This window comes from Ananas comosus, linkage group 4, assembly GCF_001540865.1.
Source record: "Ananas comosus cultivar F153 linkage group 4, ASM154086v1, whole genome shotgun sequence".
Taxonomy (NCBI): Eukaryota; Viridiplantae; Streptophyta; class Magnoliopsida; order Poales; family Bromeliaceae; genus Ananas; species Ananas comosus.
This window is the reverse complement of record NC_033624.1, coordinates 13,363,247-13,477,436: the sequence shown is the minus strand read 5'-3', so window position 1 is coordinate 13,477,436 and position 114,190 is coordinate 13,363,247. Positions and strand designations below refer to the sequence as shown.

Here is a 114,190-nt window from a genome sequence, read left to right as displayed (position 1 = left end):
TATATATATATATATATATAATTAAGCTGGAATACTATTAATAGTAAAATAATCTTTTTGCTATCAAGTTTTTAATCCTTGGATGAAAAATTATAGGGTCAGGATGATATTAGTCGGTTAGAGTTGAGTGGTCCCCCTAGGGTTGAGTGGTCCCCACTGGGTTATAGTATTTAATCCAATGGATAGAAATAATGAAAAGAGTTGATCCAAAGACTAAAAAACTAGTAGCAATAATGAGATTTTGCTACTAATAGTAGCCCAGTCCAACCCTATATATATATATATATATATAGAATTCGTCTCCCGTACTTTCGAAAGTACGGGAGGCCCCGTGTTTGTAAGTTGTTTTCGATGATAGGACATTCGATTCGACGATCGACTCCGTTAAGTATGATCTACCTTATTGGAACTATCTAGAAACCAAATTTCAGATTTTTTTGACATTATTTACTAAGCGATCAAAAGGTCTAAAAAATGACTATTTTAACGATCGATTTGGCACATTTTTAAGTTCAACGGTGTAGAAGTATCCAAATTACATGAAAATTTAAGAAAAAATTCTACTTAACATCAGTAGCAAGATCAATACTTTCGATTTAAAATTTGAATCCTTTATCATTGTTTTTTATGAGATTTTCATTTTCAGCCGTTTATTTTGAGGCTACTCGTTCACTAGACTACGAAATCAAAAAATTATGAAATTTGGTTTTTAGATAGTTCCAATAGCGTAGATCAAGTTTAACGGAACCGATCGCTGAATCGAATGTCCCATCATCGAAAATAACTTATAAGCACGGGGCCTTCCGTACTTTCGAAAGCATAGGAGCCTAGCTCTATATATATATATATATATATAATTTTTGTGACGTAATTTTTGACTGTACAAATTAAATGACTTTAAGAATTGTGCGCAATTATTGGGTCCCATTTAAATGTCGTACTTGGTTGCGCTATATCAACCAATTATAAAAATCCCCCCCTAAAAGCTAGCCTAGCCTAGTAGATAGGTAAGAGCTCTTTTCTTCTTTATTAGGTATCTCAGTTGAGATTTGAGAACAGTCTATTGAATTTTGTTTCGTCAAGTCATTTAATGTGGGCACAGGATTCAAAAATATTACTGGCAAAAATAAAAGAAAATATAAAATGAATACAAGAGAAAGAACATTTAGGCTTAATTTAGTATTGAAGTATATCTAAACGCTATTATATAAAATAGAGTTATGAAAAAGAATATAAAGATATACTTTTGTGTTCTCCTATGGAACCGCAGAAAATATATATTGTAATCGATTCATCACGATATACAAAACACAATATTACGTATAAAAACAAACAGAATATTTTTTCAATATATTTTTTCACCGCACGTCACGCAATCTTCCCGCAATCCTAAACGAAGCCTTAATCCTTTATACAATCCTATATGACATGAGACCTTTTCGGGGAGTTAATCATGACCGTTTTTGGAGTCCCCCTTAGCAAAAAAGTGCTGCACACGACGATTTTAGCCAAAAAAAAAAAAAATAATTAACTAATTTATTAAATATAAAATAAAAATAAAATTATAAAATATTTAAATGAAAGTATATATATGATAAACCACATAAGAGGATACGGAATTTTTCCATATTTTAATAAATAGTTGGGTATGAAACTTTTATTCAAACGTAACAAAAAATTGCTATAACTAAAATCTTAGAACAGAGGTTTTTTTTCTTTTTTTTTTCTCTAAAAGATATAACTCGAAAACTATAATTAGAATAATATTTCTACCCAAATATAATGCCCATATATATATANTCTCTCTCTCTCTCTCTCTCTCTATATATATATATATATATATATATATATATATATATGAGAGAGAGAGAGAGAGAGAGAGAGAGAGAGAGAGGGAGAAAGAGTGGTGACGAGGTTGGCACTCTCTCTCTCTCTGCTCTCCTCTGCTCTCTTTCCCTCTCTCTCTCCACCCTCTCCTCGTTTGACTCCAATTCCTGGCTCTCTTATTAATTAGTAGAGATCCCAAAATAACGCATAACAATCTCCTCTTATTCAGGTCCCATATATATATCCCACAGCTTAGCTCCTGTATAATTAATTAACAAATATCTCACCACCACCACCACCACCACCACCACCTCTACCTCTGCTCTGCTGCTTAGTTTGCACATTTCACCCACACCACCACCACCATCACCTCTGCTTATTATTTTTGTGAAATCTATTTTATTTGAAAGCNCCCAAAATAACGCATAACAATCTCCTCTTATTCAGGTCCCATATATATATCCCACAGCTTAGCTCCTGTATAATTAATTAACAAATATCTCACCAATTTCACCCACACCACCACCACCATCACCTCTGCTTATTATTTTTGTGAAATCTATTTTATTTGAAAGCGGAAGTGTGTGTGTGTGTAGTATATACAAATACAAATACAAATACAAATACAAATGAATGCTCCCGGCGGGCGGGGCGAGGGCGAGGGCGAGGGCGAGGGCGAGGGCGAGGCGTCGCGGTCGTGGGTGGGGCGGCTGAACTCGGCGGTGGCGGGGTCGCGGTTCGGGAGGCGGTTCAAGCTGGCGTCGCGCGGGACGACGTTCACGACGGAGCTGCGCGCGGGCACGGCCACGTTCCTGACCATGGCCTACATCCTGGCCGTGAACGCCTCCATCCTGGCCGACTCCGGCGCCACCTGCACCGTCTCCGACTGCGCCTCCCCCTCCCCCTCCTGCCCCTTCCCCCCCGTCGACCCGGGCTACGCCGCCTGCGTCGACCGCGCCCGCCGCGACCTCATCGTCGCCACCGCTGCCTCCTCCATCATCGGCTCCGTCGTCATGGGCGCCCTCGCCAACCTCCCCTTAGCCCTCGCCCCCGGTAATTAATTAATTAATTAATTCAGGATACTATCTTATCTATTTACAATTGTGTTGTTGTTAGCGCTTTACTCTGCTTTGCATTAATGAATGAATAGAATAAATATCAAAATTCTTTAAAATGCATGTATATGCATATATATATATATATATATATATATATATATATATATATATATATATATATACAAAAGCATATGTATGTTTTGTGTGTGTAATATAAATATATGAAACGTGGACAGGGATGGGGACGAATGCGTACTTCGCGTACACGATCGTGGGGTTCCACGGGTCGGGGAACCTGTCGTACGGGAGCGCGCTGGCGGCGGTGTTCCTGGAGGGGGTGGTGTTCCTGGCGGTGTCGGCGCTGGGGTTCCGGGCGCCGGCGGGGATCGGGCTGTTCCTGGCCTTCATCGGCCTGCAGGACAACCAGGGCGTGGGGCTGGTCGGCTACAGCCCCTCCACCCTCGTCACCCTCGCCGCCTGCCCCGCCGCCGACCGCGCCGCCCTCGCCCCCGTCAGGGCCCTCGCCAACGGCACCCTCGCCCTCGTCCCCGGCGCCGCCGCCTCCGCCGACGTCCTCTGCCTCCGCGGCCGCATGCTCAGCCCCACCTTCTGGCTCGCCCTCGTCGGCTTCCTCCTCATCGCCCTCTGCCTCATCAAGAACGTCAAGGGCGCCATGATCTTCGGCGTCGTCTTCGTCACCGCCGTCTCCTGGTTCCGCAACACCGCCGTCACCGCCTTCCCCGACACCCCCCAGGGCGACGCCGCCTACGCCTACTTCCGCAAGGTCGTCGACGTCCACCCCATCCGCTCCACCGCCGCCGCCCTCAGCTTCCGGGACCTCTCCAAGGGCTTCTTCTGGGAGGCCCTCGTCACCTTCCTCTACGTCGACATACTCGACACCACCGGCACGCTCTACTCCATGGCCCGCTTCGCCGGCTTCGTCGACGACAAGGGCGACTTCGAGGGCCAGTACTTCGCCTTCATGTCCGACGCCGCCGCCATCGTCGCCGGCTCGCTCCTCGGGACCTCGCCGGTCACGGCGTTCATCGAGTCGTCGACGGGGATCCGGGAGGGGGGCAGGACCGGGGTGACCGCTCTCACCGTGGCCGCCTACTTCGCGCTGGCCTTCTTCTTCACCCCGCTGCTCGCCTCCATACCCAAGTGGGCGGTGGGCCCGCCGCTGGTGCTGGTCGGCGTGCTCATGATGAAGTCGGTTGCCGAAATCGAGTGGACGGAGATGCGCGACGCCATTCCGGCGTTCATGACCATGATACTCATGCCGCTGACCTACTCCATCGCCTACGGGCTCATCGGCGGGATCGGCACGTACGTAGTCCTGCATTCGTGGGACTGGGCCTGGGCCGCGTGGGGCCGGCTCAAATCCAAATCCAAAAGTAATGACATGCCGCGGCCTGTCCTGCAGGCCGCGAATGGTTGCAACGGCGGCGGCGGCGGCGGCAGCGAAAGAGACGGACTGCCGAAGAAACCTGAAGAGGTTTAGTTAAGTCAGCACTACTGCTGATTCATTCATAGATAGTAGCATCAGAGGGTACGTGGGGGAGGGGAGATACCTATAGAAATTTTGACCAACCAAGGGATTTATTTGCCCTCTTTTTAATTAACTTGTTTTTTTTTTATATATACATTTTCTCTTCTTAATTTGTTTTGTTTTCTTCTTAATTTGGTTTTGGATAAATATATATAATTTAAGTGCTAACTGTTAGCTGAAGATGCTGTCTTATGCTGCTGGTAGATGCTTTGACACTCGATTGTAGGGGAGAAGAAAGCAGAAACTGGTGGAATTTGTAGCCTGTAGGCAGGGAACTTTTCGTACTTGCAATTTTGATACCATTTATGCTTGAAACCTTTTTTTGTTTTTTAATTAGAGACATTCTCAATCTTATATATTTTTATGAGTACAATCAATTTTATATTAATAAATTATTTTTAATGATAAAATTTTTGAATTGATAAAATATATAGTTAAATATTATTCATAGCATTTGATACTTTAAGAAATTAAATTTTATAAATTTTGATATTATTTATATTATAATCAAAAAATTTTAAATTTGACATTATTTATATATAGAGAGAGAGAGAGTTGAGCTGTTTGCTGTCGATATTTTAGCTGTTAAATCTATACTTTAATCAATTCCACACTTTAGATCATACTATTTAACCAACCATCCACTTAACTTTAGAGGAACCACCACTAAACCCTAAGGAACCACTAACTTTACAATTTTTTATCCAAAAATTAAAAACACGATACCAAAATAGCTCCAATACTATTAATATTATGACTATTACAGCTCAATGCTTGGTGATATTGAGTTTTCTATCGTCAGATCTATCCCTTTGACCATTTCCACCGATAAGATCATACTATTCAAGCAAACACCTACTCAACCCTAGAAGACTACATCATCTTAATCGGGTATATATATATAAATATATAGTATGCCTATAATATTATTAATAGTACTAAGCATTTGGTGCTATTAACATTTCTGCTGTTAGATTTATCTCTTTGATCATGTTCACCCGTTACATTACACTATTGAACCAACTACATACTCAATTTTAGAAAATCACTATCATTCTAATCGTATATTTCTTATTTTAAAAGTCGAAAATTTAATGGTACTAATGATTTGGTGTGTATATATATACTTGTTTTTCTTATTTTGAGCTGAAACTTAATATTGTGTATTTGACAAGCAAAATTGGCTCGGACCCCACATACGAGCTAGGGGTACTATCATATACATACGAGGGATACTATCATTGAGTATTTGACGAGAAAAATTGGCTCGGGCCCCACGTATAAGGAAGGGTGTTTTCTGATTGAGCAAGCTTAATTGTTCGGCTCGCAATATTAGTAAATTTATACTTTTTCTGTTTTTTTATTAGAATTTATATGAAGTGGAGAAAGTGATGTTTTATTCTATTGTCAGGTAAAGATGGATTGATACTAATTAATTCTTGTCATTATCTCCATCTCTCTATTTTTTCTTTTTTTTTTTAAGAGAGAGAGAAAGTTTGTATGCTATTTTTTATTCAATTTTTAAAAAGTAAATTTAGATGAAAATATAAGATACGTAGTTTTCGAATTTAGAATGTTAAACACCAATCATTAAATGTTTTGTCACTTACCTTATGAAAGATCGGTTATATTTTATTGATATCTAATATATTGCGTGTGGCCACTGTATTGCTTTAATCACATTAATTGATACTAAGTGAACGATCGTTATCTAATCCTCGTCTTACTATATATAAATTATGGATGTGGCCCTCTCCATTAACTATGTAAATAAGGAAATTTATCTATTAGTTAACAAAACTCTCTAATGATTGAGGTGTGGACATACATATAATTTTTGAAATTGCAATGATTTTAATCTTTTTTTAACTTTTTTTATAATAAAATAAAAAAAAATCAAATCAGGGTTTTTACTTTTAAGATCTATAATTTTATTTTCACTTCTCAGCACATTAAAATCCTTCCAATTTTCTACTTCTCCAATATTCTAAAAAAAAACTGCTGCTACAAAAAGCAGAAGCATAAACTTGAAAAACAAGCCCAAAATTAAGTACATAAAATGATTTTTGTACTTTCACATTATATTTTTCTAGAGTACTTAATATATTGGTAGTATATATAGAGAGAGAGAAATTGGTGGGTGGAGTGCACTATTGAGTTGTATACTTGTATCTCGATCTCCCCCTTTTTAAGGCCACCTTTTTTTAATTAAAAAGGAGAGATCATACATGCATGTAGGCTTTTACCCATGAGCATGGAGAATATTCTACTATCAATAATTGTGGTGGTCGCTATATACATAAAAAAGGATTGAGGAAGGGACAATAATGGTTTTTGGCTTTGATTGCTAGATATATATAGTGTCACATATCTCAAACAAAGTAACATAAATATCTCTTGTTTTATACTCAAACCTTAGTTATCTTTGGTTGGTGTGGAGTGTAACCAAGTATTTTGTATTATTGGTTCATACTATCTTTTTGACTCGGGCAAAGTATATATCTTTAATTCACATTATTTTGTTTAGAGGACTTGTTAGATTTATTGCGTGCATCGTGTTACATATGTACTTAAGATAATCTTTTACATAATATGGTACGAGAATCAGTTCTAAATTTTATCAATTTTGAGAGAGCATGAGCTTAATTTTTTCTTTCTGTTAGTTTTGTTGTTAGTGCACGTGAAATATTTCATATTAGATCAATTTTTTGGGCAAAATTCTGTGCGACGTATCTTCTGCGCTACTCGTCACATTTTATACTTTCGGTTCTCAGCTTTTCAGGAGTGACAATGTGGAATAAGACAAGAAGCCAAACTACTTGAATGCTTTGCGCATCTACTCATCACCACCTAATTGCTTCTCTTTACAGCAATCTTTGAAAATGAGAACTCCAGCAGGAGAATAAATTGTTATGGACTACAAACTGGGGGCTGAGAAAAGGATAGAGAAACAACATCAACTACCTAGCTTGGTTGAAAATTTCCTTCAAACATTTCTCTGTTAAAAATGTGTTCCTTAGTTGAAATGATTCGATTTGATATAACGATAAAGACGTATACTAGTTAAAACTACATCTTATGACTTTTTGTGATTTTTGGTTAGTTGTGAATGAAACATAAGTATTATTATTATTGATATCAATTTCTAATCAAATAACATCAAAGTAATTAACACGAGCATTTTTTTTTCTCTTATTATTTTTTGCCACCGAATTCTCCGAGAGACGTGCGCTATACATGCCCCCCTTAAAGGCAAAAGAATGAAAAAGTTGTTGCAACAAAAATAAAAAATAAAAAATAAAAAAAATGTTACATGCGATTAATACAACTCCTTAATTTATTATTACATGTGAATGTCACTTTCAAAGGGCTTGGGGAGGGTGGGAGCAATCAATGAGCATTTCCATCCCCTGCTTTTCCTTGTACACAAGAAGATGTTGTTAGGCCCCCTCTTTTTGTTTACAACTTAGTCAATTGAGTGAGATGGGTGCACCCAACCCACAAGTTGATCCCAAATTTTGGAAGATCTGTCTAGACAGCATATATATATATCTCTGGTGTGAAAATTAAACTCAAAATTAAAAATTTCAGTGCTCCTCTGCACGGACCGTATCTATTGTGTCATATTGTGCTAACAAGATATCGGCACGATATAGCCTCCGTGTCGATGACTAAGATTTGATAAAAACTGACCGTCCTTAGAGCAAGTGGCAAAGCGCTTGGTGGTTGGTACCCGCGAACCAGGTTCGAATCCTAGTTGATTCACATTTCTAGCTAAGTTTATTTTCTAAATAAAATAAACGAAGCGGGTAGCGTGCTACCTATCTCTCTCAAAAAAAAAAAAAAAAGATTTGATAAAAATACTTAATAAACAATTGAAATATTTTATTGCTAAAAGGAAATTAATATTTCATGTTATTATGTGTCGGTCCGTATAAATTTTTTATGACCGGCACGAATCGTGCCAGTAAATTTTCGACACGATTTCGTATCACGGTACTTAAATTCTTGCTCAAAATCTTTCAAAATTGAAAAGGTTAGAGACGGACTCGATCCTATATCATAGAAAGATTAATTCGAAGAAATAGATTCAGAAACAGTGACTACAGAATGACATCAAATTTGAAAGGAAAGAGCGATGCGGAGCCTGACTAAAAACAGCTAATGTGGATTAGGTGGAAGAATAAAAACGAAACCAAAGTCTTAATTTACCAACTATTATACCTGCGCACATACGCACACGCAGATATGCAGATCCTAACACCTGCCACACTGCAGATTCGCTTTGAGATTCGTGCGCATACTGGACGATGATCAGGAGTTTTGATGCGCATCAAATTTAATCACCAGCCCTGGTTTGCGGGTACATGTCTGTGCGCGCACGCAAGAGAGAGAAAGAGGGTTTATTAATTATCTTCTTCTCTTTTTTTCCTTTTTTTTTTATTATATCTCAGTTTCTTGGAACAAGATATGTACATGGTGATTCTTCACCGACCCACTAAATTACTTGAATGGATAAATTATTGCTTACGAGGCCACGAATAAGCCACTACTCAAGATGCTTCATAAAAGCTAACAATGGATTTGGACACCATTAACTAAATTCAAATGCTAATGGTGGGAGGAAGCTTCATTAAAATATTGGTTATGTAAGAGTGGCAAGATACTTAATTTGTACTTGTGTGTAGGAGACTTACATAGATGGAATTGTACCACATGGGAATGGAATTTGATAATTGAAAAAAACAAATTTAAAAAAAAAAGAGGTGATCATACGGTCCAACCATGCAAGTACATGATATGCATGGTTGGAGTGTCTCCCATTCTAACTACATGTTTTGTGGACAAGTATATTTTGGCCTCCAAACTCAGTGGTCTGGTTTGCTTAGGGCATGTTTCAACTTGGTATTGCGAATCGCCTCGTTAGGTCAAAAAGAATCAGGACGAAAGTATATATATAAAGATATATTTTGATAGAATTATATGAATTATATCTTAATTGAACATATAATAGCGTTTCTTATAAATCTTTGCACATAAACTTAGGCTAGTGATTTGAACTGCAGATGTAGATCTCTATCTGTGCATTCGTTGTAATATTTCATAGAATGCTTCTTCTAAGGACACTTAGGTACTTTGCAAACACTTCATCAAGTAGTGCAGTAAGCTATGATAAGACCAAATCAGTAGGCTCTAATCAAATTGAGAATAAGGTCAATAGATTTTTATTATGTAACACATGTGGTGTGTCCTGCGAATAACTGTGGGACAAATTTTATGAAAGATCTTAAATAGCTAGTTAATTGTATACTCTTCGTTCAACTAATACTTTTAAATATCGTCATCAATAAAGAGAACCTAGGATTGTTCGTTTAAACCCGAAAAACTCACGAACTAAACCATATTAAATTAGACCAAAAGCAAAATATATGTTTTCTTTTGGACCCATGTTGCTTCATTATACACATTTTAAAACCAATTTGATTGTATAGTAGATTTGACCTTAAAATTAAAATAGAAAAAATTTTGCTATTCGAGAAACCAGTTCCAGCATTCATTCGAGTTCTAGAACAAGAAAATAACTATGCAAAACAAAGCATTATATAATCATCTCTAAAATGCATGTTATGTGTACGTTATATGTTATGCTCGTGTTGTGAACAACTGCATTAGTCCCATGAGAGCGTGCATAAAAGAAATTTAACGTTAACATATAATATTGAAAATATCGTTTATTCCTAGTTTTAGCTTTTAAAAGCTAACGATTATTTACAATGTTTTAGACATATCATGACTGAATCTGATGGTACGGCCTAAATTACTTTTCATACTCGTACTATCAAATCATAAGAGGAATCCAAGAAATTTGTATTGTAGCGGTTAAGTGTAGCATGTGCTATAACTGTGCATTCCTTTGAATTTTGCGGCATTCATTAATACGCGTGGAATAAGCTTTGCATGTACTGTATATTGCTGAATATATACAACGCCAATGTCGTTGAGAGTTGAATCTAAGAACTCGGCGACGAATTGCAAACTGTTGCAGGTTTCTGTTCACGTCCCTTAATTTGCTCCCGCAGAGCGTTACAAGAAGACATTTTAATCATCAGGTTGTCTCAGGATTAGGTTTTGGACACTATATAATTATGTATAAGGTATTGAGATAGGAAAAATATTTAGAACATCCAAAAATATCGTTCTTTAATTGTATATAACAAATACACAATCTTACATCATGGCGGAATATATTCGAATAGGTTATGATAATACCATGCTATCTAAATGATTGATCTGATAAAAAATTTATCCCAAAAATATATTTAACAATCAATAGATCATAAAGCAATATTACAGGGGAAACATAGCAGTACTTTATGAAGATTGTGAGATGTTGAATTAAAGAGTTTTAAACGAGCTTCATGGAATATCACAAACGTGCACAGTATATAGATGTGCATATAAAGCGAGAAAAATTTTTAGTGATTATGATATGGTGGACATTTTATAGATCATTTAATTTTGTTTTTTTCTTTTTTTTGTATAATATTCCAACTCAGATGTACACCTACATTTGTGTTTGTACAATTAATATAATTTGGCGACTACCATGTATAGGCTATAGCACAAATTTGTTGTTGCATTCTAAAAAGGATTAGCCGCATACAAGGCCTGCTCAGGACAACCATGTTAGCCTATGTCCATTTTAACCTGGAGATTGAAATAGTTCTGTAACGACCCAACCCATTAGGGTCCAATTCTCTATTCATTTTCTAATCCAAGATTACCGAATGATTCAATTTTCTCACGATTGACCACTAACATTAATGGCTCGTAGTCGTTGAGCCCAAGATCACCAAGCGATGCAAAAGCTATCTCACACTTTTGGTTTATAAATCAGTTCTAATACTAAATGTAATAACCTAGTTGGGGCATCGCAAGTTCTTATGTTTGAGCCCAAATATAATTACTAGAGCCTTTAATTCTTATGTTTTTATACACAAATTTTTTTTCATCCGATTTGAGACAATTGGGGGGCATTGCAAGTTCTAATAACTGCACAATGCCGATCCTTGATTCAGGGTTAAATTAATCTCTGCCCCGTTGGCGCCCCCGTTTTTCTCCATGATAATTAATGTAATACGACAAATAATCTCTGTTTTTTATATAATAGTGCATGCAGAAACCACAATTTGGAATTTTACGTAAAAATTATTACTTCCAAAACGCAAAAGAAAATCTGCTGATACCTGATCTTCCAAGAATGTGAATCAATTACCAACCTACATATGAAAATCAACCAACACCGCTGTCGGAGTGAAATGCAGAGCTCAAGAAATTTTTACGCGATTTGCTCTCAAAGAGTTTCTAATTATCATTTCTAATAACAAATAAGCAACTGTATAAAGCGTCGAATAAAGTTAAGTATTGCAGATCATAATCTATATACTGCTTAATAATTACAAAGAAAGAGAGTTTTTCTGATACTATCTCGTACAGATCGCATCTACAGCTTTATAGAAACCGAAGCAAAGAAGCTCTCAAAGAGAGTTGATTTCTTAAGGCTGTTTGATCACATTCACATTCCTACAGGATGAGACTCTTAGTTTTAATCATTTGCTTTTCTCTATCATAAATATTACAATGCTCAAAATCCCCACCAACACCAGCCTGATGCACTCAGCTCCTTGCAGTTGAATGCAGTACGATCAGCGAGTTTGCGGGCTTAGGTGATCATAAAACATACACCATTCCGACCTCGAGAAGCGAGGCTGGAGGAACTCTAAGCGCCACGTCGGGACCCCGGCAGTTTCGTCTCAAGAAATTGTACCCGAAATCGATCGCCACCTTCCTCAAAATCGACGACCCTGGACTCGCTTGCACGTGAGAGTGCCCCATTATGAACGCCGTCCCAGATTCTTGTGCCATCCAAAGATCCTCGAGCTCCTCTCTTACGTGCTTGTCCAGTACGGAATTGCTGTTGTTTTCGTCGAGAAGGAATCTAACCTTCTTTTTCGAGCCCACAGGAGGTAATTCAATTCCGTTCCGTTCACCCGGGTTCTCAACCGACACGCTGATGTGCTCGATGCTCCGCTCAGCATCATAATTCGGATGACAAGTGAGCACGTTACTCCCGATAACCGTCAGCCTGCACTCGTTCTCGTCGAATGATAGGCCAGACTGGCGTCCGCCACACGAAGCCTCAAGCCGTATGAAATCGGCCAGACTAGAGATGAGCTCGGACTCGAAGGAGTCGACATCCTGATGCACATCGCGGTAACCGTACCGCACGATGCATCTGTAGGATCGGTGGTCTGGCGGACCGACACGGCCGATCAGGTATCTTTCAGCAGGAGGGACGTAAGGCACGGGCACGGACTTCACACAGACAAAGACTAGGACACGGTGGAACGCAGGGAGGTTGGTTACAAATCGAGAGAAGTTGGCAGGGATGCCAGATATGAGATCAGTATAGACCAGGCCGATGCCGGGGACGCGGACTATGCCGAGCTTGTCGCCTAGAGCGAGGAGCCAGTCTAGCGTCACCTTGTTGTGCATGTCGTACTCGTACTTCTTGATTGTGGTATAATGCCACACGAACATGGTGGTCATGAGGATGAGGGCGAGGAGGATGGGGAGCCACGCACCCTCAAGGAACTTGATGAGAGATGCGGAGAAGTAGAGGGCCTCGATGGAGCCGAAGAAGAGGAGGAAAGCCAGCGCGAGGAGAGGCGGCTTGTGCCAGCAGAGTATGATGACTAGGGATGTCAGGCATGTAGTCACCAGCATCACCGAGATCACTGCTAGTCCTGCGATTGCGACAAAAAGAAATAGATTGCTCATTACAAAGACGGTAAGTGATTTTATGTAACTTAGAAAGCTTAGGCATGAAATGTTCTGATTCGAGAACCATAAAAATGATTGGATATGACTGAAGATTACAGTTGAATGCGTAGTTGAATGTAAAAAAAAAAAGATATCTAACTATGCTTTTCAAGGAGAGAGGAGTTGATGCTCCTTATACTAAAAATTGGCAATCGGCAACTTTGCCATAAAAGATAGACATGAAATAAATAAAGCGAAATATGCAGAAAATAACCAAAAAAGGGAAACGGCGCTTAACTAGATAAAACATACCAGATGCATTGCCCATGTGTTTTGTGTCTCTGAATCCAACAGTAACAGCTATGCAGAGGATCATGAGCATCCAATTGATCTCTGGAATATAAATCTGGCCGTGAATTTTATCAGAGGTATGGACTACTTTGACTCTCGGAAAGCAACTCAGAGACTGGCTCTGGTTTATGATAGAGAATGTTCCGCTGATGATAGCTTGACTTCCCACCACGGAAGCTAATATCGCTACTCCGAGCACAGGCCACCTCACGCTCTCTAAGACCGAGAAAATCCTTCTAGTATCAGATTCCATTTTCGATATTGCCAAAAAAAAATCAATTAAATTAATTAAATATTCCTGTTAGAAAATGCCAGTCATGGTGAGATTTTGTATACGCGTCTCCTTGATACCAATCGAAGCCAAATTGTAGTTTTGCTTTTATCACATTCTAAGCTGTTACTGCCAATGTGCCCCAAAAACACCTCGGTTCGCACTTCTTCAAGCAAACTAGGAGCTAATAAATAACAGTTATCGGTACAAATCTGGAGTTAAGATTCACTAGTAGGCATCAAGCAATGAATTATCTCATCATCTTAGCCTTTAGTACTTAAGCAAGGAATGATATTCTACTTGCTGACGCAAAATAATCTTCAGATGAGCAAACAAATAGATTTTAACCAAGGCATAGTTTGATACGGAGAATTTCTTTTGATTCTGGAATAAAAAAAAAAAAAAGCAAAACAAACCTGGAACTGAGACGTAAAAACCGATCTGGTAACTGGTATAGATCTTATGATGCCTCGATAAGTAAGCAGCTTGACCCATGTAAGCCAGAATTAGTGCTGGATATACTATTGAAGTGAAAGCGATCTACAGTAAGCACAAGTTCAAGGGTTTAGTTACAGCTCGATCACAAACGGAAAAAACAACATGCAATTTAGAGTGACAAGAAGGATCACCTGGATAGCAGTATAAGAGAAGTGCCCAAGATCTGCAAACATTGCTTCTGATCCTGAAATTCAAAGTTGCAAAAAATTGCTAAATGTTAAGCATTGCTTCTTTTTCTCGGAATTTTAAGTCGCACAAAATATTCTGTTAAGTTCTATGATGTATAACACTTTTCTTAGCTCACGATAAATCTTTTGAACGAGACCTAAAAGTAGGTAGGGAAAATTTTAGCTATAAAACATCATGCCGAAGTTACCTGTAATGCAAAGTAAAATTCCACCCAGGGACATCCAGCCACCCTTTTTGGTCTTCTTCAAGAACTTAAACATGTAATATGGGGAAAGTGCTTGATAAACACGAGGGTTCCAGTGAACAATATTGTATACGCCGAGCGCGCTGATGGTCAGAAGCCAAGCTAGAATTATGGGCGCAAAAAGAAATCCAACCCGATGCGTACCATAGTGTTGAAGCGCAAATAGACATACTAATATGAAGCACGTTATCGGAATTACCGCATCTGCAAAGATTACAGAGAGCTGATGAGATTACAGCATCTGCATAGTGGTAATATGTATGATTTGCTTTTCTTGGAAATTTTATAATCATACTCAATATTAGGTGCATATGTACCGGTATAAGTATGACGATTCCTACACGTAGAAGAAATAGGCGCAACTATCGCTTGTAAAACAAGGATATAATATGGCGAAACTTGAAAATACACATTTATTTATGAGAGAAATTGTACGCTATAGTAGTTAAGAAATTGCAAATGATTAATATATCATCTTTAACAGGGTACTTAATTTCGCCCTTTTCTTTCCAATTTACTTGCTCATAAAGAGTTGCACCATAAAAAATAAAAAAAAAAAGGGAACAAAATTCCAAATTTCAAGTTTTAAAGGGAGATCAGGCCCTCACCCCTGCAAAGAGAGTAGTTAAGTAGAACTTCGAATAGCTACCAAAATAAACTGCTCCTGGTTTTAAAAACATTTGAGGGATCAAACTAGAAAACTTACATTCATGTTGATCTTTGGACATGGCCAACTCAAGCCCTGAAACTGCAGAGAAAACTACAAAAACAGCAAAAAAAAGGCAGGTTAGAAAGGAAAACCAAAGAACCAAGATCAGAAACTAAGAAAAAGAAAATAGCAAAGAAAAAAAAAATAGAAAAAAAAAAAAAGAAAGAGACCTGAAATAGCTGGAGTGAGAACACCATCTCCAATCACCATACAAGTGCCAAGCATGACCATCACTAACAAAGCAGTGTGCAAGTTCTTGTGCTTCTCAAGCCAAACCTTGATCTTTGATCTATCTTTTGTCTCAGGAGCATATTCTAACTTATATGTAGAGAGCTCTTCATCCATAACCTGCCTATTAGGCAAAAGGCTCACATTGGCATGCCTACATATCGAAGAATACAAGGCAAATGTACCACCTGCACAATTATGAATCAAAAAGTTAACAATTTGATCCAAAAAAAGCTCTTTTTTTTTCAAAAGATGAAACTTTGTAATCCTTGCGATCTATACCTTCGCCATTGTCGTCGGCTCGGAGAACTATGAACACATACTTGCAAAGAGGAACAAGCGTGAGTGTCCAGAACACAAAAGAGAGAACACCAAAGATCTCCTCATTTGTTTCTGAATGAGTGATGTCCTCTGCAAAAGTGCTTTTGTAAACATACAGAGGGGAAATGCTCAGGTCCCCATACACAACCCCAAGACTCTGGTAGGCTAAGAGCAAGATGGATTTCCAGGAATCCTTCTGAAATTCAGAAAACAACATCAAAAATTTCAAAGTAAAGCCCCACTGCTTTTAATCCAAAATTTCGGGGAACAAAAAACAAAAATGAAGAAAAAAGGACAAACCTTTGAGGGTTTCGAGCTCTTTCCCATCTCTGGATCCATTGGCAAGCTGCAAAACTTGATCTTTACACATAAACTTGATGTTTCTCAGAGAACTGAAGCCAAAAACAAAGAGAACCCAACAGAAAAGAATAAGATTTGAGGCATTTGCTTAAGAAACGCAGCCAAAAAATGAATCTTTGAGACAAATGGCGACAACCCAACATTTTCGTACCACAAAAAGAAATAAGGAAACTCTTTTGGGGCAATAAATTAATAATCCAATCCTTGCACCGAAACAATGAAAGGTTTTTACAATTCACTCTCAACAGTTTTATATCTCACTCAGTAATTGACAAGCACGCAGAAGCATAAAAGATGAACAATGCGTACAGGCACAGAGCAATTGGTTTATATATATATATATATATATATATATATAGCCCTTTATCTTTTTACATATCTTATCTATCTATGTACGCATAGTCCAAAGCAAGTTCGACTCACACGCCCAATAAATCGGGTGACGCTAAGGAGAATGAGGAAAAGGAAAATGGTGGAGATTGGGCAAAGGAAAAAGGAAAAAACCAAAAGGTTGGTGGAGCCCTTTAAAGGATTAATGAAAGGGAAACAAAAGCATGTGAGAGGAGAGTGCATCGAACACGTAAAAGTGTCCTGTCACTCATCAATTTTAAGTTCCAAGCTCCAACTGCCACCTATGTACCAAAACAACAGTAAACAGTGGAGAGTTTTCAATTTACGCACTGTCTAAATTGTATTATAAAAAAAAAATTATAATTTTTACAATATGTAAGTTTGAACTACTATTTTTGAATTTTGAAATCGCCTTTCTGTTATAAAAATTTTGAGCAATGCTATATATACGTCTAAATGACTAAATCAAAGTGTATATCATACATTTCACTTATTCAATAATAATAAATGTACTTATAAATTGTTATGACTATAGTTATGTTAGAAGTAAAGCAGAAAAGATTTAGTTCGTCGGATATAAAAATATCAAAAGAGATTCGAGAAAAGAAGAAAAAAATAAAGCACGTAATATTTACGTAGTTCGGCGACTGGCCTACATCCAAGGATAAAAACGTAGCGAAGATCTTCATTATAATCAAAACAATGTACAAAATATATTTCTCTTGCAAAATTTTAATTCCAAAAATATATTCATACTCTCTCTCATCTGTCGCACTAAATGAATGGAATAAATACCAATAGGATTCTATTCAGACCCGATAGTATAAGTTCTATTTTTTGTAGCTAAGAAGTTAAGTACAGGAGCCTTTTTTATATATATAAAAAGTACAAGCAGAAATCGATCTCTCGACCTCCTCCAGAACAGAGCTAGTCCGGTTGATTTCAGCTCCATTAAAAATCAGAGTACTCGCAAAATCTTTTCTTTACGCTAACCAAAGTTGAATCCAAAATCCAAGCATTAAATTGGAAATGGAAGAACCCAAATAGGATTCCACCTCGCCAAAGCAACACAGATACAAAACAAAAACAAAAGAGATAGAGAGAGAGAGAGAGAGAGAGTACAGTACAAAATTGTTGTCTTATGAAAGTGAGGTGACGAGCACAAACCACAATGAGGAGGAGGCTAAAGGGGGTGTGAGGGGGAGGTTGAATGTGAGGGAGTTGCGTTTTGTAAAGGAGTGGGAGCCAAAACAAAAAGCAAAAAATAAAGTTAAAAAAAAAAAGAAAAAAAAAGGCCATGTGGAGGGGACGACACTATCTTATCTTCGTGGTTGTCTCCTTTGAAATGATATGTAGAGACATTGTTTATTGTTGGGTGAAACTGTATGGACACTCCTCCCAATTTAAGAATATTTTTAAGATAAAGACGCACCAAAATTTAATTTCCTGATCTATAAATCATTTGAAGTGATTATTCAATCTTTTTATGTTTTGATTTTACTATTCAATCTTTGATCATGTTTGATTTAAATCAATTAATAATAATATAATTTTAAAATTTAAGCTAATTATTTTTTTAATAAATTTCTTTTTGTGAGAATAATATGAAGTATACTAAGATAATTAAATAACGAATCAAAATTTTAAAGTCAATGTATTGTTAACTGACTCAAATCAAACAAATTAAAACTTTAGATAGTAAAATCAAAATGGTCTATAATTTAAATAAGTTTTGTACGGTTTCACATATGTTTAAAAAGACAGTGAGCCTCATTTCATATTATTGTCTTTTATTAGAATAATTTTTTTATAATAAAATAGTGTAGGACCACCGATCGTCCCTGGAGCAAGTGGCAAAGGGTTTGGTGGTTAGTACCCGAGACCTAAGTTCGAATTCTAGTTAATTCACATTTCCAGCTAAGTTTATTTCTAAATAAAATAAAACGAAGTGGGTAGTGTGCTATTTATCTCTCAAAAATAAAAATAAAAAAATAGTGTAGGACCTACCAGTGCTTTGTTTGTATTTATTGTGTCTAAATGTGTTGAATTATATGAAGTCATATTTCGAGTCGGCATCACGATGAAAAGTTAAAAATTTTGAGTTTCTGAATGTCCAGTACTGGTACTCAAATTTAAATACTAGTATTCAAGCCGGTTCCGTTACTTAATTAGACTACAATTCCACAAAATATGAAACTGTGAAAACTGGTTTTGTATTAAGTACGCGTTCTCAATCTTGAACCTAGTACTTCATACGCTGGGAACGTTGCAAATAGTGGTATTCCCATACGAGTACCGGTATTTAGGGTCGTGATAGAGAGAATAAGTTGAATTTGGCTACAATTTAATCTAATTTTGTACATTAAGATTAGAGATGGTTTGATAACATCTTAGAGAGGATTTTTAAGAAAAATTGGAAATGAATCAGAAACTTAGATGGACGAGAAAAATTGCTTCCTACTAAAATTGGAGTTTTACACTGCACTTAGTTCGGGTATAACTAAAAATTGCTTATTTCGGGAATAGATACAAGCTCAGATATAAGTAGGAATTAGATTAATTTTGTGTTTGGAAGAAAATTGTATTATTCCTGAAAATAAGGTAAATAGTGTTTGATAGTTAGATTGAAATTCGAGAAATAAGAGCTATAATTTTAAATTAAAATATTTTATTTAATTAATTAACATTAAAAAGTAATAAATTAATTAATTCCTTTATTATTTAAGCAATAAATAATGATTTAAGTATATTATTTATATTAATTAATAATTTAATACCATAATTAAAATNTAATTTTAAATTAAAATATTTTATTTAATTAATTAACATTAAAATATTAATTAAAAATAATTTAATAAATTAATAAATTTATTAGCTTATGAATATTGTATAAGATAATAAAAATATATTAATTATAATTAATTAAATATAAAAAAAAATAATTTAATTTTGTAATTAGTTAGTAAATTATTTTAGTTAGATAACTAATTAAAAAATTAATTAAATTAATAAAAATATTAATGGTTTATCAATATAAATACTAATTTATAGATAAACACATTAAATTATTAATAATTAATTATAAGTAATAAATTAATTAATTCCTTTATTATTTAAGCAATAAATAATGATTTAAGTATATTATTTATATTAATTAATAATTTAATACCATAATTAAAATTAAACTTAGATTTTAATTAACCTTGTTCTCACTTGGTAACAAGCTTGTTTTAGAAAAAAAGGGTGGAATAACAGTTTTAGACTTATATCAGGTTACACTAGTTTATAACAGGGATTCGAGAACTACTATTCTCGGGCACGAAAATTTTGTTTGGGAACAAAAGGTGAAACAAGGACTTATATTTTTCTATTCCCGAACCAAACGCTGTGTCAGGATTTTAAACTCTAAATTGAGAGTTTATTGTTAACTCTAAATTGAGAGGAAAACGTGAAAGGGTTCTTAAGAGAAAGATACTTACAGATTAATCTGCTCCGTACGCTTTTCTACCGTAAATTAATTGAAGAACGCATTAAGAAGGTCTTATTCGTAAATGTAAGTTGGTAGAACCACGTAAGTTCTGTATCCTTATGTTCTCTTTTATTCTTCGATGTTTTATTATCCTCTTTCTTATTTTTTACGATTATTTTTATTTATTTTCATCTACATAAGATCTAATTTTTCGCTGCACTCGTATGGCGCATGGATTTGAGATGTGCTCTTTAATTTTTCGGCCAGTCCTTTTCAAAATTATTCAAAAATATGTATATATTTTTTTTTGATGTTTTTGAAAAAATTGTCGTGAGCCAACCAAATTAAGTAACACGAGGAAAGGGTATGTATATTGTATATTATTATATATATATCAACAAAAACAATAGGATCGAGGAATCGCTAATCGTCCACCCAATTTCCTCAGGTTTACGGCATCGGCCGCCCCTAACGCTTTTTCTTCGCCAAGTAGTTCCATAACTCTCTAATCATCTCCTCTTATTCTCATCCCAATTTTTTTTTTTTAATCTTTTTATTTTTTTTTTTTTCTTTCTTCTCTTTGTTTTATGTTCTCTCTGTGCGCAGCCGCTGCCGCCACTATTTTGTTTTTAGTATTTACCATCGCATGTGTGTAGTAATGCACGAACAAATGTAACGTGAACTCCAACAATAATATTGTGTCAAATCATAGAAGGAATATTTGATTATGTTGTAGAATACAATATTGTTGGATAGAAGAACTATTTAAATAATGTTTTTCTCAATATTTTTTATTTTTTCAATAATGCTATCTTATACCAGTGCGTTTGCAATAGTTTAGTTTTATCAATCTTTGTTTTTATATACAAAAAATTAAAAATTAAATTAAATTTTTGAACAGTAGATGTAAGATGTAGAATACGTAACTCAATAACTGAAGTGTACAGGTAATTTATATATATATATATAGTTTGAATTCTAAAGATATTTTATAGTTTTAAACAAAGCAGAAAATCTAGTCTTTTTTTCATTGCAAAAATAATCAGCTAGACGTTAGGAGATGGTTGCTGCTCAAAGCAAAATCAGAAAATCAGAATTGAAACCAAACAGATATTAATTTTGATACTCAGAAGATCTAAAACTAAAAATATCGAACATATCTATGAGATTTTCTATTTTTTTCAATTCGATCGAGAATTTAATTACTCCGAATTTTCAAATCGAGAGGACGAAATCTTATCTGGTGGAGATCAATACCATTAATTGTGGCTGTAATGGGACCGTACTCTTCTAAGGGATTCAAACCCGCGAATCTGCGGGCGGGAGCGGTCCCATTTTTACCCGTGTTTTCTTGGTGGTTCCGAATGGTTCTAGACGAGTTGATTTCTATTTTATTTTTTTATTGTCATTTATCACTTCTTCATTCCGCGTGTGTCCAAACAAAGAACGAATTTTTAGTGAATTTTTGACAAATTGGGCATATTAAAAGAAGGAAAGCGTCTCGCACCTCTCATTTCATCAAAATTTTTTTTTTTTCTCTTATACCGTCTCATTTGGGACGCATCGAAAACAGGAGTTCTATCAACCGAGACTCATTTGCATCTCCATCCACGATACTTAAAGATATAATATCCATAGACTATTTAATTCTGATCACCTATTAAGAATCCATATTTATTTGACATAATTTGAGCTCAAAATTTAGGCACAAACAAATGTTGGTACCTAGCTTGAACCACAAAATAGCATTGGTTCACTTTTAAGAAGGCATTTGGAATGAAATTTTCGTACTATTTTTCAGTCTAAATTTTGGCTCTATTTTCCGCACAGTCACTTAATAAATAATTTGACAAGCTAAAACGTCTAAAATTTTTGTTACGATAAGAAGCGAAAATAAAAATTTTTAGTCCCCCAAAAAATTCAAAACAAAAAAAAAATTATTGGATGAATTTTTAGTACAGTGACTGTAGTGATTATATTAGTTAAATATATAGTATTTTGTTAAACAATATTAAACCAAACAGCACGCGGGGAAAGATTAGGGCAGAATTCTTTTTATTTTTTTCAAAAGTATTCAAAAACAAAATTGTTTATATTCTAAGGAGATTAGTGGGTTCCCAAAAAATATAAAGGTTTTATGAACCAAACTTAGTAAAATAATATTTGTAGATAAATAATTTTTTTCGAGAAACAAATAGTATGTTATCCGTATCATTCATTTAGCAAATAAATTTAGTTCTATGGGTTGAGACAATGCGGCCTCAAAAAACATTAAAGGCGACCAAAATAAAAAAGACAAATAAAAATAAAAAAATCGTAAAAAAATAAATAGTTTTATTCCTCACTTAAAACCAAATTACTAAGAGCTGCAAAACTCGGCTTATTTTCTGCGCACGTTTCGGATTCGAATAATTGTCAAAAAAGGACGAAATGATTGGTTCCTAAAAATTATGTTATTTTTTTCTATCGGATCATGTACTAACAAGTTGCAATCCTGGACCTGGTGAGACTCGTCCACTGATAGTTGAGAGAGATCTTTGACTGGGCGAAACCTTTTTAATTAGAGCTCGAACATGCAAGTTGCGAGTGGGAGCAAGCCCATTAAGAGATATATAATTTGCTTAATCTAATTAATTTTATATTACTATATTTCTAGTTAAATAATATTATTTTTGGTATATTCGCACCGCAAAATCCGATATGTCGGAGCGAATGTCAGTTGAAGAAAGAAGAAGAAAAAGAGAGATGATGGAATGTCACGTGATAGGTAAGCAATTCTATAATTACAATTAGCTGCTAATTAAAGAGAGATGATGGAATAATTAACACAACTCGAGTTATTTGTCAAAATTTACAATGCATTAGATTTGCTATTTAGGTCAAAAAAAAAAAAGATTTATCTATTTATTATTAAAAAAAATCTAATGAATAATATTGCATGAATCAATCAATTTGGCTCGATTCCTAACAATCCTCAAATCTTTCATATGGCCCGAGTTGGTTCGACAGTTCCATCCGCAAATGTACTCGTCTAGTGGTGAATTTTACAGAAATAAAATATGCTTATTATGGCCTTCTAAAAAATTTAAAAAAAAATCATAAATTAGACATATAAAACGAATCAACCATATTTGCGTGAGATAATTTAATGCTCCGGATCCCAGTAATAAGGCACAATGTAGAGAGTTGAAAAAGCTCGATTACTACACCTTTATTATTTTTTTTTTTGGGTCAAAAAGTAAAAAAAAAAAAGCCCATAAATAAAAAGAAAAAAAAAAAAGAAAAAGAGAGCCACATGCATCCGAGCTTATGTGGGTTACGTGTATGGTCAAAACAATTCCATGTTCTAGAAACTTGAATCCTAGTGATGGGGACAAATTGCATGAGGGCCCCTGCACGTTTTACATCATCTTACCCGGTCCCCATGTCACCACCTACCAATGACTCACTCACCTCATTTGTATGTTTCCTTATTTTTAGCTCTTATCACCAACCATACAAACAGTTGTGTTTGGCTCAAATAAAGCGCGCTAATAAGATCTGATTGAGTATTGTAAAATCTAATTATTTACAGGTGCTTCTTTAATGCTATAACAGGACCAGCTCAAAATAACCATATTTCTAGAGATGAATGATCGAGCTTTATTTTATTCTAAACTTATGTAAGATTGAGATTATTTTGCTGTATTTTTTTTATTCCTACAAAAGCTATATACCTAAACTCCTCTTCTAGAAATAAATATAATGCTAATTTAAATATCGTGTTTTGAACAAACACCTGATCACATTTTATACGATTCTCAAAGGTTGTTAAATATAAAAGTATTTAAATATCCTTCTCTACCAATTTAAAATTTTAGAGAACAACAGTTATTTTATATTGTTTAATTAACAGAGGTCAAATATAGTCACACATTATTTTGATCTCGATTGTACTACTGAATATAAAATTTTAAAATAATATATTTTGAGATCAAATTTTATCGTACTCCAAATTACCAAAATGATGTAAAAGGGTGGTGTTTCCTTTTTTTCCTTTTAAATTGTTAGGAATTCCATCTTAAAACATAATTGAGGGGCACCACAAAGTGGAGAAAACAAAATTGTAGGTAGCCTCCTAATGCATGGGCTCATATATGCATAAATATATGGTTGCTAAACGTTTTAATGTTGCATCAGCCAAGTCATGAAATATGCATGTTCTTCATCTCCTTAATATATTAATTATCCTACGAAATAGCTTTTCTAATTTGGGGATTCATGTACATCACCCATCATTCACTTCACAAATATTTGGGTTCTCTTTGTTTACAAGAAACAATTTGAGTCTCCTCTGAGGTAAACATTTATAGGTCGTGTGTCTCTTTCTTTTCCCAACCATATCAAATACAAAATGCATTAATACTAGAAGATGACTTCTTATAATATATGTGTGATTTGCATCCTTCTCATTTAACTTAAGATCGCTTTAGCAATTTTATATATATATATATATATATATATAGAATCCGGCTACTATACTTTTATGAGTATAGAGCCTATTGTACTCATAATTTTTTTGCTGTTAGATATACCCTTTAATCATTTTCACCCGTTGGATTATACTATTCAACCAACCACCCACTCAACCTTAGGAGGCCTACTATCAATCTAACCGTAACCATTTTCATCCTAACCGTATATTTTTTTATCTGAACGGTCAAAAATTTATGAGTACAAAGGGCTCTATACTCATATGAGTATAGCCCAGCCTATATAGTAGCCTCCCATATATATATATATATATATATATATAGAGAGAGAGAGAGAGAGAGAGAGAGAGAGAGAGTTGGACTGGGCTACTATTAGTAGCAAAATTCCATTGTTGCTATCAGTTTTTTAGCCTTTGAATTAACTCTTTTCATTATTTCTAACCATTGGATTAAATACTATAACCAAGTGGGGACCACTCAACCCTAGGGGGGACCACTTAACTCTAACTAATTAATATCATCCTGACCCTATAATTTTTTATCCAAGGGTTAAAGCAAAAAGAGCGTTTTACTATTAATAGTATTCCAGCCTAATTCTATATATATATATATATATATATGTCTATATAAAATCATCATCACTGTTTAGAGTAGTTAGTTTTGCTTATTTCAGAGTTCAGACTAGATATAGCCTAGATTCTTGCTTTGCGGGTGACGAATAACTTTTCTGAAAACAAAAATTACTGCAGTTACTGCTCAAATTGAAAATGTAGAAATCACCGATAGCTACCGTAATCTCAACAAATCCGAACCGACCTATAAAAGAAAAGTTTCGCTTTTGTACCTAACCGAATTAGAACTTTAAAAAAATTAGTGATCCATAGTCCATACTAACTTTAGAAATGGGGCCCATTAAAATGAATTATTGGCTTGAGAATTTGAAGTATCTTTCAATGAAGAGTGTGACCACAAATGGACCACGCCATATATATGATTAATCCATCCTCCACTACTCCATCTAATTAATCTTACTTTTTTATTATTCGTGTTAGGCTTAACTTGTTTAGAATTGTTGGTAGGAATTTGGCCATTATTTTTTATTGTTGGTCTAATTTAGGTTTCACTCCAACAAAAAATGAAAAAAAAAAAAAATAAAAGGAAAAATATAATAATTAATTAAATAGTCGATAAAAGGGACGTGTTAACCAAGCCCTTAGCTTCGTGGTGTCACGAGATTCTTATGTGCATATGTTTGCACATTTGCATTGGTTTCTTACCACTTAATGGTCAAGTCAAAGTCCAATGCGTGTTTACTTTTTAAATTTAACATTTTTTTTAGAAAAAAGAGATTGTGGTATATTTTTTTTCCTATATTTTCCTAATACAGAACAATTAACAAGTGGCCTAAAAATGTGTCAATTATTTTTTACCCAAAATAATTGTTGAGATAAAGATTGAGTTATACTTGTGGTAAGTTATAGTATAAATAATTTGTTTTTCACAGGGGTAAAAAAAAAAGGCACGTGCATGGCGTTATATATGAAATTCGAGACCCTATCATTATCATATACACGTACGTGGAGCCACGTACGTTTTGTGTATTAATATTAAAACACAAATTAAGTATTTGCCAACTCCAGCAGTACTCATGCTCTACTCACAATTTTACATAATTTTTGTTTGCGTGATTCATGAGACTATAAAAAGAAAGAATCAAGAAGCTTCTCACAACTCAGCATCGCTCACTTGAAACATAGTAAAATTTCGTGAACTATTTTCCATCGGATCATATCTTAGACCTAATATTTTCTATCTGGGTTAGATTTAATATATATCTACTAATTGTCTCTTAATATCTGACTGTCCCTTTTTTATTTTCACCGACCGTATCTAGCACAGTTGGCTAAAAAAAGTCTTGTTTCTCTAGTGGACCAATTCGTTAACGTACCAACGAGCCATTTTTGATTAATAAAATGAGACCGAGATCTTATTGCAGCTGATGCTACTGAATTCGATGCTTTATTTTTGGTACCAATGATTAAGAAGCTTTTTCCACTACTTGATGCATCAAAACTAAATCACGGGCTTCTGATAAAAAGCAAGCTGTTGTAGCGAGATTTGTAATATGAATACCTCCGTCCAACATCCCAAATTCAAATTTTAATTACTTAATTTTTTTAACTGAGTTTATTTATAAAAAAAAAAAAAGCAAGTAGCGCGCGCTCTCTCTCTCTCTATAAAAAAAAATGTAGTTTCTGAAAGAATCTTTTCACAAGTAAAGAAGGACTTTTCTATTTCAATGTAGAGAGTGGGCATTTTTGGGCCATTTTTGGGCCACTTTGTCTTGTTCTACGAGTTCGATTTCAATGGGCTTTCAATTTGAATTCACATTAAAGTCTTATGGTTTGAATTTTATTTTCTTTTTTGAAATTTCGAACAATTTAAATGCATCCGTTTTTTGTTTAGACTTTGCCATCAATTTGAATTTGCAAATTAAATTTTCAGAGTGCTATGGCATTTGGGTTATTTAGTTAAGTTTGAATTTTGTCTACCAGTTTTGAGTTACTCTATTTAATTCCTCAAATTTATGAACTGTGAACTGGGGGTGAATGTCCAATTTGATTTGAATTTTCTTTTCTTTCATGATTTTGGATGTTAGTTTTGACATTTTGATTTTGATTTTATCTCAATTCGGCCTAATTTGGCACATTTTGATTATTTTTTGAAAAGAAACTTCCAAGAAAGATCGGTACCAAGATAAAAGCTAAACTAAAATCTATTACTATTGTTTTTCTTTCGAACCAAATGTTTAGTTTAAATTAGTATTTAACAAGGTTCATGTGACCATATTATGCTTTTAATATCACTCTTTTTTCTTTTTCTTTTTTGATAAATGTTTAATTGCAGGGATGTAATATGAACCGTGTCGTGCCGTAGTGTGGCCCATGTTATGCATACACGGTCCGCATTCATCGATGCCAAATCGAAATAGGGGCGAGCCCGGCGCATCCATGTTTATTCTCAATGTCATGTTAGGCCGAGCCTATATATGTTTTTTAACCCGAATCGGTATACTAGATCGGGCAGGGCCGCAGACTAACCCATTTTCAGTTTTTTTTCTAAATTTTCTTTAAATTTTTAATAACATAAAGTGTATACAGTAATTTGTTAACTAAAAAGGTTTTATACTAATTATTTAAAAGAATTATTCAAATTTTAAATAGTTTGAATGTTATTTGAGAAAAAAAATCAACATTAAAATAAGAAGAAAGTGTATCGCAGCAGTACTTGTTGTGATATTCCATTAATAAATGTTGTACTACAAATTTACTGGGAGAGTTACGGTGCGGTTAACTGAATCAGTTTATAAATTATTTATTTTACACTCAATTTTATTCGGTACAACAAAACAAATTTGATTTGAGTTATAATGCTAAAGCGCAGGTTTTGCTTAGAGGGTTTTGAGTTCAAAAATTCGAATTTAGTGAACCTGGTAGGAATAAAGAGAAAAAAAAAAAAGAAGTAATACTCCATATAATTGGCATGCTTTTTTTTTGCTCTTTTCTTTTTTTTATAAATGCTCTTTTTAATTTGTCGAAATAATCCTATAAGTCAAATTGCGAAAACTATGCAGAATCTAGTGGTAAAATATAAATTTTCTTACTAAACATAAATTGGAAAAGAATGTAAAAAAGGAACTTTTCATGAATCTTAATTCTTTGTCCCAAATGATTAATGAAAAGCAAACATTCTTATTAAAAGAAAGAAAGAAAGAAAAAGAAACGCTATGTAGAAACAGATTCTTGATCAACAACAACCCCACCCTCATTGTTGGAGAACAAATCCTTACAAAGCTCCCCATAAAACCTACACACCAACTCAACAAACGCAGGGCACTTGAGGCTCTCCCAGCAATAGAGAAGCTCCTCAACATCCATCAAATCCCTCACCCTCCCCTCCTCCACAAGCATCTCCCTCAAATAGCTCTCGAAGCTCCGGCACGCCTCCTCGGCCTCGTCGTCGCGCCTCTCGACACTCTCCTCCCTCCGCAGCTGCGCAATTTTGGCGTAGGCGGGGGTGACGGGCGACGACAGTGGCGCCTGGACGCGGTCGGTGAGGCTCGGGAGCTCCCCGACGCGATCGATCGCCTCGGCCGACCGCATGGAGACCAGCCGCCAGAACACGGCTCCGACCGACCGGAACCTGCACCGCCTGCTGCGGTTCGGGCTCATTTTGCGGGCGAGCTTTCGGAGGGTTCGGAACCTGAAGGATTTTATGGAGATGGGTTTTTTGAAGAGTTTGATGAGGAACTTTTTGCATGGTTTGAAGAGGTTGATGTTGGTGCATGTGAGGGAGGGAGATGAGGACGTTGGCATGGTGGAATTATTATTATTATTATTATTATTATTATTATGGAGTGAGTGTGGTGAAAGGAAAGGGAGGAGGAAAAAGTATAGTAGCTAGCTAGGTTTTTTTTTTTTTTTTTTTTTTTTTTTTTTTTTTTTTTTTTTGGGGCTGCTTTTGGACGTAGCTCTTTTTTTCCTCTCTCTCTCTCTATGATCTTCTTTTTTCTTTTTCTTTTTTTTTCTGAGTTTGGGTGTTATAAGCATGGAGATGTTAATGGAGAGGATGATGAGTTGAGGGATTCTTTTATAATAGTGGTGGTTGATGGGTGGTGGGATTCACGTACATTAGGAAGTGGGGGTCATCATGAACGTATGGTATAAAATATAAAATTAAAGAGAAAAATTAAAGAGACATATATATATATATATATATAGAGGTGGAACAGTACACCTAAATATAATAATAATAAAAATTGATAATATCTTAAGTTTGTGTTCTTCCATTGTGTATGTCATATCAAACATGAAATCACCTTACAGGGGTGAAAAGAAAATCAAAGCTGCGTCACTTTCATGATGTGTGAATGATTGGTGTTCATGTTGATTCTGATTTTTTTTTTCAATATTTTTGTATTGTATTTAATCTTGTTCAGGTTATGTTATTTCATTATATCCTCGCGTTATCTATGTCCAAAATTACCACCCCTAAAACGTTAGAAATATAACATATTTTAGGCTTATAAATGTAACTAGTTGATCTACATATGGAGTCTTAATTAAATCAGGGTTCAAATTAACAAGAAACCAACAATGAATTAATTAAGCTATACATATATCGTTGCATTGGATTTTAGGGTTGTATACTAATAGTTCAAATTGACCTGATAAGGAACATGTACTACTAAATTAGCCGGCCAAAGACGTGAGATATATACCAAAAAAGTAAAAAAAAATAAAAAAAATAAAAAGGGAAAAAAAAACATATGATAGATGGTTGTGTACACGTCCGAGAAAAATACACTATACATTAAGAGGGGAGGGGTGCATGTAATAACTAGAAGAGGAGCATAATACATGAGCTCGTATAAAAAATGTTCACCTCATCAACTTTAGTTGGCCTTCACTTTAATTTGAATATAGATGATGTTGTTGAATATAAAATTAATATTGAAATATTATTCTCTTTATTTTAAGTTTTTAGAAAAAAAAAACGGTTATTTCACATAATTTTACATAACATTTGAGTTTAAATCTCGCCAACCTCCTTGGCCTTACCTAGTATATATATATATATATAATAGGTGAAGCTAACTAGGGTGCGGTTTGGCTTCAGATAATTCGTGTATTGGGTTTCAGGTTTCGGTTTGGGATTACGGTGCAGAGATTTGGTTCTATTTTTAGTAAAAATTGCGCCGAACAAATCCGGCCATTAATTGGACATCCCTACAGTTGACTATAACCTTGAAAAAGAAGTGGAAAAAAAAAAGAAGAAAATATAAAGCAAAAGAAAAGAAAAGGAAGGATTATCCATTTGTTCCTGCAAATTTTACGATCATTTAGGCCAAATTCAATGTTGAGTTGGCCCAATCTACAGCCCAGCTCGAACCGGCCCGACGCAGCCCGGTCCATTGTCACCTATAGCTATATATATATATATATATATATATATATATATATAAGTCAAGAAGATTTTACAAGAAGGTATTTGATGTTGTGCATCCTACTTGTTTAAGTATCCTTCAATGAATTATACATTTATTAATTTAAAATTTATTTTATAAAAAATTAAATTACTGATTGAAATTGAAAAGACTAGTTAGATGACGAACATCCAATGCCTCTTGTAATTTATAAATGCAAAAGTTCACTTTAACGAGTTTGGCATATTTGCTTTCTCAAATAAAGTGATCAATAAATATTTTTCTCTGCAGATTTAATTTCAGTTTACGTGCATCGCGAACACCTATTGAACTGACTGAAGAGGTAGCGAAAGAGACACTAAAACAATGGTTAGGAATCGATATTGCCGGATACATGAATCAAACGCAAAATCTCTTAGAACTAAATTAAGGATCTTAATTAGAACTTACTCTAGTACAATGTTAGTTAAAAAATAAATCGAGTAGCAAACGGACACAGAATTAGTCTTAGCACACATTTTATATTCCAATTTAATTAGCAAGAATCGCAAATTTTTGGATAAATTGCTGAAATTAATGATTAATGAATCTAAAAATTTCCTAATGCTAGGGTTTTTATATAATTGAACCTAGTCCACAGGTTTTTAATGCAGAGAGTCCAAAACCAGGTACAAATTAGTTGGTGATAACTACTAGTTGGTGATGACTATTACTTTCCCCACCCCCACCCCAAAAAGGTGGCATAGCAAAGTCAACAATGAAACCCTAATTTTGGAGGCTTATTTATATAGTTTGCACCGGCCATTGACATTTTAGAATTTGATTGACTCTAATAGCAAAATACGTACACCACAGTTGTTGTAGTTAGGTACCCAGGGAGACATTATCCCAAGGAAACAGCGGCCATCATCATGTAGGTTATTATTGATTAATTTCATGTTGGAAATTAAATTTGATGTGGGATTGTTGGGTTTTTTAACCGAATCGATGTTTGAGCTTCTGCTTTTACTTTTAGTTTCAGTTGTTTATAGTAGCTAGAATATATAGTTGGCGGATAAAGATATTTAGTTTCGATCGAGTGCATGCTTCAATCGATTGTTAATTAAATACTAAGTGCCTTTCGGAATTCAAAAGTAAGCTTTCTTTCTTTTTTTTCTTTTAAAATTACTAAAAAAGACCAATCACGACAGTTGAAGATTTGATGTAAATAAGAGGTCTAACTAGCTCAAAAAAAGTTTGCATAACCCCAACTTTAGCTCGGCCAAACAAATCCTAGACCATTCTTTCAAATGCTGCATGCATGCAGAAACCTTGATACGTTAATTTATTTCACATTTTTCACATTTTTATAGTTTAATATGGCCCGTAGGGAATCTTAAAACCTCTCAAACTTGAGTACGAAAGCCTCATTCTCCAAGTTCAAACTTCGAACTTGAAAACTCAAATATTCCAACACCGAATATACTAAAACTAGCTAAGTCCGAAGTTCGAACTTGAGAACTAAAATATGAACTAAAATATTTTCACGTACGCTGGATATATACCAAACAAGCCGAGCTATAAAATAGACCTTAATATAACTAAAATCCTTACCTAGTCCATCACATCATCTGGCATGAAGCTTGATTTTATGTTTTTTTCTAAAAAAAAGGATTATTAAGTAAGCTGTTATATATATAAGACCAAATCCAACCGTCCAGGAAATGATGTCTACAAATATTAATTGTAGCTACACCCTTCGTATGTGCAACCACATTAAATGATGCTATTTAATGACTAAGTACTACTAATCCGATTGCATATGTATCATATTGTTTTCCCATTAGATTTTTTGCATTAATATATAATTACAGAATGTCATTTAAGTATTTAATTGCTCATAATATTGTGACACTGTGCTGTGTAGGAATAATTCATCTTACGTATCGTAAATGATCGTAACACTCAAATAATCGTAAATGATCGGAACACTCAAATAAACAGCTAGCGACTTAGTTCTAAATTTAACTGTGTGCTCCAAACAAGTTCCAGGTGATTGCAAAGAAACCAATGAACACAAAACCAGCTATATATACTAGACCATTTACTAATAATTTACTAATAAAAGACATTTAATTTAATGAAGAATTTGATTGACTCTAATAGCAAAATACGTACACCACATTTGTTGTAGTTAGGTGCCCCGGGAGACATTCTCCCAAGGAAACAGTGGCCGTCATCATGTAGGTTATTATTAATTAATTTCATGTGGAAATTAAATTTGATGTGAGCTTGCTGGGTTTTTGACTTGAATCGATGTTTTTCAGCGTCTGCTTTTACTTTTAGTTTCGGTTGTTTATAGTAGCTAGAATATATAGTTGGCGGATAAAGATATCTAGTTTCGATCGAGTGCATGCTTTAATTGATCGTTAAGTACTAAGTGTCTTTCGGAATTCAAAAGTAAACTTTCTTTCTTGTTTTTCTTTTAAATTTACAAAAAAAAGGCCCATCACAAAAGTTGAAGATTTGATGTAAATAAGAACTAGCTCAAAAAGAGTTTGCATAACCCCGACTTTAGCTCAGCCAAACAAATCCTAGGCCATTCTTTCAAATGCTGCAGCATGCATGCAGAAATCTTGATACGTTGATTTATTTCGCATTTTTATAGTTTAATATGGCCCGTAGGCAATCGTAAAACCCCTCAAACTTGAGTACGAAAGTCTCATTCTCCAAGTTCAAACTTCGAATTTGAAAACTCAAAGATCCGACACTGAATATACTAAAACTAGCTAAGTCGCAGGTTCGAACCTGAGAACTAAAATATGAACTAAAATATTTTCATATAAGACCAAATCCAACCGTCCAGGAAATGATGTCCACAAATATTAGTTGTACCTGCAGCCTTTATATATGCAACCGCATTAAATGATGCTATTTAATGACTAAGTACTAATCCTATTGCATATGTATTATATTGTTTTCCCATTAGATTTTTTGCATTAATTAATATATAATTATAGAATGTCATTTAAGTATTTAATTGCTCACAATATTGTGACACTGTGCTGTGTAGGAATAATTCATCTTACGTATCGTAAACGATCGTAACACTCAACTAAAGTACATCGACTTAGTTCTAAATTCAACTTTGTGCTCCAAACAAGTTCCGGGTGATTGCAAAGAAACCAATGAACACAAAACTAGCTATATATATATATACTAGGCCATTTACTAATAATTTACTAATAAAAGAAATTTAATTTAATGAAGAGCCAAGTTTAATTAATTTAATTTTATCCTGAATATATATTATATAAACCATTAATTATACCAATGCCAATTCACTCGACGGCATATATCTTATTCCTGATTAATTTATAATATCAATTTCATTTTTTATATTTTTTTCTCATTTTTTTAGTTTATCTTAGTTGAAATCCCACGAAGTTTCTCCCCCGAAGCAAGAAATGTATACGTCTTTTCACAGCTGGGAAAATATGAATTTTTAAATGGAGTAATAATAATAAGCGGTGACGTGGGATAAATTAATGCATGGGACTCAAATCCAAAACGTATCCAACAAAGATAAAATGTACGTAAACCCCCTCAACTTTGGCATTTTTGGATTGGGGCCCTCTCAGCTTTTAATTTTTTTTTCATTTGTTTTTTTAATACTTAACCACAATTAAAACTTTATCAATTTTAAAATACTCCCTCGGTTTTTAGTTATTAATTAATTATAAAAACCATGAAGTATAGTAGGTGTCAATAAAGATGAAAAACTAAAGTCGAGGGCTCTATTTCCAATCTACAGTAGTTGAAGGGACCTACATGCATTTTTACAAAATTATATTATATTATTATTATTTATTATTATTTTATTAGAATAATAAAGAGGGCGAAAGTTATTCCGTGTCAAAGCGGGGGAATCGCCAACGCGTGCTTTGAATTCCGTGACAGCGAGGCTCCCGAGGAAGACATAGTCCCCGACGTCCTCGGACCGTCGGATGCACAGTAATAAATGAATGCTTTGTTAGGCTCCTCCAAAATTGTACCAAATAACTACCCCCAAAAAATATAAATTTTTTTAAAAAAATAATTTAACCTTAACTCCTCAAAATCCATGCATTAAATTTCTAACTCTTATTTATTTGAATCAAGTTTACTAGATTACTTTAATTTCCTCAGCTAAAGAGGAGTGACAATTATTAAATTTGATTCACGTTATATATGATTCAATTATCAATCTTCTAACTTTATGAGCTTATGAAATAACTGAGTCAATATAATAGTCATATTATTTTTATATAGCAACCTCGTAAGCAACTTTGAAATAAAAGCACGAGTTTAAATAGCACGAAAAATCGAAATAAATAAAATAACACGTATTAAATTAGTGTATTATTAATTACAAAAATTGGAAATACAAGTCCAACAAATAAAAGTTGCATGTGTAGCTCCTTGTTCTTTCCTTTTTTTGGTTGAAAAAACTAATAATTTGGTAGTTTCTGGGTACTCTTTTTGTCACCCAAACATTCCTTTGAAGAGAATAATAATAATAATCATAAGAAAAAGATATACATAGTCCAAGTCCCAAGTCAACCCCATGGAAACCACATGTCCCTTTTTTTAATAACCCATTTCCTAATTTTCTTTCTTTCTCCCCAAGATTCAAACAGCCTGGGTAAAGCCATACACAAAGGGGGGAGTTGGTAGCTTTTGATGCATCACCCCAACTATGCCATCCACAGCGTGGAAAAATTTTGTAAACTTTATTAGCTTTGATTCAAAGTTCCCACTCTTTAGATTCAAATAAACACGCAATTGATAATGAAATCCCCTCATGATCAATGATTATTTAGTAGACTTTGGGAAAAGCTAAGGCGTAAATTTCATCATTACGTAGCTAGATGGGTTATTTGCAGCAGTAGTCGTTGAATTTAATTTTACTTTGATATATCCTTTTTAAACTTTTAATTATGTATAAAATTGGCATTCAGATTCAAAAATGAACTCTAGTGTTAAAATGAACTTTATCGAAAACTATAAGCTCTACTTTTATGTACTTTAGTGCATATATATGTCGATTCAAAAATCATTTACTCAGGCATTTAGAGTACTTTTTGTATTAATAAAATCAATGGTAGATAGTAAAATGGGAACAATTTGAGATATTTATAAAAGTTAATTAAAAATAGTAAATTTATTTTGGAAAATAGCAAGTAAAATAGAACTTTGATATATAAAAAGATACAATTAAACCTTAGTTGACCACGTCACATAGGTGATTATTTGATATATGGATCCAAAGTGGCGTTTACCTTAAAAAAGCTGAGCCCACTTTTGTGGGTTAGAGCTAGATTTGCTATCCAAAAAGGCGCTTGGTCCAATAACTTATTATATGTATATACGCGACAATAATAAATTATTATTGGATTCGAATCCAAATTGAATAAGCTGCTCTCTAACTTTAAACTTGTGCGATACGGATGCGTAAATTTAGTCATTAATTAGTGAATTAAAAAGATCATAAAGATCAAATCATTTATGCCTCCTAATCTCCACGCAATTCCCTTTATTCTTTAATTCCTTTTATGAAGACCCCCTTAATTAACTACAGGATATTAATTCTAAAATAGCTCACTGAGCTATATATATATATATATTTTAGTAAGCAGTTTCAACCAAATAAGTTAAGAATATTATCAAATTACTTAATAATTTTATTAAATTTAATGGCGTAATCACTTTATTTATAATAAGTAATGCTAATATCTATATAATTGAGCCCTAAAATTTAATAGAATTTTAAGCTAATTGACTATATATGAACACAAAGGAATTAGTGCACTGAGTCTATTCATTTTCGCCAACCATATTATTTTTTTTCCACCCACAACTAATTTTTTTTAAGTTTTAACAAGTCAGAGTCTTAGAAAATGAGAACGTTCCTTGTCCTTTCCCCGTTCTCTCCTTTTTTGCCCTTTTGAACTTTTCAACACAACACACCAATATAATAACTAACCCTCCCCCTCTCTTCTCTCCCCACCATACATTAAAACCCCAAACCCCTACACATTCCCCCTCTCATTAATCCCCTTCTCTTTCTCTCTCTCTCTAGCTACAATTAATGGCTCTTCAAAACAAGCTCAACTACACCACCATACTCTTTCTCTTTCTCCTCCTCCTTATTTTCTCTCACCAAGCCACTGCTAGGCATTTGAGGAGCACTAGCTCTTTGCACCTCAGGGAGAGAGGCCATGCGAAGATCATCCCCGCGACGACCAGGTCGATGATCGCGAAGAAGTACGAAGCGCTTTTGCTCAACGCCCTCCCGCGGGGGACCGTGCCGCCGTCGGGCCCCAGCGGAGGCACCAATGGCGATAACAACTGATCAAAGGGATTGATCCAAGCGACCAATATTATACTATATATATCTTTGCGTGGCATAAGGTACATGTTTCGACAACTTGTCTACGTACAAAGTCAAAAACTTCTTGTTGTAACTTTTTACGTAGGCGAAGTTTTCGATGGATGTGCTGAGCAGATAGAAATAGAGGGTAGTGGTATTAATGAAGCGAAAAATTTTTCGATAATTGAATCTGATCATTGTTCGTATGTTTATAGATATGATCAGATTTAATTTATCTATGTTGTCGGTAATAATTTTCCTCTTCGAATATCGTTGCCTTTTGTAGAAAGTTTGACATTTTGCTGCGCCCAGCCTAAATGGTTAGGAGAAACAAAAGATATCATATGTATACATTTTCTTTTTCTTTGGGTTTTTTTTTTTTTTTTCCTTTGGATTTTGTGTGTGCAATTGAAAGATGTAAATACTACGAAAAGCTACACCATGTAATATTAATTCTATTTATTATTTATTTATTTTGTTTTTTCGGAGTATTAATTAATTGTTGGTTTCACGAACTAATGTGGATGTTTTGGAGACTTTGCTTAGCGTTGCAAATCTCTTGTCATTTGTTTTTATATTAAGTTTGGGGCTGCAATGAAGAAACTTGGCAATATTTGATGCCAATTCCAGTCAATGACTTGTACTCCTAGTTTAGCGGCTATTCGGCGACTTCCCCTCACGTCTACATCACTTTATAAGCTCAATATATGAACTTTAAATTAGATTAGAATTTAAAATCTTCTGCTCTGATACTATATTAAAATATGCAAAATAATTATATACAATTATTATTATTATTATTATTATTATTACATTTATAAAATTTCTATTTAATTCGCCTCTTATTATAGTTTTTGAAATTTCAATCTTTTCTTTATGAGAGATATATAGAAGCTTGTTTCTGTTTGGTAATTATAGTAAAAAGCTAGACTTTGTGTTCGCTAAACATTTTACGTGTCGAACTTTCGAGTTTTACTAAACTTTTTGTATGCAAATAGCTGTTCTTGGATCTAAAACAAACTTTATATATGTATATATATATATATATATAAATAAATAAATTTAGAGAAGATCATTAATATATATATATAAACTCAATAACCAAATTTCATGTTTCCACTCTCGATATGCTCAGCTCCTTTACTCCCTACTGTGCAATTACATACGATACAACCTTAATGCCGATTTTTTCACACGAATAATTGGAATTGCTCGGAACACCGTTTTTTTTTTTTTTTTGTGAAACAGAGAAGATTTTCGTGTAAATTTGGCTTCGGTAGCATGAAACGAGAAGTTTCAAAAATTTTGAAAAACAAGATCTGTCTCAAATTTCAAAGTGAAGAAGCCAAAAGAAAAGTCAAACAAAGAAAAAAAACTCTTTTTGTAATATGGTTAAATAAATAACATAGAGTTAAGTACGAACATTAAAGCTTGGCCCACTTCATTTTGGGATTAAATGTGGGTGTAAAATAAGAGCCCAAAAGGCTCCTTTTAAGCCTAGGCCCATCTAAGCCCGGAATAGCTTGCCCAGTTTTTCAAAAAAAGAAATAGTAATAATAATAAAAAGGTTTCTCTACAGAATAAAAATAATATATGTGTGGTAATGCTACATACACGTCTTAATTAGGCTTAGTTTAGGATTGCAAAAAACCACATTAAATATGATGGAAAATGGAATAAAAATAACATTTTATTTATTTTTGCAATAATAATAATAATAATAATAATAATAATTAAAATAGCATCAACACAGTTTAATTAAAATATTATAAATTCTAGTTTTTAGAGTTCAAGATAAAATATTTTCTCATAAAACTTCTATATGAAAATTTCTTATAAAACTTGTAGGCCGAAAAAACTTCTCTATAATCATACATATTGAAAAACAAATCACTGAGAAATTCTCTATTGTTTAATTCAATTATCGAAAAATTTCGCGACTAAAAGAACATCGAGTATAATTTTGACGTCGAGCCAACAAACAATTTGCACATCAAACTTGTGTTATAACTTTTTTTTGAGAGAGATAGGTAGCACGCAACCCGCTTTGTTTATTTCATTTAAAAATAAACTTAGCTAAAAATATGAATCAATTAGGATTCGAACTTGGGTTTCGAATACCAACCACCAAGTCCTTTGCCACTTACTCTTAGGGACGGTCGCTAACTTGTGTTATAACTTGTTTTGTATAATCTCTTTTAAGATAAAGCTCTTGTGTATTCTTGCCCCGCCGTCCTCTCCTGAGCTTAAACTCTGGTTTCTTCCATGTCTACGAAAGTTCTTGTTTGAAATCGCAACCAATATCGACTTAGAAGGTGTTTGGTTTTTCAAACAATATTCCGGAAAATAATTTTCTGATTAGAAAAACATTTTTCATCCATTTTATTTCTAAAAACAATAGTATCTTTCAGATTTCTTTTGTAGATTTTATTAAAAAAAAAGTACTTTTATTTTCTAAATATTTTATCAGAAAAATAAAAATCGTGAAAAAAGGTGTTTTTTAATAAAATTTTTTCTTTCTAAAAATTTAAGAACAAACAAACAATCTCTATCAGCTGATGATAATACTCTCCCACTATGTAAATGTAATCATTCTTCGACGTACTCTAAATTGCCACCTTGTTTGTTAAATAAACTTATGTTTGACGTGTCCAATGAAGTACTATATATATATATATATATATATATATATATATAGAGTGAGGCTATTATGCTATCGGAAGTACGGAGTCTTCCGTGCTTTCAGCTCGTTTTCGATGTTGCGATTTTCGAATCGTCGATCAGCTCCGTTAAACTTGATCTAGAGTTTTTGGAGTACCTAGAAAATAAATTTTATTATTTTTCGATACCATTTGCCTAGTGATCGAATGTGCTCAAAATCAACAAATTCAATGGCCGTAGTGAGCCGTTTGCAAGTTTAACGGTGTAGAAATATCCAAATCACGTGAAATTTTGATAGAAATTATTTATACTATATAAAACAAGATCAATATCTTTGATTTAAAATTTTAATGTCATATTATTACATTTTGTAACATTTTTATTTTCAGCCGTTGATTTTGAGTCCCTTCGTTCACTAGGCAAATGATATCATAAAATCATAAAATTTATTTTCTAAGTACTTCAAATACTTTAGATCAAGTTTAACGGAGCCGATCGACGAATCGAAAGTCGCAACATCGAAAACGAGCTGGAAGCACGGAAGGCTCCGTGCTTCCGATAGCCTCTCTCTCTCTCTCTCTCTCTCTCTCTCTCTATATATATATATATATATATATATATATATATATATCGACACACACACATTCAAATGAGTCCTTTGTGTAGGCCTTTATGATCGTGTCCTCGTCTTTGTCCTCATGGAGGTTGGCGTAATAATCCCCAAGTGGCTTTCTAAGCTTCTTTGTATATGGACCACGTAACGTTCCCAAAGAGTTAAGAAAATAAAAAATAAAAAAAAGAAAATAATATTACAGTTTAAAAACTATTAATTAAGTCCATATACATATAATTTTTAGAATATATATACTAGCTTTTCGAAATAAGGAACTGGAAAGAATAAATATAGCTGAATTTTTTTCTTTTTTTTTAATTTTTTTCAAAAAACACTTAGCTAAAAATATAAAGCAATTAAGGTTCAAACTTAAAATATCATATACCAACAATCAAGTTCTTTGTCACTTGGTTTAAGAACAATCAGAAATAAGTTCAACTACAAATATTAAATAATCATACTTCAAATTTAGAATCTCGAATACCGATCATCAAGTTTTTTGCCAATTAGTCTAGGAACAACCAAAAATTTCAAGCTTGAAACTCCAGATACCACCAATCAAGTCTTTTGCCACTTCGATCGTCTAGGAACAGCCACAGATGAATTCAGCTAAAAGTATGAAATAACTATGTTTCGAACTTGAAACTTTGATACTGTTCATCAATTTCTTCGCCACTTGTTCCGGGAACAACCGAAAATGAATTTTAGCTAAAAATATAAAGTAACTGAGTATTGAACTTGAAACTTCACGTCCACCCATCAATTTTGTGTTGGCCACTTGGTCTACGAACAGTCAAAAATAAACTTAGTCGAAAATATGAAGTCGGTGGGCTTTAAACTTGAAACTAACATTAATTGTGGTCCAGAGTTTTGAGATGGATGCGTAATAACGGGATGCAAGTTAGTGAGCGACGACATTCTGTCTCGGTCCCCCGGCCCTCACATGGCAATGCAGCAGTAGAGGTAGCTTTCCGTTCTGTCTCAGCCAGCTTGAACGAATATGATCCCCACCACCAGGACTCTGCACACTTGCAGGCAAAGGAAGGCAATGGAGGAAAGATAGATTTTCAAAAATGAATTAACCTTCCGAGAATTGTATTCTGATCCTGTTTGAACGCCAGAATAAGTCGAGTTTTTTTACAGCTACATACTTACATGCGATGAGAATGTTTCTCTCTCTCTCTCTATCTTTTTTTTATTTGTGATTGTTGACCGGAATTCGCTTTTAGCTCTTAATTTGGAGGATTCTGTATTTTCACCTATACAATAATTTATTTTATTTCAAAGAAGATAACATGATCGCCAGATATATATGTACTTCTACGTGTTTGGAGGATTATGTATTTTTACCTATAAAATAATTTATCTTATTTCGAAGAAAATAACAGATATGAATGTCCTTTTACGTATTTGAGAGTAGATAGTATAAACTTGTTGAGCAAATAAATGAGATGTTAAGCATCCAAATAAGTCCCAAAGTCGTACTTTGATTGCTCTTTTGGACTTGTTTGGATGCCCGCGCATCTTGTTCGACTCACAATATCTGTGCGCTTGAAAAACTTGTGACAATTGAAAAATGCATGATCGAGGAGATTAAATATTTAATCATATATGCATGATGTCTAAATTATTTTACCGGCATAAAGTAAATCTTTCTTAATTAGATAGGTAAAATGCATTATCTTGGAAATGAAAATCTGGCTATCAAGACCTTATAATGGACTAAAATTAAGTTTATAGATTATAATAAATGTAACTGGAGAACTTGTTCCAACATCGAACCATGCTTTTAGCCCTTGTTTGGTTGGGGGTTAAGGGGTGGAATAACCCCTTAACCCCCATATTATCCTCAAACACCCTAACAAATGGATGGGATTAGCTAACCCCACCTCAAATAAATTATCTCGGGTTAGTTAACCCCACCTAACCCCACCAAACTCCAACCAAACACTATTTTTTATTCATAATAACCTACTATCTTTCTTATCACACCTACTCCAACCAATCATTATCCTTCTTTATCAATCATTATCTTCTTATCTCACCTACTCTAACCAAACACTATTTTTTATTATTCTAGACTAACTCCAACCCCCAACCAAACACAAAAAAATTTTAACCCCACTTTAACCCCGAACTTAACTCTATTCCTGGAATAACTACTTTTTTCTTAACCCCGAACCAAACGGAGGCTTAGTAATTTATCTACATTACTATCTCCCAACTCTATGCTTATTCTTCCCAATTATATTGTAGAAGAAACTTTGATACTGTATAACACTGTTCAACTTACCTTGCACTTACCGGCCGTCCCTAGAGCAAGTGGCAAAGGATTTGGTGGTTGGTATCCAAGACCTAAGTTCGAATCCTAGTTGATTCACATTTACAGCTAAGTGTATTTCTAAATGAAATAACCGAAGCGGGTACCGTGCTACATATCTCTCTCTCTCAAAAAAAAAAAAAAAAAAAAAAAAAAAAAAAAAAAAAAAAAACTTACCTAGCACTTATGTAGCACTGTTCCTTTCATAATATATATATATATATAAAGAGAGCTAGGCTGGTATACTATCGGTAGCACGGAGGCCTCCCTGCTACCGATAGTAAACTAGCCTAGCGCGCGCTCTCTCTCTCTCTCTCTCTCTCTCTCTCTCTCTCTCTCTCTCTCTATATATATATATATATATATACTCTTATGGGTATAGTGGTTTCTAGGATTGAATGGGAGGTCGGTTGAATAATATGATCTAACGAGTGAAAAAAAAATCAAATAGATAGATCTAACAGTCGAAAGCTAATGAGTACAAAAGGGTCTATACTCATAAGAGTGTAGTAATCCTAGCCCCTCTTTCTCTATATATATGCAAATAAATTGGTTTTCTCTAAAAAAAGAAAAATGTTAAGCTATTAGAGAACAAATTTAATCCTTTTATACTATATGTGATAAATTGGTTTCCTCCAAAACGTTAAACTATGAAATTAGGCGCAAATTTGATTCTTTGATTCTATAAATGCGAATTAATTGATTTTCATTAAAAGCTTAAGTTTTTATTTTTATTTTTTGGTAAAAACATATAAAACTTATGTGAACTATGGATTAAATGAGTCGACTATCAACTTTCAAAATTTTGAATTTTTTATCTATTTTTTTTAATTTATTTGATTTGAATCAGTCAACGATACTTTAATTTTAAAAATTTAAACTAGCTAATTATTTTAATAAATTTATACAATTACGAGAATTATATAAAATATACTAATTAGACTTGTAAAGATAAGCAACACATTTAAATATTAAAGTCAAAGTGCTATTGACCGACTCAAATTAAATAAATTAAAAAATTAGATAGTAAAAAATCAAAATTTTAAAAAGTTGATGGCCAAATGAAAATAATTCATAATTTATAGTTCAAGAAACATTTGTATGTTTCTATTTTTACTTTTTGAAAGAAAGACAGAATACTATCCATTTCCTTCATTTTTTGAAAATAAATTAACTCAACTAGAAATATAAAATAATTAGATTTTTTTTAATTTAGGATACCAACCATTAAACTTTTTGTAAGATTTTAGAGGACAAATTTAAAGTTTATGTATCTTTGCTGTAAAGTACTCTCCCGGGAAGGGGAAAAAAGGCTAATGAGAATGCTGAAATTTTTCCAGTCAAAAGAAATTAGAAGTGGTGGACCCCCATTTCTTTTAAAAAAAAAACCTTTTCGAGCAGTCCCTATTTGGGTTGGTGGAGCTTTTTGAAATGGAGGGGCTCAACTATAAAGAGATCATGCTCTATGTTTTTCCAAAAGGTTTAAATTAAAGTTCCCAAAAGTTTTACTGAATTTAGAGAAATAATTACATGCACCTTGTGCACCATGTATCGCTATCGTAAAATAATACTTTTGAGGCTATGGAGTAACATCCGAGAAACATCGTTTGCTACACTCCTGAATTCTTGAAGTTGTTGATATTTTAGTAATTATATGCTTACAAAACTTATTATTTTTATATAAGGCTTGCTAGATGTTGCAGATCTCACATATTGAATTAGAATTTTATTTTAAGATGAATGTAACAATGCATCGGATGCAGATAATAATATCTTGTCAGCTTGACCTACTATTTGACATTTGTTGCATAAAAGATGTGCCTTAGCTTGTTCTACCAAGTTTGGAAAAAAGAAGTTCTTGAATAAGATGGAGGTGACAAGAAAGTGGTCTTTTGATACATTTAGAAAGTTAGGTGTCAATATTATTAGAGAGAGAATACATGCATGGTCTATTATATCTTTAATTTTACATGTGGTATGAGTGTGTATAGAAACTACAGTTTGTTTCTAAAATGCCAAAGCAAGTACTTCATGTGCTTCCAAATTTCTCAAGTACTATTTCTTCTATAAATCTATTACTTTGGTGGAAACAATTGACACAATGTAACAACTAAAAGTAAACAAATTAGACATATTACATCAGTGATTTGATAGGTTCATGTCATTACATTTTTGAAAGATAAAATAGTCCATGTGATTCCAATGTGACTAGAGTAGTAGGATGACACATAGATACCAAACTTTTATAGATCCTACTAATCTACTTTGTCGTATGAAGTGGTAGCTGCATATATGCCCCTGCAAATTATTTATATTTTACATGGCAATCATAATTTTTTTAGAATAATATACTTTACTTAAGAAGTAATTTTTCTTTTTAGTATTCATGGACCATATCATAAGCACCAAGTTATGCACACATTCATATGGAAATTAAGCATGAGTTGATAGTATAAACCAACATGTAGTCCGATTGACTGGCGGTTACAACATAGTTTATCTTATTTTAAAAAAAATACTATGCTACACCTTTGTACACTTTACTTCTTATCTATTCAATATTGCAAGTCTGGTTAATAATCAGAAAGAATATTTTTAAGTATTGAAACAAATCTTTAGCTTTATACACATGGATAAAATTGTGCTTACGAAAGTAACTCTTAATAAAACCAACTACCATTCATGAATTAAATTGTAAAGCTAGCTACCAAATTAAGTTAACTATAATTTTTGCCACACAAAAAAAATAAGAAAAGAAAGGAAAAAAAAAAAAAAACACACTTATGAGGGGTACATGTAGAAAGCCATAGTTCACTGTTTGTGTGTTTGTGTGAAAGCTCCTAGCATGGATGTTGAAGAGCCCATCACTTCCCTTAAGTGAGCAGTGTATATTTTGTCACATACACGAGTATTTTTGTTTCTCAACAGGGTGTAAACACTCAAGGCACCTCCAAAGCAGTACACATGATTGACCAAAACCCACCCCCCCTTCTTTTGGTAAAATGTTGTAGCATAGGTGCTCAATAATAACAATCATGATGTTGTTTCCTTTGCGTACGTGGCTAAGCCTCCAAAAATGAATTTAGTACTAGGCCACTGTGTTTGTTCCTTTTAATAGTCATAATCGGGCCCCCAACCTATATAGAATAAGAATAAAAATAATTTTTTATAACGGTTCCAAAAATAAAATAATAATTAAGCTCTGAAACATAAAGCCATAATAGTGTTCTGGGAGTAGAATTTGTTGAATTTAAATATTAAAAATATTAAGTTTAAATTTTTGAAGAATAATACTTGTTATACATAATTCAATATAATATCAGAATAGAAAATTCTAAAGTCGAGCCCTAGAAGGCCTCTAATTTTATTTAATTTTCTCTGGTGTCTCGAACACAAACATAAAAAGATATACAACATGTGTAAATATTAAACAACAACTGCTCCTACAATTTAACAAAGTTAACCTCTCAAGCTCCTATTTTTCTAATTTTATATTTTGGAAAAGGGCATGTAAAGCTTTTAACTCGCAAACATAAGCAATATCAAGTGTTACAACATACTCCTCTTTAGCCTCTCATTTTCTTGGTTGTATTGTCCTTGAGAGAGAGAGAGAGAGAGAGAGAGAGAGAGAGAGAGAGAGAGAGAGGGCTCTTCTTCTTTGATACAAATATTGTGGCATCTCTTTGCATGGGAAACCACAAATTTAGGCTTTCCAATATGATACCAAACACCTGGTTATACAAGCTCAGAGACATGAAGGGAGGTAGCAAAAAAGGCCAGAGAAGCCCAAAAATCACTGCTAAGAGATGCAATTCTCAAGCACACACTTCCTCCTCCTCTTCTCCTCCTCCTCCAACACCACCAAAGCCTCCTCCTCCTCCTCCTCCTCCACCACCACCCAACACATTCTACCTCCCAAACAGAGCCTCATACTACTTCCCAAGCAAAGATATGAAACTCACCAATCCCCCAACCACACACTTCCCCACAGACCCACCAAGGAAATCCAAGTCCAAGAAATTCAGTGCCAAAAAGCTCACAAGAGCTTCTCCCAAAATCGCCTCCTCTGTCTCAACCTCTGCTTCCAACAAGCCCGAACCGGCTCCCGACACCCGCCCCTTCGACCGCGACGTCTACACCGAGGACGACGATCACCGGCGCAAGACGATCATCGCCAGGAGCTTAGAATCACAGAGCTTCTCTGTCACCACCTCCGCCACCGACATAGTTTTCGACGTCGGTAAACCGATGGAGCTCCCGCCAATCCTAACGAAACCAACCAAGCGACAAGCCGACAAGCCGAGGTCGGACCACAAGCGGAGAAGCCTGAGCAGAATTCGGGTCCGGCCGGGCTCACCGCGGCTCGCAAGGAGCAAAACAGAGGCGAAGCAGAGGAAGGGATTCATGGAGAGCTTTGTGGTGGTTAAGTCATCTTCTGACCCTCAGAGGGATTTCCAGGAGAGCATGGTTGAGATGATCGTCGAAAACGATATCCAATCTTCGAAGGATTTGGAGGAGTTATTGGCTTGTTATTTAGCTTTGAATTCTAGAGAGTACCATGCTGTAATTGTGAAGGTTTTTGAGCAAATTTGGATTCATCTCAATGATGCCACATTGTAGTTTTCTAGGTATAGAATATATATAATATGTATATGAAAAGAATGTGTGTGAATTAAAGTGGTGTTGGTGTGGAAGTGTATAATCGAAGTGATATTGCATGGTATTTTACTTGTGCTTGATCTCCTACTCTTTTAAGGAAATTAGTAGTGTGCATATGTTTCTGTAGGGACTTAACTATTGAAAATAGCATATAATTCTTGTTGTTATGCTTTGCTCATCAGAGGCTTGATCAATGCTTCATTTTGTTTTTATTTTTAGGTCTTAAGGGAAAGCTTGTTAAATTTATGAGTATGGATCATCTATATCTATACGTTAATATATATGTTACGCGCTGATTGACTTGTGCAGTATAAGTCAGCATACTGATGAACATGCCTGTGAATTTCAAAACTTAATGGAGATCGCTTGAGAGCGCACCAAATCATTAAACCAATCCTTTTCACTCTTCACCCCATGAAAAATATGATAAAATTAATGGAAGAAGCAGCCCCTTAATTCTTTGGAGTTAATTTGTCTCTAGTACTCACAAAGTGTACCAAATGAAGGCACCTTATCATGATTCATGGATTCTATTCCAATACATTTCTTTTACTCGTAGACAAACATATACAGGAGAAAAACATAGCCAGGAAATATTCCCAGCATGTAATAAATAGTAAGTTGATAGTGGCTCGCATGGATCTTACAGTATCTACAAATGGGTCTGAGAAATAATAATGATAATAATAAAAGATGCTTTTGATGTGTTTTGAGAGCTATGATCCAAAGGCCAGAGTGTTCTCTCATATTACCTCTTTGAGTGATGCCTACGTTGAGAACCAGCAAAAGTTGAAACAAAATTTGAAAATCTAATTCGGAGGAAGTAATCAGCTTTGCGACGAAGCGCTTGCAGTTCACAAAAACTATAGTAAAAAGGGGAGGAAGATCACACTGGAGACACGCATAAAGAGCGAAAAAAAATTACTTGGCAAATAAAAGGAGGAGAAATAAAAATTATGAAAAGCTGAACCTTTCAATTCGCTCTGAATATTTTAAATTTACGATCTAACCTTTCAAGTCGCTTAATCATAACCGTTTGTCTGCTTTAAGAATTAATTATTGCCTATCACCCAATTCCTCCGTACATTCGTTCGTCGTACCTTCGTCTATCCTCTCTTGCCGTTGGTAGTTGAGTCTCCATCAAACAATGGGTTTGTACGTCTTTTCCTACTCAAATAGATGCTCGATTTAAAAACACTAACAAAAAAAAAGTAGAGTTTAGCTCTAATATATACTATATATATGTCGCACTAAATCGATTCGATAGAAAATGATTTATAAATAATCTTGACAAGTTACATCACGAAGCTGTTATATTCGTCAAAATATGCCTAGTTCCGAGTCGTATAAAGTTTTGATAGTTACTTGAGATTCAACTATAACATCAAGTTAAAAAGATAGTATGAAGTAGTAACCTGAGAATGAAGAGGGCACCGCAGCTCCAAACTGGTTAAGTTGCTATATAACACTTAATACTTGTAACGCAGCTACAATGATTGGCATCGTCGGACCACATTGTGAAAATGATTTATTCCAAATTTACGTTAGGTGCGTGTCCCCTCTATTTAGGATCTTATGATTCAGGTTGAGGACAAATGTGGAAGTATATGCGAGTAGGGCCTTATTTTGGGATATGACAACAGGTTTTTTCTACTTGGTATTGGTTAAGAGTCGAACATTAAAATGATGCGTGTTTGAGCGTCGTGAGCCTGATCCTTGTAACTTCGTTATTAAAAGAGAGAGGACTAGAGATTGACTAGACGTTGGCGCGTCGTTTTCAAATTGTTAGGGCCCTTTTTTAAAAAAAAACACACAGTCATCGTGTTTTTTCTTGAATCCGATGATAGGGTTGGACGAGAGGTGGGGAAATTTGTACCTGGAAATAAGATGTTTGTATTTCTACTGGTCCCCTACACAAAAACTGTGGCAAGCTTTCGAAAATCCTCCCAAATTCGGACCAGGCCTACAGAAAAAGGATGAGCTCGTAGTAACAAAATGACAACCACCGAAAATTCGAATCAATCATTGTTCGAGCTAGGATCGATCCAAAAGGATTAAATTTAGCAGAATTCGAGTTAGATGCTTGCCGGACAATGGACAGAGAAGTAACGGGAAGGAGATAAGATTTGAATATCTGAGTCGCTATTCTCGAAGTAGATAACATATCGGGACCTTATTCGTCAAAGAAAGATGTTCAAGTGACGATCAATGTATAGAACACTGAAGAAAGAGATTTTCTGAGTAAATCACGTCAATGGAAAAGTAAGAGAACAGTGCATTTGATAAATAGAAATTTATGCATCTTTTTTAGTAGATTTAAAATCAAAGCTTTAATTTAAAATTTCGGTTTACAGTTATATTACTCCGAGCTGAATTTTATTACTGTTGGTTCGTGAAAAAGTCATTAGGCCATTTCCAACCGGCTCGTGGAATTTGGTCCACTCGGATCAAACTGGTAGGGGTGGACGGCGTATGACTGGGCGGTGCACGACAGATGTGGTGCACATAATCTACGGAGTAATTCCCCGAGGCTACACGACTTATAGAAGGAGACTCGAGTGTGGACTGTGGAGTTTCTCCTTGTGCATCAAGATTCGCGGCTCATCATCCAAAATACTCGAACAAGAATATGGTGAGCCGCTTCCTAACGTGAGACTACAGTATCCGCCGTTCGTCACATAAGTAGCACGAATCTCAAAGTGACGTGAAGAGAGATCACGAATTGGTTTTTCTTTTTTTCTCTTTAACCCGTGTTTGCGAGTCGGTTTCCTCTACCACTCGTCCCGTAACTCCACCTCGCCCATGGCGCGACCTCGTGGCGACTCCCATGGATGCGCCCTCCGCTTCGTCTTCTTCCTCTGGATCTCGTCCATGGCTCCGATTTCCCTCGCGTATAAGCCCGGAGACATCGTCCCCTTGAGCAAAGCGGGGCAATACCACGGGGTGAGAACCCCCTTTCAAAACCCTAATCCGCCTTCTCCCCCCCAATCTCTCTTTCACCTTTCGGTTTGATGCGATTTGATCTGTTTTCTGCGCAAAATTGTAGTCGAGAACGGTTTGGTTCGATGTCGTCGGGCGCCATTGCCCTGCTTTTGCTGTTAATCGTGAGGTAGGAATCGATCATTCTCCATTGTTAGTTTTGTTGCTTCTTCGTCTGATTCTTCGATTTACCATATGAAGGTTCTAATGCCCATTCCGAAACCTACTGGGTACACTGGGACGGATCCATATAAGATGTAAGCTTTACGAGTTTTACATCTTGCATCGGTGTTGTTATTCTTCGAATTATGATTCTATTTACCTGGCATTGTGAGGTTCCGGTGATATTGTTGCTTCAATTCGAACTATTTATCAATTTATTAAGTTAATATTTATTTGATAGACCGAGTAGAACTGCAGTCTTGGAGAGAAACAATCGTGACGGTATTGTAGTAGCACGCAAGCCCTTGCCTCGATCACTCGATTTGAATGAACCTTGTTCTGCCTTGTTAATTGGTGGCTTTTCTAGTATGCTCTGATCCGTTTTTTATCAAAGAGTGCATTTTAGTGCTTAGATTGTGGTACTAATACAGCCGGTATCGTGGTCTTTAGCCTACTAAGAAAAATCATGATCGATAATTGTATCAGTGTAGCAGAATTAACTTGGTTGAATGAGCTGGCATGCCGAGATATCTCTCTCCCAGTTGGGTAGTCTTGGATTGGCTTGGTTAAATGTATGACCTCAAACGATATGCCTTAGTGCCTTGACCGGTGGTTAAGAACATCATCTGTAGGTTCTGAACCTAGCACGGGCAATGAGTAAATAGAGGACTAAGAAGTGGTAGATGTTTGATAATTATTAATTTTGCCATTTGGTTCGGGCCTTATGATTGAACAACGTAGCTCTGGCTGTCGTGCAACATAAAATGCGGCCTTTGATGGAATAAAAATATTTTTTGCATAGAAGAAAGTGATAGAAACAAGCAATTCTATGCTTACCATTTCAGGGGATTATTTACTAAGTAATTTGATGACGAGGTAGAGGTGGGGATAAAACGATCTGCTGCAAGTGCATGGAAAGTATAAATAGTTCAAGTTCATTTCTTTTTAGTCACATGACTCACATAACAGTTTTTAAGATATATTGTTCTGATCAACATATTACATACTGATGATGATTGCTGCACAGATCTTTCCAAGTTGGCCATGAAAAGTTTTACGTTCCTTGGCTATATGTTATTAACCGGAAAAGTTCTGAAGTGCCAATGATAGATTTTCATTTGGTAAGAGATTTCTATGCTGTTTCTATTTGTACAAATATAGTTGTTGTATATAACTGATTTCTCTGAGTCAATTCCAATGCATAACTAGTAAGTTAGCAATATTATTGCATAATCACCAGAACATATTGTTTGGGACTGAATTAGTGAAAGTGCAAATTTATTTGTACAGAGGTACTCTGGAAATGATTTACATGGCGTCACTGCGAAAGTTGTCGACATGCCTCACCACTGTATGCAATCCCCTATTGCTCTTCCTCTCATATTATATGCTGCAACCAACATCTTTGAACTATGGTTGATGCTAAACAGCTTATTTCTTTCCACTTCGAAAGATTTATGGGGTCTATAATTTTTCTAATGAAAGGATGAAAATTCTCTTCCTTCACAAAGAATATGTGAAGAATACATGGTATTTATCAACTGTTAGTTAACGGATTTTTGTGTGGTTATTCCTTGAGTTTTTGACAGGGAGTGCCCAGAAGATTCTGAAGTTCTGAATAGATATTTGACATCTACAGGACAATTCTATAAGAGCAGCTTATCAATGCTTTGCTTTCAAAACTGGGTTTTATACTTTTAGAACACTTAAAGTACATCTCTATTAGCTGAGAACTGAAAATAAAACTTCTCTTCTAGTTAAGAAACTCACACCTAATCTTTTGAATTTGTGAGTACTACGAAATCTCTAATCAACGTAATAGGCAGATACCCTTTGAAAAAGGTGGAATTTTTTTTTTTACCCTTTTCTGTTGCTTTGTCTGTTTTCTTGGATATTAATATCTTCTAGCGTTTTGTCCTTTTTAACGATTGCTTCTAAAGGTTTCAACTTTAATTGGTTGAGGCACATGATTTGTTAATACAATTTGTCAGTTTTGATTTATATTTTTGCTTTGAGCAGATATTGAGGTACATCCTGACATACGCAAGAACTTTTGGAACCCACAACATTGGCCAAAATATGTACTTGTCAGGTACACATGGTGAGTATCTGACCTCCTTGTTGTTGGAGAAAGTCCGTAACTATTTTGTTGGCGGTCTTGGCTCAAACTTTTTGCAATTAGTAGCCTATACGTTTTTTAGTTAGCTGTTATTTTCAGACATATTTGGCTTTATCAGTCTTGTTTTGCTTGAACCTGTGAGGTAGTATGTGATTGTATTATGAATTTATGATCGCATATATCTAGTTCTTATGCGATATAGGGGTCTGGACAATTGGCATATTGTTGCGTATGTTTTTGCATTCTTTTGGTTAGCTGCTATCTCCTTGCTATTATGGAAGGGCATATTGTCTTTTCTTAGACTTTAATAGACTAAATAAAACAATGGAAGTGCAACATAATATTCCACTGGATAAAATTATTATGGTTGAATGAAATCATACTCTCAATTTCTTCAATTATTTCAGCTGTAGAATGCCTCGCAGAACTGAGTATTTGCTTGGATATAAACATTTTGATTTTATTAAAGCATTGAGGTGTACAATGCTTAAGCTCTATTGAGGGTAATCAGACAGTCCGAAAGTCTCTCTGAATCTTGATGGACTTAATTATCCAAGAGAGAAATCTTCAATAGTTTGCCATTCGTATAGAATCACTTGATTGGGTTTGTCCTTTTGTGTTTTTGTTATTGCAATGAATATCAAATAACCAAGGAATCATGCTCAAAAAATGAATCTTGAACTTCGTTTGAAATAATAAACCAGCATACCTTGACCTTCATATCTTAGAAGAGAGATCCATTGACTTGAAATGGGTATAAATAATGAACAGCCTTCGACTTGAAATGGCTATGGATAATGAAGCCTCTTTATCCTAATTACTCCCCTTTTCTCTAGTTAAATGTCAGTGAACTTGGCATTTTGAATGATTGACTAATTTTTTTCTTCTCTTTTTTGGTATTTAACAACTTATGTTTATTGACTAATCATTATATCCTAGATTTTCTTTTGTTGAGATTGCCATACATCATTGTTCGGAACAAAATTTGTTTAGCTCAAGAATCAGACAATAATCACACGATAAAGCATAAGAGGTAGAGATACTATCACTTTTGTCTTGTGTAGTTCTACTTACATCCCCAGTTGTGGTCCAGTTGGCTATTTGGCTATTTTGTAGTTGTTAAATTTTACTTCTGGTCCATTTAACTGAAGAACGCCCTTGAAACTATCCTTCCATGGTTGTTACTTGTTAAATTTATTAGGTTATTATAGGTGAATGATATGTTTCTATTTTTGTCTGCATCTTATATAGACATTGTTTGACACTTTTACATTTAATAACAGGGAGGAGCAATCAGAAATAGATGTTGCAGGGGGTTATTATGTATTGTTTGGATCAGGTACGGCGGACCCTCTACATTAAAAAAGCCCTTATATATCTCATTCTATCTTTTGTTGATGCATAGTTAATACTTTGCATTGCCACTCATTAGATAAACATTCTGTTTTGGGCTTTTTTGGGGAAAAAAGAATATTACAGTGGTGATCATGGTGAAACGTCTTTTACATGGCTTTGTTCATTTGAATCACAGGGCTCGTTCTGTCGTTCATCCTTGCAATTTATGTCTTGCAATCATCTCAAGACAAGTTAGCTAGGTATTGCTTCTTTCTGCCCTTTGTTTTTGCTTGTTGCCTATGTCACAGCTTCACTAATTTTCCCTCAATTAAATACCTGCAAAGGGTTGAAGCTAATTTGTAGATAGCTAACTGAATATTATAGGCTTTTGTTGCCCACTCATGTATAGCTGTCAATTTTGGCCCAAAAGTGTTTAACCTCAACAAGTAATACTCTTTCCAGGTTTGTGAGAGAGACTGTTGCAGAAAGCAGTATGCCAGAGGGAGGAGTGGCAAAAGTTGAATAAGTTTGCCAACTCATCTAGCTCAATCCACAACTGAATCTCAAGTTGAATCTTGATGCTGGATCTTCGAGATCTGAGCTTAATCTAATCTCATTAGTGGTACAGTCATAGTTAGACAATTACATGAATGCCTCTATAATAGATATTTTTTCCCCCTTTTTTGGAGGATCAATCTTGTGCTTAGCAAAAGGGTTATATAACCCCATAATCACAAAATGTTGCTTGTTCGCAGATGTAATCTTTCCAGTGACATTTTGTAGTTTGGCAGAGTGGAAGCCGCAAATTACTTTCCCCAATTTTCTCACCTCTCACAATAGTTGTGGCCGTCTTTTGTTCATTATGCCTATTAAGTAATCCGAACCTGCATGTTAGCCCGTAGCAGAAGTTTGGCGAACTGTTTAGCTTTTACTTCTTCCTTAGCCGCATTTACTAAAAATAAAAAAAATTTTGACTCTTCTTTCTACGACGGTGGGATGTGGAGCTAGAATATAAGTTTCAAAATCCAAAAGTTACTATTTACAAAAGATGTTCATGGAGAATCTAATATAATTTTAGTATTTTCCCTCTTGAATCCAACTCGACTCGCCTGATATTGATCTTAGAAAAGGGTTATCGGGTCCGAAAGCCGATCCGATAGTTCGAAGGCTGAAAAGAAAGCCTCGTTAATAAAATCCGATTCCCAGAAATCGTTGGCTCGAGGCAATCTTGAAAATCCTCGTTACCCCGCCAATGCCATGTTCGCTCTCTCTTCCGTTCACCCAATCCTCCTCCCTCATCCCTTAAACCCTAACCCTAGCCCCCGAAGAATCAGGAGGACGAGGACGAGGACGAGGAGGAGAACCCTGACCCCGACGAGCTCGAGGGAGGCGGAGCGCGGCGTCGAGTTCGAGACCGGCGACTCCTTCTTCCGCCGCGAGAGCGCCGTGGGCCGCGACCTCGGCGTCCTCTCCGCCTCCCTCCTCCGCCGATGCTGTGGCGGCGGCGGCGGCGGCCTCCGCGTGCTCGACGCCATGTGCGGGTGCGGCGTCCGCGCCCTCCGCTACCTCGCCCAGGGCGGCGCCGACTTCGTCTGGGCCAACGACGCCTTCGAGGGCTCCCGCCCCCTCGTCCTCGCCAACCTCGCCCGCGAGCCCAGGTTCTCCACCCTCGGTGAGCGGAGGTGGGTCGTAACCCACTTCGGTGCCAATAGGGTTCTCGCCGATTGCTATCTCCGGAGAGAGTTCTTCGATCTGGTCGACGTCGACTCCTTCGGGAGCGACTCCTCGTTCTTGAGATCGGGCATCGCCGCGGTCAAGATCGGAGGGCTTTTGTACGTCACGTCGACCTGCGGTAGATCATCAGGAGGGCATCGCCCTCGTTGGTAACATTCTAATGCTTCTTTCGTTTGATGAATTAAGCACAATTGGTTCTTTTGCGTGTTCATTACAGCTTTTCGAATAATACGCTTAGCAAGCAGTGTTATTGATGTGTTGCTATTGCGAGTGTGACTTCTTGGGTGGAATGGTAGTTTATTTGATGAAATAAGTGGTGGGCATTTTTGTGCTTGCATATCTTTCTTTCTTTTTTTCATTTTTGTGTTCTTCAAAAGTATTGGAGAATATGTTAAATGGACAAATATTCTCCTGAAATTTACATTCGATCTCCACGCGAAGAAGCAAGAAAAAGAATTATTGTTTGTGCAATGTTTACTGTCCTTTTAGAGGAAATTAGGAGACAAGCTTTAGCCTGTTTGCCTTCTATGAGGTTAAGAGTCGTACTATTCTCACCGAATCAGTGAGGACCGTTCGATCAAGGAGTCCTTATGCACATGTAGGACCACCTTGAGTGAAGCGTATTTACTGATTCGGCAAGCCAATTCAGCTTGCTGAATCATAAGTTTTTAATTTTTCTTAGGGTAAAGCAGGTTTGATATGCATGATAGCTGGAGGAGGACCAAATGCCCTTGACACCAAGTTTATTTTCTCCTTTTGAAAGACAAAGGAGATCCCCTTTTTATTAGAATAAATGAAATTGGAGCCTTCAATGCTTTCAATTGTATTCTTTAGCTTGGCTGAGATACTATGTCATTACGAGTTTATTTGAATCTTACAGAAGATACGATATCGCCTTGTTTTTGTGAGAGGGTATATGAATTCTTTTCCCTATTCAATTTTGTTTTTGATATTGTCCTCCATAAATCAAAGGTTCCTTAAGCATGTCCAAACTATTTTAAATATCTTATCTTTTTATATCTGTTCCACCATTATTTCGTTTCTTATTTCTTTCTCTATCTCTCAAGTGAGACCTTTCAATCTTTTATAACTCTAAAACATTCTCATTTCAGCATCATGTCTTGACCGCTCAACATTTGGAACCATTAAGTTTTTTGTCAATCTTATAGCAGCCAAATATAGTTTTACCACTACTCTTGAACTTCAACTGGCCAGAGATTCTGCATTACATGGCAATTCGCAGGTTCTGCCTTGAAAGTAGTAGTATTAGGAAAATCTTATCTAGAAAAGTGTGGGAGTGTGAACCAGCCCATTTTTTTCTTTTTTTTTCAGGTCTTCATTGGGCGAACAATTTTACCTTACGATGTTTATAATTGGCCATCTTCTTTATGTGCTTCAAAATGTAATTGTTTCATGATTGTAGTGGTTCCATTTATTAAGTAGGAATCTTGGGTAGTGTGTATGTAACTATTTGTTTCCTTCTAGTTCTTTGGCTTCCTATGGAGCATATGTTCGCCCAGTGCCATATTCAAATGAGATCGGTTTGCGAATGCTTTTAGGTGGTGCTTTACGTGAAGCAGCTGCTGTAGGCTTTCAGATAACGCCACTGTTCTCATACTATTCGTATCATGCTCCTGTATTCAGAGTGATGCTACAAGTTTCCCGTGGAAAGGACCACGACTTCAGGTGGACACGTCGTAATTACCCTCTGATAGTTTAATATTCGTGGCTGTATCTTTTTTTTAACAGCTCGAAAAAACATTGTATGATATGCAGTTTTTTTTATTCTTTCCTCTTGCAGCCATTACGGCTTCATAAGTTACTGCAAACTATGTGGGCACTCTCAAACTTATTCTTGGGATGAACTCGGGCAGATTTCCTGTCCTTGTAGAAATGGCGAGGTATACATTTCAGCCTCTTCTAAATTTAGCTCTTGAAAATTATCAGAGAATTTTACTACCATACAGGAATATTATATGGATCGAAAGTTGAAAGATAGGATATCTGTTCCTGCAAGTGATGGTAATTTATCTTCTCTTATGCATGCCCGTTTGTATATCGTTCTGGCATGTCCTTGAAATTAGATGCGCTAGACTCGTTTGCATTATGCAAATTCTTCTTTCAGTATATGAATTGTCAAAAATAGATACGCTGGGTACAGCTGAACCGTAGAACATTCCAGCACGTGCTGGTTGTTTGAAATGACTTGGTTCATTCAGTGAATCTTTTGTCCACTTTTTAATTTAAATTTTCCACAAAATGATTGTGAACTATAACGTGCAAACATTGAAGGATTATCAAATACTTCGTAGCATTTAATTCTTCTTGGTCACATACTTGTGATGGCTAATGTAGTAGGAATGATTTCCCCCATATTCACATCAATTGTGCCTGATTGATCAATTTTATTTTTCCATACATTTAGAATGTATGACTACAAAATGTTCGCCAAGCCCCCTTGTTTTAGTATTGACTAAAATAACATCTGATGCCTTGTATTATTTTCTACAGGTTTCCAGCTCTGTAGTTGTCTCTGGTCCGCTTTGGACCGGCCCTCTTCATGATGCGGCATATTTATCTGATATGTTAAGATTAGCTACGGAATGGGGATGGGCATACACTGACGGCAAAGGCAACGGTGTCGATTTAGAAAAGCTTCTCAACCTAATGATCGAGGAAAGTGACCCTCTGCTGCCTTCTGGATACATCAAACTCGACGAGGTATTTATTCCAGAGAAGCAACCTTGACACTTTTCTTTTTTTTAGTTTAGCAACTTTGATTTCTTTGAGAACGCCCAAACATTTCTAATCCATTTAAGTTTTACTTTCCATCGGCCGATGTGCCTCGGATATTTCCCCTCACTAGCTGCGTCATTGCTGTGGCCATAAAGATCTGATTTACAGGTGTGTTTAAATGTTCCGATGGGTATTAATCTTACATCCCTCCTTTCTCCGATCGACAGATTGCAAGCCGAGCGAGAATTAATTCTCCTCCCCTCGCCACCCTCATCAACAGCTTACGAAGGGTAGGTGTTACTATCTTTTTATTCTTTAGTTGTGCCAATATTTTGGACTAAGCATTTCCTTTTGAGGATCCTTTTAAAGTTTATACGGCGGAAGATCTGATCTTATTGATAGAAAAAGATGAAGAATTATTGACTTTTAACTGCTGCTGCTGCTGCTGCTGCTGCTGCTGCTGCTTATTCCAGTATCTTTTCTGTCTAATTTATTCATTTAGTTGTGCAACATTATTGAGGCGTACATGATGCCGAGAGATTGCACGCAGGAAGGCTACGCCGCGTGCAGATCACATATTGCTCCGAACGCAGTCAAGACGAATTGCCCGATGGCTTCTTGCCTCGAGCTGGCTCACGCAATTCGGCATCAAAGGTGAGTGAAATTTTCAGCTAGTTGGCTTTGGGAGCACCATCAAATGCGTGCAAGGAGGAGGGAGGTTCCACTTTTGGAAGAGGAAGCAAAAGCAAACCTGTACGTGCTGACGATGGTGATTTGATCCAATTTTCAGAGATGGCCTGTCTGCCCAACTGAATATTCACCGCACGATTTGGTATCTTGCCTGAGGGTAGGTTGCACGCGAAACCTTAAATAGTTTTTTCTTAAAAAAAATAATAATTTTTTATTTTTTAAGATCAATTTGCATAAAATATTTATTGATTTTGCAAAAGCGGGCCAGGTTGAATTTTATATATTCAATCTAAATTTTTAACCTTTATCACTGTCTCTTCCTCCGCCTCCATCGGCGCCGGAGGGGAGGGCTCAGAATGTGTGTGGGTCGTGGGTGGAGCAACGAGGTCGTAATCGAGGCGGTGTTCATTAGCGTCTGTGATGGTGAGAACGGAGACGTGCTTTTCCAAAGAGCATATTATTGAGCCACTAATGGCGTCATTCGTTTGTTACTCGTCTCCTTTTATAACTTGATCAGAGAAATTTTTAAAAAGCACTTATATCTTTTATGCTCTTCGTGAGAAAATAGTTTTTTTTTTCCGTTTTGCTTTCAAAACCAACGCATCGCTTGTTGACTATTATTAATAATTTTTTTAATGGATATGACATAAATTGTGGAGGGGAGCTTGTAAGGAAAATGGCTGTGGAGGGTGGCGACGATGAGAATATTGAAAGATGATGACAATATCGAAAGATTTAACGAAGATGAGAAGGGAGAACGCGTCCGAAGGGCGGGGGCGATAGCTACAGCATATGGCGGCAAGAGAGAGAGTACTAAAGGATTTAAGGCGTCCTCGTCGTTCTTAGATCTTTCGGTACTCTTGTTGCCAGCACTATCCCTGTATGTTATCACCATCAGCAACCATGCTCTCTGCCTCTGCCGCAGGCTCTTTGAGATTTATGTCATATCCGTTAAAAAAATTATTAGTGACAATCCATATGTATTGCATTTAATAAAAGCAGCAAATAGTGTAGAACCACTATGCTTTTGAAAGTTTAAAAAAATAAATGCTTTTAATTTTTTAACCTTTAGATAAAGAATTGTACAATTAAGATGATAATAATCCCCCCTAAGATTACGTGGTCTCTAGTTGTTTCATAGAATAATAATATTAATCTAAAAAATAAAAATGATAAAAAAAAATTAATTTAAAGGTTAAAAAAATTGAAAGCATCAAATTTAAAGTTATAGTAATTCTACTATATATATATATATATATATAGAGAGAGAGAGAGAGAGAGAGAGAGAGAGAGAGAGAGAGAGAGAGCTAGCTGGTATACTATCAATAGTACGAAAGCCTCCGTGTTACCAAGTTGTTTTCAATGATACAGTTTCTAAATCGACAATCGGCTTCATCAGACTTGATCTACACTATTAAAAATATTTGAAAACTGAATTTTATAACTTTTCGATATCATTTGGCTGGTGATCAAAAGGTTTCAAAATTGACAATTTTAATAGTAGATGTGATGCGTTTATGAGTTTAGCGGTGTAAAACAATTCAAATATGATGAAATTTTTATAAAAAATTTTTTCCACAATATAGAGTAAGATCATCACCTCTGATTTTAAATTTAAATTTTTTATTATTATTTTTTATAAGATTTTTATTTTCAGTCGTTCATTTTAAAACTACTCGTTTGACAGGTAAATGATACCGAAAAATTATAAAATTTAATTTCTATTTTTAATAGTGTAGATCAAAATCTAATGGAGCCGATCGTCGATTTGAAAGCCGCAACATTAAAAACAACTTGATAGCACAGATGCCTCCGTGCTACCAATACTCTCTCAGCCTAGCTCTCTCTCTCTCTCTCTCTATATATATATATATATATATATATATATATATATGCAACAATATATTCTTTATGTTGATAAAGTTTCCTACAGTACTAAAATCATTACATATTAATAAATTATAATCTTAAATTTTTAGACATAAAAAGCGGTTAGTGCAGATTGCAAAACGTGCCAGTGACGAATTTCATTTTGAAAGTTTTCTCTAATACTACAAAATTCAAAAAAAAAAGCACCACCAACCTGTGAAGCAGCCAACCATCATTTCATAACATCCACGTCAATTCAAACTCCTTAAACCACTAACCTTCAAATACCGAAATAATTGAATTTGGCCGCTGCATTACCAAAACAACACTCTCAACTTCCACTGCCCTTGAGATTCACACTACTTCCATTACACCTACTAAAATAGGACGTTCACACTTCGTGTCACATCACTTTTTTGTTTCGATGATAAGACTCAGACTGAAATATATATACTCAAGAGTATAAATCCCCTAAGATAGTAAACCAAAGTTGAGGAGGAAACTCGAGTAAAAATTTAAGACCTAATAGTCTAATTTAGCCCCTTTTCTAGCACTAAACACGAATGTGAAAATTTGTAGTTCATGCCTGTTTTGTTCCGCTGTTGGTTTTTTGCTCAGCAAAATCTATTTTGATCAAATGCACTGAGAGATGGACTTCTTTGTGCTTCTCATAATTACTCAATGTGATATGCGAACATGGAATGACATCTTGTTTTGGGAAAAAAAAAGAAACCATGTAAGAACTTGGTAAGGTGGTACCAAATTTACCATTTTTGTTGCCAAAACATTGTAGATGTATAAATTACGAGCATCTGCCATCACTCAATGCACTTTATCTCATAGAATTTGTACTTGGAAAAAACATCAACAGCGGTACCAAACGAGGCCTTCAGTAGACAAGTGGACAAGATTAAGAAGAAACATCTACAGGCACTGCGGTGTTATTCAACTAGTAGATAATGTATCAACAAGATTTCAGGCCTAGAAGGTCCAAATTTATTCAATTTAAAAGTATCCTCTCTTCATGGCAAACGCAGAAGGGCAACACTGCATGCGATAACCCATGTTAGAATGGACATAGAAAAGCTTACCTCAGGCGATTTCGCTCTCATAAACCTCGCTGGCATATTTCCAGTTCGCGACCTTCCATATGTTCTTAAGGTAGTCGGGTTTAACATTTTTGTACTGCAACACAGCATCAAAATGTAATTAAGCGAACAAACTGATAATCCTAAAGCACACAAACAGATACTCCCATGAAAAAGCATATAAATAGTAAGAACCATTGAGAATGAAATACGACATCAGAAAATGTTCTGATGCACCCACAAACTGCAAAAGAAAAATAAATTACAGAATCTATGCATCAGAGAATCATAATCCATTTATACAGTACCATTAATTCACCCAAATGATTGACTACTGATAAACTAGGTCCGAAAAGCTATCTGGTACTGGTTGAACCACATTACAATGGACGATTATGGTTGGAGATAATGCAAAGTATTTGAATTGTTAAGAAGTTTGCCCAACATTTTCATTACATGCTCACTAAGACAAGTGAAGCTATTTTCATTGCATCCATCTCCTATATTGCCATTCCTAGTTCATGGTAATTTATTATCAAATAAAACAACAAGAACATCCTGAGAAAAGATTTTTTATACGAGCAGCAAGAACTTGCCCACTTCGCAGTTAAAACTTGTAAATGCATACAAAACAGATTTTAGATTTCCATATATTACATTAACTACGTGGGTACCTGTGCCTCCACACTGGTAAATAGTGTTGCTTTGATTTAATGATTTTGGCTACATATGTGGGTGATACCTTTCCAATCTCAACAGGAGAGGAAAAGAAAAGAAAATAAAATTGTAGTCGCAAATCTTATTCGCTTTATTACAAAATATAATTAAGGATAGCTCCATTGCTTTAGTCATTCAACTTTAATGGTGTTCAATCGTGGTGATAGACCAACGAGAAAAATATGGCTCTTGACAGAGAACTCCTATCAAGAATTGAGAATATGATATAAACTGGCTTGCGGCTACTTTTAAGTTACTCTAATAGTACTAAATGTTCATTTCCAATTTACAGAGAGACAAATAAGTTACAGACCATAAACTTAGATCTTAGGAATTTGATGAGCAAGCTCAATTTCTTTCTAAGGCAAGTTGGAGTCAAATTGGCTCAGAAAACTAATGATTGCAATTTTTTTTCATAATTCTGCCAAGTTCCGAAAATCTTTCGTAAGTGCATTATTTAGGCATCCTACAAGAACACAGTACAAAGCATATTTCTCACCGATAGACTATCCAAGATATCAGAGAAAATTCTTCGTCAAAATTAACCCAAAAAATGTTTAAGATCAACACCTAGCTTAAAATCAAAATGAGGAAGATAAGCACAACACAAATCCAGCTATAAAACATTTCTTAAAACGTCACAAGCACCATCTCAGAGAGCAATAGAGTATTCTTTACTGACAGATGTATCAGATATGTCACAAGTAATTTTCACATGCTTTTTGAATCATAGCCATAATATAGATCTCTGATTGTGTGAAACAAATAAATCATCAGAAAGTAACATAGCGTGTCCCATTTTAGACCTTATTCAAGCAGCCATAAAAACCTAGCCAGACTAGCATATATGTGGATAGATAATTCATCACCAGGGTATTGACTGCTAATTCTAACATTTTCATTTAATCACATTTGAAATACAATCTTCCAGCCACTCTATTCAGAATCTGTGGTAAATTGAGTGTGTTGTATAGAATTCTATTTGATACCATAAAGGACATATTTCAAAACTAACAAGAGGCTGATAACAGATGGAGTTGATTCCTCTCGTCAGAGTTAACCAACCATGTCAAGTTGTCAGCACATAAAGTATAATTTGCTTTCTCAAGTACTGCTCAAAGAAAAAGGAAACTTACCTGCCACACCTTCTGAACAGAAAAATAAGACAAGCTACGGAAGCAGCAAAGGTATAGTTCAATCAACCTAAAAGGAACTTCCAACCCTAAGAGGAGTTCACCAAATGTGAGGGTGTGACCCTATTCTCTTTATTTGTTAATTTTTTGCATAGCCTGATAACCATCCTAGATAAACTGCTATACTAGCTAAATAGCCAAAACAAGTGCATTCTTCATTGTCTCTGCAACCAAAAGACTAATACAAAACCCCTAACTTTGAGGATATAGATACAGAGAGATGATGAGGAAAGCGGAGATAGTACTGAAAGTTAAAAAATGCTTATCTAACTTTTACTTCTTTTAGATGGTATCTGCCATGGTCAGAAGTCTGAGAAGCCTTAATCATCATTAGTTTCAAGATTTAGCATTAGAACTTGGTAACAAGTTATGAGGCTTTACGAGTAGAGGAAAAGTGAACAGTTACAATTCATAGTCTGACTCCCTAGAAAAAGAGATATCCATTAAATAGCAGATCATCTAGTAGATCATAGTTAATAAAACATTTCGTACGCTATTGGAACCCTCCATCAGTAGAACGTGTTGTAATTAGCAGCAGATCTTCACTTTATTATTTCCAGGTTCTGGAGTGCTTATGTTTGAAAGTTTAAATGGTGTAATGTGAAGTCGAAAGAAATCATTATTTACAGTCAATGATACTATAAATACAAAAACTGTTTAAAGTGCAGCAGCAAAGTGTAAGATTACTGTTCTACTATACATTTATGATGAAATTCGAAAAAGACACAATATTTACCTGCAGGTAGTATGCATGCTCCCACACATCTATACCTAGCAAAGGAACCAAGGTTGCTCCTTTAGTCACTAGAGGATCCTGTGAAAAAGGAATTGTTTAGATACTGTCATATGCATATAGTGACTAAAGATTGCAAATTAGCAAATGATATATGTTTAAGTGACACAGTATGCACATGGGATTGATCATGGCTCAAGAAACTTAGTTCCAGGAAGACACAAAGAAAGGTGGCCTAGGAGCAAATCATTACATAATCAAAAGACAACTCTCATTACAATTGCCAGCTACAAGGGCTTCTTACTTTCTTCTTAGATCTAAGGCTCAGGAGACTTGAGATCATTTCACATTTGACATGTATAGAAACTAATCCAGCCATGTAAAATAGTAACATTTAATCTGAGTTGCATTTGGCATCGTTTTATGTTTTCCAATTTTATTCTCCTCAAGTTTTATGAGGTTCAGATCACCTAGAGTTTCCCCAGTGTTGCAATCATCGGTTAGTTTGCAAATTACTCTTTTCTTTTTAAGCAAAGAAACAGAGAGACTTTGCAAATAATTTTCCGTCTTTGTCAATCAATCCCAGAAAATCGAGTTTACAAACAATCCAAGAACAGCAAAATTAAGGTCAACTCTAAGTGCTTCTAACGGTTAGTGTTTTCTGATGTACTTTGTATACTTCAACTAGTGTTTGAAAAGGCACCAGGCGCAATAAGGCATAAAGGTCTTATGGAGTCTAGGCGCTAGGCGCACCGCGAAGCGCATATCTAATAAAAATAAAACACTTTTAACAAGCCTATTTTAAATGGATGTTTTATATTAAAAAATTCTAAAATAATTATACAAAAACAAAATAACTATAAAAAAATAAAGAAATCGCATGCATAAATGTTCTCAGTATAAAAATAAAAAAAATATATGTTTCAACTTTCAGCTTAAAAGTGTTTGCTGCTGCTTCTTTCTTCTTGCCGCTGCTATTTATTGCCATTGAAGGGTGGAAGAGAGAACGACCAAAAGAAAAGGAAAAGAAAGTGTTCAATTAGAAATTTTTTTAAAAAATTTCTTAACATTTTAGAATATATTGAAGAAATTCAAAACCCAAAAATCTACACTTTAAATACATTAAACGTAAATATCACGAGGCGCATCTGAGGCGCGCGCCTCACTCCCTGAGGCGCTGAGACTCGCGCCTTGCACCTAGGCACTGAGGCGCGCCTTTTCAAACACTGACTTCAACTGAGTAACATCATAACCTAGTATTTCTATTTAAAGTTGGTTATCTATGTTGTCCAATTTAAAATTAAAATTGCATTAAGAGATTGGAATCATCCAATGTAAGATAGTTTACCATTTAAAATAACCACGCGCTAAAGCTCCGGAGAGTTGATTCAACTAGATTTTTCAAAGCATGACATGATAAGATCACTGAAGTCCATATGCCACCCACTGCTTGATTGAAGGAAGATGTTGAGATGCATATGTCCAGAAAATAATTTTTGATATATAAAAAAGAATTTGGTGGCTAACTGTCTATTGACTTAGTCCTTAATATCACTTGCTCATTTTCTCATGAAAATATTTCACTGATTATCACTTTAATTGGACACTGGTTACTTATGTTGTGTTTTTTTTATTCATAAACAAAGACTTTTCACACACTCTTTTAGCTGATTATTTAGCTGATTTTCATGAACAAACAATGGTTTCCGGTAGTCATCCGTAAGCAAATTATCTAGTAACTTGTGATATTTTTGTTCATGGAAGGTTTGTTAAAAATAAAAGTATGAGTAGAAAATTTACCTTTTTTACCTGATTGAAACATCATATAGCAAATACAAAAGTTAACTAAATGATACAAAAGAACGATATTACTTCACCAACATAATTCAACTCAGAGAAAAGGGAATGCATCTCTGAAGATCCAGTTCAAACGAAGAAACGCAAATCTCTATATAAAGTGAAGTTTACCTGATTAGCAGTGGTCTCAACCTTAAGTTTCTTCATCTCCTTATCCAAAGCCAACCACTGTTCGGAGATTATACAAAGAAAATGAGCAATCAACTAAAAGGCACTGCACTGTGATATCCTCTAATACTCCATGAGCTCATGGTGTCCAAAAGGAAGATGCTCCAACAGAACTTACCACCCATCCAGATCCTTGTAAAGCAGCACCTTCTGCATTCATTTTCTGTATAAGGACCTCCAACGAACCAAAATCCGTGTCAATGGCCCAACCAAGAGTCCCATGAGGAGGCTCTCCGCCACCCTCCTGTCAAAAGGAATTCTTTTTTGTTACAGTAAGATAAATGAAACATTGCAACAGCAAAGCCAAAGGTGTTATGTACAGATGTCTCAGAATGTATGCCAAATGTTGCGATGCATTCCTAGAAATTCATAAGATTAGTCACCGCAAATGAAGCTTCAAAAGTCAGATACCAGATACTCACACTGACAGGCTTGAGATTTTTCCAGAAAATTGAATGGTTTACATGACCTGCAAACAGAGTGAGATATAAATATTGTGATAATTATCTTGCGAGAAGACCTATCACACCTTGTTTACATTAATTCTTCACTGTTAGACACCAAAGAACGCTTAAAAGGAGAGATCAGAACTCTTCGATTCCCACAAGAAAATTCCCACAATCTCCTTGTGATTTTGAGAATTAAACCTGGTTCATTAGATTAGATGAAATAAACCTTGAATAAAAGAGATACACGATATGATTAAGAATTTCCTTGAAACCCTAGAACAAGATAATCATGTTGGCTCCAACAGAACATAGAATACAAACTATTGATCCTATGAGTAATTCTTTCTCCCAATAATGCCACATATCTTGCATGCTTTCGTGCGCACGACTGAGTGGAATTAAATGACTCAACAAGAGAAAATAGAGAAAAGATCTGTAACACTCGATTTGTTAAAACTCCAATCGTCATATACGATTCCAAATTGCAAAGCCAAACCAGATAAATGCAACCAGAAACCTACCATCGAATCGATTCCGAAACCCTAATAGAACCCTACTCCAGGAACCAAGAACACGCGCGATGAGGGAGAGGGGTAAAGAAAAGACCGGAAAGGGGGCGTAGGGTTTACCTCCGCCATTGAACTTGATGGCGCTCTGGAGGCCGACGACGGCGGAGGCGTCGCCCTTGGCCATGGCGTCCTCAAGCTGCTCCAGGGCCTTGTTGTAGTTGGTGATGTAGGTTTGGTGGTGCTTCTGGTGGTGGAGCTTCATGATCTCGCCGCTAATGGCGGGTTCGAGGGCGCCGTAGTCGTAGGGGAGATCCGGGAGGGAGAAGGTCACGAGCCCCCGGGCGTGGCGACGCAGGTGTTCCCCAGAGGGGGCGGCGCCGCCGCCGCCGTGCCGGAACCCTAACCCTTGGGCTAGGGTTAGGGCTCGCTTGGATGCGAGGGTTCGGAGAGCCATGGGAACGATCGGATCGAGAGGAGGAGACCAGGTGGAGGAAGAGAAGCGATAGTGAGACACCTCACACCTCACAACTGTGTTCCTTTTAGTAAACGAGGGACAAATGGAGAGTGGAGGAGAGAGAGAGAGAGAGAGATTTGAAAATAATTTAGAAAAAAAACAGTTTCTTGAATAAATATATAAATACTAATATACTTTTTCTAAATTTTATAAATGAGTAATATGTCCTTTTTAAATCTTAAAATAATTTATATATTTTTCAGAATTTTTAATACCATGTAGAAATATTCCTTAATTAAATTTTTATCCTTCCTCTAGTAAAATTCTTTATTTTTGCGATCGCCAAACATCACACTATAAAAAAGAATTGTGTTAGATTTACAACATGGTTTGAATTGTCATTGTGTAACAATTTCAATTTAATAATTATTTTTTTTTCCACTTGTTTTATTATTTTTTTTATTTACTAAATATCAAGAAGATTAAAATATTGATGTGTTGTTAAAATGGTGTTTTGGTTTCGGTTTCAGTTTAATCTCAATTTGGTTTATTTATTTGATACCATTTAAATTTACAAAAGATATTGGTTTAATTCATATAATTTTGTATTTATCAAATTAATTTTCTGGACTGACTTAGAAAACGAAGTAATAGCTCAGTGATAAATATTCGGGTATAAACATATACAAATATATATATATATATATATATATATATATATATAGAGCTAGGCTACTATACTATCTATAGTACCGAGCTCCGGTACTATAGTGTTGGTTTTCGATCTTAGGGCGTTCAAATCAATGATCCACACCGTTAAAACTGATCTAGGGTATTTAAAGTTTCTAGAAATAAAATTTTATAATTTTTCGACATAGTTTACTTTATGATCAAACTATTTCAAAATTGTCAATTTTCAATGGCTATTATGACAAGTTTGGAGTTTAACGGTGTAGAAGAATCTAAATTTCTTCAAATTTTGATAGAAAATACTTTAAACTATATAGATTAAGGTTAACATTCTTGATCTTAAATTTAAAAGTCCTATACTCAAATTTTAAAGATTATTCAATTTCCACCGTCCATTTTGATATAATTTATTTACTAAGTAAACGATATCGAAAAAAACTAAAATTTTATTCCTAAGACATTCATATACCCTAGATCATATTTAACGGTGTGGATCATTGATTTGAACGCCCTAAGATCGAAAACAAACACTATAGTACCGGAGCTCGGTACTATAGATAGTATAGTAGCCTAATTCTATATATATATATATATATATATATATATATATATATTGATACATGCACCAACACATGAAATTTTGGTTGGTTACTAGGACAAAAAAAATTAATTTGAAAAATTTTCAAACAAAAAGTAGGCCACTTACAATTAAAATTGAACCAGATTACTATAACGACCAAACCCGCTAGTAATGATAATTCGTTGGTCTTAAACTATCGGTTCAAAATATTTAAATCTAGTTGTTGTTATTAGCGTGCATGATTTTATATATTTCAATCAATATTATTTTTTTAATCTAATGTGAGGCTACTACGACGTTACAGTTACAATCAAAATCGAATCAAATTATCAAACCAAAATTGTCAACTTGGATTGGTTTGTTTACGCTACTTTTTCAATTCCACGTCCGCCCCTAGTTTTACTCCTCAATTTAAGTCACAAGTCCAGCTCGTTTGATGGGGACTAGGATTACTAGTTGAGTAGTGCTATGCTCGCTCAATTTCCTATAAACATTTTTTTCTCAAAAAAGTTAAAATTCATCTTTTCCATGGCTAGAGACTCTGAAGCGTTTGGTTAGAGAATAGGAATACGAATAGGCCTTTATCCTCCCTTTATACCCAAACGGTAATTTTTTATCCGAGAATAGTAGTTCTCGGTTATCTCCACCAACACCTTCATTTTCTATATAAAACTATCTAAAATTATTCTTATTCCCGGGAACAACCCAATTTTCATCCAAACACTATTTTTCTTATCCCCATACTTGTACCTATCCCTGTAATAGCTAGTTCTTGCTTATACCCGAACCAAACGGTACTGATCAAGAAGTATACGTTTGATTCACCTATTTTAAATTATAATATTATAATAAAATTCATTGAGTTCGATAATTGTTATTTATTTTATAAGAATCGAATTTCGGTTTTCATTCCATCCCGGAATGGAGATGACTAAATCTATTTATAGTTCAATCCGGCTTTAAATTTCTGATTAGTTCATTTTATAGTAAATTATTCAAAATTCTTTTTTACCGACACCTATTTCCTCTCTCTTTATCAGTTTCATTTTTCTTAATCAAAATCTTCTTTCAAAAATCGTAAATTTTTATTCTGATTTTCATTTCAAGTATGAACTAAACATTCTCGGATCAGAGTCAAAGCATACAAATATACATACTTTGCTTTCTAATGAAACAAACTGCAGGATCTGCGGCATACATCTTTACACACATAAATAAACGTCACTCTTTATCATGGTTTTTTGCTCGCATTCACGCGATTGCTAAACACTCCTATATTGTTTCATTTAAAGCGGTGCAATTAAAAATTATCTCAATAGTACAACACGTGATTGAAACATAATTAGTCATTTAGAATATAAAACGTAAAAAAGTAAAATAATCTTTAATTTTTTATATCAGAAAGAGCCATCACCAATGATCGAAACATATATATGCTCCAAAACTCCGTGATTATTAGTTAGTAAAAATATATTCTATACAAAACATGCACCCATAGTATGTCTCAAACCGCCTACGTTTGGGGCCAAAAACCCTATGCTAGCTCCGGGATTAAGTTTAAAAAGTAGGATCTTAATTATATGTATATATATACACTTAATTTTTTGCTGTAATTAATTTATTTATACGAAAGTATAAGATTAAGATGATCAACTCGATTTGAGCCTGCAAAAAATTTTATTATTATTGAGCAATGCACCCACGTGTACTCTTAATCCGTGGTTCGGTATATTAATTAAATACCTAAACAAAACGCGGTAGTTGTTCCACGTAATTTGCTTAATAATAATAAAATATATGTAGCTTTGTGGGGTTGTCAAAATCCAATAGGTGGGGCTTAAGCAATTCAAAACTTAATTACCTTTAGATTAATAACTAATAAGAATAAGGAGATAACTTTAGGTAATAGGTATAAACAATTAGTAACTTTAAGCTGGAGCAACTGTACGATTGAACTGTTTATTTCCACTATGATAGCAACTTTGCAACCTATATATATATGTTTGGTACTTTGTGTTTTATTAGAAACATATAATAATGTTTAATTTACCAAATACGATAATATCTTTGATGTTTAATTTGTCACTCTTCAGTTTATTCAAACTATTAGAGTACGGTCGATAACTATCAAGTTTCAATGTTATGTTTGTCACTTGGGACTGAAGTTCATGTCATTTAATCTTTATACTTATGTGTTATTTTTTCAAAAAAAAAACCTGTATTTAATAAAAAAATTAAAATTTGAAAACTAAAATGCAACCCATATATAGTTTTAAGAACCATTAATCTCTATTTTTTTTGAAAAGATAAAAATGCTGCGCATATATTTAAAAAGTATGTATAAATCTTATAATTTTTGCATCTAATAGTCATTTTCATCATACTAGTTTTATTTAATTTTTTAATATTAAAAATATAAGAGGAGTGTTTAAACTCTTGAATGTGCCGATATAAGATAAACACCTCACATTTAAATGTACAAATGACTTTTTTTATGATATAAATAGCATACTGAGATTTAACGAATCAAAACACGAAGATTTGGATTTATTATCTCATGGATGGGATCTCGTACCGACTCAAACACCGTAAACCTCAAACACCGAAAACCGTAGTCACATTAGGTCAATAAGACTTTTTTTATGATATAAATAGCATACAAAGATTTAACGAATCGAAACACGAAAATTTGGATTTATTATCTCACGGATGGGATTTCGTACCGACTCAAACACCGTAAACCTCAAACACCGTAAACCGTAGTCACATTAGGTCAATAAGACTCTTTCCTTGGAGCCACAAAACCAATGCTGAGATCAGTTGATCGATGCCATAGTAACATATATACATAACATGCATAGATAAAAGGCAATTAATGATAGAGAAATGCCCCTCCTACACCTAAAAGATAGGTGTAAATTTTATCCTTTTTCATCTAATGGTCATTTTTATGGCACTAGTTTTATCAATTTTTTTAATATTAAAAATATGAAAAAAGTATTTAATTTTTTTATTTTATGCAGATATAAAATTTACATCTCACATTTGAATGTACAAGTGATTTGCTCAGAGTAAGAAAGAAAACCAAACCTATTCATCAAAAATAAAATAATTTTAAAAAAAAGATGGAGACATGACATAATAAAACGGATCGATGAGGCCGAGCCACAAAATCGAGTGAAGTAAGTGTGCTAACTATATAAATGAGTTTGATTTGAGTTAGGTAAATTGAACAGTATAAATCGACCCATTCGAAAAAATTCGTGTTCTACTACTCGATCGATTAATGTTGGAAAATTTTAAGAGATCATTATAAAACGATGTAAAAATATATAAAATAAACAGTTTTGGTAATTTGAACAAAAAAAAAAAATAATTTTGGCAATTCATATGTAATTGCTCCCTGGAGTAGAAATAAGCTTAATTATTATTCATAACAAACAGTTTTAGAAAGTGTGATTTTCTAAAATGTTAGACTAATTAATTACGAAGAATAGAGAGAATAGGGATCCAACAGAGGCATTATCTACTAATTAGGCTCCCTGGTACAAAATTGTGACTTTGTTCATAAATATTACCCCAGTTCCCTATATTATTATTGTACTCTTATTATTACTTCCCCGTTACGGTTTTATTCTTTATGTGGGAATCATATTTTCCATGCATGCAGTCATAGTTGATATCAGGTAAATTATAAGAAAGTTAACTTATATATAAGCAGGTCTCTTGGAATGTAGAGAGTTAGTGATTTGTTCTGATGCCGTATTATTCAAAAAATTGATCAAGAGAAAAAAGAAAAATTTTTTTTTGAGAAAGAGGCATTCAGCCGGTAAATTAAATAACATGGATGAGACATCATAGCCCTCGAGAGGTGGCGAAAAAAAAAAAAAAAAAAACAACAATCTGGTCAACACACACTGGCCGACTATTGGCCGACACTACCGGTTAGTGTTATGTCGCTCCACTGGACTGAGCTTCTCCCACAGGTTCGTCAGTTGATTAATTTTGTAAATTCCGAGGGTCTGTGTGGGTTATCAAGAAAAGATAATTAAGAATTAGTCTTAACACATGTATGGAACTCTCTGTACGGAAAAAAAAAAGAAAAGAAAAGAAAAGAAGAATTAACCAACGCAAAATCGCATGATCTGTCGTTCTATCACGCCATTGGCTCGAATCTTAAAGCAATAACGTAAACGACGGATTCCGGGGATAAATTTTTGTGCATCAAACATAAAATGTAAGTAGTGAAAAGGATTATGATTCGGTTAGAAAGTAAAACACTCTAGCTCTTGCCACATTTCAATACATGCTCCTTTACTTTTTTTGTCCCTTCTCCTCTTCTTTGCACCTATATACACCCTATAAAAAGCCCAACGCACCTCGTTTACTTTGTTCACTCTCCCATAGTTTTTGTTCTCTCTCTCTCTTTATCCTCTCACTCTCACATTTTCCTTCTTGTTGATTACATTGAGCCTCCATGGACAATAGCAATAAGCCCGATCGAGCGCCGTGCGACGAGGGCGCCGTTGTTGCGACAACGAGAGCGACGGAAGATCTAAAGGGGAGTGAAGGAGAAGAGAAGGTGCTAAATGATGGATCAATGGGGTGGCCAAATCTCCATGAGGTGCATATTCATATATTTATGATCTTCATATATGTCCCTCCTCCTCTTCCTTCTTTTCTTTTCTTCTTCTTTTTTTTTTTTTTTTTTTTTTTTTTTTTTTTTTTTTTTTTTTTTTTTTTTTTTTTTTTTTTTTTTTTTTTTGACCTTTTCTCCTTATCTTCTTCTGTTATAGAAACTTCTATCATACCATGCATTTAATTAATAGCTACAGCTTTTTTTTTTCTTTTTTCTTTTTTTGCAAAGATTAACTAAATGTATGTTGAAATATGTTAGAGAGTTAGATGGAAAGTGAGAGTCAACTTGGTGGTTTAGTGCTCTCTCTCTCTCTCTCTCTCTCTCTCTCTCTCTCCATGCTTCTCTATTTTTTCTAAGCTAGGTATATATGGGCACCTTTGTAATTATGCAACCATACTTAATTATATCAGTACAGAATAGAACTACTGGATCATATTATTATGAGCTACTGATGTGTTGGCCTACTAATGTATGACGTATAAATTACTCATCTTATACATACATATGGATACATTAATGATAATAAGATCAAGTATCCATAACAGAGCCCAAGTTATTTTTCTTATCAAAGTGGCTTGGCATGTATAGAGAGAGAGAATTTTGCTTATCAATATGGCTTGGTATGTAGAGAGAGAGAGAGAGAGAGAGAGAGAGAGAGAGAGAGAGAGAGGTGGTGATCATAGCAAAGAGTGCTAAAGCCAACCTCCACGAGGCCTCCCTCACGTAGGGTTTGCTCTTGTCTTGTCCTGGACCATGCCTTTGCTGAGATGGGCCTTTTAGCATGACAACTACACCAACTCTATGCACCAAACATTTGAGCACCCAATTCTACACCCACAAATACAACAGGGGCTGTTTGAAACTAGGGCATTACAACTTGGGTGCATGAGAGTCTATACATAGTCACTTTAGCTTTTAGGGTTTATGGGACCATTGGCCGTTGAGAATGGAGCTCATAGTTAGCAATTCAAGATTGCATTTGATAGGTCAAGCCAAATCTATGCTTGCATGTTTCTTTTTTTCTTTCTAATTATTCCAAAAATTTAAATTCTGTGCACATGCACTGCGCGCAGCTCTCGGCACGCGTCTGTCTCGTGTAACGACAATGGCAGTCCACACGCCAGGTACTTGGCGTTACAATTCTACTAGCTCCATGCGCGTGCAACTGTCTGTCAGTTAGTAAAATAGTACGGTACGAAACGCCAACTATCATCGTAGACTATGGCGTAACGACTATGTTTGAGTTGAAAATTCTCTCTTTAGAAAGTTTTGTTGGTCTTCAGAATGAAGATTCGTGGCTAGTGTGCATTATTTTCTTCTCTTATTATTATTACCATTTGTCTTGGTGTGGTATTAATTAGTTGTTCTTAAAGTTAAAGGATTTGAAATGTCTATTTAAAAGTTCGAGGTTGTTATTGTACCAATAATTTGTTTTACAAGGAATTTGTTCAATTTCCAATATAGAATTTTGAGAATAGAATCTATGAAGTTTCTATGAATTTTTCTCAAGTAAACTTAATGTTCTCGAGATAGAAACTTTACATTACCGAGTAATGAAGTCACTTACAACGAGGTGTGCGTACGCTTACACTCTTAGCATTTAAAACTGAGTCAGAAACTACAAACAGATCTTATATTAAAAGAATCATTAGAACTACCCTTTTTTTGGCTTTAAGTATTAAAACGCAAGCGCATGAAATGCGTGCAGTACTATTATGGCTTGGCTTGTTGTTCATTTAAGATGTTATAAATGCCGTTAAGAGTTGGATAATAATGTTTTATTTTTTTATTTTTTTTTTTTTTACTTTTTGGCATGTTATTGTGTGATTTACTATTTCTACTGCATGTGCAGGTAGGCGAAGAGCTGGTGTCGCTGGGCCGCCTCGTGTGGCCGATCATGATCACCAGCTTCCTCCTCTACTCGAGATCCGTCGTCTCGATGCTCTTCCTGGGCCGCCTCGGCGACGCCCAGCTGGCGGGCGGCTCCCTCGCCATCGCCTTCGCCAACATCACGGGCTACTCCGTGCTCAAGGGCCTGGCCATGGGCATGGAGCCCATCTGCGGCCAGGCCTATGGGGCCAAGAAATGGGCCGTGCTGGGCCAAGCCTTTCAGAAGACTCTCCTCCTCCTCCTGCTCGCCGCCGCCCCCATTTCGCTCCTCTGGCTCAAAATGGACTCGATTCTCCTCTACTTGGGCCAGGATAAGGAAATCACGGCCCAAGCCCGCGACTATTTGCTATTCTCGCTCCCCGACCTCTTGGCCCAAGCCTGCTTACACCCGCTGAGGATATTCTTAAGGGCCCAAAGCTTAACTAGGCCGCTCACCTTCTGCGCCACCTTCGCGATCCTTCTCCACGCGCCGATCAACTGCTTCCTCGTGTCCTACATGGGCTTGGGGGTCCGAGGGGTGGCTCTCGCCTCGGCCTGGAACACTATAAACATCAACTTGGGCCTGATGGGCTTTCTCCTCCTCTTCGACGATGTTCTGAAACCGTGGGCCGGATGGGCCTCGTTCCCGGGGGACCTAAGGGAATGGGGGCATCTCATTTCTCTCGCGGTGCCGAGTGCGGTATCGGTGTGCCTCGAGTGGTGGTGGTATGAGGTGATGCTGATCCTCTGCGGCCTGCTGCCCGACCCGCAGCCCAACGTGGCCGCGATGGGCGTCTTGATACAGACAACGGGTCTCGTTTACGTCCTGCCGTCCTCGTTAAGCATGGGCCTGTCTACCCGGGTGGGCCACGAATTGGGGGCCCACCGCCCGGCCCGGGCCAGGCTCGCCGCGAGTGTGGGCCTTTACGCGTCTGCGGCCTGTGGGCTTCTGGCCTTTCTCTTCACCGTGGCGGTGCGGCATGCGTGGGGGAGAATGTTCACCGACGAGCCAAAAATACTGGCGCTGACGGCCGCAGCGCTCCCGATAGTGGGCTTCTGCGAGCTCGGAAACTGCCCGCAGACGGCTGGCTGCGGGGTTCTCAGGGGGAGCGCGCGGCCCACTGTCGGCGCAAACATCAACTTCAGCTCGTTCTATCTCGTTGGGCTTCCGGTCGCAGTTCTTGCGAGCTTGAGGCTCGGGCTCGGTTTTCTCGGGCTGTGGCTGGGCCTAGTGGCGGCCCAGGCGTCGTGCGCGGGCCTTATGATGTATACGGTGAGGAACATGGATTGGGAGGCCCAGGCTGAGAGGGCTGAGAAGCTCACTGGGGTAGCTGGAGAAGAAGAAAAGGATGATTTAGAAGCTAGTCTTTTAGCCAAAGCAACAGAGTAATTGCTAGTCTTTTAGCAGCACATCATGTTTCTGAGTGAGCAATGTACATGTATCTTATGTGGTTCCCTAGTGTGAGTAGTCTCATAAGTGAAAATATTCTAATACAGTTTAATAGAAGAAGTGCTTTTTTAAGTTAATGGCTCAATAGAAGCGATCTCTAGAAATAGGCATTGGATGAGTCTAACAGAAGAAGCAAACCTGGTAAAAACAATTCATTAATTAGGGCGCCACGCCTGAAAAATAATGTGTTCTTTACACTTACCTAGTAAAAGCACAGACAAAAATTGCATAGGAATAAAATGTAATCAATACAAGTTCTTCTTTGATAGGTAACTTAATTAACTTGACTGGGTGAAGTAGGCTGGGTCGCGCTCCGACCCCCTAAAAGCTGAAGCCCTATTAACTTCAGATGTGTGTATAAAATCTGCGGACCGAGCAAAATTTTATGCACGCAAATCTTTGTCGGAGTTCCACATCGGAGCTTTCGGAGCAGCACCGTCGCTAACAGGACCAGATCCATTCTCGACGGAGATCAAGGGGTCGGATTCACTTTCTTTTACCTGTGATCAGAACATTAAAGAAAGAATACAGATATATTAGAAAGGAAACTCTCATGATTTGCATCAGACTATCAGTACATTGTTTTTCAATGCTTACCTTAGGGAAAAGGTAACTAAACTATTATGGCATCTTGAAGTGGGAAACGAAAATTCGAAGTTTAAATGTTACCGGGATGTTTGTCTAAATTACCGCTCTGTGAGAATTTATCGGTTATTTAACTTGATGAAACCATAATGTTTTAAATTTCGCTTGCCCACTTCAAAACAAGCAATTACTTGGGAGAGTCTAGTTAGTGATCAACCAAATGTAATGTAATTCTAGTGGCAGTACCTGTGATACTTGCACAGATGCTTCGCTAGATTTCTGCTGGCCTTCAATGGTGCAAAAATATGAATAAGAGACCATCCCAACCAACGCAATTAGAATTCCAAGTATATTTCTCCAACTAAATGGATCGTGAAGCAAAACATAGCCAAAAGCCAGAACAAGGCACGTTTTAAGATGGCCCAGGACTTGATAAGTGACGGGAGACGTCTTTCCAATCACAAGAAAGGTGCTGAAGTTGACAGATACTGCTATTAGGCACGACAATGTGATGAAGAACTGCAGCAAAAAGCAACCGATTTATATCACAAAGTAAGAAAAATGAGAAAAAAGAGGATTTTCTAAATAATATTTTTACTGCTTACCAGAACTTCAGGTGTATAATGGAAAGCAAAGACGTTTTGATTCGTTAAGAAAGCATCAAGAAACGGGCCGCTGACAAATAGGGTCAGTGCTTGATAAGGGGAAGATTGGTACAGTAGTTGGGTCGAAGACACCTTGAACTTCTTCTGAATAGTGTTTGTCATCTGATAACTGGTCAAGGAACATTTTTGGAGAAAAAAGAAAAACAGAAACAATACCTCCAAAATATTCGATAGCAGTAAACTGTGTTTGGTGAATTAAGCCATAATGCAACATAACTGACGTACAGGGCTCTGAACACTTCACGGAAAAGAAACTTGTTCAAGGATACAATTTGAGCTATGCAAGTCGTAATAATTGCAAGTAGAGACAGTATAGATCCTAGAGCATTGAGTTGCAGATCTGTCACAGTAGCGATGCCGACACCCAAAAGGAGAATAGTAAGCGAGAGCTGGATATTCCTACTGCAGGGACAAGTGAAGATAATGAATCAGAAAAAGAATAGTTGTACCAGCACCAGCCATTACTCTATCATTTGCTTTCTCCTAATATTTCTTTCTCAAGGAATTTTGTCATATACTTCTGTAAGCCAACAAGCTAAGATATTGATTGGCCATGCACGAGATTACTCATTCCAATAATAGTTAAAATCTGGAGTACTAACTAAAAAAACTCTAAAAAAAGCCGTCATTTTCTTTGGATTTGATTGGTTAACAATAAAAGAAAGAAATGGTAAACAAACCTGAACTTCTTGAGGAAGAAAAGAGTCTCCAACAAGACAGTGCAAGGGATAATAGCAAGCTTTGTCATCTGTAAAGAAAAAGAAATATCACAAACACATCCAAGAGGCACTACCACCATAATAGATCGGCAAAAACCAATGAATTCTGATTTAGTAGTGATATCTTATTTGACTCGGCATAGACTAAGGTTTCTTAACTATCATATGCCTCTTTCACTTCCTTGACTAAATCAAGTAAAGAAGAATACGAAAGCGATATGCACCTGATAAAAGCCAACCGAATTGAAACCAAGACTCAAGTTCAATAGCCCAATAGAGATTCCATTAAGCACCCCAAAGCCCATAACAGTCCTAGCATCAAAAGGCTTGTGCTCGAAAAGTTTCATCCACAAGGCCACATGAAGAGAACAGAATGTAACTAGAAGATGCCAGCTTGTCAGAGTAGTGGCTGCAAAACACAGATCAGGGCAAGATGTCATCAGAGTAATTAAATTTTGAATATTGGGACTATAAAAGCTCTCATCTGTTCGAAGCCGCCAAGTTCATTTCTCCCCTACATCTTATGGAAACTAATTATGATACCTTACCTTCTTAAACTAGCAAATTTATGTTATAACATGTTTCCATCTCATAAAATCATACCACTAGTCCTCCATTCAACACAAGCAACAAATAAATATATGACACCTTAGACTGCATTTCTAACGCAAGAGGATAAAGTCGAGGAACCAATACAATATCAACAATGGACAGTTACACCGACGGAGGACCTACCCCATATACCGCAGATCAGGCCGAATTGATCCATTTCTGTTTTTACTCATGGTTAACGATACAGATCAGGCCGAATTGATCGAACATCATTTACTTCTCTGGCCAATTAATGCCTTAAGACCTAATACAACTCCCAAAACAAAAAGTTGTGATTTTTCCTCCTCATGTAGGCAACTCCTCTCTTGAGAGAACTATCCAAATTACCAAAAGGTACGTTAAATTATAAAAACAATCATTAAGGCCCAAAACGTGGGCTTGAATTAAACGGGAGGAATTGTAACGCTAAAAACCTGACGGAACTCAAACTCGTAACCTCTTGCTATGATATTATATGTTAAATTATATGAAATAATTATTTTTTTCAAAAACTTAAAGGTATTTTTACTATCAACTACATACATCAAAAAACAAATATGAAACATGAAACAATCCATAAAAACAATCAATCGACATCTACAAATTGTCCGTATGCTCCACCAAGAACCAAAAATACAATAAATCAGATCACACCTACCAAACATCGTATACTATATCACTACTATTAATACGAATAGAAAAGAGAAAGAAAAAAAAAAAAGAGAGGAGATCATCAGATCTATTACCAAATGTGAATCCCAACGAGCTGATGAGCGCCTTGTTGCAGATAACGATCGACACCGACGACACCACCGAGAGGCTCAGCGCGCCAACGGTCCCCAACTGGAACCGCTCGCCCTCGCCCATCTCAAACAATTTCCCCCTCTCCAAATCCCCCCAAAATCACACCTCCGCAACCTCGGCACCTCAAAATCCAAGCTCACCTACGCACGATCTAACAACAATCACCTCAAAACCACAACAAAAACCCAAAATTCACGAAAAATTCATCAGAAAAAGACGAGAAAACCCCACCTCATCACCAATAGCTCGAGATCCAGCAGGGGATCGTGAGAATCGGCTAGTAATTGAGCTGATTACTGCGAAAAATCGCGAAACAATGGTGAGATCCGAGGGTTTTAGATCAGATCGGATCGGATCGGAGAGTTGAATAGAGACGGGGAGGGATCGGATTTATATGCATACCATTTGCGGGAGAAGCCGCGGAAACTGTGAATTGGGGGTATTGCGAAATTACGACGTACTTATTGGCCTAACATTAATAGTAACTAACCTTATTATTAATTTTTATTTCATTTTTTATTTTAATTTATTTTTTTTTATTAAAGATAATGTGGTTAATGTGAAATTTGAGGAATAATCTGAAGAGTCTCTCGCATTGGTTCAACGTCACGTCAAATTGGTCTATTTTGCTCAGAAACTATTTTTTGCATGCACCGTGGTGTATACACCGCGGCCTTTTTTAAATTTAATCATTAAGAATTTTAAATTAAAATCTTAATTTATAGGTGGGTGTGATTTATATTTTATAATACTTAAAAAGATTTTACATGTAAATAAAATAATCATAATATGTGATAACTTTTTTCTCTAATTTTTATAATTATTCAGATAATTTTCCATGCGTTAGTAATGTATCGGTAAATTTACGTGGCACTATAGAATACATATATAAATCAATTAAAGATCCTCACATTTTAGGTCCCAACAATTATATTAGGGTAAAATATACAGAGACCACCTAAAGGTTCGCTCCTTTGTAGATACATGCCTGAGTTTTTAATTTTGGCAATTACATATTCAAAATTTTATAAAGCTTTAAAACACAAATAATTTATTCTTTGTACTCTTAAATGTAAAAAAAGCGATAGAAATTAAAATTCGATTCAACCAACTCTTCAATCTTCATACTTAATTATTAAAATTTAGAGAGAAAAATTAAATTTTTATATTTTGAAATTTTACATGATTATGTGCATGACGTCCGATCAAAATAACTGTGTAATTAGTAAACTCACTTAAAAAGAAAGATCTATTAAACTATTTAAAAAAGTTTAGAAAATGTAATAATCAAATTTGAAAGTTCAAGCGCTTTTTTATAAAAGAGCTAAAGTTTACAATATCTCTTTACATTTTTACCTTTAATTATATATAAAAATAATACTCTCGGGGACTTTCTAAAACTATTCTAATAACAAATTTAAAAGTTATAGATGATAACTAATTTTAATTTTTTTATGTTAATATACTTCAAAGCAATGCGAGTTGTACACATATAAATAGGGTGTAAATATGATACCCTGTTCATTCGAAAATATCTTCTGTTTTTTTAGTCTTATTAATCTTTTTTTTAATATTAAATTTTCACAAAGAGAATTAAACTCATAAATAGTGAGTGCAAGAAATACATCATATTTATAAAGTGCAACAACTAGATTTCAATCTTAAAACTATAAATTATATTTTACCATCTCGAGATTTGTACTTATCTATCAGTAAAATAAGGTCATGTGTGATAATTGGTGAAGTATTATAAAATTTAGAATAAACTTCAAATACCATCATCGTGATTTCGTGATTTCTTACTTTAATATCATATAATTTGAAGTGTATCACTCTAGTACCATGCGGTTTTATTTTTTTCTTTTTGTCAGCGCCTCCGTTAACTCTCCGTTAAATTATATACGAAAAACTTCAAATAATATTCTGTGGTTTATCGAATATTTAATTTAGAACCCTATAATTTTAACTTTATCACTGATTTAACGAAAAAGTTAATAAAAAAATAACGAAAAGAAAAAAAAGTAAAATCATATGGTACGAAAGTAATACATTTTAAAGTACAGAGTACTAAAATGAGAAAGCGCGGAATCATAGAAATGATATTTGAAGTTTTTTTAAAATTTATTTGTAAGTATAACATTTACGGTCTACTAAGGACGGCGCATTCAAAAAATTATCCTATTTTGTGAGGAAGCATATTCCACATAAGATTCTCTTTTAATTTTTTTTTTCTTTTTTTTTTTGAATATAACTTGGACCAAACGGTGGAAAAAAAATAAGAGAAATAGGCAACGCAGCACTTGGTACTTTTAGATCTGAGGCGACGTATAGTTGGGAAGGAGCCCACAACACCACAACCCACCACAACCCCACACCCCAACAAGTGAGTGAGTGAGTGAGATACCTAATAAAGTCCAGGGTTTAAATGAAAGAATTGGAGTGTTCGGTGCACCGACAATGAGGGGCTCGGGCGGTGGGTGGGTTGTTGACTCCAAGGTTAATCGCGTCCGACCGCGTTTTTTTTTTTTTTTTTTTTTTTTTTTAATTTCCTTTTGGGTTTGGCCCAAATCCATATTTTTTATTTTATTTTTCGTTATAATATAAAGAGGATTGATGATTGGTAGTAGTAATGAACTAAAAGATAAATAAGTTGGTGGGCCCATTTAGGTCAACTGGGCCAGCTTATGTAGCTCGAAAGTTCCGTTGGACGCATTCGTCGGACACAGTCCTTCCCAAGATATTCCAAAAGCGCATGTTATCCGTTTCGCTTATTTCATTTAAAAATAAATTTAGTTAAAAATATAAATCAACTAAGATTCAAATTTTAGACCAAAACACCGACCATTAAGCTCTTTACCACTTGTGCTAGAGACGGTCAGTCTAGCAGAAAAGTTTTATCGCCATTTTATAACACTAGTAGAAAAAGTTAGATCGTAAAACATATCTGCTTCCCTATAAAATAAAATATTCACAAACTTCTTCTGCTGAAAACAGAACTAACATACGATTTTAAGCACCAAAAAAATAGAAGCACGAATCTGGAGAATCTAGTTGGTGCGCTACATCAGGAAAGCTCTCATAGATTTTTATTTTTATTTTTCCTTTTTTTCTTTTCCCGGGAAAGAAACGCCGTAAGCGTTTCGTAGATTTATGCGTGGGCCTACCATACTCTTTACGCAATCCCGAGTTACATTACATACACCTATACCAATTAAGCCAATTATTATTTACATTGAACTATGTGCGTTATGTCGAATATCGAATATACGAATATACACACGTACGGCTTTAGAAAATTCCTGCAGAATAGAATCATGCACGTGCTTTAGGACGGACCACATGCGTACCAAACCTTAAATACTGCACCAAACTCGACGCTGTTACAATCAATTCGCCCACCAATTCCAATCTCAAGCTAAAAAAAACCAAAAAATCTGCAAAAAAAGATTCAATCAAATTACCAAAACACGAGGAAAATAAAAAAGAAAAAGAGAAAGCTTCATATGCCTAGGATTCCATGGGCCCCAGAAAACATTGACATATTAACAAGATGCGCTCGTACAAGAAATATATTATTTCCGATGGCGAAGCAACAGAAACATTGCCGTTCAGGTGTCACAGCATTCAGTATATTATGTTGTCGGTCCGGACGCAAACTCGTACAAGAATTATTCAAGTGGTTGAAATCTTCGAGGTTTTTTTTTTTTTAAAAAAAAAATGCTCACTACATAGATAAACGAGACATAAGAGAGCACAAGCCCCAAAAAAAAAAAAAAAAAATCACTTTATTGTACCACCGAAATAACGGTATACATGGAAAAATAAAAAGAATAATGGTTTACAAACCTACGTATTTATAGTAATAAATGAATGCTCCTGATTCTTCTTTGCTTTGGAAAAACAGCGTAATTGTTACGAGAATAATTAAATCAGTGATTCTTAAAAGTTACTGAATCACACCAACGACTAACCTGCAAATTGCTTCAGCACAGGCTTGAGTAGTAGCCTGATGAAATTTTGAAGGAATGGATGTCTTCGACGACCTTCCAAGATTTCTCTTGCATCTTGGTCGACTCGTTGATATCGGTATTGGAGCCCCACAGATGAATAGCAAGTTGCCTACATTTTGGCGATGTCAGTTTTATATATGTGTTGTACCAGCTGATAACATCGCTCTTTTGAATTGTTCTGAGCTCCTCTGCTTCTAATTTCAACATGTTGAATAGATATCTGCAGGACAAAAGATTGAATTCTTGTTCAGAGACTACAATAGGGAAAAGAGTTCTAGTTTATAAATGTAAATATTTAATGCAGCTACAATTCATAAGCCCTTGTGAAATTCATTTGCGCCCAAAGAGAGCTTGTGGCTAGCGCGCGGCTATACTATTCTACAGAATAATGTAACTTGATGCTGACTAAGAAAGACGACTGCATTCGTGCTTTGCTCCAATCACCTAATTAGTTTATAGTTTAAATCTTTTTGGGTTTGCAGGTAAGCAGCGTAATTGTGGTCTTACGAAGCAGCATTAGTTTAAATTTTGTCCCTATAAAATGGTTCAAAAGTGCCTCTCACATCTACAATGCCAGGTCCAGCACAAGCACATGGTACAGCAAACAGTCTTAAATGACATGCATGAGAAAATGCCGGTAATTTATTGCAGCATAGCTCAACACCAATAAGCTTAATGAATTCGCAGAGAGAATTGAGTACCTCTTTTCCACTATTTGACTCCAATGATGACCGGTTTCATATGAAAGTGATGGGTCCTTTTCGAGTTTCTCAGCTATCAACCCACTTCTGTGGTTCTCATAAGATTCATCATCAAGGCCGTCCTGAGATAATGTAATATAAATCAGGTTTCATATGATAAACTCCACATATGAACATCATTTACATTTATAAAGGATCCATGTACTTTTGGAGGGAGAGAAGAACGAGTGATCAGAAATAGGTACCGGTTTAAGGTAGTATATCAATACAAAGTAATCAGCACCATTTTTGTAACACAGTATTGTTTCTGGAACTAATATTTCAAAAACATAGATAGGATACAAAGGGAGATAAAAGAATACGTGACAAGAGGGGGTCACACACATCTATACCCCATTTATGCTTCTTGTGACTAGTTAAAATATGGACAAGATAGCAAAGTATACAAAAGAACCTGATGAAATGAATGGATGACATTGTTGTACTTTTCAGATGATGGTTACTACCCCAAACATACAGGTTTTAGTTAGATTGATGGTACTTCTGATTAGGCCCCTGGTGCAACCAGTTGCGTAGTAGCAATGTTAGGAATAAAAACAGAGATATTAACCAATGATAATTAACACATTTTTATGACTTGTACTTAAAAGTAGGAAATCCAGGACAAGAATTATCAGATAAGGTAAGAATATAAAAGATGGCGCGGTACTTCGCTTCAATAAGGTTACGAAAGGGTGTAATGAGTTCAGAAGATCAAGAAGATCAGACACAACTTAGAAGATGGTGAGGAAAGGATCGAATGAATATTTTCTTCTCAAAAGGCCTTAATTGGAAAGAAAGAAGATTATAAGCTGATAGAAACATTTCACCAAATAAAGTTTGGTGATTGGTAATTAGAGACATTAATAAAATCAATTGCATTGAAGTAGACAAGGGAAGGAATGGTGATAAAGATAGCCAAGCATCCAAGATAAGTGACTTTGGTGCTTCTGGAGATATTCATTTTCCTGGAGAGACAGATAAGATATCCAGGCACAGCAGCATTTTTATACCATATATGTTCAGTTGGCAGTTTTTCTTTCTCAAATTACCTTCTCAAAGTTGGTTAAACATTTACCCTACATATCCAATCCTCCTAGCATAATCACTAATAGAAACTAGAAGCACTCCCTATCTACTAGAGAACAATTCCAGCATGTACATGGCTACGAGCATACCAGTAACCCTTGTATGGAGTTGACGAAGTTCTCAATCCTTTCTTGCAAATAAAAAGGGCCATACTTCGACGACTGCACACGAAAGCAAAACCCTAGCACACGGTATGTCATTCGTGGGCCACATTCAACAACATATCCAAGCTGCTCCTTTGTCCTACAATTGAGAAAGAAGAGTATTATTTGACTATTAAATGTCGTAAGGCAGCCTCGTAAGTCCATCTAATATTTGCAAGCCAAATAAAAGGAGGGAATATATTACAGCAGGGTATACCTTAGCTGATCAAAACATGGTTCTTCGATAATACTGCCAAAAAGATCTGTGATAGCTCTCAATCTAGTTGCCTCTGTACCTATGTCCTGTTCAATTTGAAAATAAAGCTCAACCACAGAATTCACTTCAAGCGTATTCTTCACATTTACGCTTCTAAGGAGGCGCGCGCCAGATGGCAGACACAAGACATGCTCTTGATGTCTCAACTCCACCGGCAGAGTTTGTACTGAAAATATTTTTGTAAAGGCATCTGCTACGTTGATGGCCTCCTCTTCAGACAGATTCCCATGGCAAAGGCCCTCAAAGTGTAGCTGAAACAGGCACACATAACAGGAAGATTTACAAGGGAAAAAAACTACTAACCAATATTTAGGGCATTTCCGCACAGAAATAGTATGATTAAAAAGAGCAGTGGGACTATTCTTCAGTTACCTGAGAAAGAAGGTTAGGAATAAAAGCCTGTAAGTCCGAAAGGGTTAGTTTTAACAGAGTGGCCAGTTTCTCATCTACATCCCAGAAAACCTGACGCAGTATTTGCAGCCTCAAATAGGTAGAATGACTCAAAGGCTTCATGTTTGTGTTTCTGTACGCTCTCTCCATATCCTCTTTGATAACCTGTTAAAGGTTCCAAATAAAACAGTTCTAAAACAATATATACATCATACTAGATAAACATGAGATTTCTATTTGAGAATAACAAATCTTAGCATTCTAAAAGATGCTCAAACAGATAAAAAAAAAAAAAAGAACTTATTAAGTTCCTATTTGTTTCACCATGGCTAAATGTTTAACTCTAATCCCTCTCTCAGATAACTATTCAACAATATAAACAACTAAAGCAAATCTGATATCCTCATCAAAAGGAAAAGCAAGAATAGTAAGCCTCTATGTCATTTCTGTTTTTTGAAGAAATAACGGAAAATCAAATGAAAATTCTGATATAAATTACCTTAAATCTATCAATTCTTGGGGAGAAGGATTTCGACAATTCCAGTATTTTTGATAGCAAAACGGGCAGTTTGTCATTGAAACCATAAAGTTTTAGCTCGAGTTTGTCACCAACAATTGACAAAGATGTCTCCAGCTTAGCCACTTCAGCCTGAATGTAGGAAAACAAAAGGATAAAAAAAAAATTATCAGAACAAAGAAATGGCACTACACATGAAAATGCTAAACTATGAAGAAGATGGCGGAAGTACTAAATATGCATTCCTTCAGTGAATCAATAAAAATTAGATGAAAAACAAACAATTTGCTAGTATGATGATGTGCAAACTGCATCAAAACTTCCTCGATAAGATAAACGTAAGAGATACACCGGAATTAGATGAAATCTATTCAAGTCCTTTTTAAAAAAATATATATTAACTCTACATGATTAGAAAACAGAAGATTCAAGCATGCATAACCACAATGTAGTACCTGATACAAAATTTCATTTAGCTCATCTTTAAGAAGATTCACAAAGAGCTCAGTTAAGACAGAATTCTTCACACTGCTATATCCATCCTTCACAGTTATCAGGAAGTATGTATTCGCACGAGGCACATTGAATGTCAAGTCAATCTTATACCAGAACTTCATTAATGGCTGTTCCACAAGGCATTTAGGATCATTGCTACTAATGTTTTTTGACACGTTAACACTCCGGAGAGAAAAGTCAGAGGGAATAAACTCATTCTTCAGAGGTAAATGCAAAGATGGATCTATTTCAGGAGGATCTCGCCAGCTCTCAAAAAGGGATGGCTGAATGTCTTCTTCGATGTAGCGTGAACCAAACCATGGCTCATATTGAATTGCTGCATTTGAAAACAAAATTGATATAATAATATTCCAGAATACAGACCGTTTGATAACAGAGACAGAAGGTTAAGATAGTCGCAAGAAAGCTGTTCAGATTTAAACACTTCGATTATTTATCTCGTTAGGTTGTAAATAAACAGAAGCTTAAAGAATGAAGTATATTGAAATCTATTAATTCTTCCTCCTTCCTGATCTACCAGCACATTTTGTATAAATAAAATCATGTTTGAGGCCTGAACATTGAAAGAGAAGGAAGTAGAGCTGCAGATGGGCCCAGGGCATGCCAGAGCCTGCAATGTCAAACCCATAACAAATGGGCCATAAATAAAAGAAGATGCGTGAGCATGCCTTCCCAATATCTAAAGCTCCCAAAGAGCGATAGACACAATAAACAAAACCTATAGAGAAAAAGAGCTACGATATTTGGTGTGATGTACATAGTACTAACATCAATCAGTCAAACGATAACAGGAAGCATAAATTACCTTCAGAATGCTTATCAAACGACTTAGTGCGTAAGTCAATCCTCATGTTTTCAGGGGAGAAAAAGCTCAAAACAAACTCGACCAATGCTGGATCCCACTGTTCAAAAGCATATTCTCCATAGATGATGTGTTCTTCAGAATAATATAGCAAATTCTCTGTAGCAAAAGCTTCAATTAGTCCGAAAACACAGATACACAGGTAAATGATTGGATGAACAAAGGATGTAGAAATTGTAGAACTTCAAAGTTCAAATTGCCCCGAGTCAAAGATAAATGAGAAATATTTTTAATGTTAGACATTGAACAAAATTGAGCACCTAACGATGATGTCAACGATGAATAGCAAATTACGTAGACAAAAGAAAGCCGTTTTTATTCCTTTCCAGAGTCAAAGGTCTAACATTTCGTAAAAACCAGAACTAATTTGCACAAGATTGACCAGCAAGTAACAGAATTATTTGAACAAAGTGCTCTGCTAACATCAAACATAACAACATCAAATTCAAACAGCTAGAATAACAGGCTTGTATTACAGCACCACGGTAGCCTATGATGTCCTACCATTTTAAATAGCCCAAGGACCAAGCATCTCCATATTGTATAAAAGACTGGACATGGCAGTATGACACTTATCACATACTTCATGGGCACAAATTAGGAGACTTCCTTTACCCATATGTTTTTTAAAATAAAGTTAAATGAGTTTATATAGCCAGGACTACTTTTAGGATACTTCTAAGATTTTTCTTGGAGCGGGCTAAAATATTCATCAATGATGAATGCCTTCAAAGGATAATGTTAAATGAAGTCATTTATAACAACTATATAATTCTTTAATCCAGCATAAATTGGAGATTTTTCGCTTGGCTAAGACTAATATAGATTGCAAAACCAATTTCTCAAATAATTTTTACAAGCAAATAGAAATAATAAATTTGTTTAGATATATGGACATATGCTGCCATATATGTATGTATATTTCTCTCTATATTACATCTATATCACTCATATAAACAACATATTTTCGTATATCCATGGCCATATCCTTATAAGGCACCGTTTGGTTCGGGTATAAGCAAGAACTAGCTATTACAGGGATAGATACAAGTATGGGGATAAGAAAAATAGCGTTTGGATGAAAATTGGATTGTTTTCGGGGATAAGAAAAATAGCGTTTGGATAGATAATATGGAATAAGAAAAATAGTGGGTAGTTATATATAGAAAATATAGGTGTTGATGGGGATAGTTATACCAGCTTATTTCAAGTACCCGAGAACTACTATTCTCTGGTAAAAAATTAGCGTTTGGATATAAAGGGGGGGGGATAAGGGGTTATTCCACCCAAGAATTAAAGTACCCATAGGCACGAGCCATATCCACCGTGCTGCATCGTGCCAGCAGGATATCGGTACGATACAGCCCCCGTGCCAATGGCACAACTTAAAACACTCTATTCTTGAAATTAGTAAGTAATTTTCTTAACAAAGTTCAAAAGATTTGATAAAAATACATAATAATTAGCATATTTTGTTGCTAAAGAAAATAAATATTTCATGCCATTACGTGTCGGCACACATTTTTTTTTGACAGACACGCATCGGCACGGCCCGGCACGCACCGTGCCGTACCGTTCCGGCAAATTTCCGGCACAATCCCATGCCACGGCACTTAAATCCTTGATTCCACCCCTTATCCCCAATCCAAACGGGGCTTAGTGTATCACATTCTTATTATTACATGTAAAGTTGGCTTATGTGTGGAGTGCCATGTCTATATCCTATATTCATGTATATGCATCTACGGCAGCTTGTCATGACAGGCACATGGGTATCATAAGAACAATACAAGAACATCGAAAGAACCTGCAAGTTCTGCTGCATACTCATCTTGGGGTTGCTCTTCAGCAAATCTGAATTCCATATTTCCAATATCTTGGAGCTCCTTAAATATCCATTCTTGTGGTTTAGATTGCCGCAATAACTTGATGTACTGATGTACGGCACCAATAACCTCATATAGCTGCCAAATCATGTTATTAGAAAGGTCTGTATAAATAGATGTAGCTATATAAGCCATTAATATACAATTCTATGTTTGTCAATTCGGATGCAGCATTTCAGAGATTTCTACTAATACAAGATTATTTCTAACCTAAAAACTGATCATGATTGTTAACATGACAAGAGGGATGTAGAAAGAAAGTAGGTGTCAAAATAATAAGCATAATGCAAAACAGGTGAATGAAGTTAACGCCAGGGATAATAGAAGATGCGGCCGTAGATTAAACTACAAGTTAACAATGACTAACTGAGAACACGTACAACGCAAGCTTCGTTATCTGAATATGACTTTCCCATGGTCCTTTAATATTACTTCACCTAGAATAGCATACCAATATCACAGCCTGAATTTATGTGGAATTATTGATCTTTATCAATAATTTGTGATTACTTCTATTATCTATTATTTTTCTGTCCTAGTTGATAAGAAAAGCCACTTCAGATGATGCCAGTTGTTGACCAACAAGTCGGTGTTCCGAAAGGGAACGAGGATACTAAGACTGATTCTAGCACCCTCCCACAAAAGCATGGCATTTAGTTTGACTTGAGAAATTAGAGATCACAAAGCGTCCTTTTTATAAACAAAATTATAGCATCTAGTACCTAAAACTGCTTTACATGTGACAGATAACAAATGGAATAGCATATCTTAGCATATAAATTATATTAAAAACGCATTGTTTGCAATTCTCAAGGCAGTTCAGTTCTTGACCTTTGTGTGTCTTTGCAGTCCAGGTTCTATCATAGAGATAATTACAGCTATTCTTCAAACAAACAAAAAAAGGAGATATATATAACACCCCAATAATCCCATGGATAGAAAAGGGACTGCATTAGGTTATGTAAGGATTAAGCACCCTAATACTAATAATTGGGCTTAAGCATTTTGTATTGGTGGTTTGGGCCCAATAAGTTACTAGTACTAGTAGGCTTGGTCGTTACAATAATCACAACAAGAAAAGATAAGGAAAATTTAAGAGGCATTATTGCAGCTAACTAGGCAATAGAGTTACATTCTGAAGAAAGCATTTTAAGTTAAATTATCCATAGGTGGAAAAACAATTAGTTTGCCAATGTAGGATGAAAACACATTACAGACCACAAGCTAATGAGTTTCAATAACAATAGAAACATAAAAGATCAACTACAGCTCACAGTGGAAGTTCATGCTTTTCTATACAAGTCAAGGTGCAAATTATGTGGAGGGCAGATGGAAATCTTCAAGCAGGTTCATTGTGCACGCTGCACAACAAAGTTACAGAAATGAACATACACACCTTATCTAATCCAGAATCAGTTAGGTTAATAGACATCACAAATACGTAAGCAATGGAAGACCGGCGCATTCCTTCATCACCAACTCCAGCAGATAATGATGTTGCCCATCCTTTAGCTTTCAGAAAATAAAGCAAACTGCCCTTTCCCTCTGAAATATAACTACAAGTTTTCAGTTCATATGCACATGACATTAGAAGGCTTTGATAATGGACATAATAGATACGGCATTTATCAAGTCTACGATGAGAAAAGAAATAATCTGAGGAGCTGCACAGTTACAACATTTTAGTACAACTTCTGCAAGACTTAGAGACCGTGAATTGTAACTATATGCTGAACCATAAAAATAAAAATATGATTTATATACAGTATTTCAGGAAAAACAAGTTACAAAACAAATATCACATGAAGAACACTGGAGAAAGAAGGTATGCCAATTATTTTGTCAGAATGATCAACATCCCGCAACATAGACCCTTTGATACATTAGGAATTTAGGATCATTAAGAAAAACTAAGTCAATCAAAATATGACTAGGTAAGACATGTTGTGCTCACAATTGAATTGTTAAGATGCAGTCCTATTCCAAGAATACTAGTTGCTAAAGGATTTCAAAAATGTTTTCGTAAAAGATTGGATACAGTAAGATCAATCAACTCATTCCATGATAATCAGAAAAATAAGTGATGCAATTATGCAAAAACAAGTTTTATAGTTAAAATAAACATTGACAAAGTATTATTTAGCAATTACTCTAACCAGCCATTGTTTTACGACTTCAGATTAATTGGTCTTATGTTAGCAGCATGATCGTAATATGCTCTTATGACAAACCCATTTGCTGGCTAACTTGTTGTACTGAAAACGTAAGTTTCTTCTGACAAAGTTCTGGGCAATATGCAACTCAACATTAGCCTATTAATAGAATGTAATACGACTTTCATTGCATTCGTGGAGTGCAGGTTATTGCACACTACAGGGCGAACACTGATCTTATGGTGCACGTTATATAGATCTTTAAAATTTCTACAACAACTAAACAACTAAACGGCTTCGATAAGGCAGGTTAAAAACTCGATAACTCAAGTACAAAAGTAACAAGCAAAGCAATATCAATCAAGAGTTAAAACTTCAATAGAAATAAAAAAAGACTATTGAAATGTAAAGAGTTGCCACCACATACATCTAAGAAAGAGCAGACACACCATGTGACGTCATATCATTTTTGTATCTAGAAACAACAGATCTAGATACATCTTGAAAATAATATTTTTGCAAGGGGATTGGATGCTTTACCATGGCCCATTAAATGAGCTAAGTAATCCTCCGGCTTCTTTAGATATTCTCTATGCAGACAAGGCAATGTCCATGTTAAGTCAAGGATGTGGACATCCTTAACAGCCTCTAACTTGTATAACTTTCCAGCTTTCCAGGCAGGCATATCAATCTTCCAACTCATTTTTAATGGCGGACCAGCTTTAACTTTGCCGAAAAGCTCCACCACCCAATCTTCCAGTACATCAAGTGACTCTGAAAAAATACGATTTGGCAATATAAATCACTCAGGAACATAATATCTTTGACAAAAAGCATAAATGTGCAGTAATCATTTACCATTTCATAAAATAAAGCATGTTATATGCACGCTCACAAGCATACAAAGGCAAACACACAGGAACAGACGGGCATACGCACACCGATGTACACATGCACGCACACTCGTACAAACACAGGCAGATGCACAAATATACATACACATAGGCGCATGCATACACATACGTACACAGACATGCACGCCCAGGATTGTAATATTTTTCAGAAAATGCATAGCTTTTCATAAATCACATACAATTACTTGTAATAATTTCACAAAATAAAGCATGTTATCACCCAAACATGCAATAACCATACCTCCACCAATGACAACCAACTTCATCCTTCCTCCATGATAATTATCCCTGTACATTCGCAAGATTTCTTCTCTCAGATTGACACCACTTTCCATAGCATCAAGTAAGCTTTTCTTATTACCTGCGCAAATAGAAAAAAGAAAGAACAATAAAATCTAGTCATAATAATAACAAGCAGACTAATAACAAAAGTGTTGGAAATCATACCCCAGAAAAATCGGTTAAAAGGGTGCCCAGCAGAAGATGTGTGACAATGAAGTTGCAGAAGACGACAACTATCACTTTGAAGTACCTGGTTGAACTCTACAGGAGAGATCCATCTTAATAAGACCGATTATCACACATAAATCACATATAAGTTAAATAAAAAGATCTTAGGGGCAAGAAACCAAAAGGTTAACGTCACAAACTTCAGTAAACAAAAATCCAACCTGAGTCAACTGCTAAAACCTCACGTTCCATAGCTTCAGCCTTCATAAGTGGTGATATAAAGAACTGCGAGAACCTGTTAAGAACGAAATTAATCAACAATCTGTCAATAATAATAAGATTTTTAAGCTAAACCTTCTGCAGAAGGAGCTGCTGTCATAATACTCACAAAGTTTATCAGCTATTACACACATGTAATGCGTCCATGCATTCCGACATATAAAGTTACCTTTTCAAGGCCCCCTTGAGATACTCCCGGTTAACTTCAAAATGGTAGCAAGTGTACTCGGTTTCGGTGTAAGCATTTGTCGAGCCACCATGCTTGGACAAGTAACTATCATACTAACAAAAGAAAAGGTAAAAATAGGATGTAAATGGACTTTGAAAAACTATATTAGCTAAAATTACCATCATCAGCTACAAATTAATAAATCATCGAAGTGAACCAAACCAACATCCAACGACATTTTCTCTGCTTAACCTAATTGAAGGATATTTGCCAGAATGCCCTTTCCTTCTAGTATATTACAGCCAAAAGATTTATAATTTAATATCACAAACTAAACCTTTCTAAAATAAATAAAAACAATGATATTAATAGAGTAAAACAACAAGCTAATACTAATCAACTTCTCTCATTTTTCATAACCTTCCTGTAAACACCTTTTGTAGCAAATAATCTTATATCGTGTATAACAAGATAGAACTTGTGACCCTTCAAAAATGTTACTAGTTGAGTAACATCTAGGGGGTCAAACAGGGCAGTCGGCCCGCAAGCTGGCTCGGCCTGGCACTGCCTTGGAGTGTGCTGGGCTGCGCCCAGCAGGCCTGTGGCACAAAATGAGCCGGCCCGTGCATGAGGTAGCATAGCCCATATAGGCCATGCCTACAGGACCAGCCCAGTCCGGCCCGGCGCTTATTTTTTTACTTTTTATACTTTATAATTTTCTTCTTTTTATAGATATAATTCGAGTTATTCAAATTTTGATTTTAAAACATACTAATATTAACAAAATTTTAAAAATAAAATAAAGAATTTTAAAATATTTTAAAATAAAAAAAGAAAAAAGTTGGCCTCCTCTCCCTCTTGGACCTGGGAGCAACTCCCTAAAGACTGGGTCCAACTTTGGACCAAACCAAGTTCCCTTGGGAGCCTAAGCCAGGCCAACCCCAAGAAATTTTTTTAAAAACTTTTGGACTAAAATGCCCTTCCAACAGTTAGAAAATCCTAATTGCTGGGGAATATTTTGGTCATTTTGTTTATTTTTAATTTTATAAGATTTACAAGACATAAAAAGATAAAACATATATACATATATAAAGGGCCGGCACAGGGCTCGGCCTAAATAACACGAAACATTCATTGTTCTCTAAAAATTTAAACTATCAGAGAAAGGTGTTTTTTATATTTTATACTCAACACCCCCACTTCTAGGTATGAGTTTTTTAGATAGGCCCAATACGTGGAGACATTAAATGAGACTAAAAGGCCTCATAGGATTCAAACTTAGGGGCTCCTGCTCTTATACTAAGTTAAATAACGTGAAACAACCGTTGTTCTCCAAAACCTTAAATTGTCATAGAATGGTATACTCAACATCCAACATGGCACTTGTACTTTCTAGGACGGTGGGTCGTGCTGGGCTGTCTTTCTAGGAAATCTGACCCTGTGCAGCATGAGAGAGTAGGCCATATTAGGCCTTCCCTAGTTCGGCCAAGGCGAATCTCCGTTGATTCGACAAGGGCCCACATTACACCCTTAGTAACATCTTTTCACTATAATTTGGGTGAAAGCATATTAAGCTAGCAATGAATGAACCAAAAGAACTCCTTGTTATGTTATGATCCTTCAAAGAGTATACTGCTATAATGGCATTTATTCCACGAGTGAACGTATTGCCTGACATATAGAACAAAGAGTCGATTTGTTTGTCTTTCGTTGATTTTTTTTTTTTTTTTTTTTTAGAAAGAGTCGATTTGTTTGTCTTTTGATTTTTTTTTTTTTTTGGCCAACGGCTGGATAGATAATGTAAGTAAAGAATTTAGTAGCTGAGCAGTACCATTCAACTGAGTTACTGAGTTAGCTGCATACAAAAGTTATCTGCAGCAGATTTCTCTAATTTACTTGGTCAAAAACTGCATAACTTGAAATGAAGGTCACAAACCTCATTTTCATCAGGATACTCAGAACTCCCCATAAAAAGCATATGTTCTGCAAAATATGAGCTCCAATTCAGAGAAATATATAAGAACTACCAGTATAAAGAGCATATATTCTGCAAAATATGAGCTCCAATTCAGATAAAGATACATAGAACTAGTATAAAAGAACCTAGTATAAAAGAACTAACAGGATAAAGATGACCATTTTTGCAACTTCCGATACTCGCTAGTCAAAATGAACTCCAATAATGATACAAATGAAAGGAATCAACCAGCAAATAATTGGCTTACTAGGACAAGATAAAGAATCATAATCTATATCTACAATGCCATGCAGCTAAAAGACAACATTACACCTTCTTTATTTCTTGAGTTTTTTGAAAAGAAGTTAGTATGTAGCTCTTTCAAAATACAACATAATCAATCAGCAACAATCAATCAGCAACATACTAAGTGAAAGGACTACTGCCCGTCTTCAATATGCTCAGAGAGATCCAGAAATTTTTTCTGTATTACATTCTTTGCGAAAGAGCATACACAAACCAAAGTTGATTTTCTATTGTATAAAGTTTCATATAGAGTACTGACTAAGGAATGCAGAGTTCACCTGCACACATCACTTAAATGCTGTTAAGTTTATTAATATGTGAATGTATATGGGTAGGTAATTGGTGGAGTTATTTGACATTTAGTGTCGTCGTCACTCAAGTTCATATTTAGCGTCATCATCACTCAAGCCCACATTCAGTGTCATCATCACTCAAGCACTACCCTCGTGATATGGGTCCAACTAGATTTCAATTCAAATTTTAGAAGGCTCCAAGGAAGACTTTACCTTGAACAAATTTTCCACAAGACCACTAAATGTGATCCAGTACTCTAGTTTCAGTTCAAGAAATCAGACTACAAAGTAATTCACATGATAGAGGTTTCCCTTCTGAAGAGTTCACTAAACAACAAAAGAATCAATACAAAGTGTAAAAAACCTCTGATGTAAGGGATAGGGAGTTGGAATCACCTTAAGTATACATTTAAGAAAAAGTGGTAATAACGCATAGGGCTTCATCTAAATAAATGTCGATCTATCATTTTGGTAGGCACCAATGCTCGACAAGAGACTTCCTGGCTTAATCAAAAGATGAGTTTGACCATACCCAGCAATGTACTCTGTGCTTTATGGGTGAATTTGATTCTGTAATAGGACTAGAGGATAATTTTTTTTATCCTTATGTTATCCTGCTATCCTAGGATAACCAAGAAGGAACTCAATTTCATTTTTGGTCTCCCTAAGAATAACAATAACGAGTAATGACTATGAAGATAAGTACGGATAAACTGAAGGATAGCACAATGACAAGTCGAGTGGAATAGTAGTTTCCAAACTATTCCAAACTAACACAGTTTAACATAATTATCCAGCATTACTCAATGCACCTTGGCAGAATAGGGAGGAAAATTAGAGTTATCGCCCTAACGCACAAGCACACGCATGCACGCACACACCTACCCACCCACCACACACACCCAAAAAAAAAAAAACCCACGCTGCAAAAAAATTTAAAAAAAAAAATTAGTGCCTTAAGTGTCACAAAGGTATTTAGTAAATGAAACTCAAAATATTTGATTGAATATGTACTGATTAACTCACTTCACAGTGTGTTGATTACAACATCCACTTCGTTATGTGCAACAAACACGAGGCAACTTCTTCAAATAATTCCAAAAACTAGTCAAGCAGCATTAGTTGATAATAGATAGGCTTAACAATCCTTCCTAAAGAGAGGCAAGTTGAGCAGATGACAATATTGAGCATCATGATTATCAGGAACCGGAGCGCATGCTTGGCAATAAGATTATGTATATACTTGAAGTGTTGAAAGATATCGATGAGTCAATTACAAGTTTATGGTTTGTAAATTGGGATGTGTAAAGTAGAGAAAATGTTGACTTCGTAAGATGAGACTAAGCACAGATTAATTTTCTAAAGTAATTGCATGCAATAGAAATATCGCATTCCTAATCAATGGCACAAATACAGAAATCATAGTATCAACCAAAAAGATTTTGTAAGTGCAAGTAACTTAAGAAAGAGAAAGCAAATAAAACCACACAAACAGTTAGTTACAAGACTGCATATTGTTATCTTAAGGGTTTAAAAGGTAGACATTAAGCAGGATGTTTACAGCTACGCTGTGTTAGGTCTAAAATTAAAGATGACGACAGAAAAGGCAGATAAGCAGACCTAGAAAGTGGGCTAGACCCTGAGCCTTTGAAGGATCAGAGAAGCTACCCATTTCTACACACACCGCTGCAGCAGCCTGTAAAATATGATAAAAATCTGATCAAAGCATAAAAAAGAAGAATAATAATTATAAAAAACATATGACTACTAATTACTAAAGTTGGAGTAAACACAACTAGGAATCAACTGAGAGAAAATAGTGTTATTCTAAAATTAGAGTGTCCGGCCTCTAAAATTAGCATGTCCAGCCATGATGGTGCAAAGTTCTCAAAAGCGGAATTCATCTGGATCTATTTTAAAAACTCAGGGTGAATAAAGGCCTCTACAAATTGAATTATCCCGAGTCTACCAAAGTTCAAATTTATTAATGATTAATCAATGGATTTTGCTCTTGAAATTCCAAGATGCAGCAATGGTTAATCAAATGGTCTTTAAATATTATAAACTGAAAGCTTAAATCTTCCAACAATTCAGAATTCCACTACAAGAAGCTTTCTTTTATTTAAATGGTGATCAGGAACTTGAAGTACTCCAACAAAATTAAAAAAGTGACGTTGTTGACCTAAAATCAGATTCCTCCTTGATCATTTTGGGCGACTCTAACTCCTTTTCCATTCTATATCTGCCATTCCAGATGCAACATGCATAGTATCACATACCCAATGAAAGAAAGCTGTAAATGAGAAGAAATAAGGAAATCTACGTAACGGTATTACTTCTCCTCTGAGCTAGATAAAAGTGGAGTGAAAGAACAGAAAGAAGATGAGGACTGAAATCCAGTATTTCCTCATTTAATCATTGATAAGGAGCTTCTCGCCGAATTTCTATCTGGTTTTCTATCTGACGAAGGGGAGCTTGCAGAGAGAGAGAGAGAGGGAGAGGGAGAGGGAGAGAGAGAGCTTTCGCTCCCTCATTCCCTCTCTTGTTCTTCTAGTTTTTCTTCTTCTTTTTTTCTTTTTGTAAACAAAGATATTTAGAACAAAACATTTTGGTCAAGAACTGACCAAACATCATAGAAAGATTAATAGGGTTTACCAAGTCCTAGTTGGGCGTGCAATGCAACAAAATAGTAAGTAGCATGACCAACTGAGCAAGTTCTTGAATCCCTAAAACTCTTATCACAGCAAGGGAGGCCTCTCTCTCTCAAAAAAACAACCAAGAAAACAACACAAGCAACAATCTTAATTTTCTGACCGCAATTCTAACCATAACTCTACATGCTTCATCCAACTCATACAATAAGCTCCACAATGCATCTATAAACCATCACAAAATTCGTGTGGAAAACCCTAAAATTCTTACCACAGCAATGTAAGGAATCTAGTCGTCAGAAGCAAAACCTAGAAATGTACAACCTCAAGAAAGATCATATCACCTTTTTAGTGGGCGAATCCCCCTTCTTCTTCTTCTTCTCACTCCCATCTCCATCCCCATCCGCGTCTCCATCGCCATCACCATCCTCTTCCTCCCCATCCTCTTCGTCATCCTCCTCCTCCTCCTCCTCCTCCTCCTCCTCCTCGTCCTCGTCCTCGTCCTCCTCCGATCCGAATTCGCCCTCGTCGCCCCCGCCCTCTAGGGCGTCGCCGCCATGGCCGTCGGGGTAGATCTCGGGGTCGTGGACGAGGACGGCGCAGAGTCCGTTGGGGAGGCGGAGAATCCGGTACGATCTACGGTCGGTGGGGGACTTGATGACGACGTCGTCGGAGAAGGAGACTCCCTCCATGGCCGTACCTCGCCCCGCCATTGTTGATCCTCCTCTCCTCTCCTCTCCTCTCCTCTCTTCTTCTTGGGAGTGGAGAAAGGGTTCGACGAGGTGGAGGCGCCGTCGCAGAGAGAGAGAGAGAAAGAGCGACGAGCCCTCACTTTTTTATTTATTTCTTTTTCTTTTTTATTTTATTCTTCTTGTGTTAAAAAGAGAAAGAGAGATAGAGTGTGCGAAATGACTAAGACATTTTGATAGAATTTGATTCGACCGCGTGTACCACGTCACTATAGACCATCCAATTATAGAAAGGCATTACGGTTTTTTTTAAAAAGATTAATTTCATCCCGATCCATATAAACATAATAAATTACAAAAATATTCAAATAAAATTTCTTAAAGTTAAATAAGATTAAATAAAAATAAATATTACAAATATATTCTAATAAAATTTACTTTCATATATTATTCTCGCAAAATCCTATTATTTTCAAATATGTTCCTGCCGTTATGATCTATTACAAAAAATTAGTTAATCATTGGTGAAATATTAAACCCTAGTTAGTTAATGAGGTGAATTAATATTTTTACCCATCTTTAATTAATCGTTGGAATTTTTAGAGGGGCATATTTGTGATTGCAAAGATATTATTTCACTTGTAAAATAAATAATAATTTAACGATAACAAATCAGAAAGATATATTTAAAAATATTAAAATTTTTATATTAATAATATATAAAAATTAAATTTTATAGAATATATTTAAAATTTACTATATTTTATATTTATAAGTAACTCTATGAAATTAACTCTTTTTTTAAATTGCAAAATAAAATTTCCGGTCACGGTGGACCAGTGCTAACCCAACCGGGAATGGAGATGATTACGGGCTTATGGGTTAATATATGGGCCGTATGTGACAAGGCCCATTTAAAAGGAGGCCCATAGGTTAAATGAAGTGCACCTTTAAAAATATTTCTTGATTCTTAATTATATTTAAAATAACTTATTAATTACAATATATTTATTTTATGGTAGATGTCATTCCACTTGAACTATAAATTATAAATTGTAAAAACATGTAAAATCATATATATTTTAATAACAAGGGCATAATGGTAAATAAGTTTAATGGACAACCAATAATAGTAAACTATTGTGATGAATTTATATATTACATATCATTAATCTTGGAAAAATATATATGATTTTACATGTTTTTACAATTTATAATTTATAGTTCAAGTGGAATGACATCTACCATAAAATAAATATATTGTAATTAATAAGTTANGGCATAATGGTAAATAAGTTTAATGGACAACCAATAATAGTAAACTATTGTGATGAATTTATATATTACATATCATTAATCTTGGAAAAATATATTTAAAAATTAAAATTTTCCAGGCATAAATCTCTAATTGGGGCCTTCCAAAGAATCCAAACATGATTTTTTTTAATATTAAAAAAAAGGAATTGCATCCACCGTACACTTGGCACACAGAATAACCCCTTAACCCCCATTTTATCCCCAAACACTTCTAAAAATGGGTGGGATTAGCTAACTCCACCTCAAATGGATTATCCCAGGTTAGCTAACCTCACCTAACCCCACCAAACCCCAACCAAATACTATTTTCTATTCATAATAACCCACTATCCTTTTTATCTCACCTACTCCAACCAAACACTATTTTTTACTATCCTGGACTAACTCCAACCCCCAACCAAACATAAAAATACTCTAACCCCACCTTAACCCTAAACTTAACCCTATCCCTGGAATAACTAATTTTTCCTTAACTCCAAACCAAACGGTAGCTTAGAGCTTGTTCCAATAAATAAATAAATAAATAAATATATAAAATTTTGCATTAATTTCATTAAGGTTCCTGCAAACATATTGAATAGCAGATATATCCCTACAAAGTTCAACTTCCGTAAGTTAATACCCGTTAGAAAAATTTAGTTAAACACAGTAAAAATACTTAACCGTTGTTAGTTAATAAGAGAAAATGATATTTTTACCCTTCTTCTTCTTCCGCTTCCTCTTCTTCTTCCTCTGCTTCTTCTTCCTCTTCCTCTCCTACTTCTTCTTCTTCCTCTTCTTCTTCGTATCCTCATTTTCCTTCTTCTTTTCTCCTCCTCCTTCTTCTTCTTTTTCATCGTCGTCGATGATCCGATCGTCGTCGCCGTCAATGATCCGATCATCGTCGCCGTCGTGGTGCCCGCGTGGGCCGTCATCACGGGCGCCTCCGACAGCATCGGCGCGCCTTCGCCTTCCTCCTTTTCTTTGTCCTCGTTGGCCGCAACCCCGACAAGCTCCGCAAAGTCGAAGTCGCCGTCGCCGTCGCCGCCGCCGTCGGCGCTGCCGTTGTCCGCTCACGCAGCATGAAGAGGAAGAGGAAGATGAAGGGGCAAGGATAAAATAGTCATTTCACAACTCTACTGTTAAAAAATTAACAATTCTCTAACAGATCCAAACCAGAGGGACATATATGAATACATTAGGGCTTTTGCAGAATAATTTATAGAAGTTGAACTTTACAGGAATATATCTGCTATTCAATATGTTTGCAGAGACTTGTATGAAATTAACCCTAAAATTTTTAACCACCTACTACCCAACCCGTAGTACTTCTTCACCTAGTCCACTGGCCTCAATCAACATAGCATAAAATTACATGCACGTTACAACTAAAATTTTATCATATAAATCACGATATAAAATTATTGAATTTTTCTTTTTTCGCATTAGTAGATCTTATATACTAAAATTTATTAAACTTAAACGCTTGATTTTTTTAATAAATTAAGCAATATCCCTTGCTATGTTATTGACTTTCTCGCTGACGAGGTAATTAACTTTATGATTTACAACTCTTCATAGACTCGTTCTCGTGCGGTCGCTTAAGATGTCGTTAATAAATACGTAGCACTTATATTTTTGTTTATACGATCTTTTTAAAAAATATTATAAATTGAATCTATCAAATTAAATGATAACACTAAATTATTAATTATAAAATATTAAATGTGGTGTAAGAGATCAATGTACAAATATGCTGGTTTATAACCAATAGTTTTGCCAATCAATTAACCCAATCCCTACCTATTTTCACTTTCCCACAGATTTTATATATAAAGAGCCACCTATCTATGAAAAACATGCATGCATTGCACCGTAACCTACATAACCATCAATTGTTATATATAAACTATGATCACCAGCCACTTTCATCTTAGCGTCACCATCACTATCCTTTTATTTACTGTGGCTTCGCTATCCATCACAGGCATTCATTTTTCCTTCATAATTTTATTTTTCAATTTGGTCGCACTACGAAACTGTCGGCGAGTCGAAATTCCAATCGAACTGAAGTCGATTATCAATTTCGAGTCACATCTAGCAATTTTTAACTAACATTTTTAGAAAAAGATATAGTAAACATGAAAGTCGAGAATTTGCATGGCAACTTAATTTTATAATCGTCAGATTAAAAGAGAACTCGAATAGACAATATATGACGTCCTCCTCAGCAGAGCTCATTAAGGAGCGCCCATTGAAGTTTAATTTACCCTATTGCACCACTACATCGGACACTACATCAAACAATATTATACTCTATTTAAGGGTGCGTTTGGTTCGTATTATGAAAAATTACTAGGCATAAAAAATATTCGAGAATCTTATTTCTATTCATTCTATTACTAAGAATGTGAAATTTCTATGTTTGGTTCGCACGGTAATATTAATTAGTCATATTATTTAATATTACAAAAAATATATAATTAATTAATTTATTTATTTAATTAATTTTAGATAATGTTACAAAAAGTTTCAACATAAAAAAAGGAGAGAGAGTATAAGTTAGAGAGAGAGAGCATAATTAAAAAAATAAAACGAAAAATATAGTCGAAATTAGAGGGAGTGGGAGAGTTGAAATTTTAGAAAGAGAGAGAGAGAAAGCTTAGTGTAGAGAGAGAAAAAAAGTTGAATTTTAGAGAGAAAAATAAGTTTAAAGAGAGATATAAGGTTAGAGTGTAACGAAAAATAATATCGATTAGCCGGCGGGTAGGAAAAAATAAAGAGATTAGACATATTATGATTACCCCAATCCATTAATATGAGAATACCCACCCTCCCTCAAGGGAATGAGATTAGTATTTTCGGGTAAATCTTATTTCCAAGTGAATCCAATATTACCAACTAGATTACTTAGTGCGTTTAGCCAAACACCGTCATATTTTTTTATTCCCATTGGATTACTGGAAATCTTTAAAAGATAGTGCGAACCAAACGCACCCTAAAGGTCAAAATAATCTTAAGGTTACACTAATGAAGTTTATCATTTATCATATATATTAACCTGAGTTACTAATACCTAAATTGGTTGATTAATTGCAGGATAAACTGAGGTTGAACGAGGAGAACTAAATGTTGCGTGCTCGAAGGAGCAAGCATGACTTTATATAATCATATAAGAATAAATATGGGTCGTTTTATTATATATGTATATGTCTCGTTGTTTGGAGTAATATAAACTAGCAACTAACCCGTGCAATGCACGGATTTTAATTTTATCTTTTAATTACATCTTTTATATAATATATAATATTAATTTTTACATATTAAGTTTTTTTAATATCTTTTTATGACAACTTTTATCATAAAATAATATAAATTAATTTTTACATATTAAGCTTTTATAGAAATATTAGAATCAAATTAAAATAATACTATCATGAATATACTAATAGAATGAAGTAAATAATTAAAATAAAAAGATTTTAAAATGAAGAAGTAAAAGGTTTATCCATTAGTTAATATAATTATTAGTTAATATATTTTTAATACTCAATATTGAAATGATGAAGAAAATTAATCTTATTTCAAATTCTTAATTTTATAATATTAAGTTTCTAATAATTCTTTTATATGACACTTTATATAATATATATTAATTTTTACATATTAAGCTTTTATTAGAAAAATTATTGAATCAAATTAAAATAATACTATCATGATATACTCATAGAATGTAAGTAAATTATTTAAAATAAAAAGATTTTAAAATGAAGAAGTAAAAGGTTCAAATCCATTAGAAATTTAACATAATTATTATTTATATATAATTAATCTTATTTCAAATTCTTTATGACTAATTTTGTAAACTTATTTTTTGAAGAATTTTAAGTGACTAAATTTGGAAAGTAATTTTTTAGAACTTGGGAAGCATGATACATATTATGATTCTTTTAAACTAAAAAATAATTATTATTGTGAATAATTAGTCATGTATGTATATCGATTATTTTAAACAAATCAATCAAAAATTTAAATATAAATATCAAACATACCTCCCAAAAGTAATTATTAAGTATTTCTTGCGATAGGGGTAAATATTTATGCGCTCCGAAATTTTCAATACTATGACGAAGTCCAAAGCGACTGGTATATATCCTGAAAAAAAAAGAAGGTAATATATACATTACAAACAGACCAAATCATTAAACGTAATTATTTTCGAATTTTGAAATAAACTTACATTTTGTAGAAAGATTGTGCATAAAAATGGAAAATAAGTCCGCCTCCACCTATCATACATATGAATAATAACATTGAGAAAATAATGGCATTTTCTTGTAATAAATCAATAAATTATAATTTTAAGATAAAAAAATTTGTAACTTAACTATAAAAGTTGAATAGCCCTCAATCAAAGAAAGAAGGGAACAAAAATAAGAAAAAAAATAACTATTGTGCAGTTAAGGAAAAAAAAATAATTATTACTTTTATTATTTTAATATTTAAAAATAAGTAAAGCTATTATATATAAAAAAATATATATAAAAAAGAAGACCAAATTTTACAATATCAAAATAATTTGGTATGTATGGTTATGATTTCTTCTAATTATTTAAATATTTGTATAATAATTTAATTAAAATAGTTGTATATATATATATATATAAATAATCCAAAAACTTAAATAAAATTAAAACAAACACATGCAATTTTCACGCCGCCTCCGTCTCTTTCCTATGACGCGCCCCGCTCGCATCATCCTGCAATGGTTAAAAGTAAAACGCGCGAGAGATCATTAGAAACCTAAACCCCAAAGAGAAATAGAGAGAAAACTATAAAAAGTTGAATAGGCCTCAATCAAAGAAAGAAGGGAAAAAAAAAATAACTGTTGTTCAGTTAAGGAAAAAAAATAACTGTTGTGCAGTTAAGAAAAAAAATAACTATTGTGCAGTTAAGGAAAAAAAAATTATTACTTATATTATTTTAATATTTAAAAATAAGTAAAGCTATTATATATAAAAAAAATATATAAAAAAGAAGACCAAATTTTACAATATTTAAATAATTTGGTATGTATGGTTATGATTTCTTCTAATTATTTAAATATTTGTATAATAATTTAATTAAAATAGTTATAAATTAATTTGGTATGTATGGTTATAATTTTCTCTAATTACTTAAATATTTGTATAATAATTTAATTAAAATAGTTGGTTATGATTTCCTCTAATTACTTAAATATTAGTATAATAATTTAATTAAAATAGTTGGTTATGATTTCCTCTAATTACTTAAATATTTGTATAATAATTTAATTAAAATAGTTGGTTATAATATATATATATATATATATGCCACGTGGCACATTGAAACTTCTTTTGTAAGTGCGCCACGTGGCATCATATGGTTCAATTGGAACAATGCTTCCAAAATTATATATATATATGATTTTTTTTTGATTAAACAGGGTTGAACCCTATTTGGTTACAGCTGGGTTTGATCAAGAGATCATCCTCTCTCTCTCTCTCTCTCTCTCTATCTTTTCCCTCATCCAGCTAGCTCCCTCTTTCTCTCTCTCTCCTCCTCTCCCCTACTCTCTCTCTCTCTTCCCTTCTCCTCTCTATCTTAGCCCCCTTCTCTCTCTCCCTATCATTCATTCTCTCTCTCTTTTCACAGGGCTGGCTTGGGCAGCGTCAACGGCGGCAATGGCTTGCATNCCTCACAATCAAAGAAAAAAGGGAAAAAAAAATAACTGTTGTGCGGTTAAGAAAAAAAAACTGTTGTGTGGTTTAGGGAAAAAATAACTGTTGTTTGGTTAAGAAAAAAAAAATAACTGTTGTGCAGTTTACAAAAAAAAATAACTGTCATACGGTTAAGGAAAAAAAAAACTGCTGTGCAGTTATTTTTTGGTACGTGTAGTTATGCTTATGATAAGTGCGCATGATAATGATAATATATATATATATATATATATATAAAATATTTGTGAACTAAAAAATATATTATGATAAGTTTAAAAAATATATATTATGATAAATGCGCCACGTGGCACATTAGAACTTTTCATGTAAGTGCGCCACGTGGCGTCTTATGGTTCAATTGGAACCATGCTTCCAAAATTAGATATATATATATATATGATATATATGGTGTTTGAACTTCTAATAAGTTTCAGTTTACTTTATCTTGATAAAAAAAAAGGAAAAAAAAAGAAAAAAGTTATATAAGGATCGAGTTATTCGAGATCAGTATAAATGTATTGTGTGCATGCTATAAATTAATAAGAACAATCCCACCGTCTGATCCTGATCAACAAGTTTTTGATCGGCGTTAATTGTTGGTGTAGATCACCCACGTTTTTGCATGAACACTTGAACAGTGAGATATAATTTGGTGTACATATATGCAACAAATGTCCATGCATGCACGCAAAACAAAAAAAAAAAGGAGAAGTTTTAAAAAAAAAGTTAAAACCAATCACTACAAACTAAAGCCTACATAAATTTTCAATCTATTTTTGATTCATTTCAATCAACCCAAATTCTTTTGGTTTTTCTTAATAATTCATTTGTAGCCATACACAGATCAAATTAATTAATAACCCGTAAATACATACATCTTAGCATTAAAAAAGAATAAACCTGAGATTTTGAGGGTCAAATGATCAATTGTCATGAACCATAATTAATTACTTAACAAAATTTTATAAGAGTTGAGAATAGAATATTGTTGATTAAAACAAATTACTCGATTTCTATTATTATTAAGTGAGATACTCAATTAATTATATAATTTATTATCAACATAGACATTGCTATATATAGGCGTTAATTATATTTAATGGAGCATTTTGTCAACAAAGAAAATCAACTACAACATAGAAAAATTAGATATTCTGAAATTTTAAAAAAATNACCATAATTAATTACTTAACAAAATTTTATAAGAGTTGAGAATAGAATATTGTTGATTAAAACAAATTACTCGATTTCTATTATTATTAAGTGAGCATTTTGTCAACAAAGAAAATCAACTACAACATAGAAAAATTAGATATTCTGAAATTTTAAAAAAATTCAATTAAAACATTAGTTTTATGCGTCTCCACTGATCTTCATCTAGATCCTATTGCCCCACCCTTTAAAAACAAGAAGAAAATAAAAAATAGATGAATAGTTTAGCAAAACTCAAGTTTTTTTTTTTTTTTAAAAAAAAAGGAAAGAAACCCAATAATATTCCTTCTTGGTGAAGTGTCATGTATCAATCTCATTTTTACTTAATTTCCATTACAGTACAAGCTCCAGTTTTTTTTTTTTTTTTTTTTTCAAATGCTCCACTATATTTTATTGTTGTTATCGGCATATTTGTTTCACCAAAAGAGAAAGAGAGTGAAATCATTTCTATGCCGCATATGACCACTTTCGCCATTTGATTTGTTGTAAATAAGTCAATTATAGGAGGAAAAGAGATTAAAAAAATGATACAAAACTAGCAACTGTAATTTTTTATCATCATCTTTTTGCAATGCATTTTTTTAATAAAATAAATTAAAAAGTGAGATAATTATAGTTAGTTTCTATCAAATAAGCAGCTACAGTGGGAAAAAAATTTCACCAAACCGTATTTCAAATTTTCAACTAGAAGTGATCATTTTCAAGCTAAGAAACACTTACAAACAAATAAACAAGCCCTAAAGGTGAAAACAAAAAATAAGACTAAATGGTTCTCATAATAATATATCAATGTTGTATATTCCAAACATATATATACCTACCGCAGTTGGCTAAGAGTTTGAAGATCCGAGGTCTCAAGTCAAAGACCAGTTGATTAACATTTCTAAAAAAATAATGTTATCTAAATTTGAAATCCTTTTACTAAAAACATAGTGAAATCAATAAACTAATATTTTTAAAAATAAAAAAATTAATTTATACTGGTAATATATACCAGCTATTTGCTAACTAGATGTAATCAGATAACATGACTATGGAGTCAAATATAGGTTTGGCCAATTTTTGCATCAATGCTGAAATTAACGTGCTGACAACAGTATTTGTGATCAATCCACGAGATTTGAGTTTTGGAGATGCAAGAATTAATTAGCTAGAATGTAAAATAATTAGACTTCAAACTTAAAACTGAGATACCGACCATTAAGTCATGCAACTGCACTATGTACAATCGATAATGAATATATATTCCAATTCTATAATATTTCACAAATTTGAACCTCTTTAATAAGATTCAACTAATAAACCCGTTTCAGTAAAATTATTCGATCCAACCAAATTCAATACTTTTTAAAATTACTTCTTCTCACATTTCATTTATCTTTCCCCATATCTAGCTCGTCACTTCAATTCTAATTTAAGTGGGTGAAATAGGTATAAACTTTTTTTTTTTGGGTAATTTGTCCTATATATATGTGTGTGTGTGTGTGTGTGTGTGTGTGTGTGTATGGATGGGGTACGGACCGGGGAGCGTTGAAGCCTTAAAAGCGAAGATAATATTACTCTTAAATTAAGTGGTTAGAGAGTAGAGACCTTAATTAATGAATTAATTAATTAGGGGTTTCAACCACAAACTATAAATAACAAGATCTTGTAGTACTTGCACTACTTCACCAGTCCTTCAACCACCCCAATAACACATGCATGCATGCAATGCAAAGTTGCAAACACACCCACACCCATTCCTATATAAACCCCTCCCCGGCCCCTTCATGATCACACCCACACACAAGCCATTCATCTCACCATCAAACACCTTACAAATCAATCAATCACACAACCACATGGCCGCCGCCGCCGCCGCCGCCTCCCGCCGCGCCTCGCTCGCCGCGTCATTCCTTCTCCTCCTGCTCCTCGCGGCGCCGCTCCGCGGGGCCGAGGCGATCACATGCGCCGACGTGATCAGCTACGTCGGGCCCTGCGTGACCTACATCACCGGCGGCGAGATATCGCAGGCGTGCTGCAGCGGCGCCAAGGAGCTGCGCGACGTGGCATCAACCACGGCGGTGCGCCGCCAGATCTGCTCGTGCCTGAAAAGCGAGGCGTCCTCCTACTCGGGGCTGACCGTCGACGCCTTCGACAAGATCGTGGCGCAGTGCGGGGTCAGCCTCCCCTACAAGATTGGCGCTGACCCTAACTGCTCAGTGTAAGCAAAGCTTTTTAAATTTAACATAGTATCAGAGCCATGATTTGGACCTAATCCCTACCATTTTAATTTTTCTTTTTTTTAAAGAATATTTTAATATTTTCTAGTCTCATAATTAATTGGGTGTTAATTATTGCAGATTGAACTGAGGCATACAAATTAAAGGAATTGGAGCTGCATGTGGCTACACGTACGTACGCATGCATGGAGGAGTGTGAGAATAAGTTGTTATAGTTGTTCTATATGAATTTGCACTATATATATGTTATATGTGTGTGTGAAGTGGCATATGTGTGTGTCTTAATTAATTAAATAAGAGAGGGGGCCAATATTTGGCTGTTGTGAGCCATGGCCTCGTTGTTTGAGTTCAAAACAAATTTGAGTCTCTATTTCAATAATTCGTTATCTAATTATGACCATTACTGCTAATTTTGTGATGTTTTTAACTTATTTTTTTAAAAAAATCTCTGGAACTCATATATATAAACCAAATAAGTTCGCAATAGTTCCATATATATAATTGTTTGGCGAATAAAAAATAATGCATGTAACATGTACGAAATTAACATTGTTACTCACCAAATTGATCCGATAATTATATTAAAAAAAATCTATAAATTGATTAATAGATAGTGAGAATTTTACATATATATCTTTCATTTCCTCACACACAATCAAAAAAAAAAATGTAGATAGGTAAATTGATAAAAAGAAATTAAAGATTGATCATATTAAAAATGATCGGACAAATATTTTTTTAAAAAAAATAATATAAGCATAAACACTCCGTATATAAGAACTCAATTTATCTAAATAATTAATAAAGCAAATAAATTAAAAACATTTTTAAATCCCCTAATTGCGCTTAATTAGAGAGGAAATGCATGGGGATTAGGTGAGAACGTGGAGCTCTTCGCATAAGAGCTGAGGCTAGTAGTGCTAACAAAGGATCTCGGTGTTCCGGGAACCATCATGATCATCGGGCTTCTCGAAACCGACGGTCGGGATCGCGTCGGTGTTCCAAGCATCGATCTCGACACGCCATCGGCTCTGCCCCTCCTCTCGCCGCTCCGTCGCGGCCCCTTCTCCGCCCATATCAGCTCCTGGAGCTTCACCTCGCCCGGATATTGCCAGCAACACCCCATCTTCCCCGCGCGTTCGATGTACCTATGTATAAAAGATCATATATTAAATAGAGTCCGGCTACTATACTCTTATGAGTATAGGTTTCTTCGTATTCATAAGTTTTCGGCCGTTAAATCTATCCCTTTGATTATTTACATCCATTTGATCATACCATTCAACCAACCACCCACTTAATACTAGGAGTCCGCTATCATTCTAACCGCACACTCCTTCATCAAAGAGTCCAAAATTTAAGAGTATAGTAGCCCTAGCCATATTAAAGAGTCCGGCTATAACACATTTTGAAATAATTATTTGAACTTAAAAAAGGTTAAAATTAAATTAAATAGATATTTAAATTTAAAAATATTTTAATTTTACCGTCTAACTTTTGCCTTGCGCCTTCGTAATATTACAAATGTTTCAAATATTGAAACACTTGATATAATTAAACTTTTATTTTAAAAAAAAATCATAATATAATATAATTGCATGGCAAATATAGTACTTCTTCTAAAGTTCATGAATTTAGTTCAAAATGCATGTTATCAATTATTTACAACAACATTTATTACATATTTTTACTAATTATATGAACCATTAATTAAGCAAATTGATTATGTGGAGACCTTTGGCTAAATCTCCTTCCTAAGCACTCTGTGCATTTCCTTCCCTCACTCATTTCTCCCATTCCGATTCGAACGCATTGTCGACAATAAACTCTTCCACATACCTGTGATCAATTGCGACAAAAAAAAATATATAACAAATTAGTTGTTTTATTCTTTAGTAAACTAATGAATCCTTTGGATTTAAAAGCCTCTGATACCATGTTATGCAAAAGATATGAATTTGATAAGAAACAGTTCAGAAACATTCGAAAAACGATTTGCGTATACCAAGCAACGATGTCTGAAGAAGTAGATGTAGATGCTACAAAGAGCGCAGATATTTGAGTGAGGTATGCCCTGCCGCCGCCGTCCTCCGCGCTCTTCGAGTGGGCCAACCATGCTCATAGCACTAAAGTCATTGTACACTTGGCTATTCTCATGAACCACATTCCTAGCCCCTCCAACATTGCCCCTCTTGAAGCTGTTCCTCGCCACGCGCTCGCGGTGCAACTCCTGTTCCGCGTCGATGTTCTGCTCTCGATCTCGAACTGCTTGCAAGCCCTTGACGAAATCTAAGCTTGGCGACTTACCGAAGCTACTGATCATGCTTGTTTTTGGACCGTCAATTGTGCGTTCTTCGCGAATTGGCAGCATGCTGATGTTGGCTGTCTTTCTTTCTGCTACTTCATTCTGCTGAAAGCTCAGAAGGTCCTTGAACGAAAGGTCGACGGAGTCGTCGGGGACGCCGAGGTAAAGTTCCTCGAGCTCTTGCCTCGCCTTCGCCAAGGTTGCTTTGTCACCCATGAAGAGAGAGAGAGAGAGAGAGAGAGAGAGAGAGAGAGAGATTAGCTTATGAGATGAGGGGGAGCCATGAAGAGCATACATAAGGTAACCCCATAATAAGAAGAGAAGCAACAAGGAATGAGTATAGTGAATGGGAAAACCAAGAAGAATACAAACTAATTAATAAGGAGTCA

The 114,190-nt window shown here is 35.1% G+C and overlaps 11 protein-coding genes across 24 annotated transcripts; 6 read left to right on the top strand and 5 right to left on the bottom strand.

The window, feature by feature from the left end:
- Nucleotides 1,926-4,602, top strand: LOC109708359 (adenine/guanine permease AZG1-like). Its single transcript, XM_020230065.1, has 3 exons — nt 1,926-2,219; nt 2,385-2,880; nt 3,122-4,602. The coding sequence occupies exons 2-3, from the start codon at nt 2,457-2,459 to the stop codon at nt 4,384-4,386; spliced, it is 1,689 nt and encodes a 562-aa protein (XP_020085654.1). The 5' UTR covers nt 1,926-2,219; nt 2,385-2,456; the 3' UTR covers nt 4,387-4,602.
- Nucleotides 11,848-16,822, bottom strand: LOC109708847 (putative potassium transporter 8). 2 transcript variants are annotated; one of them, XM_020230714.1, is made up of 10 exons: nt 16,668-16,822; nt 16,369-16,460; nt 16,030-16,264; nt 15,690-15,935; nt 15,517-15,570; nt 14,754-15,014; nt 14,509-14,561; nt 14,296-14,419; nt 13,570-13,824; nt 11,848-13,241 (listed from the first exon to the last, which is right to left on the bottom strand). In XM_020230714.1, the coding sequence occupies exons 2-10, from the start codon at nt 16,405-16,407 to the stop codon at nt 12,166-12,168; spliced, it is 2,343 nt and encodes a 780-aa protein (XP_020086303.1). In that variant the 5' UTR covers nt 16,408-16,460; nt 16,668-16,822; the 3' UTR covers nt 11,848-12,165. The 2 variants fall into 2 exon arrangements, with proteins under 2 accessions (XP_020086303.1, XP_020086302.1); XM_020230713.1 differs by having other exon boundaries at nt 16,580-16,806.
- LOC109708383 (transcription repressor OFP17-like) lies at nt 28,452-29,103 on the bottom strand. Its single transcript, XM_020230093.1, has one exon. The coding sequence runs from the start codon at nt 29,094-29,096 to the stop codon at nt 28,506-28,508; it is 591 nt and encodes a 196-aa protein (XP_020085682.1). The 5' UTR covers nt 29,097-29,103; the 3' UTR covers nt 28,452-28,505.
- On the top strand, nt 46,235-47,451 carry LOC109708593 (transcription repressor OFP1-like). The gene has a single exon (XM_020230403.1). The coding sequence runs from the start codon at nt 46,379-46,381 to the stop codon at nt 47,309-47,311; it is 933 nt and encodes a 310-aa protein (XP_020085992.1). The 5' UTR covers nt 46,235-46,378; the 3' UTR covers nt 47,312-47,451.
- LOC109708594 lies at nt 49,943-54,764 on the top strand. Of its 2 annotated transcripts, none has more exons than XM_020230405.1 (9): nt 49,943-50,293; nt 50,397-50,459; nt 50,585-50,586; nt 51,519-51,612; nt 51,782-51,842; nt 52,511-52,592; nt 53,894-53,949; nt 54,142-54,205; nt 54,408-54,764. In XM_020230405.1, exons 1-9 carry the CDS (start codon nt 50,153-50,155, stop codon nt 54,469-54,471), a joined length of 627 nt encoding a protein of 208 aa, XP_020085994.1. In that variant the 5' UTR covers nt 49,943-50,152; the 3' UTR covers nt 54,472-54,764. The 2 variants fall into 2 exon arrangements, with proteins under 2 accessions (XP_020085994.1, XP_020085993.1); XM_020230404.1 differs by having other exon boundaries at nt 49,946-50,293; nt 50,531-50,586.
- On the top strand, nt 54,915-59,653 carry LOC109708592 (tRNA (guanine(26)-N(2))-dimethyltransferase). Of its 9 annotated transcripts, none has more exons than XM_020230396.1 (6): nt 54,915-55,828; nt 57,165-57,365; nt 57,481-57,580; nt 58,191-58,400; nt 58,643-58,705; nt 58,966-59,653. In XM_020230396.1, exons 1-6 carry the CDS (start codon nt 55,203-55,205, stop codon nt 59,071-59,073), a joined length of 1,308 nt encoding a protein of 435 aa, XP_020085985.1. In that variant the 5' UTR covers nt 54,915-55,202; the 3' UTR covers nt 59,074-59,653. The 9 variants fall into 9 exon arrangements, with proteins under 9 accessions (XP_020085985.1, XP_020085984.1, XP_020085983.1 ...); XM_020230395.1 differs by having other exon boundaries at nt 58,936-59,653; XM_020230394.1 differs by having other exon boundaries at nt 58,918-59,653.
- LOC109709661 (superoxide dismutase [Mn], mitochondrial-like) lies at nt 61,885-68,268 on the bottom strand. Its single transcript, XM_020231983.1, has 6 exons — nt 67,809-68,268; nt 67,153-67,199; nt 66,849-66,974; nt 66,674-66,730; nt 64,709-64,786; nt 61,885-62,159 (listed from the first exon to the last, which is right to left on the bottom strand). The coding sequence occupies exons 1-6, from the start codon at nt 68,140-68,142 to the stop codon at nt 62,067-62,069; spliced, it is 735 nt and encodes a 244-aa protein (XP_020087572.1). The 5' UTR covers nt 68,143-68,268; the 3' UTR covers nt 61,885-62,066.
- LOC109709124 (protein DETOXIFICATION 53-like) lies at nt 73,890-77,310 on the top strand. The gene is made up of 2 exons (XM_020231193.1): nt 73,890-74,036; nt 75,904-77,310. The coding sequence occupies exons 1-2, from the start codon at nt 73,890-73,892 to the stop codon at nt 77,308-77,310; spliced, it is 1,554 nt and encodes a 517-aa protein (XP_020086782.1).
- Nucleotides 77,492-81,209, bottom strand: LOC109709660 (uncharacterized membrane protein At1g06890-like). Of its 2 annotated transcripts, none has more exons than XM_020231981.1 (9): nt 81,137-81,209; nt 80,966-81,030; nt 80,677-80,874; nt 79,564-79,748; nt 79,301-79,368; nt 78,890-79,022; nt 78,561-78,722; nt 78,202-78,474; nt 77,492-77,870 (listed from the first exon to the last, which is right to left on the bottom strand). In XM_020231981.1, exons 3-9 carry the CDS (start codon nt 80,795-80,797, stop codon nt 77,754-77,756), a joined length of 1,059 nt encoding a protein of 352 aa, XP_020087570.1. In that variant the 5' UTR covers nt 80,798-80,874; nt 80,966-81,030; nt 81,137-81,209; the 3' UTR covers nt 77,492-77,753. The 2 variants fall into 2 exon arrangements, with proteins under 2 accessions (XP_020087570.1, XP_020087571.1); XM_020231982.1 differs by having other exon boundaries at nt 80,677-80,885; nt 81,137-81,171.
- Nucleotides 83,799-101,191, bottom strand: LOC109708682 (nardilysin-like). 3 transcript variants are annotated; one of them, XM_020230496.1, is made up of 20 exons: nt 100,681-101,191; nt 99,306-99,381; nt 97,066-97,112; nt 95,130-95,242; nt 94,903-94,976; nt 94,679-94,774; nt 94,473-94,592; nt 93,858-94,091; nt 92,561-92,709; nt 91,086-91,242; nt 89,222-89,377; nt 88,934-89,026; nt 88,356-88,732; nt 87,883-88,032; nt 87,366-87,548; nt 86,934-87,244; nt 86,663-86,816; nt 85,446-85,567; nt 84,706-84,964; nt 83,799-84,168 (listed from the first exon to the last, which is right to left on the bottom strand). In XM_020230496.1, the coding sequence occupies exons 1-19, from the start codon at nt 101,047-101,049 to the stop codon at nt 84,718-84,720; spliced, it is 3,228 nt and encodes a 1,075-aa protein (XP_020086085.1). In that variant the 5' UTR covers nt 101,050-101,191; the 3' UTR covers nt 83,799-84,168; nt 84,706-84,717. The 3 variants fall into 3 exon arrangements, with proteins under 3 accessions (XP_020086085.1, XP_020086084.1, XP_020086086.1); XM_020230495.1 differs by lacking the exon at nt 83,799-84,168 and having other exon boundaries at nt 84,499-84,964; XM_020230497.1 differs by lacking the exons at nt 83,799-84,168; nt 88,934-89,026 and having other exon boundaries at nt 84,499-84,964.
- LOC109709389 (non-specific lipid-transfer protein 1-like) lies at nt 111,033-111,854 on the top strand. Its single transcript, XM_020231599.1, has 2 exons — nt 111,033-111,477; nt 111,617-111,854. Exons 1-2 carry the CDS (start codon nt 111,044-111,046, stop codon nt 111,624-111,626), a joined length of 444 nt encoding a protein of 147 aa, XP_020087188.1. The 5' UTR covers nt 111,033-111,043; the 3' UTR covers nt 111,627-111,854.

Coding starts and splice junctions, on each gene's coding strand:
- LOC109708359 (XM_020230065.1), top strand. CDS start 2,457: ATGAATGCTCCCGGCGGGCGGGGCGAGGGCGAGGGCGAGGGCGAGGGC. Junction 2,881..3,121: donor CCCCTTAGCCCTCGCCCCCG/GTAATTAATTAA, acceptor AAACGTGGACAG/GGATGGGGACGAATGCGTAC.
- LOC109708847 (XM_020230714.1), bottom strand. CDS start 16,407: ATGGATCCAGAGATGGGAAAGAGCTCGAAACCCTCAAAG. Junction 15,571..15,689: donor TCTCACTCCAGCTATTTCAG/GTCTCTTTCTTT, acceptor CTGTTTTTGTAG/TTTTCTCTGCAGTTTCAGGG. Junction 13,242..13,569: donor ACACATGGGCAATGCATCTG/GTATGTTTTATC, acceptor TCGCAATCGCAG/GACTAGCAGTGATCTCGGTG.
- LOC109708383 (XM_020230093.1), bottom strand. CDS start 29,096: ATGCCAACGTCCTCATCTCCCTCCCTCACATGCACCAACATCAACCTC.
- LOC109708593 (XM_020230403.1), top strand. CDS start 46,379: ATGGGAAACCACAAATTTAGGCTTTCCAATATGATACCAAACACCTGG.
- LOC109708594 (XM_020230404.1), top strand. CDS start 50,153: ATGGCGCGACCTCGTGGCGACTCCCATGGATGCGCCCTCCGCTTCGTC. Junction 50,587..51,518: donor GGGACGGATCCATATAAGAT/GTAAGCTTTACG, acceptor ATTGCTGCACAG/ATCTTTCCAAGTTGGCCATG. Junction 52,593..53,893: donor GTACTTGTCAGGTACACATG/GTGAGTATCTGA, acceptor ATTTAATAACAG/GGAGGAGCAATCAGAAATAG.
- LOC109708592 (XM_020230393.1), top strand. CDS start 55,203: ATGTTCGCTCTCTCTTCCGTTCACCCAATCCTCCTCCCTCATCCCTTA. Junction 55,829..57,164: donor GGAGGGCATCGCCCTCGTTG/GTAACATTCTAA, acceptor GTTTCCTTCTAG/TTCTTTGGCTTCCTATGGAG. Junction 57,366..57,480: donor GGAAAGGACCACGACTTCAG/GTGGACACGTCG, acceptor TTCCTCTTGCAG/CCATTACGGCTTCATAAGTT.
- LOC109709661 (XM_020231983.1), bottom strand. CDS start 68,142: ATGGCTCTCCGAACCCTCGCATCCAAGCGAGCCCTAACCCTAGCCCAA. Junction 66,975..67,152: donor AAAATCTCAAGCCTGTCAGT/GTGAGTATCTGG, acceptor TCCTTTTGACAG/GAGGGTGGCGGAGAGCCTCC. Junction 66,731..66,848: donor TACAAGGATCTGGATGGGTG/GTAAGTTCTGTT, acceptor ATCTCCGAACAG/TGGTTGGCTTTGGATAAGGA.
- LOC109709124 (XM_020231193.1), top strand. CDS start 73,890: ATGGACAATAGCAATAAGCCCGATCGAGCGCCGTGCGACGAGGGCGCC. Junction 74,037..75,903: donor GGTGGCCAAATCTCCATGAG/GTGCATATTCAT, acceptor CTGCATGTGCAG/GTAGGCGAAGAGCTGGTGTC.
- LOC109709660 (XM_020231981.1), bottom strand. CDS start 80,797: ATGGGCGAGGGCGAGCGGTTCCAGTTGGGGACCGTTGGCGCGCTGAGC. Junction 78,475..78,560: donor ATTATACACCTGAAGTTCTG/GTAAGCAGTAAA, acceptor TTTTTGCTGCAG/TTCTTCATCACATTGTCGTG. Junction 77,871..78,201: donor CATCTGTGCAAGTATCACAG/GTACTGCCACTA, acceptor TTCTGATCACAG/GTAAAAGAAAGTGAATCCGA.
- LOC109708682 (XM_020230496.1), bottom strand. CDS start 101,049: ATGGCGGGGCGAGGTACGGCCATGGAGGGAGTCTCCTTCTCCGACGAC. Junction 94,775..94,902: donor GGTTTTAGCAGTTGACTCAG/GTTGGATTTTTG, acceptor TCTCTCCTGTAG/AGTTCAACCAGGTACTTCAA. Junction 87,549..87,882: donor CAAGAATTGATAGATTTAAG/GTAATTTATATC, acceptor AACCTTTAACAG/GTTATCAAAGAGGATATGGA.
- LOC109709389 (XM_020231599.1), top strand. CDS start 111,044: ATGATCACACCCACACACAAGCCATTCATCTCACCATCAAACACCTTA.